Here is a 122,910-nt window from a genome sequence, read left to right as displayed (position 1 = left end):
AAACCAAACATCCTTCACATTCACCGAGTGAACATTATGAAAGTAAAATGCACATTTCTCGCTAATTTTTTTTCCATAAACGCATTTAATGGCGTAACTATGTTACTATTTCCACCCAGAATAAAGAAAGATGTCGGCCGTATGCTTCTGTGCAAGGGTCACGACTCTCTGCCAGTGACGTCGGGTCAAGCTCCACGCTGATTGGCTATTGCGGCTAAGTATCACGCGTATGAGCGTAAAAAGTTCAATTTTTTGAACTCCTCGCGTACGCGCGTATATATACGCGCCTCATACGCCCCATACGCGAGTAAAGGTACGAACACACCAAACGCGTACCATACGCAGCTCATACGCCCCTAACGCAGCTAAAATGTTGCTTGACCATTTTGTGTCAAAAATGGTCCTACGTACGCAGCTACGCGCCTGTGGAGTCCGAGGAAGGAAACCCAAACGCCGCCGGGTGCATGATAGAGCTTGGATCGGGTTAGATTAAATAATCTCGGATATAAATAACAATAATCGGGTTAAATAACTTCACATGGTGTGTCTGGTGTGTTTCCAGCATTCGTAGTGTTGATCAGCAGAGAAATAGTCCGCCAAGACGTTGAGGTTGCTTAGCAACCAGAGACTCTGTCCATGCAAGTGAACGGAGCGTTCACTCTTCGTCATAACTATCAAACCAAACATCCTTCACATTCACCGAGTGAACATTATGAAAGTAAAATGCACATTTCTCGCTAAAAATGTTTCCATAAACGCATTTAATGGCGTAACTATGTTATTATTTCCACCCAGATTAAAGAAAGATGTCGGCCGTATGCTTCTGTGCAAGGGTCACTACTCTCTGCCAGTGACGTCGGGTCAAGCTCCACGCTGATTGGCTATTGCGGCTAAGTATCACGCGTATGAGCGTAAAAAGTTCAATTTTTTGAACTCCTCGCGTACGCGCGTATATGTACGCGCGTATATATACGCGCCTCATACGCCCCTAACGCGAGTAAAATGTTGCTTGGTACGCATGATACGCGTGTACGCACCTCATACGCGCGTAAACCAATGGTTCCCTATGGAAAAATTGCCGATTTTATACGCGTGGTACGCGGGTAACGCGTTTGGTGTGGCCGTACCTTAAAATGTTGCTTGGTACGCATGATACGCGTGTACGCACCTCATACGCGCGTAAACCAATGGTTCCCTATGGAAAAATTGCAGATTTTATACGCGTCTATACGCGAGGTACGCGCTTGGTGTGTTCGCACCTTTACGCTCAGCCGAGCTCTCTTAGAAAAGCAATAAAGAGGTCCATTTATGGTATTTTTTTTTACTGTTTATTATTGAATTTGTTTGATCTCATAGAATTGATTTACAACAATAAAGGGTTGTCGAGCACATAATTTTTTATCCTACTTTTATGAGTATTACAACCCCAAAGTGAATCAACTAGATGCTGAGAATTTTGAGGCAGTTAGAATCTTGGTGCTGCTGACAGATAGGCCTACCTCTCTCTCGGAGCCCGAAAGCGATAATGGAGCTGGCGAAGTTAATGACGACCAGTGGACCAGGACAATTCAGTGGTACGTTTTTGTTTATGCTATTATAGACACACGCGATTTATCTGGTTCCCAACCATTTTTGGGCTGTGACCCCATTTTGACATCAAAAATGTCTGGCGACCCCAGAGACATTTTTCTATCTAGAATTTTTTTTTTAACGTGTTTTGTTATACTGTGAACAAATACAGAGTAGCCAGGATAAGTGCCCAAATTGACAATTTTCCAAAGATGTCCGGTATATACGCAAGGAGGCACATTTTCCGCTGGTAATCTCTCGACAACCACCGTGCCTCTGTGTGAAATAGTAAGTTTTCATATTCAGAGCCCTTGTCGGCACACAGTGTTGCAAACAGACGTGCGCGCAGAGAATGTGGCTTGATGTAATTCACTATGGTTACGACCTGGTGCAGTATGTCTGCAATGGGCGCAATTTAGTTATTTTTTTAGCTTCTTCCTACCCGCACATCGTTTTCACCATATCGATGGCAGCTTGCAATATTAAAGTCTCAGCAATGCTATGTGGCTTCATATTCCTAGCAATGAGATAGCTCACCTCAAGAGAAGCTTTCAGGGCCCGTTCACTAGCAGTCACAGCCTTTTTGAAATAATACACTTGCTGTTTGTTCAGTCGGCAAATTTATTTTCGAAAAAAGCTCTTGGTTTGCCGACATGCTCTTTGGGTGGTGTCTCAAAGTGTCTTTTGAGTTTGTTTGGCTTCATACTCTCGGCAGACAGGACCTTACTACATAGCAGACATTTCGGCTTCTCCTCGTAGCATTCCATCACACTTGTAAATCCATACTGAATCGTATGTTCGCTGTGTCTTTGGTGTCTGTGCCACAGTTCCTCTTTCCATTTTGTTTTATACACTCTGATTGCAGCTTTGTTTTTACATTTTACAGGTTTGAGCTTGAACTCAAGTAATGTAACTGTTAGGGATGCACCGAAATGAAAATTCTTGGCCGAAACCGAAAACCGAAAATGAGGAAACCAAGGCCGAAAACCGAAACACCGAAAGAAATTATTGTGACAATTATTAGTACCATTTAGGGTTGCCGCGGTATACGGTATAAGGTTAAAAAAGTTAAAAGTTCGGCAGTTGTCTTTGCACTGTTTTATTTTTGATGCGTTTTTTCATAAAAAAAAAATATATGCAAACCTACAAACCGCCTATCTATATACTAATAGATAGGCGTCCTAATAAAGCGTTGGAACACGCAAGACCGGTAACCATAGCAACGCCGGTAATAAACCCTGCAAAGCCTAATCCCTACGAGATCTCCCCGCGCTACGGCCATCCGGGGGCGCACAGAGTTTTGGGCCGTGATATTATATATAAAATTATATTATACTATTATATATAGAAAGTTATAAGACGCTGCAACCGAGAATTGGCGCGCTGCCAGACGCTGTCACCGAGTGTGAGAGGAGAGTTGACGGAGAAGATGGCGGTTGACCTAGTTTCAAAGTTTATACCGTTTATACTCGGTAATACAACCCTAGTACCATTGCATTTATGGCTATGACTGTGTACTAACTTCATTAAAATCAAGGCATTGCAATTTTTGCAAATCGCTATATGTGGGTCTTTCTCAGAAACATTGAAAAAATTCCACACCACAGACATATTGGCGCTTATCCAGACAAGTGTGTGCTGGCCGCGCTTGTGGTTTGCGTCATCACAAATTTCTGTTTCGGCCGTGTTGTTTCGGTGATAAAAGTATTTTGGTGGCCGAAAATTCGGTGCATCCCTAGTAACTGTGCAGTCACGTGATCGCGGCACTCAAAGATGCACCAGCTCAGATATTTGCTGCATTTTATTTGAACTAGATTTATATTCGAGAAAATTAAAGTATAGGAGACAGTTATGTACGATTATTTTTAGTGTTTTATTTAAAAAAAAAAAATCTATATATATATTTTTTAAATCAATATATATATATTTTTTAAATCAATTACTAGACATTTCAGGCGACCCTATTTAAATTCCAGGCGACCCCACATGGGGTCGGGACCCCAAGGTTGAAAAACCCTGATGTAGCCTATGTCTTTAGCCTAGCTTTTTTGACGTAGCTTGCAGCTAGTAGACTACTCATACTATTTAAGCGTCAGTAAGGGGCCATTATAGCGGGGTGAAATTTGTTTTATATTCGACATTTGTCTATATTCAGGGGTTGTATAATCTGTAATAGCCTCCAGGATGGTATTATTTTGTACAGAAAACTTAGACTGACATTGATCAACTCACCAAAATCAGCGAGTCTGGCGAAATATCCAAGAAACCGCGCTGAATATACTTCAGTGCCATACGGCAGCGGAGTGCTTAGGGACAGTCGCAAAAGTGTAACGTTTTTTTTTTCAATTCTTACTAACTCACTGGAAATGCATCCTATCAACACAAAACCACTTCTGATGTGTTTATGAACTCATTTTGTAGTTCCCACAACCCTTTGTTTTAAAGATTTTTTATTTATTTTTTTAAAGTAGTCAGTGCATTTATTGCATACATATTTATGGCTATTTTTTTTAAATAGCTCACTGGTTTTTATAGATATCAACACCAAACCAACTCTGATGTGTTCATGAACTCACTGTGGAGTTCACACATCCCTTTGTGTTAAAGCAAAACCTTTAGATTCTTTTTTTTAAAAGACAAAAGTAGTCCCCACAAACATTTATTTAAAAAAAAAAACATTTCAATTTCTTTTTTTGAAGGCAAAATTAGTCAGTGCATAGATTGCATCCATATTTAAGGCTATTCTTTTAATAGCTCACTTTTTTTTATTGATATCAACACCAAACCACTTATGATGTGTAAATAAACTCTGTGGAGTTCCCACAACCATTTATTTTTCAAGAAAAACCTCTTAATTTTTTTTTTTAATGGCATGTGTAGTCAGGGTATATATTACATCCATATTTAAGGCTTTTATTTAATAGCTATCTTGACGTTATAGATATCAACACCAAACCACTTCTGATGCATTTCTGAACTCACTGTGGATTTCTCACAACCATTTATTTTCGAGGAATACATTTAAAAAAATTTTAAAGGCAAAAGTAGTCAGTGCATTTATTGCGGCCATATTTAAGGCTTTTTTTTTTTATAGCTCACTTGTTTTATAGATATCAACACCAAACCAACTATGTGTTCATGAACTCAATGTGGAGTTCCCTCAACACTTCATTTTCAAGAAAACATTTTCTTTTTTTTAAAGGCTTTTGCCTTTTTTAAAGGCAAAAGTAGTCAATGTCTATAATGCATTCATATTTAAGGCTTTTATTTTGTAATAACTCACTTGTTTTTATAGATACCAACACCAAACCACTTCTGATGTGTTCATGAACTAATTGTGGAGTTCCCACAACCCTTTATTTTCTAGAAAAAACTTTTAATCGTTTTTAAAAGGCATACATAATCATTGTGTGTAGTTAGGCTAATTCATATTCAAGGCTCTTATTTTGTAATAACTCACTTGTTTTTATAGATACCAACACCAAACCAATTCTGATGTGTTCATGAACTCTCTTTCTTTTAAAGAAAAACCCTTAACATAGTTTTTCAAAGGCAGAAGTAGTTAGTGCATATATTGCAGTAATTAGTGTGTAGTTGATTGATATTTAAATCACTTATTTTTTAATAGCTTCCTTGTTTTTAAAGATATCAACACCAAACCACTTCTGGTGTGTTCATAAACTCACATTGAAGATTTCACTACTTCTTGCTTCCCTTTAAAACACTTACAAGATTCTTCGACAGAATAATAACAGTGAGCCTCATTTACATACATTTCTAATTTTTTATTTAGACTTATTTTTCTTCCAAATTTGCTGCTGTTCATTTAGATCAAGCATGCAAATATTTATTTTAGCATTAAACATACAACCTTTCAGGTAGTTTAGCATTAATTGCGAGTTGCTAAAGCAAAGTGATTAAACTAAAATATGTATTTTACAGCCAAATGTAGGCATCTGTAATTTACCTTAAGCTAGGGAAGCTTTCCAAAACAGAAAATGCTAAGAGCAGTCTCTGTCTTTCGTTGAACACAAATTGAGCTGCACAATAATTTAATGTGTAAATTACATTTTCATTCATTTTCTTATGTGGAATCATATGATTGGTGACACATTGGAAGGAATTCTATCTGTTTAGTTTATACATTACACACATACCAGGCACATTCAAAGTTATTTATATAACGTAGACCCCTTGTATGGTAAATCAGCAAAAGCCACAGTTCCATTTCGATGTTACTTATCCCAATCTTCATCCGACATGGTCGGATGGTACCACCTCTTGCATTTAGTGCATTAAACCTGAAATACATTTTTAAATCACATATCAAACTTCATTAGATTAAGCTTTCTTGAAAATGAATGCTAATTGTATATCTGATATCAGATGTTTCGCCAAAGCCATATCCATTGAAGGGGCCATTTTACAGTGCTACTCTGCGTATTCAAAACTTTAACTTATTTTAATATTAAATTGATAAACTACCCATTTTGTGTTTCCCTTCTGTCCAGTGGGATTCTCCTGGCCGCAACTGGAACAATGGTCTGTTTCACTGAAGACTAAAATACTTTCACTGTTGATTAAAGGTGGGGTAAATTGAAAAGGTTTTTCTTGAAAATAAAGGGTTGTGGGGACTCCACAGTGAGTTTATGAACACATCAGAGTTGGTTTGGTGTTGATATCTATAAAAAACAGTGAGCAATTTAAAAGAATAGCCTTAAATATGGATGCAAAATATGCACTGACTTTTGCCTCTTTTTTTTTTAAGTAAAAGGTTTTTCTTTAAAACAAATGGTTGTGGGAACTCCACAGTGAGTTCATGAATACATCAGAGTTGGTTTGGTGTTGATATCTATAAAAAACAGTGAGCTATTTTTTACTGACTACTTTTGCCTTGGAAAAAAATGGAAACGATATTTTTTGAAAACAAATGGTTGTGGGCACTCCATAGTAAAAACAAAAAGGTCAAAAGGTTTTTATTTAAACCATGTGTTGATAGGATGAATTTCCAGTGAGTTATTAAGAATTGAAAAAGAAGACGTTGCACTTTTTGGACAGTCCCTACGCACTCCGCTGCCGTGTGGTACTAGGAAGTATATTCGGCGCGGTTTCTTTGATCTTTCGCCAGACTCGCTGATTTTGGTGAGTTGCCTGTGAAACGTCAGTCTTAGTTTTCTGTACAAAATAATACCATCCTGGAGGAAATTGGTGCGGTTTTCATGACGCTATTACAGTTACAACCCCGGAAAATAGACGAATGTTGAATATGAAACCAATTTCACCGCGCCGATCGGGCGTACTTGCAGGCACTCATTTGCAAGTGCACTGATTGCGTGTCCGATAGGCTATGCCTGGCATTTATTCAGTTGATTGCTCTTCTAAGTGCGCTAGATTGGTGCCAATTATTGTCCTGTTTGCATTGTAATGCACAACTTTGCGTCTCCTTGTTATAAATCAACGTGCATCCAAGCAACTTTAGCCAATGCAGCCTCCTATGTCAGTGTTGCTTTATAATAGGCTACTAAAGCATATCGGATAATGGTACACTGGGTAAAATAAATCTTAGAAATAAATACTAGGCAAAATGTTGTTATTGGAGCTACCATCAAAATGTGGGATAACTAATCGGAAATCTGTTTCCAACGTCGGGAAAGATTTAATTAGGGATTATCTGGGGGGGATTTCACAGGTGGGACTGGCAAGTTAGCCCCTAGCTAGCATTATGCCTTCTATTTCTAGATCTTCTCATGATCTTCATTCAAGTTTACCGGTACTTATCTGAACGACATAATCGCTGTCACTAGATGTAAAGAAAACGTTGACTTTCCCTCGGTGCTATTCACTGACAGTAACAAAAAATAAGTGTCGTTATTGTATGCACTGCTATTCATTGACTAGCTCCAGCGCTCATTGCTGCGTTGCAAAATCATAGCAACTCTCCACTCATTCTCCTCTGACCATGCATTTATTGGCTTTGACGGCCATCAGTTCTCGGCAATTCCTCATTTGCCCTCTCACGTCTGACAGGTTCGAAATTATACTGCTGTGGGCCATCATACATGCTATTTGTGGTTCTTGCCACCTCTTAGACGCCTAGTACTAGGCTGAGGCTACCTTCCACCACGTCTCCCCAACGTGACTTCAACGCCAAATGGCGTTAGAAAACACCTGTTACTGCCAAAAACGCCAAAAACTGGACTTTAAAACTATTTTGAAGACATTTTATGCATGAAATACATATTTTGAGTGCTTTATGTACCCATTAATCGAAACTTCAAGTTAACCTGCAACACAGCCTTTAACCTTTTCCTTAACTCCCGAATCGGATGCTGCGAATCGGATGCTAACTTCAGTGCTGTGTATTACAGAGCTATGAGCTAACGTTATGGATTGTACTTATTTATAATTCGAAATTCGTCCCAGCCTTTATACCACAGATACTCTATGGTCTATATAAAAGCGTTGTCTGATTACAGTTTAATTCATTTTTCACAATTAACCAGCTCTCGTTTTGAAGAATAATCACAGCGCCATTCGTTTTAATGGGAATCGCGACGGTCTATACTTTCATCATAAAGTGTACGTATTTATAATTGGAAATTCGTCCCAGCCTTTATACCACATATACTCTAGGTCAGCGGTTTTCAATAGGTGAGGTGCGCCTCCCCTGGGGGGCACCAAAGAGCCACAGGGGAGGAAAAAATACACATCTGTATGCAGCTCTATTGATGTCGGTTATTGTGCGTGCGTGTATTAGTTTTAGAATGCATAATTTCCTTGTCCAAAGTCAACAGTAGTCAGCATTAAGGTAGAAGACAGGACCCAGCAAAAAACGTGGGAAATATGATCCTGAATACTTAAAGTTAGGTTTCACCTGGTCAGGGTCCGAGGCTGCACCTCTGCCAAGCATGAGACCATGCAAACTTCGGCGTCACATTGAAACTAAGCACACATATTTAGTGAACTAGCCAGTTTAGTTTTTTGAGAGGAAGCGTGATGATTTGCAGTCACAGAAAAGCATAATACAGTCATTTGGCACTATTTACATGAAGGCGACAGAAGCATCTTATCGTGTCACACTACGTATAGCGAAGGCAGGCAAACCCCATAACATTGGCGAAACATTGCTACTCCCTGCAGCTAGAGATTTGTGTTCAGTGATGCTGAGAGAAGCAGCTGCTGCTAAACTAGACGTGATCCCTATCTCCGGCAATAGCATCCAGCGACAAATATCAGACATGGTTTGTGATGTCAAAGAGCAGGTCCTTGACGGTGTTCGTGAAAGCCCCTTTCACACCATTCAGCTGGATGAGTCCACTGACGTCGCACACTGTGCTCAATTGATGGTGTACATTCGGTTTATCAAAGAGCTCAGTGTCCAGGAAGGTTTTTTGTTTTGCGTTCCTCTACCCGCCCGCACAACAGCTGACAATAGCTCACGCTCCAGGAACTGCAGCTCCATGCATTCGGCGTCCAGACGCCGCTTCTCCACCTCCAGCCAGTTCCTCTTGCGGATCAGGTGCTCCCGTTCCTCCCTCTCTTGGACCTGACGGATGCGATCCCGCCTCTCCACGTCTCGGATGAGTCGAATCGGCTGGGTTGCCCGTCCAGGTGGCGCTGTTCCCCGTCTGTCCTGACGAGTCTTAATTGGCTGGGGCTGGGGACCGACGTTGAAGCTCAGCTGTTGGGCGACCTGCTGGTTCTCTTCCATCTCCTTCATCAAACCCAACAGCTGGGCCTTCAGTGCCTCCCTCTCCCGGGACCAGTCCATGCTTTGGGCCTCGTGTCTGGCGGCAGTCTCCTCCAGGGCCATCTTGTGCTCCACCTTCATCTTCTCCAGCATAGTCCTGCTGGCCACCAGCTCCTCACCTTTCTCCTGGTCATCCTGGAACCTTTGTTCATTCAGCCGCCGGATGATATGCTCCTTCTCAGCGACGGATTCCACCAACCTGGTGAGGGCGCTGTCTTTGTTGGAGGTGTCCGCCTGCAGCGACTTGACCGTCCCTTTCAGGCTGCCCATCTGCTTCTCCTTGTCCCGAAGCTGTTCCTGCAGGTTCTCCATCCCGTTCTGTAGGTCATTGACCCTCCGCTCCTTAACCTCCAGCATGTCCTTGAGGTCCTGGATCTCCCTGATCAGGGTGCACTTCTCCTCGGGCCTTTCCTGGTTCTGCTTGTTGAACGTGGGCCCCTGCTCGAGCCGTTGGACCGCCTCTCGGAGGAGTTGTTCTGTTGGGGCTCTGCATCGGGGTTTGTTCATCCATTGAAAAGGAAAACCTGTAACTTGGTCGAGCTGCCTCCATTGGAAGTCGGCGTTTACTTAACAAATGGTCCGTAGATTGGTCGAGCTGCCTGCATGCTCCACCATATGTGGCAACCCGGCTTGGTGAGTGACCCGCCTCCTTCCAATAAGCACACCAACTGGAGCTTACTTAAAGCCAAAATGGCACTTTTATTCATTCATAAATGATATATCTAACAAAGCAAACCGAAAAACTCAGCTTTGTAGGAATCAAGTCTTTTTCCTCCGGGTGGAATCCCATCACCCACGAGACTGGTCTCTCCGCACACACGAACCAGGAGAGCCCTGAATGAGTGTGGAAGCATGCTTTTTAAAGCATGCTTCTCAGGTGCTCCGCATCTCAATGATTGGCACCGATGTTCTTACTGGCGCCATCTGTCGGAAATCTGTGGTACACCGCCTCCACAACCTGCCCCCTTGGCCTCCAGGGGCGCTGTGCCAGAGACGGGTTGCCACAATACGAATATATTAACTATTCATTTTAGCATATTTCAATTTATTTATACTCTCACATTGTTGCTCTTACAATTCTTCTTATTATTAACGCCATAGATAATCATTGATGAGTAGGTGATAAGGTTGAAATGTTTTAATATGGGCCCATAATAAATATGGTTTATTATTGCCCAGCCACAAGCTGCCGTCAGCAGATTCACAAGATAGAGAGTCTGTGGACGGGCCATCTGATGAAGGACTGAAGGTAGAGCGAGTATCTTCTGAACTCTGAATCATTCTGTGATCTCCCTGATTCCAGATGGACACGGAAAAGAGGCGTCTGCTGCTGGTGTCTAACTCCACATTGCACGGCGGGGGGTACCTGGACCACTGCCAGGCCCACATCTCCACCTTTTTCGGGAGGTAAGACTGTTTCTTGTCTTATAGAAAGGATAGAGTCTGTAGAGAGAACACTTGCAGCTCATCTAGAGCTGGAGGCGTGGATAGAGCCTGTGTGACCGGTCTGTCCGTCCTTCCGTCTCCAGGCTGAAGAGAGTGCTCTTCGTACCGTACGCGCTCCACGACAGAGACGGATACGCCTGCCTAGCAAGGACCAAGTTCAACAGCCTGGGTGAGTATGTCAACTGACCTACTGCTCTGTGGACCATGTGGTGCGTTCAGGACAACATGTCAACTGACCTACTGCTCTGTGGACCATGAGGCACATTTCTAACTTCAGCTAATTTGCTCTTAAAGTGTTTTTTTAATGAGCTGCCTGATAGTATCGGATATTGTATTTTACACTTATAACATTGCTGGTGATGGATTTGATTACTCTCATGTTTATTCCAAAGCAGCCTGTTGTAATATATGACCTCCAACCTGTGATCTCTGACCTGTGATCTCTGACCTGTAACATCTGACCTCTGACCTGTGATCTCGGACCTTTGACCTCTGATCTTTCAGGTTATGAGCTGGATAGCATCCATGACGCAGAGGATCCTCGAGAGGCTGTGAGGACAGCAGAGGCCATCTTTATAGGTCTCACACACACACATTACACACAAACACTTAGTCAGAGCAAGACACTAGCACTCCATCTTCTTCTTCTTAGTCCTTTTGGCCCTCTTGGGAGCATAGGGGCTCCACCATGGATCCCCACCTCACTCTCCTCTGCGCGATGGTCTTTGCTTCTTGCCAGGAGGTCCCCGTCTTGGTCAGTTCATCAAGCGTGGACTGCCTCCAGTTGGATTTAGGTCTACCTGGCCTAACTTGCCTCCGATCACTAGATCATTGAGGGAACAGAAGCTGGCAAAGAGCAGCCAATCCTCATTCATCTGCCACAGTCCTTCAGTCCCCATTGTTCCTCGTTGTTAGTCGTTGTTATCCTCTCCAATTTTGGCCTTCAGATCTCCCATTACAATCTTGATGTCTCTTTTGGGAGTCCTCTTGAAGACAGCCTGTAGTTGTTGGTAAAAGGTCTCTTTTTCTTTATAAACAGCATTGTTGGTGGGAGCGTAGCATTGGATGAATGTGATATTGCGACCTTTTGATGTAAACCTGGCTGTGATGACCCGTTCTGAAATTGGTTCCCATTCAATGAGGCTTTTAACTGCACCTTTTGTAAAGAGTAGTCCTACCCCGTGTGTGTGGGGGTCTTCTTCTTTTGGGTTGCCTGAATAGAGAAATGTCTCTCCAGTGGCAGTTGTTACTTCTCCAAAGGTATTCCATTGGCTCTCACATACACCAACAATGCTTAGATTGTAACGCTGCATTTCTATGGTCAGTTGTGCCCATTTTCCAGTTTGGTATAGTGATCACTACACTAGCACTACATGGTAAGATGTTATATTCCCTGTGTAGCTCAGTAGGTAGAGCAAGGCACTAACACTTTATGGTTGGAGGTTATATTCCCTGTTACTCAATAGGTAGAGTAAGGCACTAACACTGCAGGGCTAGGGCTTCTATTCCCAGGGCAGAGCACTAACTGCTCTGTTGTATTCCAGGAGGAGGGAACACCTTCCGACTGCTCAAGTGTCTCTATGACAACCAGCTGGTGGCTGACATCAGGAGGAGAGTTCTAGAGGTCACACAAACACACACACACCCACAACCACACATTAACCCCCACATGGGGTCCAGTGTTGGTACCAACGTGTTTCTAATATGATATATCTGTGGATATGATAAATGTATTCTACATTTATAGGAGGGCGTTCCAGTGCTGGGACGAACATGTGTTTGTGTTTATATCTATGTATCTTAGAGCTATGGGTGATAGATCTATGCTGATGTATCTATTTATGATAGACCTATGGTTGATAGATCTATGTACGATAGACCTATTGGTGATCCCTCTATTGTGATTGCTCTATGGGGATGGATCTATGTATAATAGATTTGTGTGATAGATTTATGTGTGATGTATCTATGGTGATAGATCTATGTGTGATAGATCTAAGTGTGATATATTTATGGTGATAGATCTGTGTGTCTACAGGACGGCATTCCCTACATGGGGTCCAGTGCTGGGATCAACGCATCGACTATCAGCATCAGCACCACAAACGACATGCCCATCCTCTGCCCTCCCTCCTTCTGCGCCCTCGCCCTGGTCCCCTTCAACATCAACCCCCACTACCTGGACTACGACCCTCGCAGCACCCACATGGGGGTCAGCTTGCGCGCGCGCGCACACACACACACACACACACACACACACACACACACACACACACACACACACACACACACACACACACACACACACACACACACACACACACACAGGTCAGCTCACACATGGGGATTACCTCGCACGCACAAACACACACACATGGGGGTAACCGCGCATGCACACACACAAACACGCACACTGGGGGGGGGGGAGGGGGGGTCAGCACACACACACACACACACACACACAGGGTCAGCTCACACACACAAACACATACACAGGGGTTAGCTCGCGCACACACACACACACACAAACACACACACTGGGGGGGTCAGCACGCACACACACACACACACACACACACAGGGTCAGCTCGCACACACACAACACACACCCACACAGGATTAAGCTCGCTCACACACACTCACTCACTCAAACACACAGGGGTCAGCTAACACATAGCCACCACACACAATATCAATGTAACCTGTCAGTGTGTGTGTGTGTAGGACACCAGAGAGCAGAGGATTCTGCAGTACCATGAGGAACCTGACACGCCCCCTGTACTGGTTGTTCTCATTCTTTCGATCAATATACATCATTAATAATGGTTAATTAATAACAGTAATGTGAGTAATAGACCTTCCAGTGAAGACCTCTAGATGCAGTATGGTCTCCATGAGTATGTGTGTTCCAGTGAGACCTTGTCACGTCCGTGCAGGGTCGCCAGTCCTCTAGAGGGCGACGCTCACTCTAGAGCATCCATCACCAACCATTTCCTTTACAATACTACCTCCTATTTAAGCACTGGGTGTTTGTTTCCTCTTCACTCTGTCATGGAGTTTTGTGAGTACTGTTTCCCTTTAGTTCCTCCTCTCCCATGGGGACTAGTTTGAGTGCCTTTGCCTATTCCTTTTGAACGCTAGCAAATCGCGATTAGCATCAGCTAACTAGCTTAGCATCACTATTGACATTTACTGACATTACATCGCTGCCTATGTGGACTTAACTTTCCTGTGGATTATACTTTCTTTGGATTACCTTTGATGGACTACCTTTCTGTTGGACAAGCCGTTCTATTGTGGAACCGTACCTTTGTTTATTGACACTGTGGAGCTACGAACTGTAATAAACCTTACTGTTGCACCTGACCTGCCGTCTGCGTGTGTGCCTGAAAACCCCGGCCTGATAGCATGACAGAGTCAAGCCAAGGCACAGCAGAGCTGCAGGAGATCAGGGACGCTGTTGTTCAGCTGGGCGCCATCATCAACGCCCATGCACCCCAATTGAGGCGTTTGGAGCTGGATATGCAGCAACTGAACATCACTGTTCAGGGGCTGTGTGCACGACCTCCACCCGTTCCACCAACCTCAGATCCTAGCGGTGGGGCCGAGCCCAGTGCCCGCGCTGCCCCCGCGCTGCCTCCCGTGGATCCCACCATCACCATACCTCTATCTGCCCCCCAACCATTCTCTGGGGAACCTAGAGCCTGTCGGGGCTTTGTGCTTCAGTGCTCCCAGATATTTCTCCACCAAGCACGTCTCTTCCCCACCGAACCAGCGAGGGTGGGCTACATCATCTCTCGACTCTCGGGATCAGCCTTGGAGTGGGCAGCCGCCGTCATGGATTGCCAGCTGCCCGAGGCCAACGACAGCCAGCTGTTCCTGCATCGCCTAGGGTTGATGTTTGACACAGGGCGCACCGAGGACCAGGCCGCACAACGAGTCCTTACCATCAACCAGGGGACCCGGTCTGTAGCCCAGTACGCCGTGGAGTTCCGCACCCTGGCGATCCGAAGTGGCTGGGGGGACCAAGCCCTGCGTTCAGCCTTTTACCGCGGGTTACAGGAGGCCGTGAAGGATGAAATGATCAACCGCGACTGGGGACAGTCGCTTGACGAGCTAATCCACTTAGCCATCCACCTTGACGCTCGCATTCAGGAACGTCGCCGTGACCGCCGGGAGACCCGGGCACCCATGACGACCTTCTTGCCACGGCCAGCCACCCCCATCCTCAATCCAGCCCCGGCCCGGTTACCTGAAGAACCCATGGAACTCGGCCGCCTCCGGCTGAGTCGCGAAGAACGCAGCCGCCGTCTCCAAAGAGGCCTGTGCATGTACTGTGGCGCTTCCGGGCATCAAGCACAACACTGCCCAGACTTACAGGGGAAAGACAGCACTCGTCAAGGGACCCAGGGCCTCTGATGAGTGGTAGCGCTAAGACCCCTGGACCCGCCAACCGTCTCTCCATCGCCATACAACTCCGTCACGTAGGCAAGAACTATCCCATTGCCTCCCTCAATGCCTTGGTGGACTCCGGCGCGGCAGTCAACCTGATGGACATTACCCTGGCAAAACAGCTGGGGATTCCAACCACCCCGGTGGCCATTCCTCAGGCGGTCCAGGCATTGGATGGTCGCCCCTTGGGCTCTGGACATCTGGAGCGAGTGACGGCTCCTCTCATCATGTCCTCTCACGATGACCACCAGGAGACTATACACTTTTGGCTCACCACTACACCGGCGTCTCTACTCCCTTTCTGTCTCGGAGAGCCAGGCAATGAAGGATTACATCATAGATGCGCTGCGCCTTGGGCTAATTCGCCCTTCTACGTCTCCGGCTGCAGCACCCTTCTTCTTCGTGGGGAAAAAGGACGGTGGACTGAGGCCGTGCATCGACTACCGGGGACTTAACAACATCACCCGGAAGAATAAGTACCCCTTGCCCCTCATGTCGACCGCATTCGAGCGTCTTCAGGGTGCCACAGTCTTCACTAAACTCGACCTCAGGAATGCTTACCACCTGGTTCGCATGCGGGCCGGAGATGAGTGGAAGACCGCATTTATCACACCCACAGGACACTACGAATACCTCGTAATGCCGTTTGGTCTGTCAAACAGCCCGGCGGTTTTCCAGAACTTCATCAACGACGTACTGCGCGAATTCCTGGAGGTGTCCGTGTTTGTGTACGTGGATGACATACTCATCTTCTCCAAGTCCCTCCAGGAACACGTCGGCCACGTCCGAGCCGTCCTAAAAGCCCTCCTCCTGAACAAACTGTTTTGCAAGGTGGAGAAGTGCACGTTCCACTCTGCTTCCACCACCTTCCTAGGGTTTGTAGTGGGCCCCCAGGGGCTCTCGATGGACTCTTAAAAGGTCAAGGCCATCGTGGATTGGCCTATACCCACTCCATCAAACAGGTTCAGGGGTTCCTGGGATTTGCCAATTTCTATCGGCGTTTTATACGTAATTATAGTGCCTTGGCGTCCCCTATCATTGCCCTGCTTCGGGGAAGTCCCCGTCGGTTGGTGTGGACAGAGGCAGCTCAGAAGACCTTCGAGGACCTCAAGCAAAGGTTCTGCACGGCGCCTATCCTCACCCTTCCAGATCCAGCCCTACCTTTTGTGGTGGAGGTAGATGCTTCAGACTCTGGGGTAGGGGGGGGTGCTGTCGCAGCGAGCAACAGAGGACAGCAAGCTCCACCCGTGTGCCTTCTTCTCTCGAGCTCTCTCCCCGGCGGAGCGAAACTATGATGTGGGTAACCGGGAACTGCTAGCCATCAAACTAGCACTAGAGGAATGGCGTCACTGGCTCGAGGGCGCAGCCAACCCGTTTCTTATATTCACAGACCACAAAAACCTGGCTTACCTCGGGGAGTCCAAACGCCTGAACCCCAGGCAGGCCCGCTGGGCCCTTTTCTTCAGTCGTTTCAACTTTGTGGTCACCTACCGCCCAGGGTCCAAGAACGGCAAGGCTGATGCCCTTTCACACCTCCACACTACGGAGGCGGAGCCAGCGGCGTTGGAAACCATCATCCCCTCCTCTAAAGTCGTGGCCGCTGTACGTTGTCATCTGGAGGAGGAGATTCGACAGGCACAAGGACCCACACCGGCACCCACGGAGACTCCTAAGGGCCTCTTGTTTGTGCCTCCACCCTGCCGTACTAAGGCTTTAGAGTGGGCTCACGCTTCCCGATTGGCCGGCCATCCTGGAGTCCGACGTACCCTGGAATTACTCCGGAGACGATTCTGGTGGCCGAAACTCCGTCAGGATGTGACTGAGTATGTCGCGGCTTGCACGGTCTGTATGGGGGCGAAACCAGACAACCGCAGACCGGCAGGACTCCTACAACCCCTTCCGGTCCCACATCGCCCCTGGACACACATCACTCTTGATTTCATTACGGGACTGCCCCTGTCACAAGGGAACACCGCCATCCTGGTGGTGGTGGATCGGTTCTCCAAAGCCGCTCGCTTCATTTCCTTGACCAAACTCCCCACGGCCAAACAAACAGCAGAGATTTTGGTGAGAGAGGTAGTGCGCTACCACGGACCACCAGAAGATCTTGTCAGTGACCGAGGTCCCCAGTTCGTGGCACGTTTCTGGAAGGCCTTTTGGGGCAACTTGGGAGCATCAGTAAGCCTGACTTCGGGCTACCACCCCCAGTCCAACGGGCAGACTGAGCGAGTCAACCAGGCCCTCAAAATGTATCTCCGGTGCTACACTGCCAAAGACCCAACCAAGTGGAGTCAGAACCTTTTGTGGGCAGAAGTGGCCCACAACCAACAGTGGAGCGCTTCCACGGCTACCTCCCCCTTTGAGATCATGTGGGGATACCCCCGCACTTGTTCCCCTCCTCCCCAGAGATTGGGGATGTGCCTGCGGCTCGCAGCTCGGTGGCTCGCCTCCGCACCCGCTGGCAGCAGGCTCGTCGGGCCCTGCTTCAGTCTCAGAAACAGATGAGGCAACAGGCCGACCGGCGGCGACGACCGGGTTCAACCCTGAAGACTGGCCAGCGAGTATGGCTGTCCACTAAGAGCCTGGCCCTAAAAGGAGAAACCCGGAAGTTGGCCCCAAGGTACGTTGGACCGTTCCGGATTCTCCGGAGGATATCCAAAACGGCCTTCCATCTGGAGCTACCACGAGCTATGCGGGTTCACCCCGTTTTCCATCGCTCCGTACTACGCCCTGCCACCTCCTCCCCTCTGTGTCCAGAGCTCCCAGCCCCACCACCCCCCAAGTTCATCGCCGGAGGTCTCACCTACACCGTGCACCGGATTATGGATGTACGCAAGATCGGGAGGTCCACGCAGTACTTGGTGGACTGGAAGGGTTATGGGCCGGAGGAGCGCAGCTGGATCCCCGCCAAGAACATTGTGGACAAATCCCTCATCCAACAGTTCCGGGCCTCTTCCCTTGGGCCGTCAGGAGTCGCCCCTCGGAGGGGGGGTCCTGTCACGTCCGTGCAGGGTCGCCAGTCCTCTAGAGGGCGACGCTCACTCTAGAGCATCCATCACCAACCATTTCCTTTACAATACTACTTCCTATTTAAGCACTGGGTGTTTGTTTCCTCTTCACTCTGTCATGGAGTTTCGTGAGTACTGTTTCCCTTTAGTTCCTCCTCTCCCATGGGGACTAGTTTGAGTGCCTTTGCCTATTCCTTTTGAATGCTAGCAAATCGCGATTAGCATCAGCTAACTAGCTTAGCATCACTATTGACATTTACTGACATTACATCGCTGCCTATGTGGACTTAACTTTCCTGTGGATTATACTTTCTTTGGATTACCTTTGATGGACTACCTTTCTGTTGGACAAGCCGTTCTATTGTGGAACCGTACCTTTGTTTATTGACACTGTGGAGCTACGAACTGTAATAAACCTTACTGTTGCACCTGACCTGCCGTCTGCGTGTGTGCCTGAAAACCCCGGCCTGATAGACCTCTAGATGCAGTACGGTCCCTAGTGAATATGTGTGTGTTTTTAGTGAGACCTCTCTATGAAGTGCGGTCCCCAGTGAGTGTGTGTGTTCCAGTGAGACCTCTAGATGAAGTGCAGTCCCCAGTGAGTGTGTGTGTTCCAGTGAGACCTCTAGATGAAGTGCAGTCCCCAGTGAGTGTGTGTGTTCCAGTGAGACCTCTCTATGAAGTGCGGTCCCCAGTGAGTGTGTGTGTATTCCAGTGAGACCTCTCTATGAAGTGCGGTCCCCAGTGAGTGTGTGTGTTCCAGTGAGACCTCTCTATGAAGTGCGGTCCCCAGTGAGTGTGTGTGTTCCAGTGAGACCTCTCTATGAAGTGCAGTCCCCAGTGAGTGTGTGTGTTCCAGTGAGACCTCTCTATGAAGTGTGGTCCCCAGTGAGTGTGTGTGTATTCCAGTGAGACCTCTCTATGAAGTGCGGTCCCCAGTGAGTGTGTGTGTTCCAGTGAGACCTCTCTATGAAGTGCGGTCCCCAGTGAGTGTGTGTGTATTCCAGTGAGACCTCTCTATGAAGTGCGGTCCCCAGTGAGTGTGTGTGTTCCAGTGAGACCTCTCTATGAAGTGCGGTCCCCAGTGAGTGTGTGTTCCAGTGAGACCTCTCTATGAAGTGCAGTCCCCAGTTAGTGTGTGTGTTCCAGTGAGACCTCTCTATGATGTGCAGTCCCCAGTTAGTGTGTCTGTTCCAGTGAGACCTCTAGATGAAGTGCAGTCCCCAGTGAGTGTGTGTGTTCCAGTGAGACCTCTCTATGAAGTTCAGTCCCCAGTGAGTGTGTGTGTGTTCCAGTGAGACCTCTCTATGAAGTCAGTCCCCAGTGAGTGTGTGTGTTCCAGTGAGACCTCTCTATGAAGTGCAGTCCCCAGTGAGTGTGTGTTCCAGTGAGACCTCTCTATGAAGTGCGGTCCCCAGTGAGTGTGTTTGTGCAGGCTCTGAGGGAGGGCTGTGTTCTGATGGTGGAGGGGAACCAAGCGACTCTACTGGGAGGCTCTGAGGCCCGCCTCTTTACCAGGTGATACACGCCAGTTAGGCTATATAAACACACATGCATAAATACAAATACGTACAGTATATGTACGTACGTACATACATGTGTGTATATATATGTATATATGGGAACTGTGTCTGTGTTTCAGAGGAAAGCCGACTGTGGAGTATAACACAGGAAGTGATCTCAGCTTCCTGTTGACTGATGAACACTAACGAATCAGAGATCTTGTTTCGGCCAGCTTTGGTCGATTGTGTGTAAATAAAGGTCTCTCAGCACTCCCTCTCTCTCCTCCTCCTTCATGTTGCTGATAAGGCTCTGGAGTCAAAGTCCGATCTGATAAGATCAGCAGTAGAAGAACACTAGAGACATGTGATTAAACAAATAGGTTTATTAGAGTTCAAACGTGAAATCGTCTCGGTCATGATTAATAATCATTTGGAGCCCAACGTGCAAGAAAACATTGCATCATAAAAATAGTTAGCCTTGTGACGCTCTGATAGAAAAGGACAACAAAGTGATGCTATAGCAACCAAGGTGGTCAGTGAGGGGTCTGGTTCTGTCAAGACTCTTGGAGAGGCAGGAGGGTATGTGCTTTAAACTGGATTATGACATGATGGGCATCGCTCTACTGTCTCCTTGCCCCCCATACCTCCTGGAGGGGGGGTCACGGGTCACATGGGTGAAAACTTGAGTTTGTTTATAGATTTGATTTTGCACTTTTATTTGTAGTCAATGTTTTAATAATCACTTATTTTAAATCCATGGTATGAATGTGTACCCAATATGGGCAAATCGATGCTAAAACCATTCCATCAATTATTTGTATTCTCCACATGCTAAAATCATTGTATAAATTATTGAATATCTCCACATACGCACGCACACACACATTCAAAGTTGTTATGGAGAAATGATTAAATCACAACTACAAAAATGTACCAAGAGCCATTAGTACCAATACATAAAAAAACGTAACATATATAATCATACTTAATACCATTATTGAAAACTACTAAGCATCTACAAACCCCTGCATGTTATGGCACATTGTTGGCTAATACCACCCCAAAGTTAGTCAAAGCTAATCTAACAACACCACCCTGATGACCCTGAAATGTAAATCAAATAGGAATAAAGGTCCCGTTCTCAAGGGAATGGTATTATTGCCTCTTCCCCACACAGCAGCAGGATCCAGTAGATCTGCCTTAGGTAACATACTAGCACGTTTCTTCCTTAGGTAACATACTATTATGTTTCCACCTTAGGTCACATGCAAGGTTACATACTACCATATTTCCATGCAAAGAGAACCCTGGTTCCCTCTCAATGCAGGCAGATATTTAACCGTTGCTGTTCAGAGGGAGGCTCTAGCAGTGGGCGGTACCTTCCCATTGTGGTCGTGATATACCTTGTATATAGCCTGGCTCCACCCGCCTAAGTACTTCCGCTCAATTTGAATTTCCCTTCAGTACAAGGTCTGGGTCTGCGGTATATGGCAAGCCAAATTGTCATTTATTAACTAAGTTTGACTATCCGGAATTAACATTGTAGATATCAACAACTTCTTTCTGACTAGTCGTAATTAAATTTTGAATAGTTGGAATTTTCATTCAAGATATCTGTAATGTCATTTTGCCCAGTCAAAACTCAAATTCAAGATATCTGTAATTAGATTTTGACTAGGCGGAATGAAAATTAGAGATATCTACAATTTTAGACATCTCTAATCAAAATTCTTTTCAAGATATCTATAACTTGATAATAGATATCTACAATTAAATTATGACTATCCCTAACTCCAGTTTGAGATGTCTACAACGTCATTTTGACTAGTCGTAACTCCAGTTAGAGATATCTACAACGTCATTTCGCCTAGTCCAAACTTAATTTAAGATATCTGAAAAGGGACAGGTAGATAACTTGAATTGAGGTGAATTAAAGATATCTTGAACTGGAATTATGACTAGTCAGAATCAAATTGTAGATATCTCAAACTGGAATTACAGATATCTACAATTCAGTTGCAGATATATCCGTAATTCACAAAGTGGATATCCGCAACTGAATTGTAGATATCTGCAATGAGAAACCCCATAGACATGAATGGCGAAAATGACGTCATTTCTCCTAGGAGGAATGTCTTTGTGGATATCTGAAATGACAATTGTGGATAGGAGGAATGTAGTTGCGGATATCCGAAATGTTAGTTTTGACTAGGCGAAACTGAATTGCAGATATCTGCAACACATATCCAGTCTAGCGAATTTATGTCCAATCGGCTTGCCATAGCGGTATGTTAGTGGATTTTCTCTGTCTAAATTTGATGCGCAACGTGATTCCCGACCAAACATTAGCAAATGGTTATGGCAGATCCAGATTGGCACTGGGCAGATCCAATAGCTTTAAACTTCAACAGACACCCTTCTTCAAATGAGTTAACGTTTGTCAATTGAGTAGGCCCAGACTCTCTGAACAAATGAAATGAAGTACGAACGTCTGGTAGGACCAGGCTACCTTGTATATATATCTCGGCTTCAATGCCGCCTGGTTGACCGACGAGAAGAAAGGTTCTAGCGGGATCTGGTTCATCAATACATAAGAGTGTGTTGGGCTAATACAGCACAAAGCAGAGATAAACGCACTCCAGTGTTAGCATTGTTAAGTAAGGGATAATCACCTCAAGGCAGGGCAATAAACAGTTTGATATGCCCGGCTCGTGGACGGCTTACCGGTAACCTTCCACGAGCCGGGCACATCAAACTGTTTATTGCCCTGACTTGAGGTGATTATCCTGTTTATTCTACTTCTTGCTTGACAACATAATAAAACAATTCAAATACTTGAATAATTATGCTTTTTTCTTATTCGTATTTCAAGCTTATTAAATGTATACTCTGGTTGGGATCATCTCCCTCAAAAAGTAGTCCACTTTAATTACGATCGATCAAACATGTTTTGGACACCTCGAAGGGCATTATCCCGCTTATACCATGGTAACTTGCCAAAGAAAAGAAATTAAGATCATTAATTTATATTTTCATGCGTTTTACAATCCAAATATAAAGTTTTTACCCTCCCGTAAGGTTCTTATGCAACGGAAACGTTGCTCACTCTTCCACTAAATAGGACGGACCTTAGCTACGACTTGGCAACGGGAGATATTCTAGTCCGCTGAACTATGAGCCAGAGAGCTAACGTTATGGATTGTACATATTTATAATTAGAAATTCCACTACCACTACCGGTGAGGGTGCAGATTGCAACCATCTGAATTCCCCAGTGAGTGAAGAAGTGTTATATGAGTGAAGACTCCACACACGGTGTGTGTGGAACTCAAATAACACCACGGTGTGTGTCGAGGTCTTATATAGAACTCCTATAATGCCATGATGTGTGTGGAGGTGGGGAGCTCTTATATATATATATATATATAGCTCAGTAAATATATAACTCCTATAACACCCCGGTGTGAAGTGTGGAGCTCCGTTTAGCAAGCGGTTGATTTTGATGTCCGGTCCAAGAGGATTAAGCTTCTTGGACCGGACATTAACACACACAGTCCATCTCATAACACCGCAGTGTGTGGCGCACACAACAACGCTCATTATCATTTAATGTGTTTAGTGAGAAGCTAAATCACACACCTTATAGAAAGAAAGCACATATAGACAGAATAATTGGAATAATTTGCACACAAAAGCTGTAAATAAATGACTGCCGGTGCTTGAGCCAAACTTAATAGCAGCCATGATCTACAGGCGGCAGCTAGAACCCAAGACGTGATTTATAAATCATTACTTTGCTGAGCTATGGGTTAATTCATCTCAATTAAAGGCAGAAATGCAAGTTTGAAAACCACCACACTATCCACCATAAATCAGCTTATTCTGAAATTGAAAGTAAGCATTGTAAGTTTTGTGTGATGTTTGGTGTTAATAGACCTGCTGCAGGTTTACTCAGTAGGAAACAACATGGGATCATCACCACATCAAAGGAAATCGAACTACATCATGGCACTGGAGCGCAGTCGTATCGTCAGGGGACGCGACTACGTCACCCAGAATCCTCCAAGTAGTAGGTGTTCCCGGAGCGCCACTAGGCATCGGCGTTGCCGTTCTCCTCCGGCTGCAGCTGCTCCTTCTCCGTACAGTCCTCCTGCGGGGGTCGCACCCTCTTGAAGAAACCCACCTATAGGAGGAGAAGAGAGGAGGAGACATGAAAGGAAGAGAGGAGGAGACATGAGGGGAGGAGAGGAGGAGAAGAAGGTGTACATTAGATTGGATGATGATGAAGACACACTTATCGTGTGTGTATATAGCCCTTAAACATGATGAAGAGGAGTATACCATATAAGGAGTTACCTGATGAAGAGGAGTATACCATAGAGGAGTTACCTTGAACATGATGAAGAGGAGTTACCTTGTACATGATGAAGATGAGCAGGGCCAACAGCAGGAGTCCGGCCAGGACAGCAAGCGCTACGATCCAGCCCGGGACGGGGGGGGGCATGTCAGTCAACCAGAGCACCGAGACGCTCAACTGATAGATGGATAACAACTTTATTAACCTGGAGATAGTTAACAACTTGATAAACCTGGAGATAGACAACAACTTTATTAACCTGGAAATAGTTCATAACTTTATTAACCTGGAGATAGATAACAATTTTATTAACCTGAGAGCACCGAGACGCTCATGTAATGAGGAGATAGAGAGGCGGAGTGGAAAGAGAGGATAGAGGACAGAGAGGACAGAGGACAGAGAGGATAGAGACGACCAGCAGAGCAGTCAATTCACTGGTGGCACTGCTAAACACCTGGTCAGAACCACGCCCCCTACCGGGTCCAATCAGAACCACGCCCCCCTACGGGATGTGTTCCAATCAGAAACACGCCCCCCGACTGGGTGTGTTCCAATCAGAAACACGCCCCCTCCTGGGTGTGTTCCAATCAGAAACACGCCCCCCTACTGGGTGTGTTCCAATCAGAAACACGCCCCCTACTGGGTGTGTTCCAATCAGAAACACGCCCCCCTACTGGGTGTGTTCCAATCAGAAACACGCCCCCTACTGGGTGTGTTCTAACACTCAGATGGCCCCGGGCCCTGGACTCACGGTGGTGCTGTTGGAGGGCATCTCAGACACCAGCTTCTTGTACGGCATCTCGATCACACTAAAGGAGGCTGAAGACCTCACCGTGTAGGACCTGTTCTGGTTCTCTGCCTGTGCACACACACACACACACACACACACACACACACACACACACACACACACACACACACACACACACACACACACACACACACACACACACACACACACACACACACACGCATTCTGTTAGATGGATTTGCATACGAAAGTGTGTTGATACTAAAACTAAATCACTAGATAACACATGCAGTGAAAAGTGTGTATGGTGAACATATACTTTATATAAATATACAGTATATAATACACTCTAGATAGCCAGTCTTGCGTAGATGTAAGAGTGTTTGTAGATCATATATTACATTTAGTACATATTGTATATGTAATGTATAGTATATATTAAATATAGTATGTATATATAGTGTATAGCAGGGATTGGCAACTGGCGGCCCGCGGGCCGCATGCCTGAAATGTTATTAGATGACGCACTGTCAGCTTCATGCTGCTGTTCAGAGTGCCCCATCCTTAGCCATTGATGAGTCTTCAGATGTAACGGATATGCCCAGCTTTTGGTTGTGCGATTGTTTTATCAAGACAAGAAAGAGATCTGTGAGGACCTGTTGGGTCTAACACCACTTGAGACACTGTTTTGCTTGCTTGAAATGAAGGCCTAATGCACTTTGTCTTTCATGGTTAAAAGTAAGCTATTTGGAAATTGGAAATAAACACACCTGAAATTATAAGGTAATATGCCGTGTTGATTGTATTTGACAAAAGAAGGCTATTATGACGTGGTTGGTTCGGACCTTTCTTGGAAGGAATTTTTAGTAACTGGACCCTGTTAAATTGTAATTGAAGACCCCTGCTATAGACCCTAGAGTATCTGTGGTATAAAGGCTGGGACGAATTTCGTATTATAAATATGTACAATCCATAACGTTTGCTCTCTGGCTCATAGCTCAGCGGACTAGAATACCTACCGTTGCCAAGTCGTAGCTATGGTCCGTCCTATTTATGTGAAAAACTTTATATTTGGATTGTAAAACGCATGAAAATATAAATGAATGCTCTTCATTTCTTTTCCTTGGCAAGTGACCATGGTATAAGCGGGATAATGCCCTTCGAGGTGTCCAAAACATGTTTGATCGATCGTAATTAAAGGGGACTACTATTTGACTCAAACAGAGTATACATTTAATAAGCATGCAATACGAATAAGAAAAAGCATAATTATTAAGGTATTTGAATTGTTTTATTATGTTGGCAACCAAGAAGTAGAATAATGGGATAATCAGTCTTATTTAAAGGGTTTGTACAACAGATCTCACGACAAGACATGATTGTGGCTCTTGTCTCTTTCTGCCAACGACATGCGCGTAAAGCGGGGAGTGACGTAGAGTGACGTAGACTGATATATCCCTCTATATAATGTATATATATAGTGTCTGGTACCCTGAGGAAGTTGTTGACGGCCAGTCTTGAGTAGATGAACAGCGTCGCACCCTGGTTTCGCTCCAGGCGGCCAACCTGGCAACGCAGCTTCAGGCATGATGCAGTGGTGCAGTCCTACACACACACACACACACACACACACACACACACACACACACACACACACACACACACACACACACACACACACACACACACACACACACTGCGTGTCTCTGGCGGCGGAGACCCACAATGTCTCCACAGTGTATAGTTCACATTAACGGGGTGTGTGTGTGTGTTTTACCAGGATCTGCAGGTGGTCCTGGGGCCGGGGCTCCTCCAGGGCCCTCTTGTGGATGTGGTTTGGCTGCCGGCCCTCGTTCCCTCGGTCTCCAGGCTTCTCCACGGAGACCAGCTTCTACACACACAGTGTAGTTAGAAGGCAGGACATGTGGGACACGTTGTGGTAGAAATTAATGATTATATTCTATGGTAAACCATGATTATTATTAGGCTTGTATATCTAATGGTAGAAAACATTTAAAGCGTCTCTGGATTCTGATCCAGGGCTGGTCACGAGGCCTGGGAGTCTTGGGTCAGAGCAGGAGTTGGGGCCCAACCCCAAGAGCAGGAAGCTACTGAGACAATGCATGCTGACTCCACTTCCTGGGTCCTCGACTATCTCGGTGACCATCTGTTTAGAAGAATTTGTGTTTGATTATGTGTGGACACCGAAAACAAGAAACTGCGCTGAGTACTGTGCTATTGTGTGTTTAAGAAGAGGCTGGAATCTGTTGACGAGCAGTGACTCTATAGATCTACTCAGGCTGTTATCGTTGTTGTTTTTCTTCACGATAAAGTCTTTTGTCAATTCTTGCTCCGGACCCCTCGATTTATTTTACTCTCTCTCTCTTGAATTAGTCTAAGTGTTTTATATCTCGATTAATCTTCAACATATTGGCGTCACGAACAGGATGAAATAGGGACTCGCCAGCTGCCGGGCCAGAGGACGGGACGCGAACGGATCATACGACCAGAGCTCAAGGGTAAGTCTTGCCATATATAGGATATAGAGTCGTTTGATCTGTTCTTGCCCCGTCTGCAACGCTCAGCAGCAGGTAAAGTGTCTCTTCGATCAAACAAACCAAAATTATAGATAAATGAGCGAGTGAGAGATACGGGGGCTCCGGGAGAGATTGACGTGCGCGCGCACATAGGTCCTAGGCGCTGTGGTTCTAAATGACCAAGACGCTTTGTGGCTCCCTATTTTGATACGAGTTGTTTTTATTTGGTGTTTTGGTGTTTTGGTTAAATAGGCCTACTGTAAGTCCTGTGACTGTCTTGTGGAGGAACGAATTTGTGGAAAGTTCTAACAAGGACAGGGCCAGCAGGCCCGCAGGTCGAAAGAAACAGACCTGTAGGATTTCTTTCTGACAGTATCCTATTTGGAGTTGAGTTGTCAGTTGGGAATGAATTCAGTCGTTTTTATTTGAGGAGCTTTCTTGGGATGCTGACTAGTGAATTTTAAATTCTCATCTTGGGGCAGTTGACCTGCAGATCCTGCACCAATGATGGTGAATTTCTGATTCCGATCTTGCTATTTTGAGAAAACAGGCTTCTCGCACTTTTTGAATAGATAAGTCTCTTGGTTGGGATACCGCTTCAGGTGATTAGCTAATCCTGATCTTGGTGTTTTGAGAAGTTTCTTGTTTGCTCTTGATCTGTTCGACTGGTTATGTATTCAGCCATTATTTTAAAAGAATGGGCTTGTTGTTTGACGTTCCGTTTGAATGAGTTTGACCCGCTAATCTTCCAATCACGCTGCAGTGTTGGATCTAAAGGGCCAGTCTGTAACTCTGATCTTGGTGCTGTGTGGCAATAGGTTCTTGTTTGAAATTCTGGTTGATTGATTATCCATCCGACCGTTCATGTTTTAATCAAAAGGCCAGTTTTTACGCTCGGTCAACCTTTTATTTGTAATTAATTACAAACAATTCTGACATTTTTCAATATAATATAAAAATTGTATGAATCGGTTTATTGTCTGTATTTTTACAACCCGGTTTATTTTTTGTTGATTCTGTCATAAATAAATTAGGCGGACAGAGAATAGTTAATTTGTTTAAAGTAGTTGATAATCATAAATAAATTAGACGGATAGAGAATAGTTAATTTGTTGAAGTAATGAATAAATGTGTGAATCTTCTTTGACTTAAACATAATCGCGCTGACTCTAACTTCATGTGCATGAGCACACACAGGGGACGAGCAGGAGCCTGTAAGGCAGGGTTGAGAATTGATAACAGTGAAGGGTTGGGGCCACATTCCAATCTTCGGGAGGGAGAAGAGCGCCGGAGAAGAGCGCCGGGGAAGAGTTCACATTTGTAGCTTAGAGATAATAAAGTATTTAAACTAACTATTAGAATAAACTCAAATAAATTGTATTAATAAATAGTGTATTTCAGAAAAAATAAATAAAGTAATAAAGTAATAATTAAAAATGGCACCAACAGCGGTAGAGATTTTGAGTAGAGACCGTCTATTGCTCAAAGGTGAGATGAAAAAGATCTCTGAGAAATGGGAAGAAAGGACAGAAGGATCAGGCACTATATGGCCCATGGGAGGGAATTTTGATCCAATAATGTATAGGAACATGGAGGTAGTAATAAGGAATTACATAGATAACAGAAGTGGAAAAACAGCCTCAGCAAAGAGGGACAGGGAAAAGTTAGATCTAGCTTTGTTCCTAGAGGAAGGAGAGAGATGGCGAACATTACAGAGAGTGGCGGGAGAAATAATAGCTAATAACAACAAGGCTCAACCATTGCCTCTGAAGGTTGAGCCACCGCTGTGCAAACCAGCATCATTGTACCCATTGCTAATAGGCACGGTAAAAATTAAAGGGGAAGTCACACTAAATGAAGAAGATAAGAAATGCAACCCAGAGACAGAGGGGCCTGTCTGCAGTAAAGCATTACAAAGAGCACCCCACACGTCAACAGGAAGTTATCCTACTCTAGTTGATGGACAGCAGGCATTCTCTCCCCCAGTACAACAGCCTCAGAGCCAACAGTCACCTTCTCCACCCGTCACACATGTTCACATCCATAATTATGGGAACCCCACAAATAAAAATAGGCAGAATCACTATAAGGGGCCGAAAGAACAGTATAAAAACAATCCAAAACAGGAATCCCAAGTACAACGCAGAGGTCCTTTAATATGTTTTGGGTGCAACCAGGAAGGACATATTAAGAAAGATTGTTTGATTAACCCTTTTCCACCAAAGCAAACACAGGGTAACAGCGACCAGGGACAGGCAGGTCCCTTTATGGGTCAGGGATACTAGGGGTGCTCAGAGAATCCACAGGGGGAGGGTCAGCTTGTAGCGATCAAAAAACAAGCTGATGAGGAACCAAAACTGCAGCCACTTACACTTGCGTAGGTCCAAATTATGCCTCTCACCTCCCCATGGCAGGAAAATTCACCAACACTTTAGGATTCTCGGAACACACGCCGTTAATACCTATGACAGCTCCAAGGATGACAATCTGAGAATTCTTATTTTAAGGTGTATATGTGAGTGAGTGAGTGAGTGAGTGAGTGAGTGAGTGAGTGAGTGAGTAAGAGAGAGAGTGAGAGAGAGACTGAATTTGCATTGTACTGAATAGATTATTTGTGCGCTTGAATGTACTCTGTAATCGGTTCCTGAATGTAACCTATGTCCACTGTTTTAGAAAAAACGTACAACCACCACTGGGATCGGTGATTCTGTGGTTCTTGGAGACTCTGCATCGCGTCGGAACACCATGTGGTATAGATCATTACATCTTGGTACACAGAGCACTGGTGAGACAACGGGTTGGATCAGAGGGAGAAGGTGTTTGGAGAAGGGAGAGGAATGTAAAGAAAATGCAAGTTTTAATATTGTGATTTTTGTTTTCTTTCACATCTCCCTAGTTAAGGACAATAGGTGGATTGACGCCACATCTGCTGGGAAGGAGTCATACATGCTATGTTGTGAAATTGGATTCGGAAGTAGTGGGTTTACCTTCAAATGCCACTAATGCTGCTGCAACACTTTAATAATTTTAACTCTGATAAATTATCTTTTGTTTTATAGTCGCCCTGATGTGTATTCATTACGCACAAACATGGCTGCATAGGGCAGATGCGGCTGAAGACTCTGTCTCCATCCCTCCACTTTGCGATCTATACCACCATATAGGTGGGGATTGATCGTATCCCAGGTACGGCATCCTGCAATAAGCCAGTATGGAAGGCTGGTTAGCCAACGACGGGTAAGATCCCACCTTGAAGCCCGGGACAACCTAAAACAGGGACAGTCACGATTACTTGGCAGAGTCACTGTGAGCACTGGCTCACTTGATCATGAAGTGACGAACTGCAACCATCATAGGAAAAGCCGGCTGGTGAAAGGTAGAGGGGGAACAGGAGTCAGATATGTCAGCTCTGGCAGCAGAGGTGGTCTTGGAACGGGGCATGTTGCGTTTTGTTTTATTTTATTTTATTTTAATTTACCTTTGTGGTATAGAAGCCCACTAACGCATGTAAGTTTTTTCGGTTTAGTGCATGACTTTGGAACAGCGTGGTTTCAGGCGGCTGATGGTAAACCCACCCATATTGGGCTTTGGATTTGGACATACTGGTTTCGATTTCCCTTCCCAAAAGATTGGTTTTAGTTTACTGATGCTTACGGTTAGATGTTTCGACGTTGGGTGCACCAACGGCGTTCTTAGATTTGTTTATCATTTAATGCGCATGGTTTTGACCATTGCGCAAGGGGGGAGGTATTGAGGAGAATTAGGAAAAAATTGGAAAACAAGGTTTTTCTTCACCATACTTGCAAACAATGATTGACATCCAGCTAAATGAGTGTGAAATATTTGAAAAAACAGATGGGTAGAAGCAGTCCCATCAGAAGACCAAAGTGCGGCTACGGTAATCAAGTTTTTGACTAGAGAAGTCATGCCAAGGTTTGGAATTCCGTCACAAATTAGCTCAGGCGATAGGGCAGCGTTTATTCAGAAAACACTCAAACAAGTGATTTAACATCTGCATGTCAAATAAAGACTAGTCTGTGTCTACAATCCTCAAACCACAAGGTATGGTGGAGAGAGGAATGGGACGCTTAAGACAAAGATTAACAAAATTAAATTAGAGTACTAAATTAAAGGGCTAATGCACTACGACTGACACTAATGAGTTATCGCATGAAAACTAACAGAACAACGCATCTAACCCCGCATGAAATGCTTACGGGTCGACCCATGCCTTCACCTGTCATTCGAGGGCCTCATAAAGGACCTCCATTAGAACAATTGGAAACTGAATTAAGACGCTATATGGGACAACTAACTGGCATACACAGGCTTATTTTTCAACAAGAGAAAGACAGAGTTCCAGAGTTGGAGAAGGAGCCACCAAGGAGGGTGGAGCCAGGTGACCAAGTGTACCTCAGGATGTTCAGGAGAAAGTGGAACAGGAGAGAAGGACCATACAAAGTCACCAACGCAACACCAACAGCCATCCAAGTGGAAGGAAGTGCCACGTGGTATCATCTCAACCACTGCACAAAAGCCGCTCAACCCAGGGATGAGCGTGAGGAGGAGGAGCCAGACGCAGACACACCTGGGGCTGACCAGCTGCCCCAGGACCAGATCCAGTCGAGCCAAGAGATACAGCAACATGATGATGCTGAAAACGGGGAGCCTGTTCCTGATCCTTTACGGCAGGCATCTCCAAACGGCGGACCGCGGTCCGGATCCGGACCAAGTGATGTTCCTATCCAGACCCATGACCAATTAAAAAATAATAATAATATATCTATATATATATATATATATATATTTTTTTTTTTATGATTTCACTATACAAAGCATGATTATGTTAGTAAAATCATTTCTCACTGAAATACAAATTGAAAGGCAGAATAGTCTGTTGTACAGCATAAAAACAGCAAAAAGCAATGATCTTCACAAAGCGAAGATCATGCACTCACCGAACTCCCCCCCTCCCTCCGTTTGTCACGGCATGTGCATAATAGCGTCACTCAAATAATAGCCAATCAAATTTTTTGTTTACCGGAAGAGGGATTTGGAATGAGAAAATGGCTTGCTCGAAAATAAGGAAATTTGAACCTGAAAACAGACATTTTAAAGATGAATGGACTGACCAATACATGTTCATTCTCCCGCAAGGCAGTACAAAACCTTTGTTGTGTCTTTTATGTGTTGAAACCGTGGCGCTGATAAAAATAGAATATGCGGCATTACGAATCCAAACAAAGATCCTTCGAGGAAAAGTATCCCCAGAAGTCAGAAGTAAGAGCGTGGAAAATATCCGAGCTGAGAGCTCAGTATGAGAGGTCTACGCGTGTCTTCACATACTCATTTACAGGCCAGCAACTGGCAAATGAATGCTCACTTAAGATTGCATGGATTTTGGGGCAACATAAAAAAACTTTCAGTGACATGACTGTTGTGAAGGACTGCTTGAACGCCGCTGCCGAGACGTTATTTGAAGGTAAACAAAGGGATGAATTGTGTGAAAAAATAAAGCAAATCCCAATGTGAGCAGCAACGACAACCAGAAAATCTGAAATGTTATTAGATGACGCACTGTCAGCTTCATGCTGCTGTTCAGAGTGCCCCATCCTTAGCCATTGATGAGTCTTCAGATGTAACGGATATGCCCAGCTTTTGGTTGTGCGATTGTTTTATCAAGACAAGAAAGAGATCTGTGAGGACCTGTTGGGTCTAACACCACTTGAGACACTGTTTTGCTTGCTTGAAATGAAGGCCTAATGCTCTTTTTTTGTGTTTATTTGAAATGTAGGCCTGGTGTACCTGTTTTGCTTACTTGAAATGTAGGCCTAATGCACTTTGTCTTTCATGGTTAAAAGTAAGCTATTTGGAAATTGGAAATAAACACACCTGAAATTATAAGGTAATATGCTGTGTTGATTGTATTTGACAAAAGAAGGCTATTATGACGTGGTTGGTTCGGACCTTTCTTGGAAGGAATTTTTAGTAACTGGACCTTGTTAAATTTTAATTGAAGACCCCTGCTTTACGGGTTGTGACAGATTCCGCTGGCACAAGGACAGATGCCGAGGAAGGATGAAACCACGGAGACAACACAGACCTGGAAGAGCCAGGAATCAGGGGCTGGTACGGAAGGAAGCCAGAGAGAAACACAGGACAATCCGGCCCCAACTCACTCAGGAATAGTCAACAAGAAACAACAACAAATAGTCTTATATGCTGAGGTACCACTGCAGAACCAGGTTAATGAATTTGTGTATACTGTTATGTTGGATAACCAACCGTTATGTGCATTAACCTTCCGCCAGAATTATGAACATGCGCATAGGAAAAATCGGTGTGAAGTACATATCCAATTTAATCCAATGAAATGGTGTTTAACAGTAACGTCAGGAATACATGGGGCTATAACAGAAAGTATAAATGAAATATGAGAGAATATATACTTCTTAAAGCTGTGGCTTGGCAGAACTGACAGGCTTTAGATTGGCTTTTAGCAGAAAAGGGGGGAGTTTGTGCTCTTATAGGTGAAATGGGTTGTACCTTCATTCCAAATAATACTGCCCCAGATGGATCATTCACACTTGCGATGAACAACCTAAAACGTTTAAGAAAGGAGTCCAAGACGTCCGCAGGATCCATCTTGGTTCTTTATGCCAATGTGGCGCTCCCATAGGAGGCACCTGTGGACCGTGGAGGTATCATCTCTAAGCGTCTTATTTGACTGACGCTTGTGATTGGCCCCTCCCAAGGTCTGCAGGAGGCCGCTCGTTAAGGCTCTCTGTCTTAACGAGGCCTTCTTGTTAAGGCCCTCTGTCTTAACGAGGGGAGGCCAAGGCTGCATCCGAATACTCATACTTGACTGTTATATAGTAGGCATTTTGTAGTACGTCACAAATATAGCGCGTCCGAATGCCCAGTACGCATTGTGTAGAAGGCAAAAAGTTTCAGAATGCATACTACCGCCACAGTATACAACGGTAGGTCACTACACTATCCCACATTTCAGCCGGAGTCTGGTAACCGAAGAAGAAGAACGCTTTGGTGAAAAATAAATAAAAAAGTCTGTAAATTATCGCAGGTGACTTAATTTTGCTGGCATCTGATGTGCAGCACACAGGGGAAATACGTAATCTCAAAACATCCGGTGGCGTTTTGTTGGTGTTCGGAAGCGTTCTGAGGCATTCTACGCAAAGCTGTAGAACGTACTACATTAACGGTCAAGTAGTAGACACTGCACAGAAGTAGTATATACTTAGTATTCAGATGCACCCCATGTCTGCTGGAGGCCTCTTGTTAAGGCCCTCTGTCTTAACGAGGGGGAGCCAGGTCTGCTGAGGGCCTCTTGTTAAGGCCCTTTGTCTTAACGAAGGGGGGGCCAAGTCTGCTGGAGGCCTCTTGTTAAGGCCCTCTGTCCTAACAAGGGCCTCTTGTTAGGCCCTATGTCTTAACGAGTGGGGGCCAGACACATACAGTATGCCAGTATCACCAATGCGTCTGGTTACCAGATTCAGACTAATTGTTTATTCCAAACTAGGGCCCGACCGATATTGTTTTTTGAGTGCCGATGCCGATGCCGATTATTTTCAGAGAAAAATTAAGATTACGATTTAATCGGCCGATTAAAAACAAAACAAAAAAAAGCCTATAAAACGTAGTATTTGATACCTTAAATATACTTTAAACACTTTTGACGAATATGTGAATTGAATGCAGAACCTTTGAGTGTTTTAGAATACAGTTACAGTCAAAAATGTGTGTAATGTAAAATGTAAAATAAATAACTAACTCCCAATGTGCTGCGCTCGTGAGCAGTGACTAACACCTGCGTGCTGAGCAGTATGGTCTCACCGTTAGAGTCTACAGTATAACAAATTAACATGGCCTGGGACCTAAAGAAAAACAGGCACAACATGCTCAAACAACGCGTCTTGTGTACATTGGTGAGGTGAGCGCGCAGCTGCCTGAGCGAGCGTGCTTTCATGTTGTACGGTAAAATTCAATCTCCTCTTTTTTACTCCAGCTAAAGTTGTTAGTTAGCAAGGCGAGTAGGAGCGCAATCTGCAGGATACTAAGCGCAATAACATTTCTGAAAAAAAAAGAAAAGAAAAAAAAGTCGGTTATAATCGGCTTCTTTTTGGCAGATGTTGATTATTTTCAAAAAGGCTATAATCGGCCGATTAAATCGGCAGGCCGATGAATCGGTCGGGCCCTATTCCAAACTCAGCACAGTGAGTAGGGCCAGTATGGATCTCTCTAACAGCAGATGAAAAGGAATGTACCCCCACTGTCGGCCATTTACCAACAAAGCTAAAATGTATTGTTGATCAAAAGCAGAACTATGGCTCTGAACGCTGGCTCCCCACGGTATGGACTGCCGCCATTTTTTCTACTATGTAGCTCGCTAGATGAAGCATTGAGCAGAAGCCCTCTAAACCAGCGGCCCAGACTCTTCGCTGGATCTCCACAGAGAATGGCTAGAGTTCTCACCAGCTGGGTTTCCTTATTCTTTGTTCATTCCTACAATGACTATATCTTTGGTAAGTTAGAGGATGTTTTGATCAAAGCGCACCGCTGTGATTTTAGGTTGACGATATTCGATTAACAAACAAATAGGATTAATTTATTTCAGATGTTCTAAAGCCTGGACATCAAATCATATTTCACACAATAAGACTGCTTATAGTTATTTTTATATCAAGGACATTGTGCGGCACTCGGTGTAAAATAATAAAATGTGTAAACAAAACTAATCTAAAAAAATCAGCTCTCAATCAGCTATTGAGATTTAGAATGGAAAAACGAGGACTGTTAAAGGTCAAACTGAATCATCATCATGGATATCTGTCTGAAATCAACCAATAAATGAACAGTCTTATAAACATATTGATTCCACTTTACGTAGGCTATAATATAAAACTAAATACAATAAGTGTTTGCTTTGTGTCAGCTATGCGTGTGTGTGTGCTGTGTACCATCTGTTGGTCATAATACCAACAGATGGGAGTGCTCAACTTCTTGACTCTATTCCTTCTTTCAAATGATTATGACGCCAGTGAACATGCCCTCATATGATACCTCTCTGAACTGGTACAATACACCCGTATAACCAGAACTAATGTTATGAGCTCTTGTGTCAGACTCTCATGGCCATACGCGCATAGTAGAGCTTCAACTGAGTGATATTATTAGGGTTAGGGTTAGGGCTAGTCTCGAGGGTTATCTAACCCTAACCCTAACCTTAACCCTTCCAGATATCTGGGTGTATCCCTTCAAACCTCCTCCTACCTCATCAAGCTCTACCTTAAACCCAATGAACAGCAAAAACAATCTGTGTGTGTGTAACTTACGGACACGTTGAAGGTGTTTATCTCCACGTCTGTGGTGCAGTTGATTGGTCCGTCGACGTCATAGGAAATGATGTCAAGCAGAGAGCCGTTGCCATAGAGATATGGCCAGTCCACCACCAGCATGGCCTTACTGAATGCACTGGGACCACTGTTGCGAAGCTGGAGACAGATGACATCATATTGTAGGTGAGTGAGTGAGTGAGTGAGTGAGTGAGTGAGTGAGTGAGTGAGTGAGTACCTCGTATACGTGTAGTATCTGGGGTCCGATGTCGTCTCCTGACACCGGGGGGTTTCTGGGCTTCCAGTTGGCTATTGGTAACAACACCTGGTCTGGAACAGACGCGCTGCGCACACACACACACACACACACACACACACACACACACACACACACACACACACACACACACACACACACACACACACACACACACACACACACACACACACACACACACACACACACACACTGAATTAACGCGACAGTGTATAGTCAATTTCTAGTCTGGATTTGTATTTTGTCATAATGTGTGTGTTAGTTTGTGTTTGTATGGAGGGGTAGGAGTTGAGTGTGTGTGTGTGTGTGTGTGTGTGTGTGTGTGTGTGTGTGTGTGTGTGTGTGTGTGTATGTGTGTGTATGTGTGTGTGTGTGTGTGTGTGTGTGTGTGTGTGTGTGTGTGTGTGTGTGTGTGTGTGTGTGTGTGTGTGTGTGTAGGGGGGGCAGGGGGGGTATGAGATGTGTGTGTGTGTGTGTGTTTGTGTGTGTGTGCGTGCGTGTCGGTCACCCTCTGATGTTGACCTTGGCCAGCACAGTCAGGTTGGTCCTGCTGGATACCAGTGGGCTACTGTTGTTGAACTGGTTGGAGCTGAAACCACACAACTTTCCTTCAGCGTCATTCATAATGTAAATGACGTCTACCAGAGACACACAGGGTCTTCCAGAGACACACTAGGCCTACCAGTGACACACAGGGTCTAGACACACAGGGTCTAAAAATACACATGGTCTACCAGAGACACTCGGGGTCTAGAGACACACAGGGTCTAGAGACACACCGGGTCGCGAGACCCACAGAGTCTAGAGCCACAAGGGGTCTCTACCAGAGACACACAGGATCTAGAGACACAATGGGCCTACCAGAGATACACAGGGTCTAGAGACTGACAGGGTCTAGAGACACACGGGATCTACCATAGACGCACAGGGTCTACTAGAGACACACAGGGTCTGCCAGAGACACAAGGTCTACCAGAGACACAGGGTCTACCAGAGACACACAGGGTCTAGAGACACACAGGGTCTAGAGACACACAGGGTCTACCAGACACACAGGGTCTACAGAGACACGGGATCTAAGGACACACAGGGTCTACCAGAGACACAGGGTCTACCAGAGACACACGAGGTCTACCAGAGACACACAGGGTCTACCAGAGACACACAGGGTCTACCAGAGACACACAGGGTCTACCAGAGACACACGAGGTCTACCAGAGACACACGGGGTCTACCAGAGACACACGAGGTCTACCAGAGACACACGGGGTCTACCAGAGACACACAGGGTCTACCAGAGACACACAGCCTCTAGGGACACACGGGGTCTACCAGAGACACACAGGGTCTAGAGACACACAGGGTCTACCAGAGACACGCAGGGTCTACCAGAGACACGCAGGGTCTACCAGAGTCTCGGGGTCTCCCAGCGACACAGGGTCTACCAGGGACAAACGGGGGTCTACCTGAAGATCTGCAGGTCAAACTGGACGAAGGTGTCATGTTCTGACAGCTGGTGGACACTGAAGCGCAGCTCCGCCAGGACCTGGCCAATCACAGCGCAGCAGGTTGTAACAACAGCCCATCAACACATGAAAGAGGAATAGGTTGGCATAACTAACTCCCTCTATTCTCAGAATGACAAGTTCCTTCAATAGTTGACTATGGAGTGTTTACTAATGAATTCCTATACTAAGTGGATAAGTGGATGAGATAACAAGTTAACCAGCTTGGACAGGGCCGATGCAGTAAGAGATGTGGTTCAGAAGACTTGGTGGTAAATGTGTTAACTGATGACGGACCTTGGCTCCTCCCTTCATGGGGTTTCCCAGCTCACACACCACCACTCTGGTCTCGTTATCCTTCTTGGAGTTACATGACAGCCTGGATAGAGCCTGAAAAAAACAGGTACATTACCACCCAGAGCATAGCCTGGCCCAGTACTTCATTACCACCCAGCAGATAGCCTGGCCCAGTACTTTATTACCACCCAGACATAGCCTGGCTCAGTACAATAAAGTTATCAATAAATTATAAATAACTGATAAATGAAAAAATTCTGTCCAGAAGTTATCTCTTAGTTTACAAGATTCTTCCTCTCAACACCAAATGCCGCCCCCCACACCAGCCAGCCAACCGGGCGGCGCTGGTTTGTGTCACTCAGAGCCCAGCCAGTCAGAGCGGATTCTCTGTTGTTCCTTAATGTGTCCCGCCTCTAACCAGGAGGTCTCACATATCTAGACTCTAGTGACCTTACGACCCTTGTCCCATCTGGACTCTTGATACCTTACGACCATGTCCCACCTGGCTGCGGACCACCGTGGTGTAGTCGGCCTGGGGGGGCGGAAAGACGCGTAGTTCGGCCTCGTACGCCCCCTCCCCCCAGTTCTCTGCGCTGATCTCCAGGGTCAGCTCGTTGTCGTCGCCGATGTACAGCTGCTTCCTGTCGCTGGAACACAACACACACAGCTGAGACCCACTAACCCTAACCCTAACCCTAACCCTTACCCTAACCCGATGTACAGCTGCTTCCTGTCGCTGGAACAAAAACACACACAGCTGAGACCCACTAACCCTAACCCTAAACCGATGTACAGCTGCTTTCTGTCGCATGAACACAACACACCGCCCGACGAGCTGCTGGGTGAAACAACCTCATCCATACACTTAACACTCACCCTCACCATACACTCAACTAACAGTCACCCTCTTCCTTACACTTAACTAACACTCACCCTTACACTGAACTAACACCCACCCTCATCCTTACACTTAACTAACACTCATCCTCATCCTTACACTTAACTAACACTCACCCTCATCCTTACACTTAACTCACAGCCCACCCAGTTTTATTTGTTGTAGTGAGTGCGGCAGTTTGACAGGCTGAGTACACTGCACATTGTGCAGCAGCCCAACCCTTTAAGGAGGACTTACCTCTTCACAGACAGCCTGAGGTCGGGCTTACAGATGTTGTCTTCACCACAGTCCAGCAAGATGTGAGCCTGGAGGAGATAACAGGGGTTGGCTTAGCTCAGGAAGTAGAGCAGTTGTCTTGTAACTGAATGGTTGCTAGTTCGATCCCCAGCTCCTCCTAGCTATAGTGTTGATGTGTCCCTGAGCAAGACACTTAACCCTAACTGCTCCTGACGAGCTGGCTGTCGCCTTGCAAGGTTGACTCTGCCGTCGGTGTGTCAATGTGTGTATTAACTAGGGCTGACCCGAATGCCATTTTTCAGGCTTCGAATACTCGTTGGTTTTTCCGAGCGAATATTCGAATACTCGTTCCAGAAAGAAACACCAACAAAAACAACATTAATAATCCCTATATATTCCCTGGAACCGATTTTGACAGTATCTGCATATTTTGTTGAAGATTTAATAGCTTTTGAACGTTAATTAATAGGCCTAAGTAGGTTGAAATTCCTTAGTTTTTCCCTGTGAAAGCGAACAGCTGTTGCTCCGTTCCAAATCAGCTGTTCTCTGCCATCTCAGCCCTTACGGGAGCTTTTCAATTCATCCTGGAACGTGCATCTTTTCAGGGAATTTTTACAATGAATCCATAACAAATACCGAATATTGATTGTCCATATTATATCCATTATATTGACCGGGTATTCCCAAGACGCTCACGCTCTGCAGCAAGCCAGTCACAGTTGATTGGCGCGGCGCTGTACAGCGCACAGATTACTTTCCTCCAGAGACACCGCTAATGTTGTGTCATAAAGTAAAGGTAAACAAGATATCTATTCTTCCTCCACCTCTCTCGCTTCTCTGCTTGGTGTCGCTGACGCTTATAGTTTGGCTCCCTCGCACTGGTAACGTCACGTACGTGAAAAACAAAAAACAAAGCTCCGAATACTGATTTAAACTTCGAATACTAATTTTCCGAACGAGTATTCGAATATTCGAATAAATCGGGCCAGCCCTAGTATTAACCGAAGTAAGTCGCTTTGGATAAAAGCGTCTGCTAAATGCCCTAATTCTAATTGTAATTACAGCTGCTGTCACCTGCCCGTTGTAGTTTAGCTATAGTTGAGCTACCTGCCTGGTTGGTAACCCGTTGGGCTAATCATGTAGTTCACAGGAAGTTTGTTAATTTCCAACACAGCGTAGAGCTTGCCACCTTGAGTCTGCACGCATTGAAGAATTCAAGGGGTGTACCAAAGTGTTGCGGCCAGGTCTCAACCCAGGGTCGGGGGAACAAATAAAGATCAAATCCACTATTCTGAGCCCAATATGTGTGAAGCGCTGGATGGTGGGGGTCAGACCTGTTTGGTGAGGTTGGAAGGAGCCTTCATGTCCAGGATTGGCAGCAGGCCGGTGCTGTCCGCTGCCAGCTTGTAGTCCAGACTGAACTCCATCACGACGGAGATGGGAGTGATCTTATCCTGGAACTCCCCCTCATCCTAAAACAAAGACACAGAGGGAGATCAACCTGGGTACTGGCAGAGCTGCTTGCCTTTGACCTCCAACTCATGGTAACATGGGCCAGTGGTCCCAACCACACCGCCACACTTTGGATGCTCCATTGAAGATATGTTGAATGACATGGCGCAAAATCATTGAAATATACGGCGGTCGGTGTAACACAGGCCAACTGAAAATAGTGTTTTGATTCACCGGGTGCACACATTTTATTATTTTGTCTTGTTGACGAAAAACAATAGTCTCTTAGTCTCTGCGTATGCGTAGGTCAGGACCCACCAGAGGTGCGTGCACCGGTCTCTGGGTAGACCTGTGGATCCTGCGGATCTCCAGAGTTGCTGACGGAGAAGTGTTATATGGTATTTAGCAACTGTGTTCAGCTATGTGTTAGTGTCTATAGTTTAGTGTCTATGTAGGTGGGAATTTGCAAAAATGTGCAATTCAATAGTATTGCGATATTTTTGATTCAATATTATTTTGATTCAATATTGCAATACAGCAAGTATTTCGATTCGATTCTGCGATATATTGCGATTCAGTCGCCTCAGCTATTTTCTTAACTCTTTTGGAATTTCGAGGTAACTTTATCATTTTGGTTTGGTCCGAGGTCTGTTTGGGGGTAGGAGGACGTTGGGTCGTTTCACCTCCTCAGGGGCCGCTAACTCCAAATGGAACCTTGTGAGATGGGCTCTAAAGTTTGTCTTAATCCCACAGTACTTCATTTTCATGTGGCATTCTAGGCAGATGGGATACTACATGTCAAGGTCTTTACTATTCGCTCTTTGATGAAAACAGAAATGTACCCAAATTTTTTCGATTTGAAAGAAGAGAGTTTGTCGTGTACAACCGGTTGTGATGGTGAAGCCATTTTCATTGAATTTGCGGTTGAATGCAAGACAACAAAGCACCACAACAAGCAGCACCTTGTGGATGTAAAACACAAATGTAAATTATCAGCGTAAACTAAATGATAAGAAATTATATTGCAATACTTATCGCAATACTGCGCTACTGTATTGATATAATTGCGAAATATCACGATACTGAACAGAATCGATTTTTCCCCCGCACCACTATGTGTTTCTATTAGAGCTGTCAGTTAAACGCGTTATTAACGGCGTTAACGCAAACCAATTTTAACGGCGTTAAATTTTTTATCGCGCGATTAACGCAATTCTTTTATTTAAAAAAAATAAAAATATAATTTTTTTTTTTTTTCTTTGGCTCAAAACAAAGAAGCAGTAGCCTGACTGCTATGTTCAAATGAAATTTGTTCAAAGCAGTCTTTTTATTGCACTATAGGCTCTTTTTTTGTATCGTCCTGTTTTGATCAGTATATGCCAATGTTGTTATCAATAAAAAATCATTTGCACAAGGCAAGCCGATGCACTTCACCATGTTGATAAGAGAATTAAAATGAGAAGAATTATGGGAAAAATAAATCAAGGGATATTTAGCATCGAAAAATAATTTGCGATTAATTGCGATTAATCGCGAGTTAACTATGACATTAATGCGATTAATCACGATTAAATATTTTAATCGCTTGACAGCTCTAGTTTCTATGTGTTAGTGTCTATAGTTTAGTGTCTATAGTTTAGTGTCTATGTGTTAGTATCTTTGTGTTAGTGTCTGTGTTAGTGTCTATGTGATAGTTTCTATTTGATAGTGTCTATGTAATAGTGTCTACGTGTTAGTGTCCAAGTGTTAGTATTTATGTGTTAGTGTCTATGCGTTAGTGCATATGTGTTAGTGGCTGTTTGTTAGCTTCTAGGTGTTAGTGTCTATGTGTTAGTGTCTATATGTTATCGGCTCTGTGTAAGCGGCCATGTATTAGTGTCTATCTGTTAAGGCCAAAGTAAACTACTCTTGACTCCGTAATCCTTGGTCCGACTCTGTGACTACTGATACCCCTCAAGCATTCGAAGTTCTCCGTCAGGATTTTGGATACGCAATGCAATTCGCCGCTCGATAGTTTTATATGCAGACTACTAACCATGTAAATAGTGCTGTAAATAAACGTAACAAATCTTATTTGGTGTTTTATTGGTCCTTAATGTGCAAGTAGACAAGGTACAAAGTAAATAAGGTGCAAAGTAAATAAGGTGCAAAGTGATTCCGGAAATTATGTTGTTAGTGGACCAATCACAGCCCTTGCCGTCTCCGTCTGTCTCTGTTGCGTCGACGGATATTTAAAAAATATTGGATGAGCATGTAGAGCTACGGAGAGGGTCTCCAGATGACGGAGAGAGGTCTCCGTGTCTACGTACAGCACTTAATGGAGTTGTATAAATCAGCCTTTAGTGTCTTTAGGCCTCTACGGATTCAGTTTATTCCTTTCCTGACGATGACCAGGAAATACTTGGAGGAAAGGTTGTTCGAATTCTTAAAAATCCTTAGGAAAGGTGCCTCAATGCAACTTTTAACCCACCTTTAACATAGGTTACTCCTGACCAACCTTTACGAAAGGAAACAAGATGTTTGTAACCCATAATCCTTCACAGCAGCGATATTTAAAGCAACAGGCCACCGACAAAGTTTACAGACTCATGCACAAGACGCATGACCGATGCGGTAAAGCAGAAGAGAAGAAAAGAAAATGCCAACTTCACATTTAAGAAAGACTACTGGGGGCAGTTAATTTAAGCATCAACATAAGTTTAGCCTCTTTTTTTTCACATGTGAATTGGGATTCAAGTGGCCGAAAATATTCCCTTTGGCCAAGTCAGACCTAAGTGATTCTCACTGTTGGCGACAACCTGATTGAAATCAATACGACAAGAGCGCATGGATCGAAAGAGTGCTTGTTGTAGTCCATTTTTGGAAAAATGTAGTTGGCCTAAAATATTCCCTTTGGCCAAGTCAGACCTAAGTGATTCTCACTGTTGGCGACAACCTGATTGAAATCAATACTACAAGAGCGCATGGATCGAAGAGTGCTTGTTGTAGTCCATTTTTGGAAAAATGTAGTTTCACTTTAGATACGGTAGAGGTCAGCAATACTCGCCTTCACGCAATGATGTCGGTTGGGAAAAGTGGAGTAGAATCATTCGAAACAGTGCTGTCTTTTCCGATGTTCGAAAGTAAGCACCTTTTCATCTCGCTTTGACCCGATGACTTTTTCCACAAATGTTTAGGAAAGATGGCATAAAGGTTAGCAGATTTGACTTTCCGAATTGGGCCTATATTGGTGTCTATTGGTGTCTATGTGTTAGCAGCTAGATGATAGCGGCTGGGTTTTAGCGTCTAGGTGTTAGTAGCTAGGTGTTGGCAGTGCTCACAGGAGCTCACTTTGAGGTAGGCCTCCAGCTCCTCGCAGGCAAACCCAAGGCGGTTGGACACGCTCATGTTCTTTGCGTACTGGAAGGCTCCGCTGTGGAGGAACAGGACTCGCTTGGTAGCCTCCTTGTGTTTCAGACGGTCCAGAACCAGGTCCACCCTGAAACCTGACAACCAATTCCAAGTCAGGCTAGAGATCAGAGGGACGTTAACACAACATTCAACATCAGGGCCTCAGTAGGGCAGAGATGAGGAAGCAGAGAACAGAAGGCAGAGAGAGAGTGGAGGAGAGACGGTGGCTGGAGGAGAAAAAGTGGAGGAGAGAGTGGAGGAGAGACGCTGGATTTAGGAGAGAGTGGAGGAGAGACGGTGGTTGTAGGAGAGAGTGGGGGAGAGACGATGGCTGTAGGCGAGAGAGTGAAAGAGAGACGGTGAGCGTAGGAGAGAGGGTGGAGCAGAGATGGTGGCTGTCGGAGAGAGTGGAGGAGAGATGGTGGCTGTAGAAGAGAGGCTTACTCAGGATGGCTGGAGCTCCCATCCCGCCGGCCTCAAGGCAGTACTTCACCCTAAAACTGAACCACAATACACCTTCACAAACTACGACACAAATGTGTACACTGTGCCTGTGTGTGTGTGTCTGCGTGCGTGTGTGTGCATCTGTGTGCGTGTGTACTAGGGGTGTAACGGTACACGTATTTGTACCGAACCGTCACGGTACAGGCACTTCGGTGCGGTTACAGAGGTGTACCGCGGTTCGTAAATGTGGCGTACATAGCGTTAATATGGTGAATGTAAAGGCTTGTTTTGCAATACGGAATTTAAAACTTGAAGTCGGAGTTCCACCCGGACCGTTCAGCCAAAGTAATATAGCGACCCTGGGACAGTTAAATAGTTTGTGTTATGTGTTGCATTATATTTCGTTGTCCGTTATGCCAGTTGTTCTATGTGCATGTATTGTAATGTTCTTCTTGTCAATCAGCGTGGGGGCGAATCATTAGGTCAGCTGGGGGAGGGCTTTGGAAGAACAGGAGGGTGGGGGCCTGCACCCGAGTGAGACCGTGTTGGGGGTTGCCGGGGTAACCGGGGTTTGTTTTGGGTCGGTTTTCTGCCGTTGGTTATGTCGTTACGGGTTTCAGTGACCTGGTTTTGGTTCATTAAAACTACCTTCAACTACTAATGACTCGACATCATTATGTCACCGGAGAGGTCACTACATTGGTGTCAGAAGTGAAACTATTATTTTTATTTTTTTTCTCGCTCCTGCTGTGCTCGGCGAGTCGGCTACTCCGACTCCGTAATCCCTTCAGCAGCTCTCAGTCGGGATGTCGGATACGCAATGCAATTGGCCGCCCGATCTATCTTATACAGTGTATAAGATATAAGATCAGCAGCTCTCAGTCGGGATGTCGGATACGCAATGCAATTGGCCCTTGCCGTCTCCGTTGCGTCGACCAATAGGTCCATGGTTTCGACGCATAGTTAAAAATATTGGATGTGCACGTAAGCTACGGAGAGGGTCTCCAACAGGCTGTCCGGCTATGGATAGGGCTCCCTGTGTCTACTTACAGCACTTTAACATGCACACGCATTTGAAAAGGCGCCATCCAGGTGTTACTATCACCGTTGCTGTGAAAAAAAAAAGCGAGCTGTACAAACCCAGCTCACTGGGAATTCAGAAACGGAAATGCCATAACAAAGTTTATTGGTGTTTTCAGTGCTGCTTTTTTTTTTTTTTTTTTATTCCCCTTAACTATTAACCGTACCGTATCGTACCGTACCGTACCGTGACTTAAAAACCGAGGTACGTACCGAACCGTGACTTTTGTGTACCGTTACACCCCTAGTGTGTACCTACCAGGACACCTTGGTGCTAGTTCCAGGAAGGGTACAGCTCTTTTCTTCTGCGTTGAGGATCTGAGGAGTGATGTCCAGGGTGGCATTCACACCGATGACAGGACGAGCCCTGGAGTCCACACACACACACAAAATAGTAAATAAAACATCAATAGAGACACCATAGAGACACACAGACCTGCTTTGTGACCCGGGGGGGAGAGGAGAGTCAGAGGAGAGGGAGAGGGGGAGGAGACGAGGAGAGGGCGAGAGGAGAGAGGGAGCAGGCCTAAAGTCTAACAGCATGCATTAAGACAGCAGGAGTTCAGGATCTTTGGTATCAGAGGAGGTCGAGGGGTTAATAAGAGGAGTCTCACTCTATCTGTGGTTACCTGTATAAAACAGCCTTGTCCGCCCCAAACACTCCAACTATAAGATCTGGAGGACAAGAGAGAGAATATTCTGAATAGTGTGTGTGTGTGTGTGTGTGTGTGTGTGTGTGTGTGTGTGTGTGTGTGTGTGTGTGTGTGTGTGTGTGTGTGTGTGTGTGTGTGTGTGTGTGTGTGTGTGTGTGTGTGTGTGTGTGTGTACCTGGGTATCCGTTTCGGTCTATATCAGTGTTGCCAGTTATCGCGTAGCCAAAGCTAGCAGGCATGTAGCTGGACGCCCAAACACCCTGCAGGACCTGGAGGAAAGGGTTAGATTACCGTTCTACATTTATACTAGGGATGGGCAACGATCGTCGAATAGTCGAAGAGTTGGAGTCACATAGAAAATCGAATTATGAATGTGACTATCGTTATTTATTACACGGTTCTTCCCAATGCTGTTGAACGCTCCGTTCACTTGCATGGGCCCTCACAACTTCCGGTGGTGAATACTTTTTTGATAATGACAGTTTTTGGCGCATGTAGGCTTATCTGCCTAAACTGACATTGAAATAATTTTGAATGTTGACAACGCAGTTGTTGAAATAAACAGATTGATTTCATACATATCATAAAAGCCTCCCCCTGTGTCATTGTGTGTGCGTGTATACGAGGTGCGTGTGTGCGTGCGTGGGGGGTTCTTGAATGACCAATTTTCGAATATTGTTCAATTACTCAGCGAATATTGAATGGTACTATTTTTGCCAGAAATGCACATCCCTAATTTATACATCAACATACATCATCTATAATCTATGATACATACATAAACCAACATCTATAATCTATGATACATTCATCATTTATAATCTATACTACATCACTCAACATCTATAATCTATGATACATTCAACATCTATAATCTATGATACATTCAACATCTATAATCTATTATACATCACTCAACATCTATAATCTATGATACATTCAACATCTATAATCTATTATACATCACTCAACATCTATCATTTATGATACATTCACCATCTATAATCTATGATACATACATCATCTATAATCTATGGTAGATAACCCAAGTAATCACTGAACACACATCCTCCTAATCCAGACCGAAACCCCTACAGGGTGGGCTGTACCTGTGAGGCAGAGGGGGAGGGCCCCCCGGGGCCTCCATTATGGATGTAGACCAGCCCATGCTGCTTGGGACCCCCGTAAGGGGATGACACCGCCACATCTGGAGACAGAGAGGGTCATCAACATCTCACTTTAGACCAGGGATTCTCAATGTATTGTGTTTGTTGATGAAAACACATCTGTAAATATTCACAGATCTGTACATATACACACATGTGTATGTATACACATGTGTATATATCCGGATGTGTGCACATCCAGATGTGTGCATTAACAGTGAGTGTATACAGATGTGTGGGTATCCAGATGTGTCTATACATATGCAGTGTTTCCCCCACGTTCACACAGCAGCGGCGCGCCGCCGCTGCTGAATTTTCTCCGCCGCTGCAATAAAAATCCTTCTCCTAATTTTATTTTATTTTTTTTTACGTAGCTCCTTTTAGAAAATGTACAGCGCGTAACGTCAATTGCGCAGCACGCGGCACATCGTCACGTAACCAACATCAAAGAAGAAAAATACACAGCGAGTGTGGCAGTTGTTGGCAGTAGGCTACCCTACACGGTTGCAAAGTTACATTGATTCTAGCAGTAGCGAGTGAAGCGGAAGATCGAAGAAAGAAGGAAAGAGAGAGACAGACAGAGAGAGAGAGAGACAGACAGACAGACAGAGAGAGAGAGAAAGTAAATTGCTAAAATGTGTCGCTACATGACCACCAGTGTTAAAAACCCTCTGAGCCCAATCATTTTATTGCATCTATAAACCGCAACCTCCGTGCCGTTTTTCCTCTAGTATTGTGTGTGTGTGTGTAGGCCTATGTGCGTGTGTGCGTGTTGTCGCTCTTTTTGGAATCACTCATAGCCTTTACAGGAGCTTATATCCAGTCAGGAATTTATAGCCTAGGTATTTTCGGGAACTTTTAAAAATGAATCCATACTGTTAGATCCGACGTTGTTCTTTATTGCCATATAAAATCCGTTTTCATCGCGTATTTTAGTTAGGGATTTATGCTAATCGCCTGTAAGCATGTGGTCATTAGCATAAATGCAGGGAAAAAACCTAATGACTTCTTAAAAGATCATGAATAGTTTCTATTATGTATAACTTATATTTATTTTATAATTTTCTCATCACTTTTTGACTCCCAAGACTAAGAAGAAGTGTTTTAAGCAATAACAAGCTTATCATCGCTCTCTTGTCCTCTTCCCCTGACTCTCACTGTCTCACAAAGGAGCTGAGGTCACCTGAGGTCTATTTGTAGTGCTAAGGCTCACACTGATTGGTATTCAATTAGCTTTATTTTTCATGTGTGTGAGTCTGTGTCCTTTTCAAATTTTAGTTAGGTTTATAATTTAAAAATATGTGTTTTGCCAATTGTTTCATTTTTGAACAAAGTGTCTTATGTAAAAAACAGTTATGCTTTGGGCATAGCAACCATGTTTAGTGTTTAAGCATTAGGCAAAAATCTGTAAATAAATTGTGCAAATTATATTTGCGTTGTGGCATTTTTTGTTTAAATATTACTATACAAAAATATAAAAATCTGTAAATGAAGACACAAAAGGCAAAGTTACAACACCAATAATCCCATCTACAGTAATACACAGGACTGTTTGAATAGGATTTAAGTGCATATTCTCCTCTCAAAGTGCACCAGATTCATGCATTCCAATGTAAAGGGTACAAAATTTTTTCGGACCCCCCTAGAGGGATCGGGGACCACACCACCGCTGCTGAAAAAAATCCTGCGGGAAACACTGATATGTGTGTATATACAGTTGTGTGTAATTCCCGGTGTGTGTGTAGTGTGTGTATATCCAGATGTGTGTATTCAGTGTGTGTATATCCAGATGTGTGTGGGTAGTGTGTGTCCAGATGTATGTAATGTGTGTACCGTTGTATCCGTCCATGTCCAGGTCTCCGAGGGCCGCGATGGCTGAGCCGTAGCGGGCATAGATCTCGGAGCCAGTCAGCGTCTGGGCGGGACCGAAGGAGAAACCACCTCTCCCCAGGTACACAGACACCTGGAACACACCTCTGACCCTCAACACCACGGTACACAGACACAGGCCTGGAATTTCGTGATATTAGGGGCAAGGCAATTTTTCAAGGCCGAGAGCAACCAATAGGTTTAGAGCTAAATGGTCCCGCCCCAAGGAACATTATTTTTTTCTTCAGACTTTGACTGTCAGGAGTTTCAAAACGAATGCGCGACAGAACACTGCCAATATTCACATGACTCAAAGCTTGCGCCTGTGTGGTCAAATCTCTGAAAAGTCAGTGCCGAAAAGTCAGTTCTGAAAAAATTACATTGCAATGGCGTAAACGTACACCTTTACAAGTTTTTAAAAATAAATATTCAACCTTTCAACACTTATTTCTCAATGTATGAACACCTGTTTGCAAAATCCCATTTACAAGGTTTCAAAACCGGGAAACAATGTAATACACTGTTAGAACAGTGCCAGATTTGAAACTCTGCAAATGCGCTGGTGATATTGTTTGAACTTTGAAAACATGTTTGTGAAAAAAAAATACTTTGAAAATGTGTTGGTGAAAATGATGAAGAAGATAAAATAGAACACAAAATCATGTTTACAGATGTTTGAATTTTTGTTTGAATTTTATTCAGGTTATAATCTCTTTTTTCAGTGTTGCAAAACCTTTTTTACAAGGTGTTGAGTTTTCAAACCCAGACTTACAAGCCTTTGAAACTTTTTTTTTCAGGTTTGAATTATGGCAGGAAACTGGCTCCATAGAGGCGTCCCTTACTGATCCTAAGCAGTTTTATTGGTGCGCAGCATAAAGCTCTCTTGCGCTTGAACTTCAGAAATGCTTGAGAAAATGTGTGTGTGTGAAACGCACCTGTGTGTGTGTGAAACGCACGCGTGCGTGTGTGTGTGTTTGTGTGGGATCGTGCATTACTTCTGCTGGACTTCACACATTGAGAAGACAAAAGACGATCTATTCCAATTAAAAACTGTTGCAGCCCTGGGTTACCCGAAAGAGAGAGGGGAGAGGAGAAGGAAGCAGAGGGGTGTGTGTGTGTGGGGGTGTGTGTGTGTGTGTGGGGGGGGGGGGGGGGTTCAATTGGACCACATCGTCCTTTGAAAAGCCACAGAATGAGTGATTGTGATGGGGGAGAAAAACCAAGGACCCCCTCAAAAACAACGGCTAGAATAGGCCTGGGGAATTGGTTGATTTTGCGATGGGGGAGGGGGGGGAGGACTCAGTTACAGCAGCTGAATGTGTATGTGTGTGTGTGTGTGTGTGTGTGTGTGTGTGTGTGTGTGTGTGTGTGTGTGTGTGTGTGTGTGTGTGTGTCTTACCTGCCCCACCTCCCTCAGTTTGCCATCCGAGCCTCGGCCCATGAAGAGAGGAGCTCCCACCAACAGATCCACAGTCCTGAAAGACGTAACACATTACGCTCCCTGGTACAGATCGCCATCATCACACAACACCATCACCACACAACACCATTGCCCCACAACACCATCACCATATTAACTACACACGGAACCAACCATCACCAAATTAACCTCACACGGACACAACACCATCACCACACAATACCATCACCACATTAACCTCCGACTGGCAAAACACACAAAACCAACACCACATTAACCCCTACCTACACAACATCATCAACAAACACACAACACCATCACCACATTAACTACACACGGACACAACACCATCACCACATTAACCTCACACCGACACAACACCATCACCACATTAACCTCACCCAGACACAACACCATCACCATATTAACTACACACGGAACCAACCATCACCAAATTAACCTCACACGGACACAACACCATCACCACACAATACCATCACCACATTAACCTCCGACTGGCAAAACACACAAAACCAACACCACATTAACCCCTACCTACACAACATCATCAACACACAACACCATCACCACATTAACTACACACGGACACAACACCATCACCACATTAACCTCACACCGACACAACACCATCACCACATTTACCTCACCCAGACACAACACCATCACCATATTAACTACACACGGAACCAACCATCACCAAATTAACCTCACACGGACACAACACCATCACCACATTAACCTCCGACTGGCAAAACACACAAAACCAACACCACATTAACCCCTACCTACACAACATCATCAACACACAACACCATCACCACATTAACTACACACGGACACAACACCATCACCACATTAACCTCACACCGACACAACACCATCACCACATTAACCTCCACCAACACAAAACCATTACCACATTGACTTCACTAGAGACAGACAGACCTACCCATCGTTGTTGACATCAGAAGCAACTACAGAGTGGCCAAAGTAGGCCGCCATCTGAGAGAGAGAGAGAGAGAGAGAGAGAGAGAGAGAGAGAGAGAGAGAGAGAGAGAGAGAGAGAGAGAGAGAGAGAGAGAGAGAGAGAGAGAGACCGTTATACTTTATTTCATCCTTGCCAATTTAAAACATGCAGTGATAAAATAACATGCAAAACTTTACAAAACTTTGACATTAGCATTTAGTCAGGGATCAAGACGTATATATGGATGTGTATATATGTATGTATGTATGTATGCGTGTATATATATATTAGGGCCGTCAGTTAAACGCATTATTAACGGCGTTAACGCAAACCAATTTTAACGCCGTTAATTTTTTTTATCGCGCGATTAACGCAAATTCATATAAAAAAAAAAAAAAACTTTTTTTTTTCTTTGGCTCAAAACAAAGAAGCAGTAGCCTGACTGCTATGTTCAAGGCAGTATGTTTGTATGTTCATCGTTTAATTGCACTATAGGCTTTTTTTTGTATCTTCCTGCTTTGATCAGTATATGCCAATGTTGTTATCAATAAAAAAACATTTGCACAAGGCAAGCCGATGCACTTCTCCATGTTGATAAGAGCATTAAAATGAGAACAATTAATGGGACAAAGAAATCAAGGGATATTTAGCATAGAAAAAACATTTGTGATTAATCGCGATTGCTCGCGATTAGTCGTGAGTTAACTATGGCATTAATGTGATTAATCGCGATTAATTATTTTAAGCGCTTGATAGCACTAATATATATACATTCATTTATATAGATATGTATATCAGGGTTATTTTCATGTAATGGGTCTGAACAGGGCTCAAGCAGACATTAACCCTCGATTATGTTCGTTTGTCAGGAACAGCAATGGTGTTCCCGGGTCAATTTGACCCGGTGCATGTTTATTATCCCAAAGATGTCCTAAACCCAAAAAATCCTAACAACTAGGGTGAACATGTCATTACTAACTCCATTAGTAACTATTCTATCAAGATTTAGTGCAATAGTGTTCCTTACCTCTAACAGGTAATGGTTCAATTAGGATAGTTCACTCGTTTTTTTCATAAAAAAAAAGATATTTGTTCAAACCTTTTACTTTTATTTGTTTCACCACTTTATTATGGGTTAGGCCTGAAAGGCGCATCTAAATTAAATGTATTATTAATATTATTATTATAACCTTTCATCCACTGTGATATTAGGGCCTGGGTTATAGAGTAGTGAAAGTTGCTCTACCCACTTGTCCCACAATGTCCTGACAGCTGCCAGCTTGTCTCTCTCCCGTCAATCAGCCTTTGTCTCTCGATTATCAAATCTGATTACTCTGGAGAATATGTGAAAAGTCTCCAGAGACATTGTGGCTCGAAATATAGCCCTGCCTGTCTCTGCATCCCACAGACTGGCTGTCGATTCATCCTTGGACTTATAGACCCCAGTCAGGATGAGGAGCCCCAAATACGCATCTAAATGTGTTTTGTCCAGCTCCTTCCACTTCTCCCCAAAAACACGTCTCCCTCATAGATTAGTCATTTCCAGAATGATTTTCTGTATTGAATTTGGCATGACCAGCTCAAAAGCTGACTTGATGTCAGTCACACGCGTCACTGCCATCCTAGTGGGCCCTGGCACTGTCTTTATTATGTTTTCTGCAGACAGTTTCGCCTGACGCATATTTGGGGATGAAGACCACTGTATTTCACCATGTTTTGACATGAATGTCTTGCTAGGAGGAATAGGAATAGCAATTCCCTCATCTGGTTCAAAATCAGATTCATTAGAATCTGAATTTAGCTCAAGATCGTCTTCGTCTTCAGACACATCCTCCTCTATTTCACTGTCATGATCAGTGATGAAGTCCTGAGCCTCCTGGACTGTCATCCATTTGCTTCTGCTGCTCATTTTGTCAAGGTCTGCCTGACAGAGTGTAATGCAGAGAATATTTGATATGTTTTGACCCTCCCCTGTTGAGTGTCCACTTGTTGATATGTCTCACAGTTGTAAAGAAAGAATTAGTCTGACATTTCTGACACCCTTTTACCTCCAGTTTTACTGCTGGGTCAAATTGACCCGAACAGTATCTATGTGATATAAACATGCAGGGGGTGGTTGCAAATATGTGAGATGAACTATTTTCATATTATATGTTGATTACACTAATTAAGGCAAGCAGAAGAAGTTTCATACTGAAAAAATACTTTTAACTATTTTTCCTAGATCTTCAAACTTAAAAACGGGTCAATTTGACCCGGAACATAACAGGAGGGGGGTCTGGTCATTCTTCTTAGTCAGAACTCGAGACGGGTCCTATCTGAACGGCTACTCTTAAAGGCACCCAGTGCAACTTTCGAGGCTTAAAAATAAACATTCAATTTCTAGTCTTTTTTACACGTAGTAAGTTTCAATAACTCCATACCAATACATACCGACATTTAAGCAGCAAAGATGAGACGTCGTTGTGTGGTGAGAACTGATACAAAATCGATAACAACAACAATGCCGCCATTTTCTTTATTTTTTGTAACCTACAATGAATAAAGCAGGCTTCCAGTCAATGGAAAAATGGCTTCTCCCCACCGGCGATTGTTGTTGTTTACGATTTTCTATCAGTTCTCACCACACAACAACGTCTCATCTTTGCTCCTTGAATGTCGATATGTAATGGTATGGAGTTATTGAAACTTAGTACGTGTAAAAAAGACTAGAAATTGAATGTTTATTTTTCATTGAATGTTTACATAAAGTTTCACTGGGTGCCTTTAACCATACAGCTTATCAGTACTTTAACGGTACTCTGTTCTTTTGGAAGAATGACTAGAAAATAACAAATGAACGTGTTATTAGTTAATATATTAACTTAATTCAGTAGTAACAGCTTAAAATGTTTTGAATAAATAACTAGTATAGACTTATATTGTGAAAATTGAAATAAGTGAATGAACAGGGGGGGGGGGGGGGCTGAAAGGATGAATGAACAAGAAGGGGGGGTCAGAAATGAGTGAATGAACAGGAGGGGGGGGCAGAAAGGAGTGAAGGAAAAGGAAGGGGGGGCAGAAAGGCTTCTTCTCAACATGCTACTGAATAGCCTCGTTAGCATTCCATTAGCTTCCGTAGCCCTCCAATAGCCTTGTATGCCTTCCGATAGCCTCGTTAGCCTTCCATTGGCCTCGGTAGCCTTCAATTAGCCTCGTTAGCCTTCCAATAGCCTCATTAAACTTACTTTAGCTTTGTTAGCCTTCCAATAGCCTCGTTAGCTTTACATTACCCTCGGTATTCTTCCAATAGCCTTACAATAGCCTTGTTAATCTGCCATTTGCCTCGTTAGCCTTACATTAGCCTCGTTAGCCTTCCAATAGCCTCGTTAATCTTCCATTCGCTTCTTTGGAAGTTTATGGCCAAATAATAGGCCTAATTCACACATGGAATAGCGTTTTCTTCTACAACTTGAGACTTCATGTAAATTTCGGTTAATCGCATTAATGTCATAGTTAACTCGCGATTAATGACATCGTAAATATCCCTTGATTTCGTGCTGCTAGGCTTTTAGCGAGATCAGAGAGTGTTGAGAAGGACAGTAATAAAATATTTCGTTAAGATGGATGTAAGAAGAGAGACCCTCAGTGAATTCAACCCGGTCCACTTGACATCGGCTAGGTGCATGAAAGTGGTAGACCTACAGTAAAACTTAAAAAAGATGGGAAATACTAACATTTATTATTTAAACCACTATGAATATTCCTACCGTACGTAGGCTTATACACATTATCAGGCTATCGAATAACGCCCACACACACGTACACACGCACACACGGTGGCGGAGTGGTAATTGGGAGAGTCAGGAGAATTCACGGTGGGCCGTTAACGTTTCTGGGCTGTCGGGCTGATTACTGCTGGACAACAATATTGCGTTTATAAAAGTTCCTTGCAGCGCTGTCCGGTAACCTGAGCTGTGCGCCCGCAATCTCTCACTCACTCAACACAGCCTTAACATTAACAAACTGTCAGCGTCGCAACCAAGTCGATTTTGTCTAGAGGGGAGTAACTGAGCGGCTCCTCCTGAAGTGGTACAGCCCAGGTGGTCCTTGAACTGCGATTGGTCAGAAAGACGTAACAGCTAATGACAACATTGAACTCTCGTGCAGGCTTGAACAGAGTGACACACAAACACACACACACTTTTAAGGAGTTTTTCACCCGCTTCGTATCCCTGCTTGCCCCAACAAGTTCGGGCGGCGTGCTTGTTGTTTTGTTTCCGGTGTTGCTAGATCCGTAATGGTGTTGTAGTTTTTCTAACGCGACCAGTTGTTGCTAGACAGCAGGTGAAAAAACTACAACGTTTGCCAAGCCAAAAGAGCGTTAATCGCACAATAAAAAAATTAACGCTGTTAAAATTGGTTTGCGTTAATGCCGTTAATAGCGCGTTAAACTGACAGCACTACTTAACACATATATGACATGCAGTCCTGTGGCCGCAACTGTTGGGTCTATTTAATGATATGCGCCAAACATTGTTTCTTACCAGTATTGTATAATTATCGTTCGACTTGTGTTCATAATATGCATTTGTCCCCCCGTTAATATACATTGCTATGGACTGTAGTATGCGTTACGTGTTTAGTTTGCGAGTGTTTAAACAGATGGGCTCACCCGCGGTAAAACTATGTTTTCTCATGATCTAATACTCATCAAGCCTAAAAGTTATGGGCTTGTACACGATGTCTATGTCAAGAAAATATGTGTTTGATGTACGGTGTTTGCAGATGCATTGTTTTAAAACTACAACTTCTTACCTCTGTATCAGCTGTTCTTTCCCAAATAATTGAACCAACATTACAATTTACCCTAAAACGAGATTTGGTTGTGGAAGGCTGGGATATAGCCTACTTTGCTCGAGTTTATTTTTGTTATTATTATTTTATCGCATGGCAGAGCAGTGTTCATTCATGCAGCCCCTATGGAAAATAAATGTTTCCACAATCCACATGCTATTTCTATGCAGTTTCACACGCATGAACAATCTTTGACATCATAATATTTCAATTAGGCTAATCGTTTGCATGTTTGTGCTGTGTATAGCCTACGTGTGTTTAAGCTTATGTTGTAGTTCCGACCTGCCATGGCACGTCAAAATAGCGACACCGACTGTGCTATCCGCTACGGCATTTAGACCAGGTATCTGCCGGTCCTTGGCGCAATTGCTTTTGGGATAAGTGAAATAGCAACATGTATGATTTGCGCCGGAACACGCCTCTACTTTTTGCCGACACGACTCTCCAGGCGCAAGTGTTATGGCGCAAGTTTGCTGCGAGGAAAATCAGCTTTACGTCGGGTGCAAACTAGCAACGATACATGTATCATAGAAAGGTGTATGGTGTAGAAAGTAAATTGCGCTGGGTGCAAGATAGGGCCCTAAGACACTGACACCCCTTTGTTATCATCCATACTAATCATTGAAACAATAAAACAATGGTTATATCGGAGAGATTATTTATGGTCCCAGAATAAATAATATATCTAGCATATCTAAAGGATTGCAATTGTCATTTGTAAAAAAAAATTAAGCACACAAGCTGGATGTGGGGGAATAATTTGTAAATAGAGGGCCAAACAACTATACTGTATTTAAACTACTGTGTAACTAACTAAAAAATAAGTAAAGGTGCAATGTCTGTTACCATTGCAGCGTTACTTATTGTTTGAATGACGAACACAGTAGATGAACAAATCCAGCATTTTCTCATCACTGAAATGTCTCCCAACTCGGTACACCAAGTTGGGGTGAACCACTACCTTCACTAGCGGATTTTTCCATTAACTGAGACCATATTCTCCACAGTAATTCAACATACTCGATAATAATAAAATAGATACACAGTAGTTAAAAAAAGTAAAAAAAAGAATACAGTATAGTTGTTTAAGACCTAATTTCCAAATTGGTACCCCTCATCACAACCCGTGTGCTGAAAAAATGTTTACAAATTACAATTGCAATCCTTTAGATATGCTAGATATAATATTTATTCTGGGACCATTAATAATCTATCCAACATAAGGCTTGTTTTATTGTGTACTTCTAAAACGGGCCGTCTACAGTGGCACATATTGCCCTCTACAGGTGGATGCTATTTACACATCCAGACTTACAGATCAGGGGCTTGCGTACACACAAAAAAGTAGCGTACACCACTTCTCACGCAAACGTTCGGATGTACAGAGACAGGCTTGACGTGAGAAAGTGCGGTCCTACACGCAAACTTCATGTCTGGCGTACACACATTTCTGGTGGATTTTGTCAGTTTGCGGCACGTAGAGGAAATGCAGTGCAAGAATATTAGGCCTACTCGATCACGAGTCATGACATAATATCTATTGCAATATGAGGCTAGTGGAAGTGGATTTGAACGTCGGGATGCGTGATCTTAAATCAGGGTTCGTACAGAAATTCTTGAGTTGAATTTACTACCTTTTAATACCATTTTTAATACATTCACCATATTTTTTAATACCAGCACGACTTCAAGAGAGACCATAGGAGTTGGATTAATCAAGATGTCCCAACGGGACTTGGTCCCTAGTTTTTAATCAATATGTCACAAAGTAGACATAGACAGAGAGTGTCAGAGGGAGAGAGTTTTTGTGTCCAGTGTTGAAGTTAAGTTATAATTACCTTGTTAATATTGTTATAACAGTGTTAAGGTTTTGCATGAAATAGTACCGCGTAGTATTGTGGTACACACAACACTAGCCGCGTTAACATGGACACTTCTGATCCGATTAGATTTCTAATCGGAATAGATCTATTCCTACCATGCAATCAGAATGTACTGTATTCAAATTAAAAAAAAAATCAAATTCAAAGTGTTTATTGTCACAGACAAATCCAGAGCAGTATAACGAGAAAAGAAATAGAAATAAAGAAAGAAATTAGGGTTGCTCAATGTGAAACCAAACCACCGATGCGAACTACAGTCGATACAAAATCCCCCCATAGGGAGTGCAAAAGGATTAGGAGGTACCAAGCCCAATACTTTTCACAGACCAGTAGAAGATGCCATATACACCTTCTGAACATCTCGATGAAGGCAACACACATTGCATACCCAGGGGTTGACACTAAGGTTTCAAAAGCACTTTCCCATCGGGCAAGTACAGATCATGTTCGACTTGCCCGAATGTAATGTTCACTTCAGAATCAGAATCGTGAACCGGCCTCTTTTTGCGAGGCACCTGGGCTAATTTTGGGGAACTCAGAAAACTCATCCTAGCTCAGACTGAAGCTGAATGTTAGCTTCCCCATAGTACGTGTTTAAAAGATAACAAACTTCTTCTTTGTTTACTTATTTAGGCTACCAAATGGTCACAACGTGCCATGAAATGATTTCAGTCCACCGTTGCAACCTATTAAAGCTATCGCTCAGTTATATGTAGACCTGCATGCTTTGCTTTCATCTGGATTTTATGCAAATGTAAATAACTAAATGTCCAAGGTAGTAGCAAAGCTACTTGGTATCACTGTGGTACTATGAGACACAAACAGGTAGATATCTTACAATTTTGACACTTGAAACCTCTATTTAAAGTTCAGGGCAAATTTAATCGAATGACACCAAGCCAGACATTCGCAAATACACATATGGCCACTAGATTGCGCTGAAGAACCTTTTTCCTAAGAAACCTTCTCCAAGTAATTTAATGTAAACACCATGTTTAGTTGCAAAATTTGGCCACTGGATAATCTGTTTATGGTGGTTTAATGAGATCAGATTCAACTTTGTGGACTAAAATTTCATTTTTGGTTTTTAAAAGAAAAGGGGAAGTTTCTTCTAAAATTGTTATTTGCGAGTTTTAGTCCCAGAATGATATGGCTTAGATTGTCGGAATTGGCGGAGGCTCAGCTTTCATATAATATATAGTTTGTGCAGGTCCAATTTCGTGAAAAAGATCGCTGTTGCTGTGCATGTGCACAGTTATGAAACCCCAAACCGCATTTGCATATGACTTTAAAGGCACCCAGTGCAACTTTATGTAAACATTCAATGAAAAATAAACATTTAATTTCTAGTCTTTTTTACACGTAGTAAGTTTCAATAACTCCATACCATTACATATCGACATTCAAGGAGCAAAGATGAGACGTCGTTGTGTGGTGAGAACTGAGAGAAAATCGTAAACAACAACAATCGCCGGTGGGGAGAAGCCATTTTTCCATTGACTGGAAGCCTGCTTTATTTATTGTAGGTTACAAAAAATAAAGGAAATGGCGGCATTGTTGTTGTTATCGATTATCAGTTCTCACCACACAACGACGTCTCATCTTTGCTGCTTAAATGTCGGTATGTAATGGTATGGAGTTATTGAAACTTACTACGTGTAAAAAAGACTAGAAATTGAATGTTTATTTTTAAGCCTCGAAAGTTGCACTGGGTGCCTTTAAATGATTAATTTGACTTTCCTTGGTAATTTGCTTTAATCTAAAGTACTTCCAAACTGCACTCCTCCATCACTACTCCGTCTACCTTCTCTACCTAAAACGGTCGTGGCGGCGCTGCACTTGAGATGCTAGTTGTATTGGCTAACCTTTAACTAACACCGTCACACAGAGCATTGAGACTATTGCCGAATCACTGCCAGAGACCGCACTGCGAGTGAGTGACAGGAGGCGGGGCTATGTTTGCGCTGTAGCGCTGTGTGTCTGTTAACTCGCTGTCCGATAGAAGAGAAGACAGCGCGCTCATCAATTGCAAATATAGGCCTATCTATTTTGTGTGATTTTACGGAAGAGAATGGTTGCTTTGCAGTTTTTAGAAACTCTTAAATATCTATGAACAAACCCTAAAAAATGCACTTGCCCTTTCGGGCAACCAGAAATAATCTCAACTTGCCCAAATATTATTTTTAGTTGCCCCAGGCAAGCGGGCAACCGTTAGTGTCAACCCCTGATACCCAAGTACAAACAAAATAGTATTTGGATGCAGCCCCTATAAATATGTATATAGGCCTATGGCATTTACAAAAGTGGTAAGCCTACGTTCGTATATCTCTCGCACACAACCGTTGTGTTGGTCTGGACTTATATGATATGTAAGGGATAATGTTATAGTACAGAACGCCAGTCATTATCGGGTAAATAAGCCCAGACAGGGCGAACCGGACCGCGATGTGAAGCGAAGATGTCTTGCTTCGCCCTGAAGGGTATTCTTTTCGATAATGACCGGCGACGTTCTATACATTATTACACGGCTCCTTGCCAAAACAGCAGAGAAATAGTCCACCAAAGACGTTGACTTCGCTTAGAAACCGGACATGCTGGGGTTGATAAGTTACCAGACTTACGGAGTGAGAAGTAAGACGTGAATCAGGCAAAAAATCCACTTTCCTTGACAGTGGTCAAGTTCGGTATGCATAAAAGTACCGACTGACCAATTGCGAAATACAGCAGCTGCTGATACCATCTCTCTAAGTTAAAAATTAGCCGAACCCAGCCCAAACCAATTGGAATATACATGTTGACTATAGCGGACTACACCACTTCTTCTATTCCGCATGGAATTCTATTCAGATCAGAGAATTGTATTCCGATTGAGCCGTATATATGATAATTTTTTCTTCAGATTGAGCTGTTCTGCCACTTCTAATCGGATCAGAAGTGTCCATGTAAACGCGGCTGTCTACCGGTCACACCGGTCTCACGGTAACGTCAAAATCCATACCGTAGCGCAAATTCACACCAGTGCACTTTCTATAGAGGGATTATCAGTCTACGTCGCTCCCCGCTCTACAAGCCTGTCATAGGCAGAAAGAGACGAGAGCGACAAGAGCCGCAATCATGTCTTATTGTGCGGTTGGTTGCACAAACCGTTTTAATAAGACTGATTATCCCATTTATTCTACTTCTTGCTTGCCAACATAATAAAACAATTCAAATACTTCACTGATCATGCTTTTTCTTATTCGTATTGCATGCTTATTAAATGTATACTCTGTTTGAGTTAATCTCCCTCAAAAAGTACCCTTTAATTACGATCGATCAAACCTCGATGACACCTCAAAGGGCATTATCCCGCTTATACCGGTCACTTGCCAAAGAAAAGGAATTAAGATCATTCATTTATATTTTCATGCGTTTTACAATCCAAATATAAAGTTTTTCACATAAATAGGACGGACCTTAGCTACAACTTGGGAGGTATTTTAGTCAGCTGAGCTAGAGAGCTAACGTTACATTTATAATTTGAAATTCGTCCCAGCCTTTATACCACAGATACTATAGGGTCTATAGCAGGGCTATTCAACCTCCTTAACAAGTGGGCCGAAAAGGGAAACCACTGGGGGTTCATGGGCCACACAGAGTAAAACTATGTGAATGAATCGCTACAAATAAATCGTACTTAAAGTAGTGTTAACTTAATATATATAGTACTACTACATGGAATAAACTTGTCAGATGCATTCCTTCCGTCTTCACTTTTAATTGTATCATTATAAAAGATTTTGTTCTCACATATTTTGGACACGTATTTAGAATTCAACAATGTTGTTTGAATCATCACAAAACAGAACTACAGTATATGAGACATTTTGAGCCAGTGAGTCAGTGAGAAAGATTGCACTGCCTTGTTTGCCTAGTTTGGCTCATCCTGAGACACACATGCAGCTTCTCATAGGTCATGGAGCAACGTGCCCTTGTTCTGATGGCATTCATATAAGAAAAGCTAATAAGTGATGCCAGTTCCTGATTGTGGGGTACTGATACTGGCTAGTATCACCGGCTACACACAGAAACCAGATTTGCATGCAACTATGTTTCTCCTTTATTTTATTTATTTTTTGCATGCAACCTCTTGCGGGCCAGAAAAAAATTAAGAGGGGCCGCATTTGGCCCACGTGCCGCTAGTTGAATAGGCCTGGTCTATAGCATATAACCACGTTTTCTGATTACAGTTTAAAGTAACAGTAAACTGACAACATTGCTAATTAACACCGCAACTGCAAATTAACCACACAGAGATAACCGTGGCAACCGGTCAAACAAATGTTCTTTTTGCGATCATTCTTTAAAGATCGATTCCTCCAGCCAGAGGTCCGAAAATTTGCATTTCCCCATTCTTTCAAATTACTTTGAACTAACAGAAGCGAACTCGCGAAGTGGGTATAAACCACCTGACGTCTCCGCCCGTTGCAGCAGTGTGAACTGCCCAGTTTTAGAATGTCGCAGCCCGTCTCTTCAAAAGGAGTCGCAAGGAGTTGCGACGCAAATCTTTGGTCTGAACTGGGCCTAAGCCAGCCGGGTATATCCAGTTTGTTTCAGCGCACGCACCACGTGACATCATTGATATCTCTCAGGTCCTAATCGCAACATAAAAATAAATCCACGCAAGTTTTAGAAATTTTAGGAGATAGGCCTGAATAACACCAATTGAAAAATTCATAGGCCTTGTTGGAAATGTAATACCTCGTCAGAAGACGTTTATTACTTTTTAATACTTTTTAATGGCCTTAATTTGGGCTAATTTCATTTACTACCTTTTAATACCTTTAACAACCCCGCGGAAACCCTGTAAATGCACTTCGATCATGCATTATTGTTGAGATGCATAATGTGACACTTGATATTAGGCTAAACTTAAACAGACCGATAAAACTACCCGCAAAATGGGGCAATAATCCCCCTCGCCAACCTACAGATTGTCCGAGAGCAGAGATATAACGATATCCATGCACGCACTTGGTCAGTGGTGGAAAGAGCGATAGGGCAGCTGAAAAGCCGTTGGCGCTGCCTTGACCGGAACGGGGGGATGCTGCTCTATCACCCTGAAAAAGGTGTGCCGCATTGTGCAGGCATGTGGGGTTCTGCAGAATGTTGCACACTGGCACGGCATGCCATTGCACGAGGTGATGAACCTTCTAGGCGACCAAGACCCCGGACCAAACAATGCATAGCCCAATAGCTATGCCATTAAAACCCGGCAGCAGTTATAGCCATAAAAAGGTAAACAGAGACAACAATCTAGTTTTTGGTTTTGGTGCTGATGCGGGGGAAAAAGAGCCAAACAAGATCTTATTTCTGGCCTCTACCTCCAAATCAGCACCTCCACCTCGTATTCAGTAAAGTTTTTTTTTCTTCCTTTCTCCATTTTCTCCTTTCTCCTAACCAGGGCATACTGCAGGCCTATTTATAATAATTTGCATATTAAATAAGGGAGGACACTGGGCGGAGAGTCGGGCTTGTGCATGTGCGCTCAATTTCACATTAATTGGGATGCACAAAGAGAATCTGCGTGAAATCGTGCTTACGCATGGATTGATGTGTATGCATCTTTCCAGATTTTTGCATACGCAAAGTTTCAGTAAGAAATCCATGCAAGTCTTAGTACATGAGGCCCCAGCTCATGTCGCCGTCTACAGGTAGATGCTGTGTTCACAGCCAGACATACAGATCAGCTCATATCGCCGTCTACAGGCGGATGCTGTGTGCACAGCCAGACTTACAGATCAGCTTATATCGCCGTCTGCAGGTGGACGCTATGTACACATCCAGGCTTACAGATCAGCTCATATCGCCCTCTACAGGTGGAAGCTATGTACACAGCAGGTCTTATAGATCAGCCCATGTCCCCTTCTACAGGTGGATGCTGTGTACACAGCCAGATTTTGAAGATCAGCTTCAGTGCACATTGAAAAAACTCAACGAGTTCCGCAAATGCGTACAATGCGACGAATTCACATATCTTAATCTATTCTGAAAGCGAGTGTGGATAGCAATTTACGAAACACAACTTTATGAATTTGTGCATCACAACATATTCATGTGGATATCTCTATACAAATGACAAAAAAATCGGTCTTTGTGGTTTGTGGTACAAGTAATGTGAATTATATTTTGGGAATTAAACTTTTACTTGCATGTCGCCATCTGCAGGTGTATGCTATGTACGCATCCACATTTTGCAGACTTTTTTTTATTTTACCGATCAGCTGCGATACAGATTGGGCAAAACTCAACTTTGCATCTGCTCTGAAAGTGAGAGTGGATAACATTTTAGAAGCCACAAGTAAAAAAATATGTATTTTTGGATCACTTAATATCCATATGGATATCATTTTACGAGGAACAACTACCAAATAATAGTGGATCGCAGTATATGAAGCATGAATCATCCTCGGTGGGTTGCGCATAATAAAGTCCAATAAAAACGTCCATAGTTTAAAGAGACAGCAACGGCACTCACATTGCTTCAAGATAACGGCACGTTATTTTTGTCTTTTCGTCATTATTTATAGCATTTGCCTTTTTTGTACAATTATAGGGCAAACACTTTGATATGTAACCTTTACATTTATACACATAAAACACATTTATAACAAATTTACAGTTTAGTAAATATTGCATTAAAGTGTAAACCTTTCAATATTTACACCTGTGCGACCCATAAACCCTTCGTTTCCCCATCCTCTTACCTGGGCTCCAGTGAAGTTGATCATGGACTGCATGTTGAGACCATTAAAGATGTTCACCTGGGAGTAAAGTAAAGTAAAGTAAAGTAACCAGTTAAACAAGACCACCTAACACAACAATTCACCAAGTGTTAGTTAACTCTATTCAACCAGCAAATCAGTTCAATGTGATTCTTACTGACCGCCTGAGGCAGTGCTTATCCACATCGCGCATTCGCAGCTGCACATTTTATATAAAAAAAGTCACCCATGACCCATGGTGCAAAAAGGGAAACCTAATTCTATCGACGTACTACCAATGGGACTCAGAGCTCTGTTCCTTATGTCTTCTCACTGAGTAGGAAGAACTCCAGGTCGAACAATTGTTCACTCTTGCTCCCAAACAGAAAAAACAACAGCTTCACACTCTTTTTGTCTGATTGTAGACCCAAACATTGAAATGATCTGTGCAATACTTGGGCCTACAATAATGATCAGTACATTGATTCACTCCATGTTAGAGGAATTACTGGAGATGAACCAACTCATTTCTGAATGAATTGAGTTGAATTGATGATGAAGTGTTTATTGGAACTCATAGGCAAACATTTGTTCATCAAAAGCCATTAGCCATTACATGCAAGGTAGCACAAGGTATTTAACAAGAATTTTGAACTTTACAAGGTTAGTTATTTAGCTAATGGACTGGGAATGAATCTGCTGATTCTCCATCATAGCTACTACTCTCTTCTGAATCTGCTGTTTCCCCATCATAGCTACTACTCTCATCTGAACATTATGCAATGTGAGCATTCATATTAGACTTGATTGACCACTCTGCTCATTCACTCCTAATACTTACAATACTTACTACCTAATACTTTTTGTTGTATCAAGGAACTTAATGCGTTCGTTTCGCAATTTAAGGAAACAGTTATGATACGTTTAGTTACGTTTCAAGCAATCCGTTCTTGTTACAATCCCAGACGCATGCACACTGCTTGTTTCTTTCCAACTTCTTGGTGGGTAGCTGTGTACTGGGCATGTGTAGCTCATCACGGTAGGCATTACATTGATTCGCTACATTGCTATGCTACGTATCTCATAACATCAATCATAATCCTACCATCGGGCTAGCAACTAGATTATCTGCTAACCTGTGGTGATTGCACTCCTTAGAGAGGTCTTGGTGTCTGTCACTAAAGTGCTTTGGGAGATTAGAAGTGTTTCCTCCCCTGCTGTTTTATTGACCCTTTAGCATCCAGGCTTTGTTATGTCATTGGGTTCACCATTTAGCATTGTTAATGGAGGCTAAGAGGTCCCACAGTAGACCTGAACATTCTGTTAACAAGTACAAGGTGAGAATGTATCATTTGTAAATATGCTATTGATGCAGGTAGAGTGAAGTCATTCAGACCTACAGTAGACCACACAAACAATATAACCAACATGCAAGGATAAAATTAGTGATCACTTTTGGTCACACAAAATAACCCTAAGAAGTTACTTTTCTCGGTGGGTAACACTGTCACGTAACAAGTTGGAGGTTAATTGTATAACCGCACCTATCAGCGACCCCAACCAGTAGAATCTAACTGTGGGAAACACTTTAACGGGTACTGTAAGGTTATAAAGTTAAAACCATGTTCAACATGCTCTTAAATTGGTTTTGATATGCTTGCTTTGACCACGGATAACAACATTCAGTTTCCCACATGACATCATCTACAGCTATCTTCCTGTCGACTCGTCTAACGGTAAAATAGCAGGTTAAGGCAACTTCACTTGCGGCAATTTCAATAGAATGAAATGCAAAAAATAGACTAAAAGTAGACTATAAAATGTTAATACATTAACTCATCGTGAACAGATTTCTGCCTGGGTAACATCAGGTCAACGATGGTGAAGACCACAACTCCCCAGATCCCCAGTACTTCAGGACCTCCTCAAACTACGTCTTCTGTAATTGATTAGATTGAGCGACCTCTAAACATTTTATATAGATATGAGATATATTGTGGATCTAAGTGAAGCCAGGGATTGGTAGTAGGTTTGGTTGGATAAAAAAAATGTAAAGGAGACTTTTGGTATTTAATTATTATACTATTAGAGGAAATAATTCATTTTGTCTCATCCCTACAACTCTTTCAGTAAATATCATTTATTTAAATAGCATGTCTGGTTTAGTCATTTCCTTGTATAGGTTGAAGGAGAACTTTGAGATTTTTCAAACGGGACTATAGCGGACAACACTCTGCAGACGTAATCTGAGAAAATGGGCTTCAATGTTATACTTTTGGGGGATAGCACCCCAACAATCTTTTTTCTAAATGGCAATGGCATTTTGCATTTGGCAATTAAACATTATTATTTTATTTTTTTTAAGCAAAAGGTGAAATGCAATCCTCATTTCAGTTTAAACAATGTCATTTCATATTTTCGTGATTTTCTTTGTCTCTTTATTCAAATAGCAATGCATTTTGAAATAGACTCTTCAATGTGCCAGCGAAAAACGCCCCGTCTCTTTACATCTACATGCTCTTTTGGGGACAAAAAAATCTCTGGAACTAAACAACGAGCGAAACGAGTAATGGTGACGGGAGAACTTGATGCAGCTATCACTGCCTTATGTAGTAGACCACATGGATGTTATCATGTTCTGGTGTGAAAGAACTTTCAAGACCAAAGAACAAACTTTAGTTTTATTAATACTGGCGTTGTGAATGAGCGTTATTATGTTATTATGTCGTACAAGCGCCACACACTGTGTCGTTACAGACACTCACGCCACACGAACCCTGACTCAAACGCAGAGGTCAAATAAACCTCTGCTCCGAAGGAGCTTCCCCATCCAACCTGTTGCATTCTGCTTTAGTAGGGTCCAGGAGGCCTCACCCTCTTACGCTCGACAAATTGACCTTGATTGATCATTTCTTACATTTATATAGCGCTTTTCAAGGTACCAAAAGCGCTTTACATTGAAGGGGGGACCTCACCAACCACCATCCAATGTGTGGCACCCACTTTGGTGATGCACAGCAGCCAATCAGTGCCAGAACGCTGACCACACACCAGCTTGAGGAGGTGAGTGAGGAAAATAATGAATCAGCCAATTATACAGGGGGATGATTAGGGGGCAGATTGAATGAGCCTGGTTGGGCAGTTTTGGCCACCGGGGAATTCCCTACTCTTTGCGATAAATGCCCTGGGATCTTTTTATGACCTCAGTGAGTCAGGACCTCGGTTTAACGTAGTCTCCGAAGGACAGCACCACACACACCGTGTGCCGTACTTTAGTACAGGAGGCCTCCCCCTCTCAGACGCTCCACACACTGATCTCCACAAACACCAAAGTGTCTGCCCCAGGAGGCCTCCCCCTCTCAGACGCTCTCCACCCTGATTCATTTTTTGTTTGTTTACTTGCACTGTGGATATGATTATAGGTTGCTTTTGATAACTTGACAGTATGAAGTTGAAAAGTGCCAACGCAAAATTGCATTTTAATGTTTTTTTGCCACAAATAAGTAAATTTTACGACAAATAAAAAACATTTGTGCTATTGCATATTCAACAATATCCGATAATCCAGAGTTGCAGATTCAAAACTTCATGCAATCTCAATTTAAACTAGAACTGCAAGCAGTTATGCAGGGGTCCAAGATACGTGCATTTCGCCGGCACAACGCGAAGCATGTGTTCAAAACGCTACCGTGAATCTGTGGATATAAAGGTTTTGACTGTGGGAGGTTCGGTGTGGGAGTTATAGCCCAAAACGCGTTCTCAGAACATTCCATTGGCCAAATAGGAGATAGACAATGTCGTCGTTTTTTGGCGCCGCCCTGTTGGCGAAATTTTCCAAAGACAATTTTCCTTTGCCAAAAACTCCCGCCCACATTAATAATTCTTGGCCATATTTTCTATATAGACTCGGGTTTGCCCCTTGATGGTTTCCCTTGAGTTTGAAGAACATTCCTTTGGCCAATTAGAAGATATACAATTTCCTCGTTTATCGCGGCCCCTTATGGCGAAATTTTACGCATTTTTTAGTGAACGCCAATAAGGGTAAGTTTTACCCCGACATGCGTGTAAAACTTGGACTCGATCCGATGTGTAATTTTGGATTTTTTGGGATTTTGGATTTTCCACATCTAATTTAGCTAATAAACCAATATTCAAAACGCTACCGTTTCGTCGTCGAAGGTCGGATCAAAAAAGTGTCTGAGGATTTCTTTGCGTGTGCGTCTGAAGATGCCGTGTGCAAAGTTTTGTGTCAATTTCTTGACCACATTTTCTCTGGTCAAGAAATGTGGGAGGAGTAGCGAAAATACAGTTTTGCGTTTTTCGCGATTTTGCGAAAAAAAAGACGCAAATGGGCGTGGCCTATGCCAAAAGATGCAGCAGACTCCAGTGAATATGTGGGTACAAGTTTTTGACTGTGGGAGGTTCGGTGTGGGAGTTATAGCCCCAAACGCGTTTTCCCTTGGTATAGCGCCACCTAGTGGCCGGCGTGTCTGGATTTGGTTATCTGAGTAGCGGTGCCGTACCTGGATCTAGTCATGCAATTGGCTTGTCTGCACCATTTACGGTTTGGGCTGTGGTACCACTTCTAGGGGGAGGTAGTATAAAAATAAAAAAAATCCTTACAAAAACAATAGGGATCCAACCTGTTGGCTTGGACCCCTAATTACCCGCTGACGTCGCTCAAATTATTACTTTCCACCGAGTTCACCGTCTCAGCAAACAACAGCAGGACAAAACTAGGCCCATCATCGCAAAATTTGAACACTTTCAACAAAAAAAACTGGTCAAAAGCAAAGGAAAACAACGCAAGGACACTCAATTTGGAATGAATGATCAATACCCACGGGAAATAAACGAACGAAGGAAAGCTCTCTACCCCATACTAAACGAAAACCGAAGAAGCAACATACATGCAGCATTGGCAGTTGATAAACTCTATATAAATGGACAGTTATTCTGGAGCCATGAAAAAACACCATGGCTTTTCTGAATGAATACTCTCTTTTACTTGTTCAGTTGTGTTTTCCCTCTTTCTCTCCCTCTCTCTCTCTCTCTCTCTCTCTCTCTCTCTCTCTCTCTCTCTCTCTCTCTCTCTCTCTCTCTCTCTCTCTCTCTCTCTCTCTCTCTCTCTCTCTCTCTCTCTCTCTCTCTCTCTCTCTCTCTCTCTCTCCCTCTCTCTTTCTCTTTCTGTCTTTCCAATCTCAGATAAGGCATGTGCCTCTCTTTCCTATTGCTTGTTTATGTCTTGTCTCTCTGTTTGTCCTCGTCTATATGTGCAAAGTCCCCTTACTCAGTATCTTTTTGCTAGTTCCTGCTTGTTTATGTCTTGTCTCTCTGTTTGTCCATGTCTATGTGTGTAAAGTCCCCGTACCCAGTATCTGTTTGTTAGCTCTGTATGCATGTTCAACACTACTATTACTGCTCAGCTCAACCCCAAGTAAAAACGCTGGAAAACATGTTATGCGAGATATGACACACACCCACCCAACACTGACGAGCAAAAATAGACACGCCATATTCCCTCAACCGTACCCCTCCATCCCTCTCTCCCCTTCCTCACTCTCTCTTTTTCTTTATCATTTCATAACCCACATATCCGTCGACGCCATTTTGTTTTTAAGACTCGATAGGTAGATTGACGAACACAGATATTGTGACATCCGTCAGCAACACGCAAGCTCTGTGTTCGCCAATCTACTTATTGAGTCTTAAAAACAAAATGGCGTTGACGGGTGATCTACTGATGGTATTGTGTGCATAAAATGTCCTTTTTAATAAACAATCTGTACACTTACAAAGTTCTCAATGCCTTGTTTTATATGTTAAGACCCTTATTATACTACCAAAGAAGTGTCGGGCTACTTTTAGCCTTTTAAGTGGTTTAAAATAGCGATTTAGTTTTTACCATAACCAGTGCCCCCATCGTTCCAAGTTTATAGCATTTTGATAGAATCGGCTAAAAACAGCCAACTGAAGAAAGCGTCTATATGCGTTTTTTGTGGTCCAGAACGAACGTTTCAACTCGATATCATACAAAACATATCCCAAATCCATTTTACACCGGAATTATCCTTTAAATCCTGTGACATTTGTTAGTTTTAATCAGACTGTACAATACTTTGAAAGGATGAACCTCAGTTTCGTGATTTAGACCTCACTCCCAGAGGTCCACAGTACAATGTTTTTTTTCACCACTGGGATGCTGACGGCGTTACCCGCCTAATTAATTTTCCTTTGTCAGCCCTCAGTCAAATTTTGGGTTTCTAAATTGGCCCTCAGCCTTCAAAACTTTGAGAACCCATGAGCTAGACAAACTCTCGTTAACTGGAGAACTAGTTAGACGAACTCTCGTTAACTGGAGAACTTGTTTGACCTACTCACGTTAACTGGAGGACACATTAGACATACTCCCGTTAACTGGCTGTGGGTTAACTTACGTATCCTAGTGCATTGTTCCCTCTCGGCACCCCAGTGATGAAGTCTGAAACAAAGTTAGAATATCATATTAGAGCATAAAAGAGAGCGCTAACAGGGCAGCTAGCTCTCTGTAGCTCTAACAGGACAGCTAGCTCTTGATAAGGCTAACAGGACAGCTAGCTCCCAGGACAGCTAGCTCTTCATAGGGCTAACAGGACAGCCAGCTCTTCATATGTCTAACAGGACAGCTAGCTCTCTGTAGCGCCAACAGGTTAGCTAGCCTAGCTCTTCATAGGGATAATAGGACAGCTAGCTCTCTGTAGCGCTAACAAGTTAGCTAGCATAGCTCTTCATAGGGCTAACAGGACAGCATGTTTCTCGGGGCTGGCATCACGTCAGACGTGTGTGTCTTAAGAGGAGAAAGCTCTCAGCTCTGGATCAGGGTTCATGGCATCATCCGTGATTTGATCATCCATCTGACAGTATTAGTGCCTTGCTCTAGATGGGAATATAACCCTGAACCCTAGGGCTGTCTTACCCTCTCGTCCGTCTTTGTTGAAGTCTCCAACAGTCACAGAGTACCCTGCAGCCAGACAGACGGATAATAACAGGAGTAACACAAATCATAAGACCAGGATTAGTGTGTGTGTGTGTGTGTGTGTGTGTGTGTGTGTGTGTGTGTGTGTGTGTGTGTGTGTGTGTGTGTGTGTGTGTGTGTGTGTGTGTGTGCGTTACCTAGGTAACTGTCATCGTACTGGGCGCTGGCTGACTTGGTAGCCAGTGTGTTCGCATAGCCAGTCTTAAAGCTTTTCTGGTCAAAGCGAGTGAAGACCTCTGACACATCATCAGAGATCAGCTGACCTGAGCAGAGGAGACAAGGAGTGAGGAGAGAGGAGACATAGGAGGAGAGGAGATGACTCTGAAATACATTGTTTACAATGACAGTTGTTTTCCAAACTAACCACAACCACACCCATAGTACACACACCATAATGACACCCTCTAACACACACTCCCACAGACAGAGACAGAGACAGAGACCGAGACCGAGAGTAAAAAATTTAAGCATTGGACTTCCTTTCATCATTTCATCCTCACCCTGCCAGTAGAAGCTGCCTGGGCCTCCGACCACCACTCTTGTATTGTTCTGTGTGTGTGTGAGAGAGAGAGAGAGAGAGAGAGAGAGAGAGAGAGAGAGAGAGAGAGAGAGAGAGAGAGAGAGAGAGAGAGAGAGAGAGAGAGAGAGAGAGAGAGAGAGAGAGAGAGAGAGAGAGAGAGAGAGAGAGAGAGATTGTCATTAACTTAACACTTATGTTTAAGCGGCTCCATTCTGACTTTTAAACAGTATAAAGATCAAATCAATGTCCCACATCACTGCCTCTTTCAGTTCCAGTTGCTGGGTGTGCATACCTTGAGGAAGTCTGCACTGAAACCAGCCTGGCAGAACCCCTGGCCTTCAGGAGAGGCCTCGGCTGGACAGGAATACAGAAAACATCTCATGAAAACTATCGTAAACATACCTTAAAAATACCTACACATCTCTTAAATGTACCATACACATCTCTATAAACATACAATACGTATCTCTATAAACTACTCATCTCTATAAACATACAATACTTGAGTGAACGTGGAGACCCTTGAAGCGAGGGGGACTCATATCCTTTGTTTTTACAATTCTGTTAATCCTGTTCATCCAATTCTGGATCCTAGCTTTTGTAATTCTATTATATCATTGATGCTGTGACCCAGAACCCAGCTGACCCAGTACAGACCTGAACTTGAACCTGTATCGGCCTGTAGCCTCTGATCTCTACGGGGTCTAACAGGTGAGACCGGGTCTGGAGCCTCTTGTCACTATGGGGTCAAACTGGTGAGACCGGGCCTCTGGTCTCTAATCTCTACGGGGTCTAACAGGTGAGACTGGGAGGTCTAACATGTTAGACTAGGAGGTCTAACATGTTAGACTAGGAGGTCTAACAGGTGAGACTAGGAGGTCTAACAGGTGAGACTAGGAGGTCTGTGAGCTGAGGGTGAGGGTTAGGGACTGTTTCTCTCCGTCTACATTGAGACTGGGGTGAACCAGGCCGAATAGAAGAGTACAAATGGAATGCAAAGAATAGGATGAAGGTCTTATTGAGCCATCATAAAACACTGTTAACAGACAGACAGACAGATTGAGGACTGACTGGATCGGCAGGGAGAGTACTCCACCACTGCTTCTCCTTTCTTCAGGAAGCACGTTCCCACCGGCTCTCTCTCTGCATAGCTGTAGGTTGACCACTGGTACAGAGGAGCACAGGCCTGCACACACACACACACACACACACACACACACACACACACACACACACACACACACACACACACACACACACACACACACACACACACACACACACACACACACACACACACACATGCAGGCACACACACACGCATACATGATTGTTTTGAGTAGAAAACGATATGGTAATGCAAGATTTGATTATGATAAAAAGACATACGTCAGCATGTAACAGGGTCCTCCTTACAGTAAAGTACTGTAATAAGCAACACCACAACCTGTATATTCAATAATGATGATTAATGGAGCAGCCACACTAGCACGGTGGGGCCACAGGGTGGTTCATAGACCACCCTGTGTGGGATCATGCTGTTCCATTACGTCATTAAACATGAAGCACATGCTGTTAAACAATACTTAATACAATAATGAACAGGCTAAGCTAACAGTCCAAGGTCCAGGTGGTTGAACATGAGGTCTCACCAGGATGTGCTCCCCGTCCGAACGGACCGATGCTCCGAACCACTGCCTGGACTTAAACTCCATCTGTACTCCTTCAGCAGACTTCCTGTTGTCTGCTCACACACACACACACACACACACACACACACACACACACACACACACACACACACACACACACACACACACACACACACACACACACACACATTCATATTTCAATTGAGTGTGAAAAACATGAGGTACTTACGTTTTCAAATATGGATATAGCATATATACACAGGTATAGATATTTATATTAATGTATATTTTATATTTTTCAATATTAAAGGTATTTTTGAAATTTCCTACTGTGTTTATTGTCCACACGTTGAATATGTTTTTTACACATGGTAAATATATTTTCAACTTAAATATCATTTTCAAGTCATCTCTATTCATTGATAACATTTTTACAATAGTGGAAAAGAAATCCCTGTGGAAATTAGAGAAGTAATAAAGCAGTCATTAATCATGTATCTGACTCTGAATGGTGTATGCAAGCAGCACTACATAGAATCTCTACAGTATTTCAATAAATATTAAACACAGAAATTAATAAATAGGACTATGAAATAAATAAATGTCAATATTAACATACAACCCTGTATCACGTGATTTCGTGCTCATGCTCACGAAAATGTATCCATTGAAACGTGTCCAAGAGCATGATTGTTCCAACTTTTTTCTTGCTATACAGGAATACCAGTGCACCCTCTAGTTATGGATACAAAAAAATAACAATCTGAATTTGCAGATTTTGCATCTTACACCAGAATGTAGTATATCTACGTTGTCCCACAGCGGAAAACGTGGTAGTTTTACAATAACAACCTATACTTTTCAATAGGCCTGCGTTGGTGGTTGCTATGCCCCCCCCCCCCAGTTATCGTATTTATATATATATATATATATATATATATATATATATATATATATGCGCTTGTTTTTACAACCCATGTCCATTATTTCATTTTCTGTAACATGCACGCATATATCCTGTAACCATGCAATATGAACACAATATTCGGAACAACCCCCAAACATTTTGATTCTAGATTCCTGTGATAGGAGCGGGATGCTGGGAAGAGGAATATTAATCTACAGAATGTAAGCACAGTTCACGTTGCAAACAAGTTTATGAGTTTGATGTAAAGTGCAATTTGCACAAACCTAGATGAGGATTTATAACCTCAATAAAGCACTTCAGTCATTTACTTCAGTCTTTCTCATTATTTTCTTTCCCCCCTGCCTCTCTGCCCTCTCCTGTCAAGTCCGCCCGTGCAACGTAGTACAATTACTTAATTGGTAGACGCAACAGTAACGTAATCAACATGTGTGACCAATAGAAATCCAACAAGAAACGAAACAAGCCGTGGATGACTGCAACTGCTACTGACCTCAATCGCTGTGTGGATAATAGGGGTGTGACGATACACTCAGCTCACGAGACGAGACGAGACATGATATTTGGTTCACGAGAACGAGACGAGACGAGATTTTAAGAAAACTACAATGACAAAATATATGACTGGACCAACAGACTTTTATTTAACCGAGTTGCACATGCATTTTGAAATGTTTTATTATAACTCTTTACATGCCTGAAATTGAAACTAAAATTTATAAAAGTTGAAGTAAAATAAATTAAATTAAATAATTCTCTTTTTTTCAAGTGCAAACAATATTATGTGCAAAACCAAATCAAAGTTCTACTCCATCAATACAGAGTGCAAATAGTGCAAACAGAGTCTGACCAAGTATGTCACTGACAACTTGGTATTGTTATCAGTCACTCTACTGCCATTCATAATTTCCGCCGGGTACGCAAAATGCTGCCAAACAAATGATTTAAAAGTGGCGGGGGCATCTTCGACGGTATTACAGGTATTATCCGACGTCGTTCTGGCTGCCTATTAGGGCTTTGACTTCGAACTTCGTGATTCGAATATAATTTGAATATCAAAAAAATAAATCAAAATTCGAACGAATATTAGGCAGCCCTTAATATTCGAACCTGTTATGGGCAGGCCAAGAGGGAGAGACGTCGGAGAACCCATGCAGTCTATTCATAATATTGCAATGACCACAGAAGAGGCAGTGAATGAAGTATTGATTAGACAGCGATTTATTAGAAACATAATAAACCGTTGGAACACGCAAGACCGGTAACCATAGCAACGCCTGTAAACAAACCTCGCAAAGCCCAATTCAGGGCTGAATCCGAATACTCATACTTATAGTATGCATTTTGTAGTACGCCACAAATATAGCGCGTCCGAATGCTCAGTGTGCATTGTGTAGTACGGAAAACGTTTCCGAATGCGTACTACCGCCACTAGGGTTGGGCAATCGTCTACAAGCTTCCATCGTCCGATAGCGCCCCCTAGCGATCGCCGATAGTCGATACTATCGGGGGGTCATCTTTATAATAATTTTATAATATTAATTATTTATAATAATTTATCACTTTGAAAGAAATCGCGTTTTTATTTTTCGAATTTTTTCTTAAAAACAAATACGATGGTCTTCCCCTTGGACCAGCGTGAGCCATGAGCCTCCGCTGATTTAAGTTTCGATGCGTCGGCGCCGGCGGCGCTGTCATGACACACGCTGATGACACACAGCTCGTAGCTGTGTTCGAAATCGTTCCGTATCACGGATATAGTGCACTATATAGGGTGCTCGCTATTTTGTAGTGTTGTTCGAATTCTCACTGGTTAATTTCATGCCCTATATAGTGCACTTAAAATACCCAAAATGTGAGTGTACATATGATGTTCCCTACGTGTTACTCCCATATACCACAATGCAATGCAGTCGTGTTTTTCCGGAGGAGAAGAAGAACCTCAATAACCGCAAGCGGCGAAAACGACTACATTTAATGATGGAGTCTCCGGCTTTCGTTTAGAAATATCAACAATTTATTTGGGATTTAACAAGAAAATACATCAATACAACCTCCAGCTTTCCTCTAGAGTGCCCGGTTTGTTTACACAATCTGGGCGCATCTGTCTGCGTCACACAAATACCCGGCGCATTTACTGACGCAAATGACGTTTAGAAATGTTCAGCGTAGTGTCCGAATTCTCGTTTGTACGTTCCCTATGTAGTGCACTATATCATGAACACTATAGGGAATAGTGAGTGAGTGAATAGGGAACGATTTCGAACACAGCTCATGTACCACAGCTGTGACCCGGAAATGGTGCAGCGGGGTGTGATGTCATTTAGCCGTGCGAGCAGACCGGTAGGTTTCGAGCCCTTCCCCTCTCCTCTCGCAGCAGTGAGTGAACTACCACAGCGCTTTTAAAAAAAAAAAAATATATATATATATATATATATATATTATTAAAATATAATTATCGCCTTTTTATCGGCTACTTGAGACGATCGACGATGGAATCCATCTATCGTCGATAGTCGATAGAATCGACTATCGGCCCATCCCTAACCGCCACTGTATACAACGGTAGGTCACTACGTTACCAGACTACGAGTCCGGTAACGGACGAAGAAGAGATGGCTGACCCGACACTACCAACAGCGGCTTAGAAAGACGTCATAGAAAGCGGCGAAAAAAAATACATTAAAAAGAGTAAAAAAGTAAAGTAAGTAATTAAGTAAAAAGAGACATTTTTAATTTAATAGCAACGATGACAAGACGGAAAACAGGTAACTTATCAAGGTAATTTTGCCGGCATCTGAGGGGAGACACGTCATCTCCAAACATCCGGTGGAGTTACGGCGGTGTTCGGAAGAGTTCAGAGGCGTTCTACGCATAGCTGTAGACCGTTCTAGGCGTTCTACGCATAGCTGTAGACCGTACTACACTGTCAAGTGTAGTACGGTCAAGTAGTAGACACTGAACATAAATAGTATGTACTAAGTATTCGGATTCAGCCCAGGTATTACTGAAGGCATTTAATGGTCAAAATATCATTAATAAATATTCGAATATATTCGAATACTAATATTAATAAACAAACGAACTTCGAATATGATTTTTGGCCAAAAGTCAAAGCCCTACTGCCTATGGCTCTTTTCCTTCTCCTTCGTTAGGTTCTGGCAGGCAAGACGTAGCAAAGGCGCATTACTGCCCCTACAAGCCACAAATAGAAGTTTGGATAGTTCACAAATCTCACGAGACAGATTTTTAATGCGACGGGTAATATCGTCAAGTTTAATCTCGCGAGATCTCATGGCACGAGATCTCGTCACACCCCTAGTGGATAATATTAAAGCTGCAGAGCTAATAAAGTGACTTTGCAAACAACACCGCTACCAGCCATAGCAACCGGGGAAAGACGACTGTGTCGTTCGCGGACGAGTCGTTTGTTTCGAAAGAATCTTTTGGACAAGCCATTCATTTTGAACAAATCTTTTGAACGAGTCCTTTAAATGAGTCCTTTTGCTAAAAGGTGATTTTAGTGATTCTGTTCACCTAGAGAAGACAAAATGGCGGATGACAAGCCAGATCTAGAGAGCTTAAAGCGGAGGCGCTCAAACGCGCAACGAAACTTTGCAACACGAATAAACCGCCTTGATGTTAGTGCTGGTCGTTTACGTGAAGTTGAGTTGTCAGAAGAGGCGAGATTGAAGGATGATTATGACAAACTCCTCGATGTCGGTAATGAATATATCGACGCACAGAGCCAGACAGACCCTACAGGTGACGACAGTGAGTCGCGGGACTCCCTGGTGAAGAGAGATGCCAGTGAGCAAAGGTTCCTTGAAATTGAGGGCAAGATCATGGAAATGCTGTGGTCCAAGTATGCAGCGCCGGACATAGACGCTCTCGTACCACAGTTCAAGTCTGCCTTTGATCAGGCTGAGGCGCTCGGGAAAAGTAAAGTAGTGCCATAGACGCAGCAAGGGGTCTACAATGGTAAATTGGATAGGAAACTCCATGAACTCAGAGAGGCTGTGTACGCTTGGAGAGACTATCGGCCGCATGGAAAGGACAAATGGATGCTCCTTTTATCACTGAGAGAGGACAAGGAGCAACTGATGGATGAGTGGACCTGTCAACGTGAAAATTAGGTTATGAAGAGGAACAGTACAGAACAAAATGACGGTGGCAACGGTGACGGAGGTGAGGAGGAAGAGGATGAAGATGTGGCAGGTGATGATGCGGTCGGTGGGCATGTCGCAACAGCTGCAGATAACATCACTTTTACCCAACCAGTAACCCTTGCTAGTGCTACTCCACCTGTTGACACCCAGCCTGCTGTTGTCAATCCGCCCGTTGATGGGCAGGGAACTGAATATGTTACGAGCTCTCCTTCATTCATGTCCACTGAAAGAGCAAGCATCACTACCTGCGCTGCTCAAAGTGCTACTGTCACTAGTCGACCTCAGGGCAGGTTTGTGGCAGCTACCACACTTAGTACCCCCCAGCAGACATTACAGCCCACTCTGCAGTCGCGATGGTCTGATGGTGGACTTGGTGTCAGTTCCGCCCTACCTCCAACCCTTGCCAGCACGCCACAGCTGTTGAGTGTTCGTGCCTCTCCACCAGTCGATATCAGCATGGGGCAAGGTAGTAGCATGCCATATAGCGGCCCTGGTGCGTACGTCGGTGGGGATATCAGCTCCCAATGGGCCCGACCAAACATAAGGCTCACACCCATAAGCTTGCATAAGTTCTCCGGGGACAGGAGGGACTATTGGCGCTGGAAGGCTGAATGGGAGAGTATCCAGGCGCAAGCGGAGCCTACGGTGTCAAGGGAATGCAAGAAACTTCACTTGCTGGACAGTATAGGTGAGACTGTGAAAAGTGAACTCAGACTATCGCGTTACAGAGATGCAAACGATATATTTAGGGAATTAGAGAACCGTTATTGTGATAAAGCACAAACGGCAGAAGAGATCGTTTTGGAGCTATAATCACGACCTGCTGTAAAGAACCATTTACATTTACATTTACATTTAGGGCATTTAGCAGATGCTTTTATCAAAAGCGACTTACAATAAGTACATTTGTCATAAGAAGTGCATCAATACTTCTTATGACAACCACCAAATGCAACCACCAGAACCACCAGCCACGAGAGATGTTAGAATTGATCCTAGCAGTGGAGAGGGCAGCATTGTACCTCACAGACCTGGGGTGCGAAGACGCTATACAGAATCAGCTGGTGATTCGTTCTTTAGAGAGCAAACGCCTGTTAACAACGGCCTACCAAGAAACCGTTTCGACAGGCTATTGATGTTCCTGGAAGACCAAAAGTCGTTGCTCGTGAGGTTGGAACAGTTGCTTCCCAGCAAGCCATGGCCTGCTAATGCTCCAGAGAGACCAAGCTACCGGGAGAAACCAGGTGACAGGTGGAGAGAAAATAAGTCGTTCACTAAGACTACAGCAAGTGAAGTCAAAAGAGACTCCAAGCAGATACTATGTGCCCACACGAGAAAGTGTTCTGGCAAGAATCCGATAGAACAGAGTGGCTGGAAAGAACATCCAGTCCTCATGATGCTCTTACCTGTCACGGCAAAGAGAGGAGACGGCCTTGCAGCCTTGATTGATCTCGCTTCTGACACAAATTACATTACGCACCAAGCTGCTGAAAGACTCGGACTGACCGGTGAACCAATCTCCCTTGTCGTGTATGGTGTTGCACGATGAAGGTGAAGGTTGATACAAAAAGGTATCTCGTGACAATAAAGGTGTGGACCTCACGAGGAAATTTGAGCTTCCACGAGATGATCTGCTACGGGATGGAAGACATCGCCAAAATGGATCGAGTGCTGAGTTCGGAGCGGCTGGAGCAGTTTTTCCCTGAAGCTAAACCGGGAGAACTGGCCCGCCCAGGGAAGATCGATCTATTGATCAGTGCTCGAGAAGGCCGATTAGCTCCACAAAGACTGCAACGGGTCGGCGACCTGGTGTTGTGGGACGGTCCTCTAGGCAAGACAGTGAGTGGTGTGCATCCTAACCTCTTCGAAGAAGTGGAGGTGACCACATGGCAGTCGGAGTCGCACTTCACACACTCCATGAGGACAGTAGCAGTCAAAGTTGAAGAACACTTCGTGGGAAGGCCAGGAAGCCATTTGGAACAAGAGAGCAGTATGTAAGTTCGAACGACAGCAGCATGCAATAAAGAGATCCTTGAGTGGCTAAAATGGGACAGCATCGGTGCTGCCTGTGACCCTACCTGTGGAGGGTGTCGCTGTGGAAAGTGCCCACCAGGAGGAAAGGAGATGTCTCTGGCTGACGACAAAGAGCTGGAGATAATAAGGGCAGGTCTAACCTTCAGAGAGAGTGACATCCACAGCGACCAGCCACACTGGGATGCGAGGTACCCCTGGAAGGAAAACCCAGCCTCTCTTCCCAACAACCGAGAAGCTGTGGAAGCAACGTTCCTGAGGGCTGAGAAGCGGCTCATGAAAGACCCCGTGTGGAAAGAAGCTTACATGAGGCAAGTGCACAAGATGGTAGACAGGGGAGCTGCTGTTAAGCTCACTAAGGACGTGATGGACAGCTGGAATGGTGCCGTGTGGTGGGTGAGTCACCTAACTGCACCAAACCCCCACTCAGTGACTACAGCGGTGTGCCTCGTCTGGAATAGTAGCCAGGAGTTCAGAGGAGTGAGCATGAATGGCATTTTGCTCAAAGGCCCAGACGTCCTAAACCCTATCAGAGCAGTGCTCCTCAGATTCCGGGAAGGAGAACATGCAGCCATCGGAGACATCACCAAGATGTATAATTCGGTATGGCTGGAGGAATGAGAGGTCCATGGGTTCCTATGGAGAGACTCACCCTAAAATGAGATTGAGGATTTTGCTGTCGTGAGGGTGATCATGGGAGATAAACCAGCGGGGTGCATTGCGCAGATTGCCATGCGTGAGACCGCGAAGTTACCCCAGTTTTCTGATATGAAGGAGGAAAGAAGAGTCATCGAGGAAGACTCCTATGTCGATGACCTCCTTACGTCCCACAATGACCCACACGGTCTAGACAAGATCCTAAAGGGAGTGGAGAAGATACTGGAAGCAGGAGGTTTCTACCTCAAGCCCTGGGTCCGGTCTGGTCAGAGTGGGAGGCAGGACGGGACAGGGTCCAAGCCAGTGACTCTGGTGTTGCCCAACCAGCTATGGGAGGAAGATAATAAAGCCCTGGGGGTTGGTTACCTAGTGCAAGAGGACAAACTCTTTGTTATGGTCTCCATCAACATCTCCAGAAGGAAGAAGAAGATGAGAACTGAGATTGACCTCACTGAAGAAGAAGTGGAAGTAAAGACACCAAACCCACTGACTTGTCGTGTTATACTTAGCCAGATCGCCGGGTTGTATGACCCAATCGGTCTAGCAACACCTGTGAAACAGAAAGGAGTGATTATTGTGAGAAGAGCCTTCCAGGAAGCTGGCAAGCTTACCAAAGATACCTGGGATGAACCTCTGTCTGACGAGCTCAGAGGAAAAGCAATTGAACTGTTTAAGGAGTACGCTCGTCTGAGTAGCATCAAGTTCCACAGAAGCCTCACGCCCTCCGACTGGAGGGGTAAACCCTGGGGTATCAAGTTTTCGGTCACCCGGCTTGTAGAGTCAAAAGCCAAGTTAACCCCCCTCGACCAGAAAGGTGACGCAGTCAAGGCTGAGGTCTGCGGGGCTGTCTTTGCCTCACGTCTAAAGGGATACGTATCGAAGCATGGACGATTGGACGTGGAGAAGTGGTACCACTTCATTGACAGTCAGACGGTGCTGGGAGCCATCCAGAGAGAGAGCTACGGATTCCAGACATTCTTTGCGAACCGAGTCGGAGAGATTCAGAAGGCTGGGCCCGTAACTGACTGGTGGTGGATACCAGGCGAGGTCAACATCGCTGATCTAGTCACGAGGGGGTGCTCTCCTGAACTGCTGGGTGAGAACTCTGTGTGGCAGAAAGGTCCCAAGTTCCTGTCTAGTCCAGTGGAGGATTGGCCCATGAAGTCCGCTTCAGAAGTGGCAGCTGATGCTAGGAAGATGGTGAGCAAACTCCAGAGAAAGGCCTTTTCGGCAGTCCTCACCAGAGCTCAAGCCAAGAAGTTGTTAAACCCTGCAAGTCCTGTTGGTGAAGGTCCAATAGTCACAGATGGATTTAGCGGTGCTCCAGCATCCTCAGAAAATGGGATGAAATTGACCTCAATTGAGACCAAGGAAACGGAGACGCTGTTGGGAGCCACGCTCATAGACCAAGTGGATCCAAGAAGGTGCAGTTCTCTAACTAAGCTCTGTGGAGTAGTCGGTTATGTCCGCAGAGCTGTGAAGAAGTGGTTGGCCCGTGTAGGCAGGACCTCTAAGCCAGCAAAGTGGGAGGCAGTACTGACGGTAAAGGAACGCAAAGCTGCATTTCAAGACCTGTGCCTAGCCGCCCAGGAGGGAGTTAAGTTTCCTGTGACGACGCTAAACAGGCTCGTTGTCAGCAGGGATGAAGTCTCAGGACTCCTGAGATGCCATGGTAGAGTCCAGGCCATTACCCAGGGAGAGACCGGTGTGCCCCTGGTCCCCTACAATGCGTGGATCAGCACCCTTCTGAAGCTAACCACGAAGGTGTTGCTGGCACACTCCTCCGGGTGAGGTCTAAAGCATGGGTGGTGCTGGGGCCAAGGTTTGCCAGAAATGTCATTGACTCCTGTATGCACTGTCGAAAGGCCAAAGCGAGAATGTGCAAACAGGTGATGAGTGAGCTCCCCCTCAAACGAAGTGAACCAGCCGCACCCTTCGAATTTACAACATTGGACCTTTTCGGCCCCTATGTCGTTAAAGATACTATAAGACGAAGAACAAAGATAAAAGTCTGGGGTGTGGTGTTCAACTGTACGGCTTCGAGAGCAGTACATGCAGACATTGTGGAAGATCTGTCGACGGAAGGATTCCTGAAAGCATACCAGCGCTTCACAGCTCTCAGGGGTCACCCAAGAAAGCTCTGGTCAGATCAAGGGACCAACTTTGTGGGCGCCAGGCCAGTATTACAGGAGTTGTATGAGTTCCTAAGTAGCATCGACAAGGATCAAGTCCAGAAGAAGGCGGCAGCTGTAGGAACTGACTGGATGTGGGTGTTTCACCCGGCGGACTCTCCCCACCAAAATGGGGCAGCTGAGGCAGCTGTCCGTGTACTCAAGAGAGGGTTAAGCAGTGTTGGCGAGGAAGGTAACCTGACAGCGCTGGAGTTCCAGACCCTCCTGTACCTGGCTGCTAACCTGTCAAATGAGAGACCAATTGGTGCCAGAGCCCAGGTACAAGATGAGGCCGTCAAAGTCATCACTCCCAACTCTCTTCTGCTCGGTCGCGCAGGACCCAGTGGGGACTCCCGAGGCTTTGAGTATCCTACTTACCCCGTTGTGCGTCTGAGAGCAATCCAGATCGAGGTGGACAAGTTCTGGAAGAAGTGGAGCCAGCTGGCAGGTCCGGGCCTCTATATCCGTCAGAAGTGGCACGCACCTGCTAGAAACGTTGCAGCGGAAGACCTGGTGTGGTTGGCTGACCAGAACGCGCTGAGGGGCCAGTTCAGGCTGGGTCGGTCGTGGAGGTGTGTCCCGACGTGAAGGGAGTAGTACGAGAAGTTTTCAGTGGACAGCCCAAGAGAAGCCGAGGTGTGCAGGACTATCCCTCCACCATCCTCCACAGGGACATTAGGAGGTTGGTGGTTCTGCTTCCAGTGGAGGATCAAGACCCCCCCACTGCCATCCTCCCGGAGGCTGGTGGTGTGTTTCGGTGAAGGATCAAGACCCCCCCACTACCATCCTCCCGGAGGCTGGTGGTGTGTTTCGGTGAAGGATCAAGACCCCCCCACTAACATCCTCCCGGAGGCTGGTGGTGTGTTTCGGTGAAGGAGGTCATAATGTCATTAAGGACAATGTGTGTTGTTTATGGGCATTGAGACTACCTTGAACCTATGGTTATTCATGTTGCGACATAGTACGTTCATGGGGAGAACTTAGAAGTTTAGCTGTTTTGGTTATGGTGGCTTACTTGAATTCTAGAATCAGTAGGCCAAGTGGGAGGTGTAGAACTTCCCAGTAAGTGTTACTATTGCTTTATATATATATATTGGAAGTGATAGATGTTATGAATATGTTCTGGGGTATTTGAGGAAATATGTGTGAACATTTACCACCTTATTCCGAATGCAGGCATATTATATGTTATATTTTATATACTGTATGTTATAATTATACCAGGTTACAGGTTTGTTTATTATCATTCCTGGGGCCGTATTCACAAAGCATTTTATCTTACCGCTAGGAGTGCTCCTAACTCGCGCTAAAACATTTTACGTAGGAGTTTTTTCTTAAAAGTTATTCACAAAGCCGCTGAGACCTACTCTTACTAAGGATAAATCACAAAGAGTGAACTAAGAGTGACGCGCCGTTGCTATGGATTACATCAATTCTCGTGCACGAGTTTAGAAGCGGTCAGTTCGGTGATTGGTTGTTCAGACGAGCCCACTGAATCACCGAAAAACAAGGAAATAGCCTAGGCTAGAAATGAATTCCTGTAGTTATAGTGCAGTTAGCAGAATACACGCATGATGACAATTTTGTGCAGACCACGATAATGACGTTGTAGCCTGCACGTTCAAGAGAGAGAGAAAGCAAACAATAAAAATACGTAAAATCTAAAAGAAAATAAATGTTACGAACTACCCAAGTGTTGACTGATTTGTGCCAAGGTGTTTACCTAAAATGTGTTTTCAAAGTGATCCCTAAATGCCTGTCCACTCGGTTCCACACGGCCAAATTCCTTGTAATGTTGATCGCCATCATCATCATCATCATCATCATCGTCTGGCTGTGGAATGTTCCTCCGCTTGCAGAGGTTGTGTAGAATGGCACATACAGTGATTACTGTGCTTGCCCTCTCTGGGGTGAGGCGTATTTCGCCGTGGAGGACATGAAACCGACGTTTCATCTGCCCAATTCCTCTCTCCACAACATTTCGTGTATGTTTGTGTGCTCGCAAAGAGCCAATACGATGTGTTTTACGCATAGGACTAAGCGTAATATGCGTAATCACTTACATGTTACACTTTAACTGTGCTCCCGGTTGTGGATTGAGGTAGGGACGGGTGTCTAGAGCCACGTCTTGCATGGATAGTCACTGTCACCCAGCAAGTGACACCCAACTGGTACATCTCAAAAAGCTGCCTCAGACCGCTCACCATTAAAATGCGCGAATCATGGGTAGCTGAAGATCCAGGCCACTTTGCAACAAGATCCAGTAGGCTATGTTAAAATTTTGCATCAATTTGCATCAAAAACAACCTGCGTGTTGATGGAATGCACTTTCTTCCTATTGACGAACACGTCCTCGTCTTTTGATGGCGCAATTATTTTAATTTTTTATAAGTTATATATTTTTTTTTATAATTTATAATTTTTATAACATTTTATTTCGGGACTAATTGGATTATTCCTGTTAGTCGGGGATGTTATTGCATCGCGCATTAACTCCACAATAAGTTGAATACCCTAACATTTCGTCTCGCAGGCATTTTAAGATTCTTTGTGAATAGGTCTTACTGAGTTAGGAGTCCTCTTGAGGACATTTAAGCTCTCCTAGACTTAGGTGCTACTTTTAGTCTTAAAATACTTTGTGAATTGCTCTTAGTGAAAAAAGTTAGGAGTCCTAAATTTAAGAGTGACACGCCCATTATTTTTAGGAGTTACTCCTAAATTCGCCAGTTAGGACCTACTTTTAGCCCTAAAATCCTTTGTGAATACGGCCCCTGGTCTCCAGACTGTGTGTCTGTGTATGCGCAACTAGTCCCAGTGCGCAGGTGGCCACGCCTTTAGGTCGCATTTTATCAGTTGATGGTCAGGACTAGTACGCCTTGCCGGTGAGTGACTATAAACTAGCATTGCTAGTAATTCAAATCAAGAATTAATATCACGGGAATGTTTGTATAATTTCATTGGTTAATTCTGGGTTTTGTGTTTGTGTTTTCGTTGCAGGTTTACAACCTATCTATCTGTATAACTAACTAACCAACAACTAATTAGTTATTGTCAACTTGAGAGGCTAGCGTAGCTTGGTAGTCAGGCTACCTAGTGCGTGGATGCTTATTGTTTATGTGAATGCAATAAAAGTTCATAAAGTTACTTGAGTTGTATCCGCCGTACTTGTCCTGAAACCCTTCCAGTGGGGAGTTTATTGAGCTATAGCAGGTAGCTTAGTGAAAACTAGACAGGTAGGTTGCTAAGGAAGTTAGCAACTATGTTTTTGGGAAACTAACCCCAGATCTGCTTATTCTTTTAGCCTGTTCTTTTCAATTCTACTAGATATTTATTTAATTGCTCCCCTTATTGTGGCTTTAGCACTATCCCATAGGACAGACTGTGAAACATCCCTATTATCATTAATAATAAAGTACTTCTGTGTATATTCTTTAAGTTCCTTAGTTACAGCAGGGTCATTCAGTAAAGAGATATTTGCTCTCCAGTATTTTTTTATTTCTTCTATTCCTAAATTTAGGTGAAGGATTATAGATGCGTGGTCTGGTCGCTGATTGTTATTGAGTCTATCTTGCAATCCAGTAATTGATACATGCATTGTTTTAGGGACACAGAAAATATCGATACATGAATAGCCCCGTGGACATTTGAGAAAAAACCTGTCCCTGCCCTTTGGATTTCTGTTTCTCCAAAAGTCTACCAAACCCTGCTCTCCTAACTTGTTATGCAGTATTCTTGATTTGACTGTTTGCGTTCCATCGGCATTCTATCAATCTTTCCATCCATTACACTGTTACCGAGGTACCAAACGCCCCGCTCATGACGCATTCCTCTGTCTTCAGTTGAGCTTATTCTCTCCTCCATTTCCCCTTCAATAAGGGTTGTAAATCCTTCATATTTCTTCCACTCTCTCTAACCTCTGTTTAGTATCTTCGGAGGGCTCTTTGTGTTATTTCTCAGCGTACTGTGGCAGACGCCAGGGAGGAGCGAGGGGACTGGTAGGTCTGGCAACCTGCTGGCTCCACCCCCAAGCCATACATGGACTTCCTCCGATCAACGAGGCAGGCCTGAAGGCCATTAAGCTGAAGTGCTTGCTGTTAAAAGAAAGAGGAGGCTACCTCAAGCCGGAGCTAGGGCTAGCAAGCTACAGAGAGGACTACGGATTGGGGATTACCCTGTTTCACCCACCCTGGTGGTTTTGATTTACTAGACGAATAAACCATCCTGAGATGGACCTGCTCTCTGTGTTGTGTGGTGTTATCATTCAACTTGGTGGCGGGAAACCCCACACCGACTGGCACGCTACAGTACGTATCTAGCTACACAGCCACTGTTCCCTTTGAGTCACCGGAAGTCGCCCATTTAATATTGACTTGATGGAATTCCATACTGTAACAGCAGGAATAACAGAGCATGACAAGCAGGAAATCGATACTACTTATCCATAGACACACACACACAACCTTCCGCTACAAAACCCGCATTATCCTAGCCCTACATCACCAGACCAATTCCTACACCATATCATTTTGGAACCTCTCAGTTCCTCTGCCATGTTGAGGGCCTTATCAACGATGCAGACCAAAACCCATCTTGACTTAACTGGACCTACAACTAATCAGAAACGCAATTTGTGGCACATTAGCGGCAGCCATCTTGTTCCTTGAAATGCTCCTCTGTAGAGTCATCGTATCAAACCGACCCTATTAGATAATCGGTTGTGATTGGAGCAACCCGGGCCCGGCCTGCTGCCCATCTGTCTGAACTGGAGGGGCTACACATTTAGGGAGATTAATCATGAGCTATCACCACGTGGAAGGAAGTGGAAATGGTAGAATAGATTAACGGGTTTTCTAGAAGTAAATCTAGAAGTAACGCCACATGGCACCATTTTTACTGCAGGAGTTGGTTAGTCCCTTTATCTTTAACCCTTCTACCTAGATAGCTGTTCTGTTTGACCAATGTTAAAAGGAGTTATGAGTCAGAGACAAGGGCGTGAGTGTGCACACTAAGCTGGGCTGTAGTGTCTGACAAAATGACCACAGAATACCAACACAGAACCACAACATTACAGACAATGAGACAGACTCTGTCTCCACCGTACACACACACAAGGAGCAGAGCAGCAGGGGGGAGAGAGCAGCAGGGGTGAGAAGAGAGGAGCAGGGGTGAGGGAGGAGTAGGGGTGAGAGAGGAGAGGAGCAGCGGTGAGAGAGGAGAGAGAGGAGAGGAGCAGGGGTGAAAGTGGAGCAGGAGTGAGAGAGGACAGGAGTACAAGTGAACAGGAGGAAGATGCGGTCTGTTGGAATGTGCTCTTACATGTTGAGCTCCAGGCCATGGTTTTGTGTGCATCAGGAAGAAAAAAGCAGCGTGTTCATCATTATTACGGAGCACTAATGTCAAGCGGAACGTTACTAAACAACTACACCTTGTATATGATGAATACAGTTGAGTGCAGTAGTAATGGGTAGCCTTTGTGTTGGTGTGTGAGTATTTTCAGAGAGGAAGCAGATATTAGAGATGTCAGAGATATCAGCGGCATGACACACACACACACACACACACACACACACACACACACACACACACACACACACACACACACACACACACACACACACACACACACACACACACACACACACACACACACACACACACACACAGTACTAATAGTGTTAACATTATACTAGCATAGCTAGCACTAGCTTGTGGCTAAATGTGGTTTGAAGAGCTCTACAGGCTACATGCTTATTATTTGGACAGGCCCATATGTTCCTGAGCCTTCCCTCTCACAGCATGATAAAAAAAACTGTTGGTTCACTTCAGCAGCATTTTGAACACGCCACAGAGTTCTGCCCAAACAAGGTAAATAGAAGAATGAGCCCTGCAAGACCCCTCTCTCTCTCTCTCTCTCTCTCTCTCTCTCTCTCTCTCTCTCTCTCTCTCTCTCTCTCTCTCTCTCTCTCTCTCTCTCTCTCTCTCTCTCTCTCTCTCTCTCTCTCTCTCTCTCTCTCTCTCTCTCTCTCTCTCTCCTATGTTAAGAGGCAGCTGTGTGGTGCCTGCTGTGCTTTTCCATCACAGACAGGGGGAGCAGAAGCTTACAATAATTAGCAACTCTTGTGAAAGACAGTTTATTTCACATTGAGCATACAACCTCACATTCCATGCTGTGTTGGAACATGTAGGCTGGCTGAACGCCTGCCTCCTCTCTTCCTGTTTGTCCAAAGCCATGCGGTTAGTTAGTCAGACTCAATCGAGGGTCTACTAATAACATGGGTTTGTCATATCCATGTTTGCATTGGGCTTCACAGGCCAAGAGGATTCACACCCCTTCACTCTAGGAACAAATTACCCTTCTTCCAGGGAAGTACAAGATCCGTAATAAGATAATAAATAACAGAAGTACTTGCTCTATGCTGTCTGGTCTTTAGTTCATATAATCAGTGACCTACTATTTGTATGTATTACAGTCCAGTATGGTTGGTGTAGCATTGATAGCTAGCTACAGTACGTGGTCAATGTAGGTGTAGCTTTGGGTTTAGGTTGGGATGGTATAGAGATGTAGCTGACGGTGGTACATGATTAATGCAGGATGGGGGTGGGGATGTAGCCTTAGGGTTGTAGCTGTAGGTTGAGGTGCTTAAGGTGGTGTAGCTGTATGTGGTGTAGTGTACGTGTAGCTGTGGCCAATGTTTTGTTGCTATGGGTGGACCCGGTGTGTAGGTGAACTACAGGTGGGGGTGATTAAAGCAGTAGGGTGGTGTGGTACGTAAGGTTGGGGTGTTTAATGCAGTAGGGTGGTGTGGTGCTTCAGCTTGGGATGTTAAGGGTGGTGTTGTAGGTCAGGTGGGGGTGTTTAGGTGGGTGTTGTAGGTCAGGTGGGGGTGTTTAGGGTGGTATGGTACATCAGGTGGGGGTGTTTAGGGTGGTGTGATGCTTCAGGGGAGGTCGTTAGGGCGGTGTGATGCTTCAGGTGTGGGTGTTTAGGGTGGTGTGGTACCTGTGCTGTCGAAGTGGAGCTGCTCACAGGCTGCAGAGCTCCAGGGACAGCTGTACACCGCCCCTCGCTCCACCACAGCACTGTCCTCCGTGGTGTTAGCCCTTGGAGCCCCTACCAACACGTCTGACCTGGGGAGAGGGTTCAAAGGTTAACCAATGACCTGAGAGGTCTCCTGGTTAACCTCTGACCTGAGGGGTCACCTGGTAACACTCTGACCTGGGGGGCACCTGGTAACACTGACCCGAGAGGTTACCTGGTAACACTCTGACCTGAGGGGTTACCTGGTTACACTCTGACCTGAGGGGTCACCTGGTTAATGTACCCTCAGGGTCTCTCTTTCCCTCCTCAGGGTCTCTCCTGCAATAATACATACAGGCTATAATACATATGCTAAACAGGCTATAATACATATAATATACAGGCTATAATACACATACTAAACAGGCTATGATACTAAACAGGCTATAATACATTAACTATACAGGCTATTATACACTATAAAACATATACTAAATAGGCTATAATACACTATAAAACATTTACTATACAGGCTATAATATATTATAATACATCTAAACAGGCTATAACAGTGGTTCTCAAAAAAAACATGATCTCATGGTAAATGTATTTCCATTCAAACTAGTATTTTGATAGTATTGTTTTATATACAGGCTATAATACATCTACTATACAGGCTATAATACATCTACTATACAAGCTATAATTATTTTATTATACAGGCTATAATACATTTACTAAACACTAGAATGGATGATTACTAGGTCGTAGTTATAGTTCGTCGTTATAGTTGTAACCTCCATCAAAGTAAATATAACGGGATGAAACATCTAACATGAGACAACCTCTGACATTATATTCAAGATGAGATATAGCTGTATTATCTAACATGAGACATAACATCTCACATGAGACATAACATCTCACATGAGACATGACATCTACCATGAGACATAATCTCCTTCATGAGACATAACATCTAACATGAGACATAACCTCTAGAGAGCAGACCACTCTCCGCAGGGTCTGAGTCTAAGGCGTGTTGCGGATTAGAGAAGGACAAGCTAAGAACCGGTTACGGGCCAGCTAAGGTCTAGTTAAGGACTAGCTCTTACTTCTGGTTGTTGGCGGTCTTGAAGAAGTCCACCGAGAAGCCGAAGTAGCTCCCCTCTGGTCCAGAGAACACGGCGGGGTTTTCCACGTCCAGATTAAAGGAGAAACAGAACTGAAGCATCCCAGACGTGAGGACAACCGCCAACCAGAGCCGAGCCATGTCTTCTGCACTGAGGAGGGGACCTGGTCCGGTCCTGGTGCTGGTCCTGGTACTGGTCCGGTCAGGTCCTGGTCCAGTCGGGTCTAGGGGGGTGATCAGAAGTTTGGCAGTGTATTTTGCTCTTATTTGGTTCCACTACCAACGCTCAGCTGTAGCGATGTCAGTGTAACCGGGTCAACAAGCCTTCACATTGGCTTCCTTTAAGTTGGTCAAGTCTTCCTGTTCTCTGCAGACCGACCGGAACTCAGGGAGCGGCTCATTTCTTGCCCGTGGCCGAGCCCCGGATGTCCAATCCGTGCAGCATGTCCCCGCCCCTCGCCAAGCCCCGGATGTCCGCCTCTCTGCAGCATATTTTGGAATCTGTAGCAGTTTCTCAATATCAAGTGCGCGAACAACGGACTCGTGGACTTGGAAGTTCGCTCTTGGCAAGTCCGTCTTCCAAGTACAAACCTCCGAGGACAGGAGTACGCACCTGCAATTGGAACAGCAGCGGTCTCGATGACGACGTCACCACCTCAGCTCGTCTGTTAACTGTGCTACGGCCTCATGTAGGCATATACTACTTAACAATGTAACAAATTATGTAAAACAAAACACCAGCCTCTTTCTTTTAAAATAGTATGTTAATATTTTGAATGAATATAAATGAAAATATATTATGCGTATTCACACGGCACGCCAGTCATTGACTGTAGGGCTGGCCCGAATTATTCGAATATTCGAATACTCGTTCAGAAAATTAGTATTCAAAGCTTAAATCAGTATTCGGAGCTTCGTTGTTGTTTTTTTTCCACGTACGTGACGTTACGTGCGCTGTACAGCGCCGCACCAATCAACTGTATGAAGGTATTATTGTAGCAAAAGTCTTTAGCACCTGTAACTGCAGAATTTGAATGCGTACACTAAAGTCACAGTAAATTTGAAGTCGTATATATTTATTTTGCATGTGTACTCTAAAGTCACAAATGTGTAACAGTACATTTGTAGTTGTAAAAAAAATATAAATATTTTTTATACCATTGTAAACACAAAATAGGGTCTACGAGTACGCTAATCTGTGTTACAGGTGCACAAATCCTTTTGCTACAATTATTGCAGCGCAGTTGGTGCAAAACACATTCGCACACCCGTGTTTCATAATCTGAGAACATGCCCAAAAGGTGTGCATTCGTAAACCCAAATTTGAACAAATGCATCAGAAGTTGCACATCTGTGAACGCTATGTTAATTCAGCATTTTAATGAGCGAGCACAAAACCATTTTACAACTGCTCGAATCTGCTCCTGCAAGTATGGAAGCATATATGTAGCAAAATTCAAATGGCAATGCAATTTGCAATTTGCAATTCAATAAGTAATTACGTTATGCAATTGACAATGCATTATGCAATTTCATAATGTAATTTGTAAATACGTTATTCAAAGTGTATTTTAATATGCAAAGTGACCTCAATTACATCCTCAATTACATTTGCAAAAGTTATAACAATAAAAATACAATAACATTTTGTCAAATTCTTTGAGTTCCTTTATTCAAATTGAAATGCTATAGCGTCCCCGTGATTGCAATCCACTTCGCCACGCTCCGTGTGTTGCGATATTCAAATGACATTTCAATCCGCAAAACGGAATCCAAAACGGAATCCAAAGAGGAAATCCAAAGAGGAATCCAAAAAGTCAATATGCAAAGTGGCAAACGTATCAGCCACCAGCGGGAACTACGTCACTTTCTATTGTGTCAGACTGTTTTATGTGTGGGGGGAGGGAGTTCCAGAGCCTGGGTGCAGAACAGCTGAATGACCGGGCACCCATTCGTAATGAGTCGTGATGTGGGGATACATAGTTGTCCAGCAGAGGTTGACCGGAGGGAGCGGGAGGGAGTGTATTCTTGGAGGAGGTCCCAGAGGTAACTGGGGGCTAGGTTCTGGAGAGCTTTGTAGGTGAGGAGTGGGTGGAGACGGTGGGTCTCCCGACCCTATGTTTCGCACCCAGTGCCTGTAGCACTTTGGAAATCTTTGTGTTTACCACACTGGCGTCAAAACGTACCCGTGAGGATAAGTCGTCTATCCTATCTCCCAGAACACGCACTCTATCTACTGCATCTGTGTCTTCAACACGATTGTTCTCCACATCATCGGCCAAACTTCGGAGCGTATCAATAATCTCCATTGGTGACCATGGACCTGACACATACGAACTAGAAGTGAACAAGGAAATTACGAGCAAGTGACGTAGTTCCCGCCCAGACGCTGATTGGCTAATACGTTTGTCACTTTGCATATTGACTTTTTGGATTCCTCTTTGGATTCCGTTTTGGATTCCGTTTTGCGGATTGAAATGTCATTTGAATATCGCAACACACGGAGCGTGGCGAAGTGGATTGCAATCACGGGGACGCTATAGCTTTTCAATTTGTATAAAGGAACTCAAAGAATTTGACAAAATGTTATTCTATTTGTATTGTTAGAACTTTTGCAAATTTAATTGAGGATTGCATTGTCACTTTGCATTTTAAAATACACTTTGAATAACGTATTTACAAATTACATTATAAAATTGCATAATGCATTGTCAAATGCATAATGTAATTCCAAATTGCATTGCCATTTGAATTTTGCTACATATATGCTTCCATATGCAAGTCTCAGCTGTGGGGTTTTTTGCAGGTTGTTTTGCAACACCCCTAGGTGGTAAATGTGTAGCAAAAGTATTCGTATCCGTAGATGACAGAGCGTCCGTGAGCGGGACTAAATAGTCCCGCCCATAATTTCCTAATCCAATGAAAATCGCCGGCAGGGATGCATTTCTCAAATTACACTGTCTGGGACCCACCCCGTGCCAGCCATGGAGCTATAAAGATCGCAGCATACTCAGCACGGGATACGTTTATTTCTGGAGAAGTGAAGAGGGCGTCCTACTGAACGGAGATGGGTATCCTACATTATGTTAAATGAAATGACTTAGTTCAAGTGAATTCCCCCCAAAGTATTTCATTAACATGCCGCAAATGTCCTTGAATGTATTTTAATGGTCGCCATAACATAAATTCAGAAATGTTAATGCAATACTTTGGGGAGAATTCCCTTGAACTAAGTCATTTCATTTTACATAATGTAGGATACCCACCTCCGTTCAGTAAGACGCCCTCTTCACTTCTCCAGAAAGAAACGTACCGCGCTAAGAATGCTGCGATCTTTATAGCTCCATGGCTGGCACGCGATGGGTCCCAGTCAGGGACGGCTGGTATAAATGGGCTAACAGGGCTAAGCCCTCTTACAGTGAAAATAAAAAAAATATTATTTAAAACTTAGAACATATTGTTTTAAATTTTGGAAGAACCTAAAGGAGCAACAGCACCAAAAAGTGACAAAAAAAACCAGGATATATATATCTTCGTTTTTTTCCTGTGAATGGGCTAAATGTATTCAGCCCAAGCGCAGTAGCGTAAGCTTCCATTGACGTTTGATTGACAGGTGCCCTGACACGCCCCCTTCATATGCTTCCCATTTGGGCTAAATTAGTTTAGCCCAAAGGCTGACCTAGCACAGTAGCTACAGTACAGTGTCCTTCGACTAATCACCGCACAGTAGCGCAAGTGCAGTATGGCGGGCGTTAGCATGAAAATGAATGAAGTGGATTATTTACTTTCTAATCGGTTTTCTTTAATGTCTTTGGAGGAAAAATTGGAAGTGAAAAGATTGGGGACACATCAACCAAACGATGTACAGATTTACTGTCAGGAGTGCGGTCAGAATATGGCCGGTAATAGTGCATTTGTAAGCGGGTCAACTACGTTTCGTATCGAAACATTTAAAAAGCTGTCTAAATAACCCAACATGACGTGACAAGTGTGTAGAGATAGTGGCCCCTCTCCAAGCTGCATTTCAGCGACAGGCAGTAACAATAAGGTTCTCTAAGGAATCGGAAATGATCTAATTTAATGTTGCATACAACATTGCCAAAGAGGAGTTGCCATTCTCAATTTAAATCCGAAATTATTCTCATGAAGAGAAATGGATTAAACATCAACCCGACGTAGGCCTATAGCAATGAGATGGCATGTGCACAATTCATTGCAGTAGGCCTAATGGGCGACACCTTAAAGCAAAAGACAGCTGCGGACGTCGGAAACGCCACATAGGTATACATGTCCTTCATGATTGACGGCGACACAGACGTCTCTACCAAAGAGTGTGTGATCGTCTACAGCCGCATTTTGCGCAAAGGGAGACCAGTCAACATTTTAATTGTGTAATACTTTAAGCACAAAAAAAGTTTTATTTTGCTTAATGGTTTAGTTCGAAATGTTCAATTTCAGCTCAGTGAAGCACTTTAAACACCTTATTTTTCTTTTTATTTATAATTGTGCTTCAAATAAAGAAATGCCTTTCTCTACACCTTAATCTTGTTTAAAAATCATTCACATTGTATGAAAGTTATGAACAGAGATATAAAGGTGACCTCATGGCGTCTGGAGCCCTGTGAAGTATTGATAAATGTAATGCATTCTTTAGCCCACCCACCCAAAATCACCACCAGCCGTCACTGTAATTTGAGAAATGCATCCCTGCCGGCGATTTTCATTGGATTAGGAAATTATGGGCGGGACTATTTAGTCCCGCTCACGGACGCTCTGTCATCTACGGATACGAATACTTTTGCTACACATTTACCACCTAGGGGTGTTGCAAAACAACCTGCAAAAAACCCCACAGCTGAGACTTGCAGGAGCAGATTCGAGCAGTTGTAAAATGGTTTTGTGCTCGCTCATTAAAATGCTGAATTAACATAGCGTTCACAGATGTGCAACTTCTGATGCATTTGTTCAAATTTGGGTTTACGAATGCACACCTTTTGGGCATGTTCTCAGATTATGAAACACGGGTGTGCGAATGTGTTTTGCACCAACTGCGCTGCAATAATTGTAGCAAAAGGATTTGTGCACCTGCAACACAGATTAGCGTACTCGTAGACCCTATTTTGTGTTTACAATGGTATAAAAAATATTTATATATTTTTTACGACTACAAATGTACTGTTACACATTTGTGACTTTAGAGTACACATGCAAAATAAATATATACGACTTCAAATTTACTGTGACTTTAGTGTACGCATTCAAATTCTGCAGTTACAGGTGCTAAAGACTTTTGCTACAATAATACCTTCATACAACTGTGACTGGCTTGCTGCAGAGCGTGAGCGTCTTGGGAATACCCGGTCAATATAATGGATATAATATGGACACATAAGACAATCAATATTCGGTATTTGTTATGGATTTATTGTACAAATTCCCTGAAAAGATGCACGTTCCAGGATGAATTGAAAAGCTCCCGGCTGAGATGGCAGAGAACAGCTGATTTGGAACGGAGCAACAGCTATTCGCTTTCACGGGGAAAAACTAAGGAACTTCAACCTACTTAGACCTACTAATTAACGTTCAAAAGCTATTAAATCTTCAACAAAATATGCAGATACTGTCAAAATCGGTTCCAGGGAGTATATAGGGTTTATTAATGTTGTTTTTGATGGTGTTTTTGTCTGGAACGAGTATTCAAATATTCGCTCGGAAAAACCAATGAGTATTCGAAGCCTGAAAAATGGCATTCGGGCCAGCCCTAATTGACTGTGCAGATAATTGGCCAAATTGAGTAATTGGATGATTTAAAAACTGAAGCCCCATCAATATTAAATGAAAGTGAAATGTTGTCAAGGGTATCAACAAAGGTTTTAAGTTTTGAGGTGTACATACTTCCACTGTAAATGTCCCCCATGCCCATATTTGTTTTGTTGTCGTTTAAGAACTTGTAGAAAGTAGTGTTTTGGAAGAGCTCCTTCAGTTGTTGCCGTAAGGGCATTACGAGAAAATAATACCCTTCATTTTTGTTTACTCTTTCATCAACATTTCCGTCACTCGGTAAACAACTTACCTATATATTGCGAGCAAATTTTACAGTAATGGTGAATTTCGAATTGTTTTGCCAAATTAAAGAAAGATTTGTCAAAGTAGTATTTACTTGTGGGGGCACATCCAGGTGCTACAATATTTAAAAGATCCAACAAATCTTTTAATCCACTGCCACTAATGCTGTGTTTCAAGATGAACGCCAGAATGAGGCACAGTAGCTGTCCACGGTTAATTGATGCACCAGAGTAGATGGGTTGCTCTTGGATTTCAGGATCGTTGAAGATGTTCTGTGCAAAGAGATGCAGACAGAAACAATGCATTGCATTTCGTAACTCATGATTTTATTGTCGTTAGTTCATCACACAGAATAATAATCACAAAAATACTCACTGTGAAACACTGCTCATCGTCATCCATTTCAGCGGATTCTGTTTCATTTGTTCCATCTTCTGGTGTCAAGTCGGGCTGTGTTTAATTGAAAATGAGTGTCAAAGTTCTGTGCATGTTCAGACCCAGACCCACAGTTCTCGAGTTATTACGATAAGTGGTCGAGTTGTAAAAAAAAGCCAGGGGGGATGGTGGATATTAACTTTTAGGGACAGATCATTTGTGATGATGACAGCATATGGTGGGAGACCAACGGTGTGATAATAATAATTATTATTATTATATAATTATATATTTTTGGGGATAAAATAAGAGAGATGACTACTGTCATGACATCGCTCTCATTTTATCCCCAAAAACGCAGCTGATCGGACGCATCACACAATTCGGAGGCATACATCACATTTAAGGATATTAAAAACTGATTCTTATTCTTCAAAAATTCATTCGGCAGAGAAGGGAGACTGGCGTTAAACACGGGTTGGAATGAAAGGGAGAAAAGGGGACAGAGTTGCCTGCGGAAGCGATGTCTGAGATGCAGAGACAGGTTCACGCTATCAGTGTCTGTCTCGTACGGTGTGGAATTGAGCTCGTGAAGGCACTATTGCGCAAGTACACCTGCGTGCTTGCGCAATAGCATACTGCCCGAGAAGGCAGTATCGCTGTCAAATCTGTCCCTGGGAAAAGTATATCGTTGCACTAGGGTTGCCGCGGTATACGGTATTAATGATGTTAGCGGTGTTGAGGACACACCGGCAACACAGTTATTTCTATTTATTTTTTCCAGTAATAAAAAAATCAGTAGAAATTAATAATATAATTATAATTAAGAAAATATTTTTTTTATAATAATAGATAGATATAATAATAGATAGGCTACCTAATAAACCGTTGGAACACACAAGACCGGTAACCATAGCAACGCCGGTAAATAAACCCTGCGAAGCCCAATCCCTACGAGAGCTCCCCGTGCTACGGCCATCTGGAGGCGCACAGAGCTTTTGGCCGTGATATTATATTTAAGCAATAGATCACGACAGGCTGTGGTATGTCCTCATTATACCACTGTTAAGGGGCGTTGTCCGGCCCCGACGCTCAGCGGAGGGCCGGCGACTCCCTTCACAGTGGTATAATGAGCACATACCACTGACTGAAGTGATCTATTGCTTTTATACAATGGTTACTATTATGGCAAAACGAAAGTCATAGACACACTACATTTAAAAAGAAACCAAGAAAGTCAAAGTAGCCGTTTTATTAAAGAATACAAAAAAGTAGTCCCTCCCGGCTGCCTTCAAAATGCACGACGTTCGCTATGGAACACACTTTAGCGTCCCTCCGAGAGAAGGCTCGGCGAGAACGGTTCGCCGGCAATTTATCCTATGGAGCAGTTCACTCGCCGTGTGCCTAAGCTTTCGTTAGTCTCTCCATCGCCTTGCTCACTCCCGGAGTAACAACATTTACACCCTCTCCATCATCCAACATATGTTTTACTTTGTAACTGTTTCTACTTCCAGGCATGGAGTGATATAAGATGCTGTCACCGAGAATTGGCGCGCTGCCAGACGCTGTCACTGAGTGTGAGAGGAGAGTTGACGCAGAAGATGGCGGTTGACCTATAGTTTAAAAGTTTATACCGTTTATACTCGGTAATACCGGTGTTAACACAAGTGTATTACTCGGTGTGAAATGTCCACACCGTGGCAACCCTACGTTGCGCCGAATTGAAAAAGGAAACCGCTATAATGAAATAGCGGTAATATTTCCACATTAATTGATAAAATAAGAGATTGATGATTTTGATCATTTTAATTCCAAAGGGGAATGCCATCCCCCCTCAACTTGAGTGCTGATTACGATAGGCCTATAGTGTATTATATACAAATATGTTATATTTCTAATTTTAGTAAAAGGTTGGACACACAATTAACATTACTTATAAAGTAGGCTACTCAATCATCAATGCAGAATTCTGTCATAAAGTCTTATATGCCACTCCGTTCTCCCTATTTCAACTAGGTGTGTTTGCGTGTTGTGTGTGTACACACTTGCTCAACATGGTCTGGTGGATCATCACAGGGGAATTCAGCTTCATCTGAAGAGTCAATCTGGAAAAGCCAAATTTACCAATGAGATTAGGATACCCACAGCAAACACTTAAGTAGCTGTTTGTGGCAGCTTGAATTTAAATTTAAATTGTACAGTTATAATTTCTTAACATCCATTCTTTTAATTAACTTTGTGTTTAGTGTGTACACACCATAGACTGTGTATTCATTTGATCATCATGGTCTCCGTCATCAGAGAATTCAGCTTCAAATGAAGGCCTTGAATCAATCTGGAAGCCAGTGGACAAATAGAGGTTAGCCTAGCTCTAGGGAATTACTTCGACAAGTGTCGCAAGGAGGCGCTCTTATTCCAGTTTTTCTTGCCTCCTCGGTCGAACTTGCTGGCCGTTCCTCTGTTCTCAATTGACTTCTGTACCATCTTGTAGTTTTTGGCACAGGTATAGAAAAATCAGACAAATATCGTTTATAATTTCCTGACATTTTGCAGTTAGACGACTGTCAATGCAGACAAATTTAAACTGAAAACACCAACTGAACAACTGAAAAGATAACTGTAAACCCGCGAGCGTCTCACGCGCTGCGAATGCGGTTGTAAACATATGCTACGCATTCGCAGCGCGTGAGACGTCCGTTGCATATTTGAGTCGAGTCGTGAGTTTTAGTCGTGAGTTTGCTACGGAAAAATAAAGAAAATGGCAAAATATGCACTATTTGACTTTCCGGATGAAGGGGCTGTGGACATAGGCGAAATATCATGGGTGGTAGGGGAAGTAAATTTAAAAGATCCTTTTGTAATGTATAAAGTTAATTGGCCAAACAAGGGAAGGATTGTGTCATGTCCAGGACGGATTATATCAGTCAGTGGTAAGTAACAAGTTTTTTTCTCCTTTGACTGTGTTTATATAAAATATGTGCATAATACATACATATGGTAATATTTCAAATATCACGGTAAACGTTTTCGTTTCAAAAACGTTGTTAATTGTTAAGCTCACAACGGTAAGGCACGATAAGGCCCCCTAGCTCGCGGCCTATAATGTGAGGCGCGGGAAGTGTGGGGTGCGCGGCCTGGATTTATTGAGAGAAACTTTATTTTGCCCAAAATAATACTAGCATTTTAAAGACACATTATGAAAACGTCATAATTTTGACGTTTTCAGACAACAGAGAGGAGTTGGTTTGCAAGAGGAGGCATTATCTTGATGGTGGAGACAAACTGTCGAGCCCGGAGGAGAAAGGGAAGGGGAAAAGGAAGAAACTGAAGAATGGTCGATATTCTGACGACGACGATGACGTATCGCTGGTAGGTAACTAAAGTTTTATCGCAGAAATGTCATCTATAGGCCTTGTGGATGAGTTAAATTAAAATCGTTGAAAAACTAAACTTCATTATGATTTAAAGGATCCTCAGTTAAATGTAAGAAGAAGAAGAGAAAAAACACAGGTCTTAACGTCTTAATGGAACTGGAAAAGCAAGGTATTGGTGCAGTGATGTACAAATATTCACCGTATGGAAGTGCTTCTTAACATCAGTGAATTATTGTAATGTGATGTAGCCTAATGTTGTCTGTCATATTGTACACCATGGGGTCGCCAACTGGCCTGCTTTGCCTGGCCTGTCAGATCATTTTGACTTTTTGCTTTCTGTCAACTTATTAAGCATATTAACAAGATTATATTTGAGTATTCATCTCCTGTTCCGCCTGCATTGTCTACTCGCTCAGGCTCATCCCCCTTGCTGACCTCTGTTGTACAGTCTTGATGTAACACTTAACTCTATGTACATCTTCTGTTTGTCATAGGATCATGTCAGCTGAACTCAATTAATGAAACCAGGAATGAAGTAAGATCCACTAATGCAATAAACTGTCTGCACTTAATGTTCTACCTACAATTAAAGTTTTTATTTCCTAACTATAGTATAGGGATAGATACAGCAATATATTCCTGTAATCTATCAGCTGTAAGCTTTGTACCCTCTAACTGGCTTCTGTAGGTATTTGCCCAGGTGTATGTGAGTCAGTTTTGTTTTTTTAATGGAATTTTTATTTTCAGTGCCATCACCCATCTTGTGAGCTCTTGAGGGAGAACAACCACAGGCTGCAGAGGTAAAATGATTCTCTCAAGGCAAAAATAGCAACATTGAAAATGTAATGCTATTGTTGAAAACTTTTTTTTTTTTTTACACAAGGGTTTTTCTGTTTTACATGTTAGCTAAAAGGCTATTATGAGTCCTTTGCTTAGTGCTGCCAGACGTTTTGCAGAAGATGGAGGAGTTTCTCCGCTCAGCACCAAGACCAACGACAACACCAATACCAACACCAAGACCAAGACCAGAACCAACACTATCACCAGCACCAACAGCAGTTCCAGCACCAGCAACAGAAGACCCATCACCAGCTCCAGGTCCATCATCAGCATCAGCAACAGAGGCCCTGGGCCACTCTGTAAGAATCTGTTTGACTTTATTTGTATAGGTTAAGTTACTTAGTTTCAGTTGCACTGTTTTTCTAAATGCATCAGCCGTACACTCGGTTAATCTAAATGCATACATATATCATTGAGGTAAAACGCTAGTCTGCTGTATGTTGAAGTAGATTTGTGGTAATGTTATCTACTTGCATTAAAGGTCATTCCAAAAGGACTTGTGGAGCGCTGCTCCTTCCAAAGCCCCCAGAAGTTCATAAATGATCTCCTACATGGGATGTATACCAGGGAATATATGGCAGGCCATTCAGTGACTGGCCAGTCATCCAGCAGCTGCACAGAAGGAAAACCTGGCCTTGCCAAACAGGACCTTGTTGAAATAACAAGTAGGTATATAGAAATGAGAAAAGATGTTGGTTGAGTGATACCCTCATTCTCATGCTCATCTTTCGTGTATGTGTGTGTGTGTGTGTGTGTGTGTGTATTCCCACAGATGCTGCAAAGTTGAAGTTCACCTACGTAACTGATACGAACATAAAAGCATTTGTACGACAAAAGATGAACAATGCTGCCAAATTTCAGAAACAATAAATTATCAACTGTTTAAAGAAGTTAAACTTTTGTTCTATTTTTTTTGTATTTTAGCAGTCTGTAGAAAACACTGTGTTAATGGTGGTTGTAAGCCTAATTTATGTGCAGTGAATTATTGTTACAGCACTATGGTTAAAAATGGCAACAAAAAGTGATCCAGTTGAAAATATCCATTAGGTAAAGTACAATGACATAGTTAAAAGAACAACAAAATACTGCATACTGCAGTTATTGTAATGCAGTATATATAGTACTATGGTATCGTAATTGTAGTATTCTATAGCAAAATAAAAGTTCTGTAATTTACTTCAGATTAGAGAACTATAGATTGTAGTTTATGTAGTAAACTGTAGTAGTATATAATGTAGTATACTGTAGTAATAAAACTGCAGTTTTCTGTAGTATACTATAGTTTACTGTAGTAAAACTACTATAGTAAGGTTCAAAAACACTACAATATTTACTATAGTATATATAGGGTGTACTGTCGTTTATTTACTATAGTAAACTATAGAATTTTCTGTAGTATACTATAGTTTACTGTAGTAAAACTACTATAGTAAGGTTCAAAAACACTACAATATTTACTATAGTATATATAGGGTGTACTGTCGTTTATTTACTATAGTAAACTATAGAATTTTTTGTAGTTTACTGCAGTAAAACTACTATAGTAAGGTTAAAAAGCACTACAATATTTACTATAGTAGGGTATACTATATGTGGCGGGGCTCAGTGTAAAAGTCAATATTAACGAGGGGAGGGGGAAATAACTAAAGAGGGACCGACAACGCCACCTGGGGAATTACACCCCAGGAAATATAGAACAAAGAAAGTTAAACTATGATATTACAGAAATAATAAGGACACAGGTTCGAGAACTAAAGAGGCAGAGACAATAAATATATGAACTGTTTCTTTTATTACAATAACTAAATAAAGAAAAGTGGAGCCAAACCAAACCAAACAGCAAAACAGGGGTTATGTAACCCCTAGGTCAAACAATGAAACAGAAAAGGGAAAATAACACAAAAGCAAACTGAATCAAAGCAACCAAAACAAAATAGCAAACGGAACCAAAACAAAACAGCATAGCTAAACAGAACAACTAAAACTGTACAAAACATCACAGCTAAACAGAACAACTAAAACCATACAAAACAGCAGCAGGGGATCCTAAAAACAAGAGACACTAATTAATAAAAGTTCAAATGGGAACTCACAACTGTTAGAAAGCGGGGACCCTACTCACCACCCTAGGAGGTAACCAACAGAGGCTGAGTTCAGCCATCTTGACCCTTTTATCTGCACCTGGGTGCAGGGGGAGGAGCTAAGATGGGGTTGCATTCGCAACCCCTACTGAGGTTCACCACATATAGTTTATTTACTATAGTAAACTATAGAATTTTTTGTAGTATACTATAGTTTTCTGTAGTAAAACTACTATAGTAAGGTTCAAAAACACTACAATATTTACTATAGTATATATAGGGTATACTATAGTTTATTTACTATAGTAAACTATAGAATTTTTTCATGTGGGAAAAGTCTTATAATCTCACAATAAACACGGTTATTATGCTATTATTGACCCTTATAGATAGTCTTATTAACCCCAATTAGAGTTAATAAGCATATAATAAGGTCTTATTACCTATTAACAAAGGCTTACTACAAGGACCTTAATATAAACCGTTACCAACTATTCTTCATATTCCTTGTTTTATTGTGGTTTATAATATTTTCTAACATGTCGTGGTTCTTTTGTCGCTAATAACTAAAACAATAATCCAAACATAATTCCAAAGGCCAACATCAATGTGCCCTAGATTGAAACAAAGGGAAAAAACAGCATTTCATTAAACCACCAATTAATCCACTAATTATTCACGAGATTGTGAAAAGTAGAAAAGGAGAGATCGTCCATCAGAGTACCTTAAGACCATCAGTCTCTCTCTTTTCCCGTGAGCTTCTTCAATAGTTCAGCTGTCTTGTAATCCAACTTCTTCCTCTTGCCCCTATGTGCTGCCTGCTCTCCGGAGGGCACCGGCCATTCGTCATGCGCCCTACTGTGCGTTCCGATGATGTTTTGTGCTTGGAGTGCCGCGGTGGCCTCAGTCGCGTGTTGAACACCTGCTCCCCCCCCATTAGTGAACACCTTCAGCCTCGCTGGATACATAAAGTGAAACTTTACTTTCCTTTCACATAATTCCTTTCGTATCGCGGTATACTGGCTCCTCTTCATTATATAAATCCTCTCGTCAGCATGCATGATCGGGGCCCTCTTATTCTCCCAGGCCGCTTGTAGAACTCTCTGCCGTGTCTGCCAGGTTAAGAACCAGACTATTGAATGAGGTGCCTCTCCATCCTCTGGCTTCTTTTGTTCTGCTTCGATTTGCTCTCATAATAATTGAGTCTCTCAGCCATGAGACTTTGTTGTACCAGCAGATGAGTCAATATTTCATTCATAGTTGGCTCTTTATGGGCAACTTTCATGATAAAGAGGGCCACAATTCTTCATCATCACCATCAGAGGGCCATGTGATTGTGCACTTCAACTAGACGTAAACTGAGAGAAGCTACACATTTTTGAAATTGTTGGATATGATTTCCTGTATCCTGGTGCATTTTGGGGATGGCCACTACCTACAAAATCTCCCAGATTCATAACCTATGTATGGTATGTTGATTGAACCAACATACATTCATTTCATGTTTTCCATGCTCAAACAGCCACATGATTGGTTAGTATTTTGATCAGCGCAAAGGGCTCACATACATCATCATTCAACGATGTCACAAAACTGAAAAACAGTGGCCCAACATTAAGTGCAACAACTCAATGAACTCAAACCCAACAAGCATGATATTCACTTCAGGGCAGTGGTAGTAGTTCTCCCATAAAGACTCGATCACTGATAAGTATGAACAGGATTTATTTAAATAACGACATGGGAATATTTTGCATGGTAAATCTTTGGCATGAGCCCCGTCACTGATCCAGGGTGACGTGCAGACTCGGCGTATCCTGCCAGGACTAGCAGGGGCGGAGCCTTCCCCTGGACAAGTAGACTGAGGCCAACCTGGTGGTGGTGGGGTGGATGGAGGTGCGTTGAACGAAGACCTGAGCAGCAAAGACATATGTTAGACTACTCTTTATAGAGCAGGTGTAGGCAGGTGATTGGTAGCTGGTGATTGGTGATTGGCGGCCAGCCGCGCGTGATTTGAGTCCTCCTGGTAGAACTACCAGCAAGCTTAACATTTCTCCCATAAAGACTCGATCACTGATAAGTATGAACAGGATTTATTTAAATAACGACATGGGAATATTTTGCATGGTAAATCTTTGGCATGAGCCCCGTCACTGATCCAGGGTGACGTGCGGACTCGGCGTATCCTGCCAGGACTAGCAGGGGCGGAGCCTTCCCCAAAAGAGAGGACGTAGGCCTACGCCGGAAATAGGTGATAACTCGGCATGTCCTGCCGGGACTGGCAGGGGCGGAGCCGACCCCAAAAATAGAATAGCGAAAGGGGGTAATGAGACCATACATACCTGCGTAGAAGAAGTGGACAAGGATCTATACTGCTTCTGGAAGATAAAAGGCATACCCAATATACGACATATTAAGAGTCAATCATACATACCGTAAAACGATAAGCTTAAAACCGTCAGCGAGATCGATGAATCACGTAAAAGCAGTTGACATGAAATGAAACGAGATCAATTAAAATTTAGAGCACTCTGCAGCTGTTACGCAGCGAGCCACGAGTGCTTTCGTGCTGTACCAACTGCCGTGGTCGATTCACTCTCCGGGGTCGCTGCGTGACCTGAGTGCTTTCGCGTTGAACCACCGACGTGGTCAACGAACTCACGAGTGCCCTTGATGTGCCACCGACGTGGTCACGCACTCACCGGTGTTGTTGCAGCAAGTATTGTGAACTTCTATGTTGAACACCGACGTGGTCAACGAAATCACGAGTGCCCTTGATGTGCCACCGACGTGGTCACGCACTCACCGGTGTTGCTGCAGCAAATATTGTGTACTTCCGTGTTGAACACCGACGTGTTCAATGAACTCCGAGTGCCCTGCACTTGAGTGTTTGATATTATGCCACCGACGTGGTAATTAAATTTGCATGTGCCCGAGTTGTGCCCACCGACGTGGTCAACGCACTACCAGGGTTGCTGCAGCGAACGTGGAGTTCTGTGTTGTACCACACCGACGTGCGCAACGAACTCACGAGTGCTTGAGTTGTTCCCACCGACGTGGGCAACGCACTCACCGGGGTTGCTGCAACGAACTAGAGTTCTGAGTTGTACCGCACCGACGTGCGCAACAAACTCACGAGTGCTTGAGTTGTTCCCACCGACGTGAGCAACGCACTCACCGGGGTTACTGCAGTCAAACCATGAGTATTAGATAACATGCCACCGACGTGGTCATACTCACGAGTGCCCGAGTTGTTACCACCGACGTGGTCAACGCACTCACCGGGGTTGCCGCTGCAACCTTGAGTTTTATTTTCCTATTTACGCCACTGACGTGACAGCGAACTCAAGAGTGTTTTCTAGATGATCCACCGACGTGGTCACACTCGCCGGGGTTGCTGCAGGTTAACCTGAGTTATGAAACCGAATTTTGCTTTATGAATTTAGTACCTGATAACCACCACCGCCGGTAGTTGCAAATAGTGTTGCTTTTGGCAATGAAAATTATGACTAAGTCGTCATCAACAAACTTTTATCGCGTGAGAAAAACGAGACTGGACGCAACGTGGATGCTGGGCATGTGACAATAGCAGTGATTAAATGCATAGTACAATATAGTTGGCGAATAAACCAAGACTAAAAAGTGTTTTACGAAAATAAGACTGCTAAAATGTCTCTTCATTTTCGTTGACCTAAACTAGGCGATAAAGACTTATAACGTTATTTTGTTCGACTGGAACTTCAACTGTTCCAGACATAACATCAATTTTCAACCATTTACCTTATTTAACAAAACTACGCACTTGTAACTTCGATAATATCTAAATGGAAATACGATAACACTGGAAAGAGTATGAATGTAACTAAAACTAATAAAAACTAAAATGACAGCTTGACACAAGACTAGACCAACACTAGAAAGGAAACAGGCCACCAAAAACAGCTATGGTTGCAAACGTGTAAAACCTGTCTTAACCGACGTTAGAGAGCATCGTGTGCGCTTGAAGAAAGAACCTTGAATTCGACCGGATGTAGGACGTCGAGTTCTGTGTTGTACCGCACAGACGTGTGCAACGAACTCACGACTAGTGCCTGAGTTGTGCCCCAGTTGTGCGTTGACGTGGTCAACGCACTCACCGGGGTTACTGCAGTCAACCATGAGTAATAGATAACGTGCCGCCGACGTGGTCATAGTCACGAGTGCCCGAGTTGTTACCGCTGCGCTTTGGTCAACGCACTCACCGGGGTCGCCGCAGCGAACCGAGTTTTATTTTTTCCATGATATACCACCAACGTGACACCAAACTCAAAGAGTGTTTACTAGATGATCCACCGACGTGGTCGAACTTGCCGGGGTTGCTGCAGGTTAACCTTGAGTTATATAGCCGAATTTTGCTTTATGAGTTTAGTAGGCCTACCTGATAACCACCACCACCAGTAGTTGCAAATAGTGTTGCTTTTGACACCGAAAATTATGACTAAATGTCGTCATCGACAAACCTTTATCGCGTGAGGAAAACAATGCTGGTCATATGACAATAACTATAATTAAATGCGTAGTGCGATGTTGTTGGCGAATACAAACGAGACTGAAAGTGTTTTACAAAGTAAGACTGCTAAAATGTCTTCATTTCCGTTGACCTAAACTAGGTGATAAACTGTAATAACGTTTTGTCCAAACGGAACTTCAACTGTTTAAGACATAACATCAATTTTCGACCGTTTACCTTATTTAACAAATCTACGCACTTGTATCTTTGATAATACCTAAACGGAATTTCAATATGTTGCATATTCTTGAAGAAAGTTGTCCAATCCCGGGATGCTTTTAACTGACTTCATTTATTATAAAGTCGGCATGTTTCGGTATGGTAACTGAAGCTTAACGGAGGGGATTGTATCTAACGCGTGTGAGAGGGAAATACCGTGATCTACTTCGAGCCCCCGGGCTTAGGCCCGGAGTGGCTCTCTGGCCTCTGGCTCTCTGGGCTCTCTGGCCTCTCGAGTTCGAAACCACCCGCTAGAGAGGACGTCAAGTGGGCGTGGCCTAGTGGGCGTGGCCGGGGTGACGTAAAGGCTTCGGCTCCTTCTGTGGTGGAGCAGCCTTCAATAAGGTCTTGCTCCCCTTGTGGCAATGTGAGGGAAAATGCAGCTCCTTAAAATACTCATCACTAGAAAGAGTATGAACGTGTCTAAACTCATAAAAACAAAAGTGACACCTTGACACAAAGACTAAACTAGAATGGAAACAGGCCGCCAAAAACAGCTGTAGTAGCAAACGTGATAAACCTGCCTTAACCGACGTTAGAGCATCGTGTGCGCTTGAAGGAAGAACCATGAATTCGACCGGATGTAGGATTCGTAAGCTGTGGAAGACCGCCTTCCCAGCCGTTTGATAGACGCGACCGGCAACCCTTGTTCAGCGGCTGTGGTTGCCGCTCCAATCCGGAAGGAGTGGCCAATGTAGGGGGGAGATGGTGGGCCGCACCCTTCTACCACCGTCGCGAGATTGACTCTGAACCACCCTTTAGTCATTGGCAGGCCGCAAATAAACAGGTGATTCGGGGACGTGCATTGCCGAAGCTTGAGATAAAGGAACATGGAAGCGTAAGGACAGAGAGTTGTTGATTCTTGAAATGATAATAGTAACAGCTGCTCCTAGGCTATCGCTTTTAGATGAAAAATGCCTTGCAGAGAAGGTGACATCAGCGAAAGTCAGGCCCCGTGTAGGGGGAAAAAGTCTGAGTAGGAGACGTGTACGCATAAACCCAACGCATAAACCCGCGAACGCATAAACCCGTAAAACGCATGAACCCGTAAAACGCATGAACCCGTAGAACACATGAACCCGTAGAACACATGAACCCGTAGAACACATGAAGCCGTAGAACACATGAAGCCGTAGAACGCTGTGAGAAACACTGACTCGAGTAATATGTTAAAATAAGGATGAAAACTCCCAGAGAGAGCACACTAATCTATTCAAAATATCGAGTGAGTTGGAGTGGCCAACACACATAAATAATTGTAATACACCAAAATTGTTAACTGACATACATGGCTAAACAAGCAAATGAAAAATTAAATACCCCGTGTAGGGGAAAAGTCTGAGTAGGAGACGTGGACGCATGAATGCATGAACCCGAGAACGCATGAACCCGTAGAACTGTGAGAAAACACCGTCTCGAGTAATATGTTAAAATAAGGATGAAATCTCCCAGCTCTGAGAGAGCACACTAATCTTTTTTAAATATCGAGCGAGTTGGAGTGGCCTACACGCGTAAATAATTGTAATAGGCCTACACCAACATTGTTAACCGTCATACGTAGCTAAACGAGCAAATGAAAAATTAAATACCAACGCGACTGAAGCTATTAACAATAAGACTATAAATAATCATATAAAATGATACCATAATGTACCTGTTTTTTGTCTTTGGATCTTTTGAATAAATTGAACGATATGTGAATCGCATTGAGAGTTAGTGAGCAGCAGCTGAACCAATCTAAAAGGCCCTTCGTCAATAAAAACTTTAGTAATAATCAGTTACCACAGTGCCTAAAACCCATCAACTTCATTCATGTTAAAGTGAAGGGAAAAACCTCAGACACAAGGAGTTAACCAAACAGTGCACGGTATAAAGATAATTATGAACCTTTGATTGCGAACGTAGAGTTCTGTGTTGTACCACACCGACGTGTGCAACGAACTCAACGAATTCAACCGGATGTAAAATCCGTATGCTGTGGAAGACCACCTTCCCAGCCGTTTTGACGCTGCTTTGTTATCGCAAAACATGGTTAGACGTTAACACCGCCATGCTTTGCCCCACAGAACGCTAGCTACTGCGATAGGGTAAAGCTCGAACAGCGCAGACGACTCTGACCCGAGGGCGAACGTACCAGCTTCGACTGGCCATCCCTCAGCAAACCATTGCCCTTGGAAGAAACCCCCTAACCCAACCGAGGGAGCCGCATCCTGAAGCTGGACTGGTAGAGCTGTGAGAGAAAATACGCTGCGGGGGCTAACGCGGGGACTGCAGTAGCCATGGTAGCAGGGCACATGCAAGGTGCGTAGCCTGTGAAGGCGGAGGAAGCCGAGCCTGATGGTTGCTGGAAGTAGAAAGGCGCCGTGGCGACCGACGACAGCGGGTTGGGGCCTGGACCCGTCCGGGAGTTCCGCATGGCGTTTCGACGGCGTCCATCCTGGCGCCAATGCTTTGCACCAACTCGGCGAGGGTTTGTAGAACCGGGCGGATGTCCGTGTTGGGAACTTGTTGGTGGTGTTGTTGAGGATACCGGGGACCGAAAAGAACGGCTTTCTGCGCTCGCTTGCCGGGACCAGAAGTAGTAGGCCGACCAGCACGAATCCGAAGTCATGACCTCTTGGTGTGTATTAACCGACGTAGCAACTAAGCGACGAGATATGCGAGATAATCAGAAGCACAGTAAAGCAGCAGCATGCGTTGAACGAAGACCTGAGCAGCAAAGACATATGTTAGACTACTCTTTATAGAGCAGGTGTAGGCAGGTGATTGGTAGCTGGTGATTGGTGATTGGCGGCCAGCCGCGCGTGATTTGAGTCCTCCTGGTAGAACTACCAGCAAGCTTAACATTTGTAGTGGCGACTTAAGTGGAAATCTTTCATGACTGATATCGTTTCTAAGCAAACTAGACACATTGGTTTGCCTTTGAATTCTATGAACAGATACTCTGCTTTTCTTCTTTCTTAAACAAGTTTTCTGTAACTCGATTTATTTATTTTTATTATTATTTTATTAAATAAAGATTATGTGCTGGCCTTACTGAGTGAGGATGCGGGGGCCGTATGCGGCCCGCGGGCCGCCAGTTGCCCATCCCTGCTCTAGATCACTGATTTGTTGTTGCGCGGCCAAGATTTCCCCTTTCTTGCATTTTATCTCCGCCTGCATTCCTTTTACTTCCAACGTTAATTTAGCTATTTCTTGTTTCGTTTAACCTTTTGAGTGCTATCTCTAATTACCGATTTCCCCTTGACGAAAAAGAGAAGAAGACATGGCTGAAGTTGATACGGTAAGTTGGATCTCAAATGATGAACAATAATAACAGGTTAGTGGTTACTAACGTTACGAACTAGGTATTACTAGCGAGTGCTAGCTTTGTTTGTTTTGTCAGCACTTCGAAATGCTTTCACGGTTGTCATTATCGTTCTTGAACTGCTACCGGTATTTATGCATATGCTAAGGAAGACAGCCAGTGTCTGTGCTGCATAGGAAATCATTAGACTTTGAAGTGAGACTGACTTTGACTCTAGTAGACCTAGCTAAACAACACATTTGATAATAGAAGTTGGTTCTGCAATTTGGAGGAATCCTGAGATGTAAGATGTTAATTGCCACTTAATTAGTTTATTTTCTTCTCTTTTTTTGCAGATGTGACGATTTCCCCCTGAACTACAACTCGGGGGTCTGTGGGTGGCATTTTCTTGGTGGCAAAGCAGCTGGGCCAACACGGTTTGCATGGAATGACGGAAAGGCTTTCCCAGACCACATCCCAACCAAACGTAAAAAAGGAATGGTCCCTGCGAGCAACAACTTAACTAGCTAACCCTCATCAAACCCTAAGACAGCTAAAGGACAATCAGCAATGCACAGCCTGTTTTTACATTAGATAGCTAGCGCTAGCTTCCAACCCGAAGTTCACTAACCTGTCTAGCTATGTTTTAAAGTTGCATGTTACGCTGTTACGCTGAAAACAACTTGCTAACCCTCACCAAACCCAAACACGGCTAAAAGACAGCCCCGTGTTGACATTAGCTAACAACACCCTTACTTTCTCACCCCAACATCGTAGCTTTCCCTGTTAGACTTCCACCTGAAATTAACACTGCTATTACCCTATTTGAATTATAGGAGTTAAGACCCTTTTGAACAGACGTTGGGATGTCAGTAAAGTAGGCTGTCACTGTATAAAAGGTGACCGGTTCCTGTGCTGCTGTAGCCATTGTTGTTTAGGTTACAACCTAAAACGTGAACGGACACGGAAGTGGTTCCAAACTGTTTCTGACGTCACACTAGCCAAGCCCATAGCAGGGAATTTAGTTTGGTCTCTCGCCTCGATTAAATCCTCTCTGACAGCAGCTCCCTGGTACCTCATGGGCACGACGCTATTACGTAGTTCTTCAAGGAAAGGTTCAAAATCCGGGATTGCTTTTAACTCAGTTTATTGTTAAAGTCTGCATGTTTCGGCATGGTAACTGACTATGGAACGAAAGTCTAGGAGTCGTGTTGAACACGTGTGAGAGATAATAACTCTAGCTACTACGGGCCACGGGCAGAGGCCCGTGACCCTTCGCGGGTGTCGCTGAAAATCTCTGACGCTCTCCACCTCTAGTGCACAGGTAGAGACCGTCAAGTGGGCGTGGCCTAGTGGGCGTGGCCGGGGTGCCGTAATGGCTTCGGCTTCTTCATATATCAAAAGGTGCTGCTATCTGTGGCTGGAGCAGCCTCCAATAAGGTCTTGCTCCCCTTGTGGCTATGTATAGTATTTACGGCTTATATGTTTGGTTGCTTCATTGGGTCTATGTGTGGGTAGCTTAGATTCTTAAAATACGTAACAACGCTCTTGACCTTGTTTTTGCCCACCAAAGTAGCTCATAGCATCAACTGATCCCTTAGCAGCATCACACACAACTAAATTAAATGTATGCGCCCCACATGACACAAACAGAGCTCAGGCTTGAACTCCCTTATTTTTGCCTTTCATGTTTGCTCTGTTATCATATGACGACATATATCCGCTGCAGTCTTCAAAAGGAATTCCCAACTCCTCAAGTCTCGTCAGGATCATAGATGTCAAGTACTGGCCTGTGGACTCCTCTGCCTCAATAAAACCCCAAAATGTTCCTTGATATGGGGCTTCTTCATCAGTGACACCACTCTAATGACCACTGAAACTGTTCTGCGTGGGTTAGATCTGGGGTGCAGTTCAGGGGTTTGTTTCCCAAAAAGCATAGTTGCTAACTTCCTTTGCAACCCACCTCTTAGGGACTCAACAGTTGATAGGAAAGTATTCCCAAAAACCATTTCACCTACATAGGAAGCTCTGAAGTTATTAAACTCCATAGTACTAGGCATGGTATGGCTTTCTGACTGTTTCCCAACAACATAGTCTGGCTGAGTCCTTATTACTCACACTACAGTTTCCGTGCGCGCTCAACCTCTAGTTGTAATTAAAAACATAGCAATAATGTGGAAACCCCAGTCGATGATGTAACACATTTCTGAGCAAATAATATGATAACATTTTGCCTATAATATTACAACGTATAACATTTTGGTCCACCTATTAAGAAATGAAGCAAGCATAATAATTTCCTCCTTACGTTATGAAGCAAGCATAATAATTTTCTAGTTTTTCTACGACTGTTTTCACACATTTTTGCCGTATTTGTATGTCAGGAGATCGACACAGACGAAAGGCGTCGCGAACGACTGCGTTACCAGAGAAAGAGAGCCCTTTTTTTTGCTTCATTTCACATATAACTAACACACTAACACTACGAATGTAGTTGATTTCTGTGTTTAACTGAGAAAACAGGGAGTGAAAGGACGGCACCCTATAATGATCAGCTGACTGTTGTCAGTAATATTAATGAAAAAAACATTTTCTATACATGTGCAGCTGTGAACTAATTTATTGTAATTTATTGTATGACGTGTACTTTTAGGGTTATGATTAGACCTATCTTTTAGCGTTCACCACAAATGACTCTTAAAAGCCGTGCCGACATTTAAATATTTTTTAACCATTCAGCAAACAAAAGGCAAAAGGCTGATTATCATTTAGGGGGCCACTCAATGACATTCAGAAGCGTCATCAACACGCCCACTGAAGTGGTGTGAGAAATACATACTTTCTACACCTCATTCACATATAAGGTGATTTACATTTCCAATAGAAAAAAATACTACCTCAGGGGTAGTATTATTCACAACAAGTCCGCAAAATTTTACGACCGTATAGGTCGTTTGTACTGCCACGGATTACGACCCACAGGAGCGTATCAAAAACGACCGCCTCTACAGGTCGCGGGAGGTATGTATGCCACATATATGTTTTTGCTATGTGCATTTAGGGTTTTAGCCATTTTATTCAGGTGTAAATGATTTAAGATCAAAACTCAAATCAACGGTTGGAAAAAATAACTCACATTTTTTGCTAAATCTATTCATTTGATGAGTAGGCTATAAGGATATAAGGATACAACCCGGTATAAGGACAACGCCCATACACTTTATTATACTTACATTACATACGTATCACGCCAAGGCGTAAAATAGATACGTCTGTCCACATCGCAAGGCGTGTTCAGGGTGACGCTTTGCCTGACCAAAGCGTCACCCTGAACACGCGTCCTTCTCCATTCGAAATGAATGGGGGAATAGCACCAACAGGGCATTTGGTGAAATTGTTACGTAGCAATATTAATCGTTATTATCTGAATGGGAAATGCAATATTTTAGGACAGATACACCATTAAACGTGTTTCTAATGACATTTCTTGCGAGAAATGTACATTTTCCTTGCATAATCTTCAGTCAGTGAATGTGTATGATCTTTATTAATCTTTATTATCTGAATGGGAAATGCAATATTTTAGGATCGTTTCACCGTTAAACGTGTTTCTAATAACATTTCTAGCGAGAAATATACTTTTTACTTGCATAATCTTCAGTCAGTGATTGTGTCTGATCTTTAGTTTTATAGTTATTAGGAAGATTTAATCGGCTCGCTCGCATGTTTCAATGACGTCAGGTTGCTAGGGACGCTGCTTTCGCTAAACTAGCACCTCACGTGTTTCCTGCGTTTGTGTTATTAAACCGTTACTTTATGTAACTTTTAATGATATTGTAATAACCACAGGCGAAGCGAAGTAAGCTTGATAGCAGGTTTATTGGATTCCACAATCGGACAGGCAGGCAGCACAGCTCCACCGGAAAACTACAACAACCAAAACTCCCGCCCGGAAGGAAACCCTCGGAACCCCCTCTCAGAAGGCCCGCCCCTTCCTCCCAAACCCTGTGACGTGGAACACGTTTATCTGAGAGCCAACCCAGTCGCCAAAAGCATATGTAGACAGGGGCTGTTTCCCAAAGTGAAGGCTGCAGCCTTGCTAGGACGCGTCCTTGCTAGTCGCGTCCTATGGAGATGAGACTAGAGTGCTAGATCGAGTGCTTCCTAGCGTTTGTAACGTCGGACTTTGGGAACGACTTGGTAGTGTGGAAGCGCTTCCGCTTCCGCTTTTTAATACTGCGTGTCCGCTTGTAAACACATGTGCGCTTATGAATAAAACATGGCAGCAATCAAGCTGATCGATATTTATTTGACTTTTGTCTGTTATGAATGCGGTCATGTCTCCTTCGCATGGAGCCTCTTTGGGGAAGTCACAAAAGCTTTGTTGTGGTTGATCGAATTGTCTTTATTAAAAGGAAAATCCATTCAATTTTTATAAAACTAAGTGAAATTGGCTGAGAACTTAATTCATGCATCACATTTACAGTACGGTTGATTACTATTATGCAGGGGGAAAAAGACAAAGAAAGAGATGATAAACGTGTATTTATTTGGATATATTATTTAACTGATCTGATTCATTCATACGATACGATACGATACGATATAACTTTATTAATCCCCCGTAGGAGAAATTTGTTTGTTGCAGCAGCAGTGGAAGGACACAGGACAAAATAACAATGTAATAAATACAATAAATAAATAAATACAAAGTGCTAATGCATAAGGAGACGCTTATAGTTAATAGGGACAAAAACAAGACAAACAGAAACAACATCAAGATGGGTGATGCATATACACATATATACGCATACCTAAACACACACACACATGCATATGCAAACACATAGACATACACAAACACAATCATCATCGGGCACTGTTGAACAGCCTAATGGCTACCGGCACAAAGGAGCACCTGAAGCGCTCCGTCTTGCACCTGGGGAACATGAACCTGTGGCTGAAGGTGCTCCCCATCTGCCACAGCTCAGCATGGAGGGGATGGGAGGGGTTGCCCATGATGGACTTGAATTTGTCCCTCATCCTCCTCTCCACCACCACCTCCAGACTGTCCAGCTCAAGTCCCACTACAGAGCTGGCTTTCCTAACCAGCTTGTTGAGTCTGTTTGACTCCCCAGCCTTGATGCCTCCTCCCCAGCACGCCCCAGCAAAGAACAGCGTGCTGGCTACCACAGACAGATAAAATGTCCTTAGCAGCCTGCCACACACGTCAAACGACCTGAGCCTCCTGAGGAAGAAGAGTCTGCTCTGACTCTTCCGGTAGAGGGCCTCTGTGTTGTCAGACCAGTCCAGTTTATTGTTGATGTGTACTCCAAGGAACTTATACGAATCCACCGTCTCAATTTCAACCCCCTGGATGGTAATAGGGGTTGGGGGCTTCCTCTTCCGGCGGAAGTCCACCACCAGCTCCTTGGTCTTGCCGATGTTGAGTTGGAGGTGGTTCTCCTCAGACCATCTGACGAAGTCCTCCACCACACCTCTGTACTCGTCCTCCCTGTCCTCACTGATGCAGCCCACGATGGAGGAGTCATCTGAGAATTTCTGGAGATGGCAGGTTCCAGAGTTGAAGCTGAAGTCAGAGGTGTAGATGGTAAAGAGGAAGGGTGAAAGTACTGTTCCTTGGGGTGCGCCAGTGTTGCTCATCAACACATCTGACAGGCTGCTCTGCAGCCGCACGTACTGTGGCCTGCTGGAAAGGTAGTCACCAATCCAGGCCACCATGTCAGGGTGTACCTGCATTGCTGAGAGCTTCTTCTCAAGCAGGGGAGGCTGGATGGTATTAAACGCACTGGAGAAGTCGAAGAACATGACTCTCACTGAGCTCCCCGGCTTCTCCAGGTGTGAGTAAGCCCTGTGCAGCAGGTAAATAATGGCGTCGTCCACGCTGAGTTGGGCCTGGTACGCGAACTGCAGTGGGTCCATGGAGTCACACACCTGGGGCCTGAGGTGCTGTAGGACCAGTCTTTCGAAGGTCTTCATGATGTGTGAGATCAGCACCACTGGCCTGTAGTCATTGGGAGAGCTAGGACGAGCTATCTTAGGCACCGGAACAATGCAGGAGGTCTTCCACAACTGGGGCACCTTCTTTAGCCTCAGGGAGAGGTTGAAGAGGTGTTGGAACACTCCAGCAAGCTGTCCGGCACACGCTTTAAGCACCTTGGGATTGATGTTGTCCGGACCCATTGCCTTATACCTCTGGAGCTTAGATAGCTCCTGCCTCACCTGGCCTGATGTAATGACAAGACTGGTAGCAAGGGGGAGTGGAGGGGGAAAGGGAGGGGAGGTGACTGGGTTGGGGGTAGGGGAGGTGAAGGAGGGGGGCACAGACTGACTCGCTGAGCTCACTGGGGCAGGGGTTGAGTCATATATGTCATATATATAGTCATATATATATTCATATATGCCTACAATCTACCAGTGCTTTGAACACATAAGTATATCATATAAAATACAATTAAATACGTTCATTAAAAATTACAAACATTGCAAATGATCGGTTGTGCATTAATTGTACAACATTGGATAGTGGCACTATCCCTTCCACCGGTAAACAAATGTTTGTGCGCCACCCTAAGGCGCACAAAAGCCTCCGTTTGCTGGGCTGACCCTAAAAAAAACAGATTCAACACAAACATAAATAGGTATACATAAATAATGTAATCTTGTGAGCGAGTAAATTTACATTGGTGACAGTGGTGTTAAACACCAGCTACGTCCATGCAAAATATAGCAACGTATCATTAAGTTGCAAAAACGTTTGAAAAGTGGCACAGGTCTTTAGGCTTGATTATTTGCATTAACATGATGAATCTATAAAAAGCAATACGGCACAAAATATTTCTGAAAACTAATATAACTTCACTTCGTTTGAACCTTGAACGTGTACTGCTCTGCCATTTTCAAGAACCCGCCCAGTGAACGCAGAGGATTGTGGGTAGTTTTGGCTCGTCTAGGATGCAGCGATGCATCCTTGAAAAATCTCGGAATTCTCAAAAACAAAGGACGCAAAAATGGCGCGGCTTTCGAGTGTCCTCAACATTGGAACAGTGCTTGTCGGCGTTCTATGACGTAGCGTCCTTAAAAGGGTGGCCGTTGAGCATGCTTCCTTGACATTGGGAAACAGCCCGTGTACGTTTTCGTGAACACTGGATTACGTCGCATTTCAACATAAAATAGCGTGTTAGCACACACACACACACACACACACACACACACACACACACAATGCATTTCGCTGCTAAAACAACAACTTGGGCTGCTTCTAGGACATTTTGGGTGGATTTTGAACGGTATGTGGGCAGGACGTTTTTTGCAGGCGGGACCGGGCAACCCTGCGCTGTTGCCCGAGGTGCAGAAATGCTCCGGAGCAGATCTGGATCCACCATGGCCAAAATAATTGTCATGAATAGCATGAATAGATTCATGCATTATCATTCAACTTGAACATGTGTTTTTACAGTATAGAGTGGTGGAGGGATGACGTATGTTGGCCAACCCGGAAGTGAGCGTCGACCTGGATTTCCCTTGACAAAAAGCCAACGGGTTTTTCCATTGGATTTTGGATTATTGCAGAAAAATTAGCATCTTTGAAGCACCTCCACAAAAACTGAAAATAAATAAATATATAAAAATAACTGTGCTCCAAAGAACGACATGTAAACCAATGCATTCTGAATGGGAGTGTTTCTCAGATTTTTCCATGCTACACAGTACGAAATGTAAACCCATGCAAATAAAGACTTCATGGTCATAATAATTTAAATATCATTATGCTCCTCAGTGTCTAGGGTGGTATTCTATTTTTTTCAACGGGGTTGCATCCAGTCACTTGACCGTCATGGTTGCTATGGTGGTTGCTATCAACCAGCCCCTCTAATCCTTACATGGCTCTAAAAACCACGCGGCAAAGGAGCTGCCGTCCATTGTGTTGTTTTTGTCGTAAACTAGGGTCCGATGGTTAAAAAATAGACAGATATTCCAAGGTATCCTTAAAAGGCAGCTTGGATGTTTTTATTTTCTGCAGTTTAGACTTCTTCTATAACCTATTTTTGAAAGCAAAACACCAAGCTCAATGATTTAACGAGGCAGGGTTATTTGAAACAATTTATTAAATATATATTTGTGAGAGGTCATTCCTTCTCCTGAGTTTGCTTCCTATTTATGTCTAGTGTACAACCCTACTGTCCACAAGCATCACCCACCCCTCCCCATATGGATTTGGAGAATTGTTGCCACGTCCCAGTGGTGGAGGTATCATATATATGAAAGAGGGCATTCAATTATACTACAATGATCAATTAGGAGGCCGAAGCCCTAAAGGAAGTGATGCAATAGGTGACTGCAGGTCGACAACATTTAAGTAAGCTGTACTTTGAGGTCTCTTATATATCAAAGGGGGTCTCAAAGGACGCATACGCTTCAACCTGTGGCTCCAGCCCTACAGGAAATGACTAGTGCTCCATCTCGTTGCACCTGCACCCAGCGGCTCGCTTGCAAGATTTTGGCCTGAAGTTCTTCCCAGACCTACACCCTAGCCATCCAACACGCATATCTGAGAATCAGGCTTCTCTTTAATAATGACAAAAAGTTACGAGAGAAATACACATTAACTTTTTGTTATCTCATAAGCGGCGTGGTGCCGGCTCCTTTTGACCCCAGACTTCAAAAATGTGGCCACAGGCCAGCTGTGTCTACACACGCGTGCTCAGGGTGACGCTTTGGTCAGGCAAAGCGTGACCCTGAACACGCCTTGCGATGTGGACAGACGTATCTATTTTACGCCTTGGCGTGATACCGGGAGAGGGTTAGCTAGGCGTGTCCCGAGCAACCACGAGCGTCCACGAGCGGCCCCGAGACTTCAGAATGTCGTTATTTGCATGACCGCTAGAGGCGCTACATTTTGATACGCTCCAGTGGGTCGTAATTTGGGGCGGTACAAACGACCTA

The 122,910-nt window shown here is 43.7% G+C and overlaps 2 protein-coding genes and 2 long non-coding RNA genes across 5 annotated transcripts; 2 read left to right on the top strand and 2 right to left on the bottom strand.

Annotated features, from left to right (window-relative positions):
- The first annotated feature begins 9,934 nt into the window (after nucleotides 1–9,934).
- Nucleotides 9,935–20,641, top strand: si:dkey-69o16.5 (Alpha-aspartyl dipeptidase-like). Its single transcript, XM_060074155.1, has 9 exons — nucleotides 9,935–9,952; nucleotides 10,623–10,726; nucleotides 10,849–10,934; nucleotides 11,270–11,344; nucleotides 12,310–12,389; nucleotides 12,804–12,977; nucleotides 13,490–13,549; nucleotides 19,661–19,743; nucleotides 19,868–20,641. The coding sequence occupies exons 1-9, from the start codon at nucleotides 9,935–9,937 to the stop codon at nucleotides 19,932–19,934; spliced, it is 747 nt and encodes a 248-aa protein (XP_059930138.1). The 3' UTR covers nucleotides 19,935–20,641.
- On the bottom strand, nucleotides 20,091–93,586 carry itgav (integrin, alpha V). Of its 2 annotated transcripts, none has more exons than XM_060076025.1 (32): nucleotides 93,137–93,586; nucleotides 92,004–92,131; nucleotides 75,051–75,142; nucleotides 74,470–74,584; nucleotides 73,691–73,752; nucleotides 73,379–73,427; nucleotides 73,016–73,141; nucleotides 72,819–72,863; nucleotides 72,301–72,344; nucleotides 65,867–65,923; nucleotides 52,384–52,436; nucleotides 51,393–51,468; nucleotides 49,958–50,087; nucleotides 48,068–48,165; nucleotides 47,134–47,227; nucleotides 46,935–46,980; nucleotides 46,565–46,672; nucleotides 45,226–45,281; nucleotides 44,722–44,876; nucleotides 41,274–41,411; nucleotides 39,940–40,007; nucleotides 39,307–39,451; nucleotides 38,805–38,897; nucleotides 38,469–38,548; nucleotides 37,511–37,591; nucleotides 36,964–37,069; nucleotides 36,726–36,884; nucleotides 26,613–26,723; nucleotides 26,327–26,440; nucleotides 24,836–24,943; nucleotides 24,142–24,261; nucleotides 20,091–23,910 (listed from the first exon to the last, which is right to left on the bottom strand). In XM_060076025.1, the coding sequence occupies exons 1-32, from the start codon at nucleotides 93,292–93,294 to the stop codon at nucleotides 23,818–23,820; spliced, it is 3,108 nt and encodes a 1,035-aa protein (XP_059932008.1). In that variant the 5' UTR covers nucleotides 93,295–93,586; the 3' UTR covers nucleotides 20,091–23,817. The 2 variants fall into 2 exon arrangements, with proteins under 2 accessions (XP_059932008.1, XP_059932007.1); XM_060076024.1 differs by having other exon boundaries at nucleotides 26,613–26,726; nucleotides 93,137–93,585.
- Nucleotides 93,587–98,923: 5,337 nt separating this feature from the next.
- LOC132475079 (uncharacterized) lies at nucleotides 98,924–99,672 on the bottom strand. Its single transcript, XR_009529803.1, has 3 exons — nucleotides 99,595–99,672; nucleotides 99,223–99,491; nucleotides 98,924–99,188 (listed from the first exon to the last, which is right to left on the bottom strand). It is a non-coding gene; the product is annotated as an uncharacterized LOC132475079 (long non-coding RNA).
- Nucleotides 99,673–102,308: 2,636 nt separating this feature from the next.
- On the top strand, nucleotides 102,309–104,674 carry LOC132475231 (uncharacterized). Its single transcript, XR_009529839.1, has 6 exons — nucleotides 102,309–102,524; nucleotides 102,821–103,503; nucleotides 103,716–103,810; nucleotides 103,905–104,107; nucleotides 104,290–104,473; nucleotides 104,581–104,674. It is a non-coding gene; the product is annotated as an uncharacterized LOC132475231 (long non-coding RNA).
- Nucleotides 104,675–122,910: the final 18,236 nt, after the last annotated feature.

This window comes from Gadus macrocephalus, chromosome 16 (assembly GCF_031168955.1).
Source record: "Gadus macrocephalus chromosome 16, ASM3116895v1".
NCBI lineage: Eukaryota > Metazoa > Chordata > Actinopteri > Gadiformes > Gadidae > Gadus > Gadus macrocephalus.
This window is presented reverse-complemented; position numbering and strand designations above follow the sequence as displayed.

What these genes read in the sequence shown, in the direction of transcription:
- itgav (XM_060076024.1), bottom strand. Translation starts at nt 93,294, where the DNA reads ATGGCTCGGCTCTGGTTGGCGGTTGTCCTCACGTCTGGGATGCTTCAG. An exon ending in TCAACTTCACTGGAGCCCAG is followed by an intron (nt 52,437 to 65,866) that starts GTAAGAGGATGG and finishes TCTCTCTCTCAG; the next exon opens with ATGGCGGCCTACTTTGGCCA. An exon ending in ACTAGCACCAAGGTGTCCTG is followed by an intron (nt 45,282 to 46,564) that starts GTAGGTACACAC and finishes ATTGTGGTTCAG; the next exon opens with TTTTAGGGTGAAGTACTGCC.
- si:dkey-69o16.5 (XM_060074155.1), top strand. An exon ending in GACCAAGTTCAACAGCCTGG is followed by an intron (nt 10,935 to 11,269) that starts GTGAGTATGTCA and finishes CTGATCTTTCAG; the next exon opens with GTTATGAGCTGGATAGCATC. An exon ending in AGCAGAGGCCATCTTTATAG is followed by an intron (nt 11,345 to 12,309) that starts GTCTCACACACA and finishes GTTGTATTCCAG; the next exon opens with GAGGAGGGAACACCTTCCGA.